Here is a 121718-nt window from a genome sequence, read left to right as displayed (position 1 = left end):
GGTTGGGTGGGATGCTAGGGATAATGGAGGTATTTGAGTTTGACACAGGTGTTCCAGTCTCTCCTAGAGTTGAGGTCATTCTGAAAGTGGATAGAACTAGAATGGCTTGTTCTGTTTGTTTTTTGTAGTTCTAGCACCTAGTGTCCTGTACATTGTGGCTCTTAACAAATGATTATTGAATGATGAATAAAGAGCTTCTACATTCTCTTTCCTCTCCCTTCCCCCAACACAATATTTGACCCTTACTTTTCATTGTTACTGATGTGTTCAGGGTTCAACACCAAATAATGAGATTGCTATAGGCACTAAATCTTTGATCATGCTGTTCTCTATATCTGACACTCTGCTCTCATCTCTGTTCCTCTGCATATAGTGAACCCCTTGCTTGGAATGTTCTTGTCATTTCTACCTCCCATCAGAGCCTCTTTTGAATTTATTAGTACTCTTCTCCTCTGAAATTCTTTTGTACACATTGTTTCCTCCATTAAAATGTAAACTCATAGAGATTAGGGATTCCCCAGAACCCAGCAAAGTATCTGGCACATAATAATATAAAGGAGCATGCACAAAATTTCCTTTCTTGTTTTATGATCCCATGTGTAACTCAGCATGAGTATGTATCAGATATGAACACTCTAGTTGCTTCTGATTATATGGTGGCTCTGTGTTGAAAAAACGTGGAACTTTGGTATTATATTCTAGGAAACTAAAGTAGCCACCTACAGAAACCTCAATCTTTCATATAAATGTACACTTGCTCACTTTTTAGATTGGCTTAGTGCTCCAATCTAGTTATACATTGGTATGTATAGGTTTCCAGAAAAAGATTACTACTATGTGGTTATTTTCTAATTCTCTCATAATAGGAGGTTAACCCTCTTGTGGGGAAATAAACTCCATCTACCAATCATTTTAGTTCCTAGGCTCCACTGATGCATTCCCATTTACACAAACCAGTAACTCATAATGATGATACTTTTAAATCATAAATATAACCTTTTACTTTTTTTTTGGACTTAAATATAAAAATTTACATTTATTTCTTTTTGTTGTTGTTCTTGAGAGCCTCTTACTCCTTTTTATTTTTTTAATTTTATAATTATAAATTTTTTTGACAGTATATATGCATGAGTAACTTTTTTTTTAAAATAACATTATCCCTTGTATTCATTTTTCCAAAATTTCCCCTCCCTCCCTGTACTCCCTCCCCCCGATGGCAGGTAATCCCATACATTTTACATGTGTTACAGTATAACCTAGATACAATATATGTGTGTAAATCCAATTTTCTTGTTTGCACATTAGGTATTAGATTCCGAAGGTATAAGTAACCTGGGTAGATAGACAGTAGTGCTAACAATTTACATTCACTTCCCAGTGTTCCTTCTCTGGGTGTAGCTGTTTCTGTCCATCATTGATCAATTGGAAGTGAGTTGGATCTTCTTTATGTTGAAGATTTCCACTTCCATCAGAATACATCTCCATACAACATTGAAGTGTATAATGATCTTCTGGTTCTATTCATTTCACTCAGCATCAGTTGATGTAAGTCTCTCCAAGCCTCTCTGTATTCCTCCTGCTGGTCATTTCTTACAGAGCAATAATATTCCATAACCTTCATATAATTTACCCAACCATTCTCCAATTGATGGACATCCATTCATCTTCCAGTTTCTAGCTACAACAAAAAGAGCTGCCACAAACATTTTGGCACATACAGGTCCCTTTCCGCTCTTTAGTATTTCCTTGGGATATAAGCCCAATAGCAGCAATGCTGGATCAAAGGGTATGCACATTTTGATAACTTTTTGGGAATAATTCCAGATTGCTCTCCAGAATGGCTGGATTCTTTCACAACTCCACCAACAATGTATCAGTGTCCCAGTTTTCCCACAGCCTCTCCAACATTCATCATTATTTGTTCCTGTCATCTTAGCCAATCTGACAGGTGTGTAGTGGTATCTCAGAGTTGTGTTAATTTGCATTTCTCTACTCAATAGTGATTTGGACACTTTCATATGAGTGGATATAATTTCAATTTCATCATCTGAGAATTCTGTTCATATCCTTTGACCATTTATCAGTTGGAGAATGGTTTGATTTCTTATAAATTAGGGTCAGTTCTCTATATATTTTGGAAATGAGGCCTTTATCAGAACCTTTAACTGTAAAAATATTTTCCCAATTTATTTCCCTTCTAATCTTGTTTGCATTAGTATTGTTTGTACAGAAACTTTTTAGTTTGATGTAATCAAAATCTTCTATTTTGTGATCAATAATGATCTCTAGTTCTCCTCTGGTCATAAATTCCTTCCTCCTCCACAGGTCTGAGAGGTAGACTATCCTCTGTTCCTCTAATCTATTTATGATCTCATTCTTTATGCCTAAACCATGGACCCATTTTGATCTTATCTTGGTGTTAAGTGTGGGTCCATATCTAATTTCTGCCATTATAACCTTTTACTTAGCCATAAGGCAAAAGACAAATACATGAACAATAAAATGTTTTTCAGTGCCACATGTGACTAACACTCAGGAGCTCTCCATAAAAGTTCATTGATGAAAATGGCTTCTGTATTGAGCAAATGCTTCTATTACAAAAGATTTTATGTTTATTTGATACCTTATGAGGTACAAGATTTCAGTGCATCTGTCAATCTGCTTTGTGTTTTATTTCTTTTCTTTCAAACTATTCTTCTATTCACTAAAATTATTGCTTAACAGCAACAGTAATACTTATCACTTCCAGCTTCAGACTTGATAATGAAATTCTTAGATTTGTCCTTCACCTTTCTTTCTTGCCCTTCTTTGTTCAGATGTTAGTCCCTTTTTTGCAAAAAAAAAAAAAAAAAAAAAAAAAAAAAATTAAAATTCCACCTTTTGGAGCTATGAACTAGTTTGATCAAATTCCAAAAGCTATTAAAATGAACATAATCTTTGATCCAGTGACTGTTAGTAGGTTTATACCCCAAAGAGATTAATAAAAGAGGGGAAATGCAAATTAGGACAACTCTGATATACTACCTCACACCTCTCAGATTGGCTCAAATTGACATGCAAAGATAATGATAAATTTTGGAGGGGTGGTGGGAAAACTGGGACACTAATGCAGTGTTGGTGGAGAAAATTGATCCAACCATTTTGGACAGCAATCTGCAACTATGTCCAAAGGCTATAAAACTGTGCATACCCTTTGAATCAAAAGTGCCATTACTGGGTGGGTATCCCATAAAGGAGGGGAAAGGACCCACATGTGCAAAAATGTTTGTAACAGCTCTTTTTGTGGTAGCAAAGAATTGGAAAATGAGTAGAAGCCCATCAATTGGAGAATGGCTGAACAAATTATGGTATATGAAGGTAATAGAATATTATTGTTCTAAAAAATTTGATGAACAAGCTGATTTTAGAAAGCATGGAAGGATTTCCATGAACTGATGCTGAATGAAACAAGCAGACCCAGGGACACATTGTATACAATAACAGCAAGAATGTGCGATGATCAACTATGAAGGATTTGGTTCTTAGTGGTTCAGTGATTCAAAGCAATTCCAGTAGACTTTGGATAGAAAATGCCTTCTGCATCCAGAAAAAATACTAAGGAGACTAAATGTAAATCAACACTTGCTATGTTCACTTCTTTTTTTTCTAATTTTAAAAAATCTCTCTCATGATTTTTTCATTTGCTCATATTTTTCTCTTCCAACAGGATTCATAAAGCAATGTGTATTAAAAATTAATTAAAAAAAAAGAAAGAGAAGATCCCACATATGAAGTATTTATAGTAGCTCTTTTTGTAGGAGCAAGGAATCAAAAACTGAGAGTGCTCATCAATTGGAGAATGATTGAACAAATTATGATATATGAATGTGATGGAGTACTATTGTGCTTATAAGAAATGATGAAGAGGATGCTTTAAGTAGAACATGGAAGTCTTGTATAAACTAATGTAAAGTGAGCATAATCAGAAGAAAGATTTACAAGGAAAAAACAATGTTTTAAGGATAAATAATGTTGGCTTAGTAACTCTGATGAACACATTTTTTTTCCCCCTGAGGCTGGGGTTAAGTGACTTGCCCAGGGTCACACAGCTAGGAAGTGTTAAGTGTCTGAGACCACATTTGAACTGGAGTCCTCCTGACTTCAGGGCTGGTGCTCTATCCACTCTGCCACCTAGCTTTCCAGCAAACTCCAAGGCTCACAGAGGAGCAGCCTCCATGATGAATACTTCCCGACTCTCCTAGGCCGGAGCCTGCCCTCAGATTAGCCCGTATTCAGTAAGCAGGCCGCGGCCTGTGCGGGAGGGCTGAAGGACGAAGCCTGCCTTTCCACCTTCTAGCCTCGTGCCCCGCGCGGCACATAACACCCATCTACTTGACGTGGAAACTGAGACATCGCGGTTTCCTTCGAACCGCAGTAACCTCTCGCTTTTCCCTGAGACTCTTCCTCCTGCTGAGGAGCTTTCTCTGCACCTCGCCCGTTTTAGGACCGTTTGGTCTGTCTGGGTGCTCGGCGCCTGGCACAGGGCAGGGCGCCCATCGCAGTGACCGGAGGAGGCGGCAGCCCGGGCTCAGAGGCGGAAGAGAGACGTTTAGGGTCGGGGGCAGACAGACGTAAGGAGCACACAGCCACTGAACTAATGGATGAGATGGGACTGGCGATGTGGGGGAGGGGACACCACTCCTCCTAGGCCACCGCCAGCTCGTGGACACCTCGGGCAGTACCCGGACCACGTAGTGTCGCGCCTTTTCTGGAGGACTGAAAAAGAGACCGTGGGGTCATGCAGAGCTGCGGCTAGAACAGGCGAGACCTCCTCCCCGCCCCTTTCGCGCTAGTCCTGGCTACTGGTCAGTTGAGGCAGTCACCCAGCGGGGTCTAAGGGCGGGAGAGAAGGGGAGATTCTCGCCTCGTGACGTCATGCCACTATGGCGTCAACCTCGGGGCAAGGGAAAAGCGTAGGCGATGACGAAGGGAGCGAAGGTCGTATTAGAGAGGTTCCAGTTCCCGGGCTCAAGATGGTGGTGCCAACGTCACGGGTCCAGGAACACGTGCCTCCGGTCTCGCCTCCGCCCCTTCTCGGACCCCGCCCTCACGTCTCCACGGGCTTCTGCAAGTCACGGTGATCTTCCCTGAGGGGCACTCTGCGCCCCGGCGGCGGCACCCCTCCCCATCCCACGCGCAGGGACTTAATTTCTAATTCTCCCGAGGCCTCAGAAAGGCCTCAGTACGAGGTGTCTAAGCCCGGCCCGGTTCCGAGGCCCCCTTGAGTTGCAGGGAGAGAGTTCGTGCCCTGGGCAATTGGGTGTCTTCCCTCAGTCATTGGTGAGGCCACACCACGAGGAGGAGCCGCACAACGATTGGTCCGTGCGATACGTCAATTAGGGCGGGGCGAGAAATCGCCCATCCATTGGCCCACTGCTCCAGACCATCGCGCTGATATTCGACGAAGGGGTGTCAAGTGGCTGTGAGCTGGAAGTCGATTGGTGAGATCGTTTCTAGAGCTGCCGCGGGGGCGGGTCTTCCAGCGAGGTGGAGGTGGGACGGAGAGGGGAAGCGGCGGCGGCGGCAGAGCGCGCAGGGCCGGCCGGCGGCGGCGAGGCCCAGGAGCTGGCCTTCGGAGCTCTGGGGGCGGCAGCTACCGGACTCTAGCAGTGGGTATTGGCCTTTTCCTTGCCCAGGCAGGCAGGGCTGGGTCCGGGGCTCGGAGCCCCGAGGAGAGGGGGCGGCGCGGGAAGGCTTAGGCGGCTCGGGTGGGGTCGAGGCGGTGGGGTCAGGAAGGCCGCACTTGTTTCTTCCCTTGCCGACCCAGTCACCGAACCCTAGCCTCGAGAAGGCGACCAGGCCTCTCGGGGCTCAGTATACCCAGGGCCGGGCCTGGGAAGACCGACTGGGCGGGGGTGGGGGACAGCTGCGGAGGCCGGACTGGGGCCCCTGCAGGTTCTTAAAGGGGGAATGGGTGGGTGTACTGGAGTGCGAGCATCTGTGTGTGGGCGTTTGTATTCGTCCGTATACGTGCACTTGTTTGCATATGCGCGGTGTCTGTATCCAGACTGCTAAATGGCGAGGGTCTCCGCCCAGGCTGATGTATTAATCCTCTTTTGTGGGAGCTGTGACGGTGGGGTTGCTCCAAAATCCAGGTGATAGTGGTTTGAAGGAAGTGTGGAACGCCCGTTCTTCCCTTCCCCGAAGGATGGTTTGGTGGAGAGGAGTCAAACCCCGTAATCCGGGCAACTCTACCAGGGTGCCCTGGGTGAAACTGACGAAGCCTGGCTCAGAACGGGGCCGGAATGGAGAATTTGCAACTTTTTGGACAACTTGGAAACTTGACTCCCCTGGACACTAATATTATTTTTATTCTAAAAGCCATATCGTGATGAATATAGAGTTACACCTGCTTAGGCAAATTCTGTCCAGAGAATAATTATGCGCCCGCCCCTCAAGTTCTTGTCTCCATAATGATAGCAAGGGGAAACTACCCCAAGGCACAGTTTCTGCCGGAGGCAGTACGTATGTAGCCTATATGTCTACAACTCTTATCTAGGTTTATAAGTTCTTCCCCTTTTTTTCATTGTAAATCACTTTGGCCGTCTGAACCTCTTTCAGAATAACCTTTTTAAATTAAAAAATAAAATGCATGGGACTACAAAGGAAATGAGTTATCTTGAAGAAATTATCAAAAACCTAAGTTAATCTTTTCTGTCCAACTTGGACAGAAAGAGATAGGAACTGTATATTTAGAGCTGGGAAGGCTAGTGGAGACCACTCCCCTCAGTTTACAGAAAAAGGAAACCAGCACGGAGAGATTGAGTAATTAGCCCAGAGTCCCACAGCTATGGACTGAGTAAAATTTCAGTCCAGATCTTTTTGACTCCCAAGCCCTATGCCCCCTACCAAGCCATGCTGACAGTTAGGTAGTTCTGAGGTCTTTCTTTCCTGCGACATGGGAAACTGACTCCTCAAACCAAAAATAGAATCTGGGTAGTGTGTGGGGGAATTCAGACAATATTTATGCAAAGTGTTTTGGTTGCTTTGTGTGTTGTCTGTTTTCTGTATCCAAAGCAATCTCTTTAGGAAGTTTAATTCAGTGAATATTATAACTTAAAAGAAAAATTCTGTTCGGTTTTTTTTTTTTACAGCAGTATTTTCTATGGATGTATCCTCAAATAATTTTCTCCTGTAAAAGAAACTCTTTTTAATCCAACATTTGTTGACATGAGTTTTTTTTTTTTATCTAGGCCATTGGTGGGTAAAGCATGGTGTCTTATCATATTTGCCTTTCTAATTCCTATTTTTAGGTTTTTCTGGAAACCCCCCCCCCCTGGGTAAGTGTCAAGGAAGAGAGCGACATTCCAATTCAAGATTTTTTTTACATCTTCAGCCAAAGAAATAAAACTCAAGGGGAGAAGGGAAAGGGAGGGGAAAAAAAAAAGCCAAACTATCAGCTGTCCTTGAGAGCAGCCGAGTGGATCATCTAAAGCCAGTGAGGAGAGGACTGTGAAACTGACTGTATGTGGATTGTGGGGTCAGTAAGTCACATGAGATTCTTGATGTTGGGACTGGGTTAGGAATAGTTGTACTTGTAGAGGAGAGGTAATGAGAAATGAAAGTGAATGTGGTCTGGAACCTGGATTTGGCTTTACTCAGAAGGCTTTCTGTCCTGGCCGTTGGTGAGCTCTGACCCTGTGTCCCCGGCAGGGTTAGCTACAGGGGTTGGCATAAGGAGTGGGACTTACTGCCTGAAGCAGTGAAGCAGCAGCCTTGATTTGTATTCTGGAAGATTTAAAAACTGAAAAGAATAAACATTCTGGTCCTTCAGCAATGCTTTCTCTGAAGAAATATTTAACAGAAGGACTCCTCCAGTTCACCATTCTACTAAGCTTGATTGGGGTGCGGTTGGACGTGGATACTTACCTGAACTCGCAACTCTCTCCACTCCGGGAAATCATCCTGGGGCCCAGTTCTGCCTACACACAGACCCAGTTCCACAATCTGAGGAATACCTTAGACGGCTATGGGATCCACCCCAAGAGTGTAGATCTGGACTATTACTTCACAACCCGGCGGCTTCTTAACCAAGTGAGGGCCCTGGACAGGTTTCAGGTGCCTACCACAGAGGTGAATGCCTGGCTGGTCCATCGAGATCCTGAGGGCTCAGTGTCTGGCAGCCAGCCCAGCTCAGGCCTTGCTCTGGATAGTGCTAGTGGCCTGCAGGATGTGACAGGTTCAGAGAGTGGAGTACGGGAAAGTGAAGCTGAACAGGCATTTGGGGAAGAGTTGGAAGATCTTGGAGCTGTGGCTCCTCCAGTCAGTGGAGAGTTAACCAAAGAGGTAAGCAACTCCATTTGTGGGTGGTTTGGGCCTGAGGGGGAGGGAGGAACTGTTTGCTTGTATTTGTGTTCCCAACTCTTAGTAAGGTGGCACATAGTATGTCTAAATAAATGCTTGTTGACTTTCTGTTGCTTGGGTTATGGGCATATTTCCACCCCTTCTAATGACCACTTCAAAAAAAGACTTCACTTTTAGGAATTCACCTTGGGCAGGAAATAGGGGTAAATTTTGTGATTTAGGTTATGAAGATCAACAAGCTGCTTAGGTACCCCATGTTGGGCAGTTGTCCCATCTCCAGCAGTATTGGGAGGTGCTGCTTTGTGCTGTGATTTTTTTTTTTTTTTTTTTGGTCAGGAGTCTTGTTCCGTTGTGCTGTCCTATCTTGAATACCTTTTGCTAAGAAACAAATCTGGTTTCTGATCCTTTCTTCCCCACTATTATACATATACCCTATGGGCAGTTTGTTCTTCTGCCCTTTTATTTACCGAGTCTAGAGCAGTTGGCTTTCTTTGGCTTATTCAGTGAGCAGATTTGGTGGTTAGGTAGCCAGGTGAAGGCTGCTCTCTCACTTCTCTAAAGACTTGAAAGAGGGAATAGGGTGGGAGCAAAAGATCAAACTGCATTTTGCCGCAGAAGTCTAGCACTAGTTCAGAAGATTACTATTTCTTATGTGGTGAATAACATTATTTGGAACAGAAAATGGTTCAGTTGTTCTCCTTTCTCCTATCTCCCAGCCACATTTTTATTAAAAAATAAATAAATAAATAAATAAATAAAAACCAAAAAAAAAAAAAAAAAAACCCTAAAAATAGAACTTCATATTTTTTTACTTTTATGAGCTGACTTCTCAGACCAGGGAACTGAAAAAGGCATAACTGTGACCCTCTAAGGGAGGGCGAAGGGCATTCTTTTGGGCTTGTTGAGAAAATGGGGTGATTCTTAGGGAAGCCGAATAGATTGACTCCCTTGAGTTTACCCACGTTAGACCTTTGCCTCTGTGCTAGATCCTATTCGTGATGTTCAAAGATACTGAGAGAATATGGCCGACCTGGAAGTCCAGCTAGATGGGTCTGCTTATAGAGAGAGGTTGGGCCAACATGGGCACAGGCCCAAGAAGCCGAGTCGCCTTCATCCTCTATTTTTAAACCTTTTTTTCCCTCTTGAAATCTTTCCTTACCCATTTTTCTTCCTGTAATTTCCTTGCTCCCTGTCTCTTTTGTTCCTAGTGGTGCTGTTTTTCCTGTGCCCTGTCTTTATCCCATTCTGCTTTGCCCAGGCCTGCCTTATGCTCTTGGGCAAACCCCTAGTACCCCCAACTCCATCATTGGCAAATTACTCCTCCTAGTGTTCTCCTTCCCCCTTTTCTTTCTCCCTCCTCTCCCCCCGCCCAAGCTAATTTCCCGAAAGAGTGGGCATGACTGTGCTTGCTGCTTGGAAACTGAAGTGGGGAAAGCCGAGCAGCTAAATATTGCTGTTCCTTTGCCCAGGCCTCTCCTGAGAATGGTGGGGGGAAGAGAGGGATCAGCTTTGGGAGGGGCCTGCTCCATGTGTTGACTCCTGCCTTTCACCTCTAGGCTTGGTATTCTCATCTTTTGAAATCAGAGATGGAAAAGGAGATTTTTGGGGGTTGAATGGCAAGTTGCTCCCCAGAATAGGCAAGCTGAAATATGGCTGACTTTGACCCTGCCTCTGAATTTCTTTCTGGGTCCTTAGCTCTTTTTTTTTTTTTTTTTCCCCTCTCAGAAAGGCTGTGCTTGACATTTTTTGGAAGAGTTTACTACTACTTTTGAGAGTAAGGCACTAGCATAAAGGTATACTGGGGGATGGGGTGGGGTGTGAGTGTGGATTTTAACATTTTTATAACATTTTGGAGATGAAAGGAGGAAAGATAAAAATACTCAGCCCTAGAACATGTGATTACATTACTGGAGATGGTATTTTTGTTAGAGTTACAGGGCCCCCCACTCCCTTTAATGGTTAGGCCTGTGCAATAGCCAGCTATAGCCAAAGCCCTAGACAGGAATAGGATTCCCTTCACGGTTGGCATTCTGCCCAGAGCAAGGGGGTGAGGCTGGGACTGAGTTTGGGGGGGTGGGGTGGGCTGTTTACAGTTCTTGCCTGGCCATGAGTAGCCTGGGACATGCTGTTTCTGCTGACCTTAGACACAAAGGGAGCTAAAGGGGGAAGGGAGATAGATTTTCCTCCTTCAGAAAGCAATCCAAGGAGTTTAACTTGCTATTATTTTGGTGAGTGCCAGGGACTTTCCTTACTGGGTTATATTAGGAGAAATAGTGCAAAGAATCCAATTGAAAGAAGGGTTAAGATTGAGGTCATAGGGTTGTGGTTAGGATCCCTATGGGCACCTGTCTCTCTAAGTGTTGGTAATAGGGGCAGCTGATACTCTGCTGGCATGTGACTAGGCCCCCATCCCTGTGACATCACTGCACATGTGCAGACAGTTTCCACTCCCTTCCACTGGATCTGACCTATTTAGGGTAGCCAGCTGCCTATTTCCCAGTGGGTCTAGGCCTATAGGGTTCTAGCTTAGGATTGGTACTTGGGCCCAAAGTTCCCTTGGGTTTGGATACATAGTGAATCCAGATCTCCAGGAAGAATAGAAAAACTGTTCCCACTTGAGAGAAGAACTTAAATTCTTTGGAAAGGATCACTTATGGCAGCTGGGAATAGCCCTCAGAGAATCTGCCTGCATGTCCCTGCCTGGACTTGGTAAGCAGGATGCGACAGCAGGGGGAGCAGCATCTCCCTCCCCCAGGACTTTACTGCGCCACCCCAGCTGACTAGCTGGGTTGGGTGGGGCCGCCAGCCCCTGGGTGCATCTCCTCAAGGAGACCCTGGGATGGGATGGGTCCTTGCTGCAGCTTCTTCAGCTATCCTGGCCCAGAGATTGGCTCCAGCTCGAATCCTAGGTAACCAGCTCTGGGAGGGGATTGGATCTCTGCATCTCCAGCAGAGATTTAGGGGAGGGGATTGGCTCCTATTGCAGCCTAGGTAACTAGAGTGGGAGGGGATTGGCTCTTTGCGCAGCCCAGCGGCTGGCCTGGGGGAGGGGATTGGCTCTTTCCGCAGCCTCAGCAGTGACCTGCAGGGTGGGGGGGGGAGGGGATTGGCTCCTTGCTGCATCCTAGGTAACAAGTTTGGGGGATGTAAAGGGGGGAAAGAGGGATGAGCAGGGTGTGGGGTTTTGGGGGAATGATAGGTCTAGGAGAGAGTTGTCCTTCTCCTCTGCAGCCCAAGCACGCAGCATGGGGTGGGAATCCCATCTCACTGCAGCCTCCGTGGTGAGCTCAGGGTGGGGGCTACCAGGTACCTGAGTATAGAACTGGGGTCTTGAGGAGGGAGGGGGCTGTTCTAGGATGAAGGAAGGGAATTGGGCTAGGTTGCTTTAGCACTGGTGGGCTATCCACTTCGGGCCTCTCGGCAAACAAGGCTACCCTGCCACTCTGATGTGTCTGCTGAATGCAGAGAGCTCAGCGCAGTTCCTTGTCCAGTTCCCTGATCCAGCTGTCCTGGGGTGCACTTCACAGACCATGACCCGCCTGGACCGCGGCATGCACAATGGTGGGGGCCATTCCAGAGAGTCAGCCTCTTAACTCTTTGTTGGCTGAGGGCAGGGCAACCCAGCCCCTCTCTGATCTTTGGTCCAGGGCCTCCATTCAGGTTGGTGTGTGTGGACAAACTGAAACAGGGAGAGATGCTACAGGAAAGTTTTGAGGGGCAGAGTGGAGAATGGAGGGGAAAGGATCCCCTGGGACCCTCGGAGAAGGTGGGTCTGAGAGTTCTGGTTTACAGGGTATCTGGGAGTTAACCAGTAAGTGGGAAGGCAAGTATTTTTAAACCTGATGGAAAGGAAAGGGGCGTTTGGGGGGTGGTGAGAGAAGAGAAGCTTCATGTCATGGGATAAAGATATTTCTGCTATACTAAAGATTTGCAGTGATTGATTGAGTCACCTGGGTAGAGAAGGAAAGGAGAGAGGTTTGATAGACACAAAAGTGTTCTGTAAAGATGTTAAAAAGGACTTAGATGTGACTACCCTTGAGTGGAAAGGATAGGTGGGGGTTAAATTCTGGGGTGTGGTAACTATAGGAAGTGTGGTCTTTCCAGAACTGGGAATGGACCTGTTTTCTTTTGTGAAAGGGTGTGTGGGTGGCAGGGGGTATAGCTCCTGACTCCACCCCAAGACTCTCCTGGGATGGAAGCTGTTTTCTTGGTACTGCTTTGATGAGGATTTGGGGGGAGCTGCCAAGAGACCATAAGCAGTTTTCAGAACCTCATCTACCTGCTGCCAGCCAGAAGAAGTATGCAAGAAGGAAAGTTGGGAGGGGGGCTTCAGAAGGGGGGGGCAGTCTGTTCTGTTGTATCAGGTGGTTGGAAATGCAGGGATTTTCCTTTCCAGCCCAACCCACCCATTTATGCAAATGACAATGGCACCACTGGCTGATGCAAGCTCCTCCACTAAGAAGCAATTCTGCATGACAATTCCGCCCTTGTCTACTCTGGTCAAGAGCTGGCCCTCCTGAGCCCTTAAAGCCATAGATAGTCTATCCCTAAATTGAGATTTCCCAGTAGTGAGGACTGTACACCTGGCCAGGGAGTTTTTTAGTCCTGTAGCCCACCAGGACAGGATGATTATAAGCAACTGAGTCTGCTGGTTACCTGGGTGGGTCTGATTGCAGAGTCAGGAATAAATAAAACTGTCCTGATGGGAAGGAATATGCCTAGTGCTGGAGGTTGATGTTGGGGTATTGTGGGGATGGATGATGGAGCTTGCTATTTGCCGGGATTTATGGAGACACCTGGCTTCTAAGGTGTAGGACAGGGATCCTAGGGGACCTGAGAACTGAGATCTGGTCTATCTTACAGGACATTGATCTGATTGACATCCTTTGGCGACAGGACATTGATCTGGGTGCGGGGAGAGAAATATTTGACTATAGCCATCGCCAGAAAGAAAGTGAAGTGGACAAAGAGCTGAGAGATGGGGGGGAATGTGGGGACAGCTGGCCAGATGAGGGAACTGAGGCGCTGGCTCGAAACCTGCTAGTGGATGGAGAGACGGGGGAAAGCTTCCCTGTACAGGTAAGAGCTTACACACTTCATTGTCATCCTCTTCCCATTTGTTTCCCACCCTCAGAATGAACTTATTAATAGATTGGCTGCTTTGTTGGTGGTAAAGGAAGGTGGAAGTCCTGTGGGATTGGGAATAGTAAAGAGAGAATCAAAGTAGGGGAAGGCTTTCAAGTAGCTCACCCTAATCAGGCTTAGCAGACTTCTTGCCCTGGGTTCCTCCGCTAGAGAAATCACTTAGAAAATGACTGACTATGGTCCTGTTGTAATCCAGATCTAGTTATGGTACACCATGAATCACTTCTCTCCCTCCCCCTTCAGATCTGTTGGGGGAAGGCTTTTAGCCTTGGCCCACTTCAGTCAGACTTTCTGCCTTAGGTGCCTGGTGGGGAGGACCAGACAGCCCTGTCTTTGGAGGAGTGCCTTAGGCTGCTGGAAGCTACCTTCCCCAAAGGGGAGGAGTCTGAGGTGAGCAGAATTCAGGGGGATGCCTTCTGCACTGGCTAACCTTCTATAGGACATAATATCTCTGGGTCACAGTACCCACCCATATGCCCTAGAGTTGCTGGGGATTGATTCAGAGGCAGGAAGTAAGAATTAGGCAGTACTTTGTGGGGAGAAAGCTGAGGCTGGGCTTCAGAATAGGGCAGTTTTCCTCCTTTTTCTCCAATGAAAGCTTGTATTTTTGTCCCCAGTTTCCAGCTTCAGATGTTTCCAGTATAACAGAAGCTGTGCCTACTGAGAGTGAGTCTTCAGTTATTCAGAATAGTCTTCTATCTCCACTTCTGACAGAGACAGAATCTCCATTTGATCTGGAACAGCAGTGGCAAGACCTCATGTCAATCATGGAAATGCAGGTGGGAATAGATGAACATACTGAGCAATAATAGCCCTAGAGGGGTGGGAGGGTAGGAGTGGGGGTGAAGCATGTTCTGCTAATTGTACACTGAGAAGGGAAATGGGTACTTTCCTCTTTTTCTGTTGTCTCCAATGTCGAGATATGGGCATTGAGATTAAACCCCAAGTTTTCAATATTAAAGCCAGTGCCTTCATTACTCAGCACAAGATTCTCTTTTTTCTAGAGTGTACCCTGTTCTTCCATGGCTTAGATAGACTTTCAACTAGAAGACTGGGCCCACTGTGGTAGAGATGGAGATCAAAACTTGTGGTCTTTTGCATGCTCTAAATAGAGGGAAGCCTGACCAAAATATGATTCAGTTTTGACTAAAGGCAGGGACCTTAGGACCTTAGGAAACATTTTGTCTATTAATGGAATAGAACGGTACAGTTCACAGCTAGAACTTGGACTCCTGAGGACCTGGAGTTTCGTTCTTGCCTCAAAACAATTTGAACTCTTATCCTTAAAATGAATAATAGCTAGCATGTTTAAAGTGCTTTTAAAAATCTTGTTTTATCCTCATTACAGTCCTGGAGGTATTATCATCATTATTCCCATTTTTACGGATAACGAAATATAGACAGACAGATTATATAACATCTCTCTTCACAATGGGGTTGTGAGACTCAAATGAAATGACATGTAAAGTGTTTTGCAAACCTGAGAATGTTGTATAAATGTTAGCCATCATTGTTCTTAAATCTGGTTTTCATTGTGATCTACAGATCTTGTTCTGCTTGTGCTTTAGACTTTTCTGCCTTTCCTCCTCCCCATGCCAGGGGATGATGCTCACTCACCAAACTGACCAGCGTTTTTCTCAACTTTTAGGCTATGGAAGTGAACACAGCAACAAATGAAATACTCTACAGTGCCACATCTGGAGACTCCCTGAGCACCAATTACAGCCTCGCTCCCAGCACTCCCATCAACCAGAATGTCAGCCTGCATCAGGCGTCCCTGGGGAGTTGTGCTCAGGATTTCTCACTCTTTAGCCCAGAGATTGAGAGCCTTCCTGTGGCTGGTGGATCCACCCTGCTCCAGTTGGCCCCCAATAACTCCACCAGCCTCAACTCCACCTTCGGTTCCACTAACCTGACAGGGATCTTTTTTCCTCCTCAGCTCAACAGCACAGCCAATGAGACCGCCAGTCCTGAGCTGCCTGACCCTTTGGGCGGCCTATTGGATGAAGCCATGTTGGATGAGATCAGCTTGATGGATTTGGCCATTGAAGAAGGTTTTAACCCGGTGCAGGCCTCACAGCTCGAGGAGGAGTTTGACTCTGACTCGGGACTTTCTCTGGACTCGAGCCATAGTCCTGCCTCTCTGAGCAGCTCAGAAGGCAGCTCTTCTGCCTCCTCCTCTGCCTCCTCCTCTGCCTCTTCCTCCTTTTCAGAGGAAGGTGCTGTGGGCTACAGCTCTGACTCTGAGAATCTGGATTTAGAAGAGACTGAGGGGGCCGTGGGTTATCAACCTGAATATACCAAGTTCTGTCGCATGAGCTATCAGGACCCCTCCCAGCTCTCCTACTTACCCTTCCTGGAGCATGTGGGGCACAATCATACCTACAACATGGCCCCTGGTGCCCTGGATGCTTCGGACCCCCAACTCCCCGGGTCCCTTAAGAAGGGCAATAGGGAGAAGCAGGCTGACTTCTTAGACAAGCAGATGAGCCGGGATGAACACCGGGCCCGAGCCATGAAGATCCCCTTCACAAATGACAAGATTATTAACCTGCCAGTGGAGGAGTTCAATGAGCTGCTATCCAAGTACCAGCTGAGTGAGGCCCAATTGAGTCTCATCCGAGACATCAGGCGCCGAGGCAAAAACAAGATGGCAGCTCAGAATTGTCGTAAACGGAAACTAGATACCATCCTTAACCTTGAACGGGATGTGGAGGACCTGCAGCGGGACAAGTCCAAGCTGCTTAGGGAAAAGGTGGAGTTCCTCAAGTCCCTGCGCCAGATGAAGCAGAAAGTGCAGAGTCTGTACCAGGAGGTGTTTGGGCGGCTGCGGGATGAGAATGGGCAGCCCTACTCCCCCACGCAGTATGCCCTGCAGTATGCTGGGGATGGCAGTGTCATCTTAATACCCCGCACACTGGCTGACCAGCAGGCCAGGCGCCAGGAAAGGAAGCAGAAAGATAGGAGGAAGTGAGCCTGCCTGGAGAGGAGGGGGACAAAGCTCACTCTGACAGAAACTGGAGAAAGGCTGTGCCTGGAAGTGCTGGAGGAACTTTGAAGCCTCTTATCCAATATATCTTCTCAGACATGACAACTGCCGGTCAGTGTACAGGAAGATGGGCGGGCCCTGCACTGTTTGGCTCTGCTCGCCCTGGCCCTTTCCCCTCCTTCACCTCCATAGTGGGGGCTGAGGGCACTTTGGGGCTCCTGGGGGGGAAGAGAAGCCCACCCTCACCCATTGTTTTTTGGAGGGCAGGGATGGAGCTAGCATTGCTGGGGGTGGGAAGAAGCTGAAAGGTGAGTGCCATTGTGGGTGATAAAGGAAGAACCTTGTGAAAGAAGGAGTGAAGGGAAGAGTCTGATTTTTGGATAAAGGTAAAACACCCCAAAAAATCAAAGCGGGAAGAAAACCATGGGGAAAACCAAGCTGGGATTCCAGACTATGGGTTTTTGTGACTGAGTCTTGGTCTTCTATGTGAGTAAACCCTATCTATTTCACCCTGGGGAAGGGGGGTGACTGTCACTTTACAAAGTGGGTTGGGGGAGCGGTCCCCTATTAAGTCTTTAAAATTCCATGTACATCAGCATTCTTGGAGGGAGCCTCCTGGAGGCTTCCTTCACCCCGGTTTTTTTTTCCCCCTTTTTTTAGTCACTTAGGAGCTATTGAGACCCTATGCCAAATACCTTAGGAGGGTTTTGGGGTCAAAGGGAAGAGTTAGCAGGGCAAAGGGTGGAAAGAGCCATTAGGCTACATATTTCCCCCACCCACCAAGCATGTGGCACTCACTGCCCCCACCCTCAGCTCCTCCCCAGCCAGCTCCAAAACTGCACCATTCCCACTGCAGCCTGCATGTGAATGCTGTACATCCCCATTCCCCACTGGTTGAAGCACTTTGATGTTTTAAGAATTTCCTGGGGGGGGGGGGGAGCTCCCGGGTCTGGGAGTTGTTTCCTCCTACTTTTAGAAAGAGTTAAGGCCCCCAGCCGCCACCTTAGGGAGAGGTAGGAGGAGAAGCTTCTGTGGCAATCTCCAACCAGTATTCAGCACAATGTTGGGGAGTAACCCATTCTTCCATCCCTCCCTCTCTCCTCCCAACAACTGGGCTTGTCACTGAAAAACTAGGCCTCTGTTAGGATTTCTCAGAATTTCTTTCTTGCGCTTTGATTTTTTAGGGCTTGAGCCCTGTTTTTACTTCTAGGGTTTAGAGTGTTTGTGTTGAGTAAAAGAGAGATGCCCCAATATTCAAAGCTGCTAGATGTTCTCTTTGCCATAAAGACTCTGTGTGACTGTGTGAACACTTGGGATTTTTCTCCTCTGGCCTGAGGTCAGTCTGTCTTTTTTGGATTTCTTTCTGGAGAAATGTATAGTGAGTTTGGTGGAGACCTAGAGTACCATCCCACTTTAGGGCACAGATGGTTTTTTCCTAGATGCCTCAGCTCAATAAGGGCAACATGGGACCTGGTAAAGGCAGGAAGGAAAAACATCCACATGTGGCTGAGGCTGAGGGTCCCAGTAGCACCCGAGGCACCATTTTTTGTTTTTTTCTTGAATTTAGTTTGCAGCTAAGATCACCTTACGGCTGGGTTCCTATAAGAAGTTTCAGTTTCTGAACCAGTAGAAGAGATCTGGGGGATGGAGGTGGGAGCACTGATTTTCCCCCCCTCCATCAGGAGGTCTCGTTAAGTAGCAGGAACAGAAAGGAATAAGCTTGGAAAATGCTTAAATTATTTTCTTCTTAGATTTTATTTTTAATTTATCTGTGACCTGCCAGGGAGAGAGAGAGAGAGAGATGCTGTGAGCACATGACAAAATAAAATAAACTATAATAAAATGGCTGATTCACTCAAGTGCAATTTTTTTCCCCTTTTGAGTTTAATTTTTGGGGAGCAAGGGTCCCAGCTACAGTGAAACTGCAGTAAAGGGCCCTTAGCTAGTCAGCCATTTGTATGGCTGCAGCCAAACCTGAACTGATAACTAGAGAAAGCAGACTGGGGAGGAAAGTGTTTTTGTTTGTTGTTTGTTTGTTGATTTTTTTTTTTTTTTTTAAAGAAAAATCTTTATATTTTTTTAACCTTTCACGTATTGTGCAGGTGAGCTATGTTTGGGGAGGAGGGTCTCTTTTCCCAGCTGGGTCAGCTGGTCCCTGTTATGATGAAGGGGAAAAGATTAGAAATTCACTTTTGGCCACCTCTACACACAGTGCTGGCCTGATTGAAGTGTTATTCTTAGGGAGCCCAGGCTAGGCCCTGATACCTGGCCCTTGCTTCCTGTCTCTTCACCTGCTATGACTTGTATTTTTATGCCCGACCTTGTGCTGTGTGTAATTTGCTCCAGTGGCCCCTGCCTGCAGATAATTACAGTGCATTCTCGCCCTATGGTAATAAAAACCCAAGAGCCACCTTGTGCTGTAAAGCCCAACATTGCAGCATGGCTGAAACGAGGGCTTATGATGCTGGGGGAGGGGACTGTCTGAAATAAATGCCACCAAGCTGGAAATAAGGTTTGTTGACTTTTTAAAGAGGTGCCTAACGCTGAGGTCTAAAATATAAAGAAGGTGATTTCACACTATCTTGTGGCTATTTGGGATAGTGTGAATTAGAAGGAAATGGACAAGTCTGAGCCTGTAGAATGGAAGACAACTTTTTAAGTAAACTTGCTAGTATTTGAGATAAGTGATTTCCAGGGTATTCGAATACTTTAATTAATTACAATTATCCTAGTCTTTAGACTTGGGAGGTAGAAGGCAGGCTGATGTGCTTAGACAATCTGGATGCTGGATTTGAACCCAAGACTTCAGACTCCAACTTTAGTGATCTTTTCATGCACAACTGCCTCCTTTGTGTTATTGCATTGTTATTTCCAAATACCTCAAAGCATATCACAGAAATGAGTATTTTTATGGACCTTAAACTTAGATTAGATAATTTGGTACCTTCAAATCACAAAAATAATAGTTTCTTAAGTCCCTTCCTTCTAATACACACATATACATTTCATTTTTTCTCACTGCTTTTATATAACAGGTATTTAAGATTCTGTCTGCCAATCGGCTATCAGTAGCACACCCTTTGATAGCTGGGTAATGGCCATTCCTCACCCCCAGCTCTTCCTGCTGAAAAATGTACATTTTCAATATCATTCCAATTATCTGAGATGGAAGATGGTTAACCCTACCAAAAAGTCTGACTTTTTTGCTGATGGCACAGACTTCAAGTGTTACAAGCTCGGAATTAGTATTTATAAACCATTGCTGTCATATATTTTGGCAGACTAGGGCCTGGCACATCTGGAAAGTAAAGAATTCTCAGATAATAATTGGTCATGGCTAGCTTCTCAATCACCAAAGTATAAAACTAGACCTCTCTTTCCACATGTAACTTTAAAAAATTAGTGACCTGGAATTTTACCTAATTAAGTGTGAAGATGATATCCCAGTGAAGCAGCTTTGGTGATCATTATGAATGAAGTATCAGGTAAGAAAAGAGCAATTTGAAAAGGGATTGGACCTATTTTGGTTCGCTGTCTTCCTTCTTTAGATTAAAGCTGAACTATAATTACTGGGGTGTTTACAACAACTTAGTCAATGGAAGGCTGCTTCAGCCAGAGCTCAGCTCTACCCTGGTTGGGCCCCAGATATTTTGACCCAACAACCAACTACTACGGACATTTTTTCGTTTTGGCTTTATTTGGCAACCAATGAGAGCAAGTGCCCTCCACAAACGAACACAATCTTCTCTCACCTCATCCAGGGAACACAGAGATGGGACTATCTTGGTTCTTTGCATTACATATACATGGTCAGTAGCAATGAATGCTACTTCTCAAGCTAGACTTTAAACCTAAAGTATATAAAAAGCCTTCTCTTGCCAAGAGAAAAACCCTGTTTTTAACCAATGATAGAAGAAGTCCTCTAGCAATTTTAAACTAGGCCAGCGTTGTCTCCTTGACAGATAATTTTTTTCCCTCTATTCCCAGATATCTATCATTTGGAATATTCCATTGTTTGATAATCTTGCCTTTAGCTCTTCAATCACATCACATATACTTCATCACTTCTCTAGCCCCTTAGGTCAAAACTGAACAAGGAGTATGGAAATAAAGAATAATGTGCAAAGCACAGTTGGGAAATAAATGTTACTTTATGTGCTATTGGGGAGGAGTAAAGTTCCAACCAGATAGTTCTGTGCTCTTGCTAAATGGAGTTAACAGAATCAGGGTAGGTGAATTTACAGTCACAACCACTACTAAAATGGAATTAGTTCCAGCCCATCTTAATTGAAAAAGGCTACAAGCTACAAATTCACTTTCTTTCCAGATACTATTTTGACCACTTTAGGAAAGCAAAAGCTTACAGTGGTTAAAGATAAATATTTGAAGAGCTGAATTGTGCTTTTGAATTTCAAACAATTAAATGAATTTGAACTTTTCAGTCCCCAATTCAAGACTAAGTAGAGACACTACAACAGTCAGCCATCCTCTCAGAATTGTCCAGACTAAATAGGCTATGCAAAGTACAAACAAGTTGGGTCAAAGTCAATTAGTATTTTAGAGTAAATAATAGCTTTGGTCCAGGCTCTCAAACACATACCATTAACCAGGTCACAACATAAACCTTGTTCTGCTGTTGGGAGTCTTAACACAAGCTGTTTAACATAAATTTTAAAATATATTTCTTTAAGATAAAAAGCAAGGTCTTTATAAAAGCTTAATTGTCCTTCACATGTTCTAAACTTGGAAGCTCAAGCACTACTACCTTCTGACCTTGCCTTGGAATTGAGTCATCCTGCTTTGCTTAAGGAGCTTGGGCCTTGCTTCCCGTGTGTCCCAGCAAGGGGGACTGTTTCAGGATTTCATTTCCTTTCAGCACATCTGTAGTTCATTCAGCATGAAGCCAGCAAAGCAGCATCTCTAAGATGAAGACATTATCTGTAGGTTGAAATCTTAAAAAATCAGATTTCCCACGAAGAAAATTTAAATGTTAGATACCACATGTCTGAACTGGCTCAGATCTTGTCTAACCTATCAGCTAACTAATGATGGATATTGACAGGCCAAGTAAGATTCCTTTTCACACTATATACACACCTTCTTTGGATCACAAAGGGGAACTGACAATGGACTCTTGCTGTTAAATGCATTGATTCATTTACTAAGGATCTGAATCCAGTAATGTTCTTATTTTAGTCCAGATGGGGATGGGCTAGAGCAGAAGAAGAGACCAGGATGACTTCCATTCCTAGCACTAGTTGTAGCAATTAAATGCTAATGATTACAATTACCGGGCTTTAATGCCTTTAAAATTCTTTCTGAAGGCTCTTATCAACTCTTCCCCAAAGGCTTAGAACTTCCAAGAAAGGGATTTCTGGTCTAGAATTCTGAATTCTACTTTATCTTAATAAGCAGCATGTTGCCCTGATTGCAAAGGGAAATGGAACTGCTTAGCAAAATCCTGAAGCTCTTATTTTCCCTACTACTGCTCATAAGTACTTCTGCCAGTACCACATATTTCTCTTAATCAGACACACTAACAAAGACAAAAGCAGACCATTGCACAGGAAGGCTCATCTTTGATGTAGTATAAATCACTACTGGCCCATCTCATTAATATCCCAGGAGCCAATTGGAGCTGAACCAAAAAAAGATCTGTCTCATGATATAATTGAGAAAATAAAAGTAGTGAACTACATTTAGTGTGAAGAAACAATTCTAGTCATATGCTATTCCAAACTTTTAGAATAAAGGCCTCCAAATAATAGATTTCCTTTAAAATAGGCCTGTAAATTAATACTGCCTCAATTTACAAGAATGCTGATTGATTTCAATGGAATCTTATAGTTCATTTTCCCAATGATGATGAACTAAAAGTTAAAGACATTAAAAATGGGGCTGTATCAACAGTTTAAAGATTTGTGAATGTAATTCAGAATATAATATTTGTGAAAATGAGTTGGGGTCTGTCAAGGATTGTCCGAATCAAGACAGACAAACTAGTGGTCATTAAATTCTTGGCATTTTCAATAGCACTCAGATGCAGGGTAGGTAGGTGCTGATAGGCCTTTAGGATTTCTACATTTTAAGATCCCTAATACACCTATAAAAAACATCCTGAAAGGTTTCCTAGGCTATATTCAAAACTTCTTGACAGCATGGCCTATGTGAACTGTGCTGGTACTAATAATATTTATCTAGGCTTAAAAAGTACTTCTAGTCCCAGAGATAGAACTGAAGTAGCTGGTTTAGGAATATCATCTATATCCAACTCATCCCAAATCCTCCAGGGCTCATCAAGCTGTCGGGTGGACCTGTCCTAGATCAGGCTACCAACAAATTGAAAGTTCCCAGACCAAAGTTCTTGGCAACAGGAGGTTCAAAGTCAAGACAGAAAACCAGGGATTATAAATCTAAATTTTTATTAAGACAAAAACTGACAGAGCTTGTTATGAAGTTCAAATCCAACAAGTTTACATCTTAATCAAAATTTTCACAGAAACTTAAAAACATGCTTTAAAAAAAAGACTTTTTCTTTTTACAATGACATTCTAGTATAGCCCACCCTAGGTGACATGAAGAAATGGTGGGTCTCATGATTCAAGACATGAATTATTTCAGGGACTGGGTAATTCCCAGGATTTTTAAAATTCCATTTTAACCATGTTTTTTAAAAAAGAACCAATGCCCAGGATAAAAGTTCATTCTTTTCCTGAGGCTTTCTAAATCATTCAACCCTTGTGTTGATCTGATTAAACTTGTGCTGTCAGTGTTAGAACACCACCACAAATGGTTTTGGAGTTCCAAAAAAAACAGAGGCTCCAAGTGTTATCTACCCCTAAGACTATGGGCCCTGTCATCCTCTACCCCCACATATCATTGGCTGGATAGGCAAGCTGAGATTTAAAACAACTCAGTTGGAGGAGATGGGAAGTTGTAGGATTTTCAGTTCAATTTCAAGAATTAGCACCTTTAACAACAGACTGGCCTATCTGTGCTTCTCTTTTCTCCCTTCAAGTCCCCCTCCCGACCCCAGCCTCTAATGCCTAGAATTCCATCTCCAAATCAGCTTGGAGTAGTTTTTGGGAGATAGCACTAATTTTAGGCAGAGCATACCTTGGCTTATAGGTTTTAGACATTCACAGCTTTGTACAGTCTCTCACAGTCCTCATTTATGTTGCCAATGACCATTTAAAAAAGTTAAGTTTCTGGACATGGAACTGGATTATTGTCAGTTCACTTCCCCCTGCCCCCCTCCCCCATTTTAACAAAAAAATGACCCTACTCAATCCCTTTATCCCTTCCCCCACCCCCTCCAAATGATACACCAGTAATAGCCAAAAACTACACACATGCTACGTGGTAAAAATGCAGAGTTAACACTATTGGGAAGGCGGCTGTGGGTTGTGGAGATGCTCTTTGAAGAACTGCAGTATCTTATCTCTTTGTTCGACCCCATACTTGCTCCACAAGGTCTATTCTTCATGGAAGGGTCTTTGCTTCTCCTTTCAGCAAAGTGAAGAATGGGCTGCCCCAAACATTTTTTCCCTCCACTGGGACAAGTCTGCAAAGTATACAGCACAGAAGTGCCTAAAGCCCTTGGGATGCTGCTGCAGGGCCAGGAATCATACTGGCTCTTCAAAGGACATCTTCTCAAGCCCCTTCTATGGTGTCAAAACAAGCAGAACTTCTACCCTTCCCACTTCAAATCCACAGTCTGAGGGACACAGAGGCTGGCACATGATGGAATTAATTTTTGTCATCTTTCTTGTCATCATCCTCTGAAGGATAAGAATGCCACGTCAGCCTCTCCTCATAGAAAGAGATGACCACTTGGGGGCACTTGATGTTAGCTTCCTTGGCAGGGACTAGGTCAGCTTCATCAGAATTTTTCCTGCAGAAATAAAAAGCAAAGCCTATCAAGACCAAGTTGGACTGGGAGGCAGGGAATATCAAACTTATTTCCACAGGGTGAACAGCATGGTCCAAGCAGAGTTCGCTGATGACTTATGGTCAGGTAATGTTACAGAATGAGATGCTTTTTTGTCTAGCTGATCATTTCTACTGCCATACCCCTATGTTTTTGCCAAGAACTGATTAAGAAGCTGGCACTCCCCATTCCTCATCCTACAAATGGTATGAGAGTGGTTCAAATTTTCTGTAATAAGTTTACTGCTGAATCACAGTTATATCAGATTCCTCCAAGAATTTAGAGATCTGATCTAGGGGGAGTCAGATTACTATTGATAAAAGCTGAAATCCCAGGACCAACTTGATTCCAAGTAAGGATGAAGTCTTATGCCTTTTTTTTGAACCAGAGTTAATGTGACATTTTACTTTTCCTCCTAACTTTCATCAATCTGAATTTTCTTTTTGATAGTTTATCCTTGACAATAACATTCCTAATTGGCAGTCAGTAACATGTCCATACATAATTTCTAAGGCCTTTTGGGATACAATTATGGGAAATAATATCTTTAGGGCATTAGTAATGTCTCATGATAGAAGCAGGGAAAATATCAACTGTCCATCCCAGTAGCACAGGCTCCACAGAGCATAGTTTAATTAAGATCTTACTACATACTGTCAGAGAGTAAGACAACTGAGCTTTGGGGATAGTGTGAATCTAAGAATTATCTAAGAATTTTAGCTAAAAGTGCACCAATCTGCTAATCCCACATAGGAAGAGGGAATATCAACTGTACAGACTTCAAATACCACTCACAAGCTATCTGAGATGTTTAAAAAAAAAAAAAAAAGTTTCTCAAACTATGCTGAAAGAAACACTGAAACATTGGAAGCTTTTTTTTTTTTTTTTTTTAATCCATATATTGTTTGGGTGATAAAAATAATTTTAGAAGATTTTACTAACACGGTTCTGCCAAAGTTTGATTTAAACTAAAGGGTTCTTATCATTGAAGGCAAGTAGGAGAACCACAGTTTGTCTTTATTTTTTTTTGCACTTAATAGTATTTTATTATTTCCCAATTAATGAAAAGATAGTTTTCAACATTCATTTTTGTAGGATTTGACTTTGAAATTTTTCTTTCTCCCTCCTTCCCTTCCCAAGACAGCAAGCAAATCTGATATAGAAGAACCACAGTTCTAAAGTAAAGGAATCAGTAGAAATCTTAGGAAGTTACTAGTTTAATGATGATAAAGTCTCAGAGGATGGAGCTTTTGAAGCTGTTCTGATTCTAAAGGACTGGACTGACTGCAAACCATTTACTTTAGCTACTCAATTTTAAAAATACAAAAGATCAGCTTCATTTTTTTAGACAAACAAGAAATTCTTTAAGAGATTTTTAAATAGGAATATTTTAAATTGAAAGAGTGCGATTCAAGAATTCTGAGCAATCTAACTATTAAAATAACTTTTGCTTTATTTTAGATGTTTTGTGGAAAATTAAAAGGAATTGCAAGATGCCCTTTTGTATCATCTGGAAGGGTATGGGACTACTTCAGTAAAGAAAATCACATAGGCTCAATACAAATACTGAAGAATTAGCTAACAGAAGCTCTGCCTAGGGTCAATTCAATTTCTATTTGGAGGTAGTAGTGTCCAGTCACATTTCAAATCTTTTGGAGTGAAATTCTTTCCCATACTATTTTCAGTCCAATTGTTTTTCACCTCCTGGGAGGTCCAGCTTTTTTTCTCTGGCAGATGGGCAGAACTTTCCCATTCTCCACAACCCATCCAGGGATACTGAGACTCACCATTTCATCAGGAACATCAATTCCCCACTGGAATCTGTAGCACCGATAATCCTTTCAGGTTCCAAACCTCGGGCAAAGCCTCGGGGCTTTTCTGACTGGAAGATCATAAGTACAGAAAAATATGTGAACTTTGTGTTCAGAAGTCTGCTTTGGTTCTAAATTCCGCCGTGTTTTAAATCAACTATGCCTTGCCAATTATAAAAGTGGTCACTTTTCTACAGAAAAAAAAAAATGTATTTCTTACCAGTTGGTACATAGTGTGAAATCTATGATTTTTTTACTCTATAAGGAAATATCTGCCTCTTTTTATCCTTAGAATAACTACTTTGGAGTATTTGAACAGGATAAAAATCGGAACCTTTTAAAAATGGCTTATAACTGAAAACATTGGGAATTTCTGTCCTATGGGATATAAACCAATTAAGAGATTGCACCATCAAGGTGAGAATGGTCTAACCTTGCTTCCTTCTTTCTCACATAATGGTTGAGTAGAAATATGGTTTTCTCAGCAAAAGATCTCAAAACATTAGATTAGCTAGTTTAAAAGTCATAACACTCAACCTTTGTTTGCTATGTAAGAGCTTACTGAGATAAGAAGGGAACGAAGTTCCAGTCTCAATTATTTTTATGTTGTGCTGAAAAAAGTGTGAATCTAGGCTAAGGAAGAATTCCTTTTTCCAGTCTTACCTCCTCTTTCTTCTTTTTTGGCTTGCTTTCTTCCCCCCTATCTTCATTATCTGAATCAGCTTTGCGTTTGCCTCCCTCTGTTTTGTCCGTCTCATGGGCTGTTTTCTGTGATTGTAAAAACTCAGCAATGAGGTCAGGGCAATCCAGGTTCTCCTCTGGTTCCCATGTGTTGTCCTCACTGAAACCAGAGCACCAAAAGTCAATTTTTCCAGCCAAATTTACTGTAATTGAACTAACAGGGCTGCTGTCAGGTTAACTGTTGAATTATCAACTGGCCAGTACACCTTATCCCACAACAAACTGGACCAAGAACAAAAGCTGATCTCTCATAAACAATTTTGCTTCTGATTTGGAGTTATGTGGAAATATTTTCTACCCATAAACTGTTCCCCAGAAGACAACATTCTACCATTTATAGTTATTTAGATACCTCTTATCTCCTCTAATAGATCATAAGTTCCTTGAAGGCAAGACGAACTCATTTTATCCCAACAGCATCGAGCACAATGCCCTGAACATAGTAAGTATTCAATCGACAGCTTACTCGGAGAAGCCTTTCCACTTCAGCAGATACTCCACTTTGCCTTTCACCACTCGCCGGTCAAGGACTTTTTCCACCACATATTCTTCTTCTTCTTCTTCTAGTACTTCTTCCACTTTCTTCTTGTTTTGCTTTTTTCCCATTGTACCCGCCAGTTTTCTGGTATAAAGGCTGACGCTGCTGAAAAAATAAGAAAAGAAGAGGGGAAAAGCTATTAGGATCAGAGAAGGGGATGTTTAGAACTCCCGAATGGGAAAAACCAGAGCCAGTAGTACTGTTTTCATTTTTTGCTATTAACTATGTTCAGTCCTCCCTATACTACTCCCTCTTCCCCCATACTGCAGAAGGACATGTGCAAAATTATTAAAGTTTCTGTGAAAGACCCAATGAAACTCAGCAAGTCTATAGGATTCTTGAACTCAAACTTAAGACTGCAAAATGTACAACTAAATTCAGTTATTATTTAGTCGTGTTTGACACCATTGGATGTTTTCTTGGCAAATTGGAATGATTTAGATACTGTGCCCTAAGGCCTTAAAAGCAAAATGAATTCAGCTTTTAGGGGGAAAAAATGACTCTTTAAATACCATATTAAAACCATATCCTCCACCCATCCCCCCAGACTTCTTAGAAACATGTCAGACAATATAATTTCGTGTACTTTCTGGAGATCATGCATATAAAAAAGATTGTTAAACTGCTCCTTTGTTTCCTTTAGAATATTTTAAAATCCTATCTGTCCTCTCCATACAATCCACTCCAATAGAATTATATGTGTCCTATAGTTAAATAAATATTTGAGGTATTTTACAGTAATGAAAGGCAGGTATTCATTGATTTAGTTATTCTGCTTGCCACTAGATGGTGCTCCTGTGCCTATAAGGAAAAGGACAAGTTTTCTGTACTGGACTGTTAAGGCACCATCTCAGGCTTAAGACTGAGAAGCAAAATAATTTGGAGGCAAGGAGGTACAAAAAGAATGCTGGGTCAGATGACCTAGGTTTTGCTTATTACCAGTGAGACTATCTTATCCTAAATGTAAGTAACAAAACCCGACATAATGACACAAGGATTAGAAGCAAATGAAATTATAAATTGCCTGTAAATTGCCTGTAGTATTAAGAGAATTGATTTCTGAATATTTAATAGAAATGTCTTTCTTATTTACCATTATGGAACAATTTTTTTTTAGACAAATTAGGTTTTCTACATAATTAGAATGTTAAGTCTTTAACTTTTGACATAATGAACATAACATACTTAGGTTTTAATAACTTCTTAAAAAAAAAAAGTTACAGATATGGTGAAAAACAGCATGGGACCCGGGACCCAAGAAAAGTTGGATGCCAAATCCTGCTCCTGAAAGAATCCACTGAATCCTTCTAGAATATGAATTTTCTTAATTTAAAAAAATTAGGAGATTGAAATTAGATGTGATCCACAAAAGTCTTGCTCTAAATCCTATGGATATGTTTAAAATTCATTGCATCTTAAATTGAGTATATAGATTATTTTAAAGATCATGCACCAGGGACACAGGAGATTATGAGTATGAGTTATATATAATTTACCATGCAGTAAGTGCTCAATAAACAAAATAAATACCATAGAGTTCAATTATGGTTTGGTTTATTTTAATTCTATATAACAAAATGCTTTACCTTCAAAACTGCTGAACTGGTTGTGCCTTCAGCATGGATATCCCCTCTGAATATATCAAGGTCATTTGGGGTGACCAAAGTAGGACTTAGCTTATTGATACTTTCACAAAATGTTTCTGCCCCACCTCATTAGTTGTATGGCTATTTTTGGCAAGCATTTACTTCAGAGTTCCCATCTCTACTAATTTCTGCTGCTCCTCTCTGATGCCTTTCACTTTTGAAAATTGGACTTATGACCTCTTGTCAACTTAACTAAAATGACTTTCTTCAAAATTACCAATGATCTCTTGTCAAATCTAATGGCTTTTTCTCAAATCTTATTTTTCTTGCACAGTAATTTCACAGCATTTAATACTACTGACCTCTTTCCGGATTTCCTGACATTGCTCTCCTGATTCTGTTTCTTTTCAGCCTCCTTTGCTACATCCATTCCATGTCTACTGACCTCACTGGGGCCTTTGAGCTTAATAATACTCCCTTTATGCAGATAACTGCTAGATCTTCCTATCCAGTTCAAATCTGTTCTGGACACCATCAGCCACCCAGTGTATATTTCATACTGAACACTCAGGAAGCATCTCAAATGTACCATGTCCAAAATATAATTTGTTATCTGTCCCCCAGATAACTCCAAACCTTCCCTGTTATTGGCAAAGGCACTACTATTTTTCTGGCCATTCAAGTTCTCAACCCAGGTGCTAAATTCTTGACTCTCTTCTCTCCCCTTCAGTCAGCTATAAATTTTAGCATTTATTATCTTTAACAACATCCATTTATTTTTCTCCTCCCACATAGCCTCTTATCCTTGTTCAGGGACTCATCACTTCCTATAAACTATTATAATACCCTTCTAATTCAACTCCTTAACACAAATCTCTCCCCACTCCAAATCATCCTTCACAAAGGATGATTTTCACCAAAGTGAACTTCCTAAAGAACAAGTCTGGCATGTCACCACTCCAAATTTTTAATAAATTCTTTGATTTCCTATTGCCTACTGGATAGAATAAAAACCAATCAATCAATAAGAATTTAGAGAAAATAAAAAAATGTATGCAAAAGAGTGCTTGAGCTGCATCTTGAAGGAAAAAGCACAGAAACTAATTAGGAGGCTACTGAATAATTTAGGTTAGAGGTAGTAAGGGCTTTTAATAAGGTGGGAACTGTGTAAGTAGAATAAGATAGGTTAGATGTTATGGAGATAAAAATGACAAGACTTGACAATTGACAGGATATGTATAGTGTGAAAGCCAAATTCAGTTATAAAATTGATCACTAGATTCTTGTCAATGTTCCCAATTTTGTGAGATGTATTTTTGTAAAAGCTTTGTTCATGATTCTGAGAACATGCTAACCACAGAATGTTCCAAGAAATAAGGGTACAAAATTCAAATCCCCTGTCCCCAAATGTTTCAATCTCAATTTATCAATCAGAATAAAGGAATACCTACTTCGGTTAAGGTTATGTCATTTGATTTGTCCCTCTTTGATGATTGTAAGAATACTATGTAAACTGCCAAATGGTGTAGCTGTATCAACTGAGAGGTCTTGACAATAACTTATTGTCAATTGCTAAGCTAATAAATTGATATGCTTGGAAACTTTAATCTTTGTCCCCCAGATTTTTATAGGCAGGAGGATGGTGGGGAGAGAACGGATCCTGGCAACTCCAGACTCTCTGAGGATTTTCTAAAATGTTCCAATCTGATTTTTCACTGAGAATCTTCATGAAGACTGCCCTTTGACCTCAATCTCAAATTTCCCAGAGCATGTAGATCCCCTGGTCCCTTAAAGACAGTTGGCACCATCCTTGTTATAGGCAGAAGGCAGTAATCTATTCCTTCTGTAAGTAGACCTTTCTGTCCCTGTTATAGGTAAGAAAGGAAATCTGTCTCTTCAGTATAGACATCTAGGGAATCCTTCATATAGCTAAGATAATCAATTCTGGGCATTCTTTTTTTTTTATTTTATAATTATAATTTTTTTTACAGTATATATGCATGAGTAATTTTTTTTTTTATAACATTATCCCTTGTATTCATTTTTCCAAATTATCCCCTCCCTCCCTCTACTCCCTCCCCTAGATGACAGGCAATTCTGGGCATTCTTTTTATAGGAAGAGGAAGCCCTGTTATAAATAGAAGATAGGATAGTTCCAATAACAATACATCAAAAGATAGAGAGCCCCCTAATCCTCAAGTTCACACTAGGATGACAAAAAAGTAAACATTAAATTATGTTAAATTTGGTCTAAAATTGCTAAAGATCCAGCTGATAAGTTATTTTGGACCCAATTTGGCACTTCTGACTATTGCTTAAAGAAACTAAGAATGGCTACTGAACACTCATATCTAAATCAAATGAACTATTGAGCCAAAAACTAAATGTGATTGCTATTACAATTAATCATTTTCATGTATTAAATTTTGTGTTAAATTCAGGAAAAATCAGTTCTATAATTAATCTCTGATGTAAACCAAGAAATAAAGGAAAAATTAAAATGTAGTTCAGAAAAGACAGCAATCTCCTTTATTATAAAATAAATTAGGGGGCAGCTAGGTGGGCAGTGGATAGAGCACCAGCCTTAAATTCGGGAGGACCTGAGTTCAAATTTGGTCTCAGACACTTAACACTTCCTAGCTGTGTGACCCTGGGCAAGTCACTTAACCCCAGCCTCAAAACAAATAAATAAATAAATAAATAAATAAGGATTGAAGTTCCAATATTCAGTCCTTTAGAACAACCTGATCAGAATTAATAGAAATTAATTAGGAAAAGCTAAGAAAGTAATTTCAAATAGCAAAGTGATTTTAAATGTCAAAGAATTTGTATAGTATAGGGCCATTATATATATATATTTTTTATATATATAATATATAATATAAATATATATATTATATATTTAACTGTTTTAATTAGGGCAAATTCGATATTTGAAAGTTATGTGTTTTTATGTGCAAAGTGTTTTTATGTGCAAAGTGTTTTTTAATGGGCTAATTTCATAAAATTAAAAGATGTTCTCCACTAAACACTATTTTTCAGCAACTGGATACCTTTCTAAATTCAAACTGTATACAGGTCCTGTTCCCTTTGACCTCCCCAGAGTTACAACTGAAAGCAAAAATTTAAAAAACAAAGGAACTGATATAAAAGGAAATAAAAAAAGCTGTGTTAACTGAAAACATTACAGCTCTTGGGGAAAATGGGATCTAAATATTACCATTAGTGATTAATTAATTTAATTAATAAATCCAATTAATAAATTTTAAATATAGATTTAATCTTTGGGAATTTTTTTCTGAAATTGAACTATAATTATGACAAAATTATTATTTAAGGCAGTTAATACTAAAAAGTGCATAAATCTAAGTCAAATCCAGCCTCAGAAATTTATTAGTTGCCTGATCACCAGAGAGTTATTTTATCATAAGTTCTTCTAATATGTAAAGGGGGTAATAAAAAATACCATCTACCCTCCAGGTTGTTGGGAGAATCATAGCATAGTTCCTGGCACATGGTGAGCACTATGTAAAGGTTTTATATGTAAGCACTCTCTAATTGGTCTTCAAAACATTAAAATTTGTATTACCTCTTATTTTTATTGTATTGATTTTACAATGTAATTGATTTTTATGCTATACTGAGTTTTATAATTATTATAAATAATGTTTAATATACTAAATAAATTTAATATTGTAAATATCCAATAAAAATATTTATAATTACTTTATAATTGAATTAGTTTCAATCTAAAGCCACTTATTATATCCTTGAGTTGAACCCAGGAATTTTCCTTCACTTAGTTTAAAGGCATCATTAAAAGAAAAAATGTTATATCATTTATATTATTAGCTGCTCAGATGTCTGCTTTTTGTCTTTAAGCACCAACAAGTTAACCTGGTGCCATCCCCCAAAAGATATCCTTTGGTCTTGCAAAAATTTAGGGGAGATTTTTCTCTCTCCTCCAAAGGGGCATTTAGTATATGGTCCCCTAGCAAAGTTTACAAGAGACCGGTAGAATGTGTAACCTCCCCTGAATGCTAGCTTACTTTTCTTAATACATAGTGAATTGTAATGTTCTATGACTACCAAGACATTCTTTCTTATATATCCATAAAGAGAGCCTTTCTCATTGAGGTCACTGGTCTTATTGAAGTGGCCAATGTGACCTCCTTTGTTACTAAGTTAGATATGTCACTATTAAACTGATTTTGCTTAGAGTATATATCTCAGTTTAACATTACTGACTTAAAAAAAAATGGTCTTTATGCTATCATTATAAATTGTCAGTTAATATTTTTCCATATAGAATAATTTGAAAATAATTTAAATTAATGTCACAAGACTAGTTAAGTTTTGTTTCATGTTTAAATTTGTTAAACACTTGTTGGTTTAAGAGAATTATATTTTTTCCTTCCCTTTTTTATTCAATACAATTCCTGCTATAAACAGGTTTAATATTACTATTTTTGTAAAATTGCAAATATTGTTTAATCCTACTTAAATAGTGCCTTGAAATATAACAGGCATTTAGAATGTTTATTTGAAAATGTTTTTAGTAAAGCAATTTCTTCCTTAAACTAACAATGATTCTTTTTAAGATGAATGTTGTTAGATTATAATTTTAACTGTTCAAAAAAAATGTGATAACAATGTTTGAAACTTGTTAAATACTTAAAGGTGTATGCTTTGTGCTAAAATGGGTAACAATAACAACTTACTGTTAGAAGAAAAGTAGTAAAGTTCTCGTTAAGCTGTGGGGTTCCTAAGGGTTTTCTACTTGAGTAAGATTATAAGATTTTGAAAGCATGTTGTAACATTCTAAAGTTTGAGGAACTAAAACCTCTCCAAAATAAGGAGATTTACAAGTCTGCAAGTCAAACTTATCTGGTTGTTACTTATGCAAATTAATTAAATTCAAAAATTTTATCTTGGAGGGGAATAAGCAATACAGATTTGAAGGCTTACTATAAGGCAGAATTTTCTGGGGGGTTTTGAAACAACTATCTATGTGTGAAACCAGAATAAATAAAAATGTCCTTATTTGTTGTGCTCATTGTTGACCATATATAGAAACATTAAAAAAAAAAAAAAAAAAAACTTATTTTATCATTGGAGGTAAAATCATCTGGAAATTTGTTAGACATTTTTCTAGGTTTTGATTTCAGGTATGATTGTCTAGATTATCAAGAAGCCAACTCTTACCACTCAAGAAGAATGCCAGTGAAGCCCAAAGAAAGCAGTATTGTCTATGGCTGGGACAGTTTTAAGGGGACAATCTTGCATAGGCAAAGGTGGGACCCTTTTGGACTCAATTTCCCATAGTGCTATTTACTTTCTGAACGGGAAATTTCTTCATCTGGTTAATTCTGAGTCCGGCTATAATATCCTGTGGAATTCTGACATATGATTCATACCTGAAATCAGAACAGAGCTAAGGGAACTATTTCCCCATTTTATGGCTTATAACCTTGAGGAGTCTCTCATAACCAAGTCTTTCCTTTTCTCTCATAGCAAGTTTCTATAATCAGGGCCTGAATTTGTTTTGATTCATTGCTTGAAATATTTGTCATACAGTCATAAGAATATATAAAAAGATTTTTAAAATAGCTGGTTTTGAATGGGACATAATTAAGAAGTCATTTATTGGTCTTATAATTCATTCAAATCAATGCTCAAAATATGAACTTGAAATATCTCATTCTTTAGAGTGGGTGATCTGTGATAATATTCTCCTACAGAAAACTAAGAATGAGAAAGAATTTAAGAATTAGAAAAATAGTTATTTTCAAAATTGTCCCTACCGGGGGCAGCTAGATGGCAAAGTAGATAGAGCACCAGCCCTGAAGTCAGGAGGGACCTGAGTTCAAATCTAGACTCAAGACAATTAACAAGTATATATGTAGAGAGAAGAAAAGGGGACAAAATAGACTAAGGAATAGTTAGGTAGCAAAATAAGGAAAACAGAGAGAATAAAGCATGGAGGAAAATTAAGCAATAAAGTCAAGAAGGATAAGCACAGAGAAAAGGCCATTAGATTGGACAATTAAAGAGATCTTAAACAACCAGAAAAGGCTATTTCAGTTAAGCAATGAAGTCAGAAGCAAAAGAGAGAGGAAGTGGAGGCAAGGAGTAAAGACAGCTTTTTCCAGGAATATGGCTGAAAAATGATAGGACCAGATCTCAAGGGAAAGATAAGGTCCTAGGGAAGATTTAAGGATAACAGATATGAGCATGTTTGAAGACAGTAGGGAAGAAACCAACGACAGAGACTAAAGATTAATTAGAAAGCTCAATTCTTAGGATTGACTTTTAAAGCTCTTCATAAACTAGCCCCTTTCCAGACTTGTTTCACATTACATTCTTCTCACAATCCATATGACCTGTCTATACTGGCCTTCTTATTGTTGCTCACATGGGACATTCTATGTCCAATTTCTGGGCCTTTGAACTCACCTCTTCCCCATGCCTGGAATAGTTTCACTCTTCACTTTAGCCTCATAGAAGTCCTGACCTTCCTTCAAAATTCAGCTCAAGTATAACTTCTACAAAACATCTTTCCTGATTTCCAACCCCCTAGGTGCCTGGGCCCTCTTTCTCCTAACTGCTCTAGAGTCATTTTTAAAAATCTATTTATATTCACTAGTACCCCTCTATATAAGAATTAGAATAAACTCTTGAGGACCAGTGAGTTTTGTCTCTGCATCTCCAATATTTGTTGACTTCTTAGTAGTATTTCAGTACATCTTCTGGACTGATTACTCTCAGCTTTTAAATTAAATACCTATCTTTTACAGACAATCACAATCAATCTGTACAGTTCCTTCTGATTTTTTTGGTGGGTCTCCAACCCATTCAACATGTACATTTATGAGGTTTTTAACTTACTATTAGGTTCTGAAGATATAGAGTTCTACATTCCAGTCAAACTAGTTTTGCTGTTCCATACATGTGACATTTTATCTCCTATGTCTGTGCACTCTCCATCCCCCATTTATTTCATTCTGATTTTACCTCTTCAAATCCCTAGTTTCCCTAAAAAAATTTAGCTCAAATGTCACCTCTACCTGAAGCCTTTTTAGTGATCTCAAGTTCTTCTCCTTCCAACAACTACCTCATTTATTTCATTTACACTTACTGTGTATGTACTTGTATGTCTACAGGTTATGTATTTCCTCACCTTTTCTAAAAGGCATGCTAAAAGTAAAACTGTTACATTCATTCCCCTTCCCCCATGCTTAACATAGTAGTTAGTGCTTGGTACAAAGTAGACATCTAATAAAATGCTTGTTAATAGTAGAAAGCAATCCTACTATATCAGAAGTAATCAATTTGACTCTTTTAAAGCTATTTTAATTGTTGATTAGGAAAGGCTACCTTTGTCCCCTTCTTCTCACTTATGTCTAAGTGGTGTTGAAAATAATTCAAGATTAAAGAAGTCAATAATTCAAGATTAAAGTGTCAAAGTTAGAAGGTGTTTGGGAGTCTGTCTAGTCAAACATGTCTGTTTAACAAGAAGAAACTGAAACCCTAAGACATTAAATAGTCACACAAGTGGCAGAGTTAGAACTAGGCACTTGAGATTGCTGTAAGTCTGCTAATAAGATAAGAAGATTAAAAGAAATGAAATGCTGACTTCCTTTAGGACAAAAGGATGTCTCATATATACAGTCTTTGGTCCCTATTGGCTTTTTTTTCCACTAGCAGTTGGGTTTTGATTACAGTGAAGATAATGAGAAATTACCTAAATTCATCACTAACATAGCTAGAAAGACCATCAAGGTGATTTCTTTTCATGTCAGATTGGTATTCTAGAAAGTAAATAAAACTAATAGTAGTGAACCCCTGGCATAATAGAAAGTACACTTGTCTGGGAGTCAGGAAATCTGAATTTTAATTCTAATTGTGTTACTCTGTAGCCATGGAGAAATCAAAATTCTCTTTGTCCCTCAGCTTCTTTGTTTAAAAAAAAAAAAAAAGGAGGGGGAAAAGTGGGTTTACTAGGTTAGGGTTTCTGAATTGTTGCTCCCAGTGGTTAGCATAATGCGTGACACATAGAAGGTGCTTAATAAATGCTAGCTGACTGATCTAGAACACATTCTTAGCAGTTCACAAAATTACCAACAAACCTCACTTCTCAAAATTTCTCCCCCACCCAAGCTAGGAAGTTTCTGTAGGAGGCTGTCTGTAGAGAATTTAGTCTTTTACCTGTCCGTTGTACAGTTTGGGTTGGGAAACACTGGACTAGATGATCTCTAAGGCCCCTTCCAGCTCTATGATACTGCATCTGTATCCAATCAGAAGGTTTTAAATTACAAGAGGTGGCTGTTTTTTTGGTTTTTTTTTTTTAAACCAAACAGAAGCACAAAATATATGCCTCTCTTTTTCTAACCCTGTCACAAATTCTCTTTCTTACACATATAGCCAGAGGTGAATGAGTAGGTGATTCAAGTTTTATGTTGTGATGATATTGTATTCTTGAAGTTTTAGTCATTTTACATTTTGCCCATTATTATCCAGATAAACATTATAAAACCTACAAAATATACTGCTTTCTTCTCTTCCTTGGCTCTTAAGATAATTTAAAATAATTTCAGAATAAAAAAAAAGCCTGTCAGTTACATTTACTAGTAAATAGGTTTTTAGATGAAAAGTTCTAAATAACGGTTTATCACTAACTGTACAGAATGACAATTGAATACATGAGGAAATGCTGAGAAGCTTGGCTGAAAAAAGTTTGGCTGAAAAGAATTGTTATTACAAGACTCTGCTTGCCCAAGTAATCAAAGTACTGTTGGTTAGGATCCAGGATGTGTTTACAGGATTTGCTTTGACCACAAGCCAAGAGCAGTCATAAGTCATGAAAAACGATTATGCCATGTTATACAACATTTTTATCTGCCTAGTAATATAAAGGCAGTCTTTGCAGCAATTTTCTAAACATACTGATAGGTCCCTCCATTTCATTAAGGATGGGCACTGATTTATGTTGAATTCTATATTTGAAAGTGTAACACATCTCTGAAAATCATAATTCAGGTCCACTGACAATCTGTTCTAATCTCTTTTCCTTTTGAGTTTTCATTGTGTATTTTAAAGACATTACAAAGTCAATTATGTGACAATCAAGTAACAGAACCTACAGAGAAATAATAGTTTCAGAACATAGTGTAAGGATATGAACTCCCTCTACTACCTGGCCTTGGGAATCAGAAGGTACCTGTTTTATTTGCTATGGAGGGTACAGAGGATAGATTACCAGTAATTCAAAAATAGTGATAACCCTCTTACAACTACTCATTCCTATCATCTAATTTAAGGCCAAAGATGTCCTAAGAAGGGGATAAAAGGGCATTCCATTTTGGCCCCATGGCTCCTAAGTACAGAAATATCTAAGCTATGCTTGCCCTAATAAAAAAGCTCTATATCTCTTACCCAGTAAGAAACAAGACTGAATGCTGACTGCCTGATTCCCCTCCTGAAGTCTAGTGCTACTGTGGAAAAAGGTAGTACAGATGGTGGCTTATCTCCAGGAACTGGAGGCCTCTTTCTATGTCATTAACATAATAGCCTCATGGAAGATAATTTTTAGAAGTGGGAGCAGATCAACTAGGAGAACAAGAAAACCTCAAACATAGACTTCTCTTGTTCTCGCTGCCTATTGAACTAATCCCTTTTTTTGGTCTTTCTTTTATTATCAATTAGTGGTGTAAGAGAGGGAGAAAAAATGTTGATTAAAAAATTAATTTTAAAAAGTTGGGAAGAAGGGAGGAAAAGAGAATAAATTCTGTTTTGAACATGCTGAATTTGAGATGTCAAGGGTTCTTTAGTGAACACTCATGCTCGGCAAGCCTGAAGATCCAATAAAGGGTATTAAGAAAGAACAGTCAGGCAGAAAAAAGAACCAAGAAAAAAAAAGTATCATGAAAATCTAAGAGTGATATTGATTAAGAAGAAAGTTATTGGCAATGTCAAAGGCTACAGAGAGGTCAAGAAAGTTAAGGCTCTCTGGTAACTTTGGAAAGAATATGAACTTAGTTCTAAATAAGTATTAAGTTAAAGAGAATGAAAAAAGTTTGATAAAGAAACACTCTATCCTATCTTAGCTCTCTTAATTAATGTGGGCCCAGGGTCTTCAATTCACATCCCTCTATGGATGGTCCAAATAATTTTAGCATAACTTATAGCTCAATTAACTTTCAATCAAGAACATCTCTTCCTGAGGTTCTGAAAAGACCAGGATTAAGGCCAATTCAACTCTAGACTCCAAAAAACCCAGGTATCTGTCCTCAATATCCTCTACATGATATTCCTTTTAAAGAGCACGTCCGGACCGGATCATTATCCCGTGCAAGAAACTTTAGTGGCTTCTAATGGTCTCTTTTAAAATAAAATACAAACATCTCTATTAGGCATTTAAAGCCCTTCAATATTTACTTCCTCTATGCATTCTACATCCCAGCCAGAATGGTCCATTTTCTGCTGTGCTTCATACATTGTTCATTTCTAACCTTGGTATCTTTGCAATTAAATGTCAGCAATATCCTTCCTTCCCCCAAGCTATCTTTAGGGTTAAGTTCAAGGGCCACCCTCCCTCCAAAAGCCTTTCTTTTCTTAGTGGTTAGTCCTGTGTGACTTCTCCCCCATCTTATCAAACATTCCATGTTTAGTTTTTCTATGTTGTATCCCACACCTGTCTTCCCAGTAGAATGTTAGCTTTCTTAAGACAAGGATTCTCTGCCTCTTAGTCTTTGTGTATCCAGTGTCTAACACCATGCCTGGCACAAAGTAGACTATAACTGACTACGCTGAAACTACTCACCTTTATATATAGCACCTTAAAGTTTGCAAAATACTTTCCTCATATCAGTCTTATGGGGTAGTTAATGTTGTGTATTTTCTCATTTACAAATGATTTATTCATAGACACAGAACTATTAAGCAAATTCAGACTCCCAAACCAGCTTAGGTCATCTAGTTTGAGGCACTTTATCAGAGCATTTAAAAATTGCATTTCCCCCCCTCATATACATAGTTATTTGGGGCCAAGAAAGCAGGTTGCAAAAAAATTATAAGCAAGTAGCGTTCTAAGGAAGAAGGAGCATACTCTTAGGAAAATCAAGATCAGAAGTTAAACCAACTTTTCTTAAAAGTGCCCCAAATTGCAGGGCTGGTTCAATATTAGGAAAACTATTAGCATAATTGACTATATCAATAACCAAATTAACAAAAACCATATGATCATCTCAGTAGATGCAGAAAAAGCATTTGACAAAATCCAACATTCATTCCTTACTAAAAATACTTGAGGATATAGGAATAAATGGACTATTCCTTAAAATGGTCAGGAGCATATACTTACAACCGTCAGTAAGCATCATATGTAATGGGGATAAACTGGAACCTTTCCCAGTAAGATCAGGAGTGAAACAAGGTTGCCCACTGTCACCATTACTATTCAATATTGTATTAGAAACGCTAGCTTCGGCAATAAGAGTCAAAAAAGAGATTAAAGGAATTAGAGTAGGTAATGAGGAAACCCAAACTATCACTCTTTGCAGATGATATGATGGTATACTTAGAGAACCCCAGAGATTCTACTAAAAAGCTATTAGAAATAATCCACAACTTTAGCAAAGTTGCAGGATACAAAATAAATCCCCATAAATCCTCAGCATTTTTAAATATCACCAACAAAATCCAACAGCAAGAGATACAAAGAGAAATTCCATTCAAAATAACTGTTGATAGTATAAAATATTTGGGAATCTATCTACCAAAGGAAAGTCAGGAATTATATGAGCAAAATTACAAAACACTTGCCACAAAAACAAAGTCAGATTTAAATAATTGTAAAGACATTAAGTCCTCTTGGATAAGCCCAGCGAATATAATAAAGATGACAATACTCCCTAATCTATTTATTTAGTTCTATAACAATCAGACTCCCAAGAAACTATTTTAATGATCAAGCCATTCTCCAATTGATAAATGGTCAAAGGATATGAAGACAATTTTCAGATGATGAAATTGAAACTATTTCCACTCATATGAAAGTATGTTCCAAATCACTACTGATCTGAGAAATGCAAATTAAGACAACTCTGAGATACCACTACACACCTGTCAGATTGGCTAAGATGACAGGAACAAATAATGATGAATGTTGGAGGGGATGTGGGAAAACTGGGACACTAATACATTGTTGGTGGAGTTGTGAAAGAATCTGGCCATTCTGGAGAACAATCTGGAATTATGCCCAAAAAGTTATCAAAATGTGCATACCCTTTGACCCAGCAGTGCTACTACTGGGCTTATATCCCAAAGAAATTCTAAAGAAGGGAAAAGGACCTGTATGTGCCAAAATGTTTGTGGCAGCCCTTTAGTGGCTAGAAACTGGAAAATGAATGGATGCCCATCAATTGAAGAACAGCTGGGTAAATTATGATATATGAATGTTATGAAATATTATTGTTCTGTAAGATATGACCAGCAGGATGAACACAGAGAGGCTTGGAGAGACTTACATGAACTGATACTGAGTGAAATGAGCAGAACCAGGAGATCAGTGTACACTTCAACAATAATACTGTATGAGGATGTATTCTGATGGAAGTGGATATCTTCAACATAGAGAAGATCTAATTCAGTTCCAATTGATCAATGATGGACAAAATCAGCTATACCCAGAGAAGGAACACTGGGAAATGAGTGTAAACTGTTTGCATTTTTGTTTTTCATCCCAGGTTATCTTTACCTTCTGAATCCAATTCTTTCTATGCAAGAAGAAATTTTGGTTCTGCACACAAATATTGTATCTAGGATATACAATAACAAATTTAACATGTATTGAACTGCCTGCCATCTAGGGGAGGGGATGGAGGGAAGGAAGGGAAAATTTGGAACAGAAGTGAGTGCAAGGGATAATGTTTTTTGTTTTTATTTTTTCCTGAGGCTGGGGTTAAGTGACTTGCCCAGGGTCACACAGCTAGGAAGTGTTAAGTGTCTGAGACCAGATTTGAAGTTGGGTCCTCCTGAATTCAGAGCTGGTGCTCTATCCACTGCGCCACTTAGCTGCCCCAGGGATAATGTTGTAAAAAATTACCCATGCATATGTATTGTCAAAAAAAAAAAAAAAAAAGTTATAATTATAAAATTAATTTAAAAGTGTCCCAAATTATCTCTTTCAAGGAATACTCCCTCAGAAGCTAATTACTTAATGAGGTATGGTTGCTATGTTTATGCCTATTTGAATGTGGAAAAGAAGAATATATTACAGATGAAAAATATTTCTTTTGACATTTCTCCACCAAGCAATCCTACCCTGGTGAACTAAGTTAGACAATTGTAATGGGATATGTGGAGAAATCCACTTAGCTGATAGTTTTACTACTACTTCCCCTGGCACTTCTGGAAGTTCATCTTGGCACCAAAGATACTCCTTTCCTCCAACCTAGTATTACAACCAAAGGACCAAGTTCTAAAGGAATATAAAGGAAGTTTGTTGGAAGTAATTATACCTTTGAAGTAAATTCATTCTAGTTTTTATATAGAAACAAGTTTATTCATAAACTATTTAGGAATTAACATGATTATCATCCTCAAGTGCTAGCAATTTTATAGGGGGGGAACAGAAGATGTTGCTCCATCTATCTCACATTGTGTGCCAAGCACTGCACATTCTTACAGCCATGTAGCCAAAGAGAATCAAAGACTCCATTTTTTTTAACTAAACATTTACCAATTACATTTTGAGGTACCCAGGAGACATGTATCTGCTTATTTAAAAAAACAAACAAGATTATTGTCCTTTAAGAGGAAATCAGGTGGAAAATATTTCTGAATAGAAAAATTAAAGGATCTCCTGAGAAAGAATATTAATAAAGATTAATGGAAACTTATGAAAGGAACTATTAATGAAAAAATACAGGTAATATCAGAGCTTAAATAAGTACCCTGATAGCTCAAACAGGATTTGTGATGGCCTTAAATAGGCACTGGAAAACAAAAAACATTTAAAAAAAAAAAAAAAAAAAGGAAAAAACCCAGCACCAACACCAACACCAATGAGGCAGAATTTTCTAAGCAAAACACATAGCAAGTGAACTGTCCAGGAATTCAATACCTGGCAACAAAATGTCAATTTCAAATCAAATAAATAAATAAAAGTGTAGTGATAAAAGGAGCTTGAACTCAACAGTATATTTTATCAAAAGAGCACCTTCAGATTACCTGCCCTTACCCTTCAAATTGTTGGGAAATTAGAAAAATGAAGTAACAAATGCTCTCAAAGCAGACAGTAATTGTTATCACAATATGTGGATATTAATGAGACTATAGGGATTCATAATTGTTTCTGTGGTCCCCAAACTTTAAACCACTTGGTGGCTAAAGCTGTTAATGAATTAAAAATTTTTTCAATAGCATTTTATTTTTCCAAATACATGCAAAGATAATTTTCAACATTTACTTTTTGTAAAAATGTTCTCCCTCCTTCCCTTCCCTTCCCCCTCCAAGACAGCCTACAATCTAATATTGGTTTAATATATGCAATTCTTTTAAACGTATTTCCATATGTCATGTTGCGCAAGAAAAATAAGATCAAAAGGGGAAAAAAAAACAAAAGAGATGAAAATACTATGCTTTGATTCACATTCAGTCTCCATTGTTCTCTCTCTACATATGTATGGCATTTTCTATCATAAGTTTATCGGAATTGTCTTGAATTAACCACATTGTTGAGAAGAGCCAAGTCCAAGACAGTGTTCACACAATCTTCTTGTTATTGTGTACAATATTCTCTTGGTTCTATGTGATTTACTTAGCATCGGATAATGTTACAAAATGAGGCTGGGCTTTTGCTAAGTCCAAGGCCCATTACTGAAATCTTCACAACAGGTAAAACTTCCAAGTTGGGATTACATGCTAAACTTTACACACACACACACACACACACACACACCCCTATCTTACAGGTTTGTTCTTTTTGAGAGATTTAAAACTCAGCAATCATTGTATCATATTCTGATATATTCAGAAATGATGCCTCTTAGAGAAGATGATCTCTCTTGGATATCAAGGGCCCCATAAAATCTTGGGAAGTGGCAGTTTATATGCAGGAAAATCCCACCTAGGTCTCCCTGAGAAACTCAGTCTTCTCAGAAAGGCAAAGAAGAATTGCAAAAAGTGTTTCATTATGTCTCCAAAGATCCTGGTGATTTGTTAGCATGGAAAATCAAATACCAGCAGTGAGTTCAATAAGAAGCTGTAAGTTACCTGACACATCCAAGAAACCCCCTTAGGCAGTTCTGTAGGTATTATAGTAAATAATCAAATGAATCTGTGGTATCATAGATTAAGTTGTTCCATTCACAGATTTAATCAAAATCCTGTCATGTCCACTTATCCTGTTAGGCTACTGCCCTTGTCTCCATGCAAAGAAGAAAATTAGATCTCTTCTCTTCCTAGATCCTAAAAAAAAAGGCAAAATAAATATTTAATGGTCCTATTCTCTGGAAGAATTTAATAGCCATGTTTCTTTGGCTCAAACTTGTCCCACAAAAATCTGAAGAGATAGTTACTGAAGTATTATTACCCCATTTTAAAGATGAGAAAACTAAAGCTCAAGAGAGTTTATTTGCCCAGATTACATAGCTGACACCAAATCCTCTTCTTTCCATGTACCACATTTTCTCCCATGAATTTGGGAAGAAATTCAAGACTAGATCTCAGTAACTATAACCTACAGATTCATTCATAAACTCAACAATTCAAAGCTATGCAAGGCAATTAACTAGATGCTGAGATAAAAGGTATCAGAATAGGAGTAATCTCTACCCTTAAGGAATTTAGGACTATATAATGGACCTAAGAAGAAAGATCATCTACAACTTGAAGAACAGATAATATTTCTTAGAAGAGATGACTTCTGAGTTTGGCTTTTTAAGAATGGGTTTCACTCTTTAAATAAGCAGATCTTGGGAAAGGAATGGCTAGCACTGCAAGCATAAAGAATGGATAAGAGCAAGGGAATATAAATTCAGGATCTGCTGAAAAACTGAGTAATCTAGTTTGAGTGAGGTGTCAAGTTCAGGGGATTGTAGTAGGAGGAAGTAATGTGAGATAATAAGAATCCTAGGATTAGAAGTGGAATCCTTATGAAATCCTCATCATGAGTATGAAATCCATTAACAGCAAGAATGATCAAGAAGTGGAGGAATAATATGTGCCAGGCACTGTGCTAAGTGCTTACAAACATTATTTCATGTAAAAGTACTACAATTAAGTAGCAGAATAAAGATTTAGATCCAGATAGTCTTCCTTTAGAAAGGCAAGTTAATGTCTGATTGGTAAAGTCCAGTGCTGTTCTAACCCAAGTGACAAAGTGATGAAAAGATCACATAAAAAAAAAAAAAAAAAAAAAGGATGTCTAGTTGTTGGGGATACTGTAGAGGGGATTATTTTTCCCATGTTAAACTAAATGGACTTGGAGGTCTCCCCTCCAATTCTCAGATTCCGATTGAGCCTCAAGTATAAAATAAAGAGTTCAAAAAAATTAAATAAAAAACAAGTCTAGATGGAATTTGAATTCTGTAGTCAAGGGGAAGTCATGGAAGTTTTGGAATAGTGGAATTGTAATGTTCGGACTCGTTTTATGGAGGTCCTTGGGATCAGCCCAAGTCCTTGGTCTTAGTGGAGAAGTGATGAAAGAAAGACAGCCACCAAAGATGGAATGTCTCATTTCCAGTCCTTCTCTGCCCTTATATACATTAGTACAATTATATCATTACAGCATACTGAATATTCGTGAACTAGAGAAACATTACATCACCATACTAAATACAGTATTTGTGTGACCTAGAGAACCATCATGTCATCAAATCCACTGAGTTAACATACTGTTTCAAGTATACTCCAGAGTTCTGGCTCTCTACAGGAATGATCAAAAGCTGTGTATCTGAAAATTAGTCCACAATGATTTCAAAGAGACCTGGAGAGACTTACATGAACTGATGCTAAGTGAAATGAGGAGAACCAGGAGAATATTATACACAGCTATAAGAAGACCATGTGATGATTCAAACCAGTTCTAATTGTTCAGTGATGAAGAGAGTCACCTACATCCAGAGAGAGGACTGTAGGAACTGAGTATGGAACATAACATAGCATTCTCACTCTCTCTGTTGTTTTTTGCTAGCATTTTGTTTTCTTTCCTAGTTTTTTTTTCCCTTTCTTAATCTGATTTTTCTTGTGCAGCAAGATAACTATATAAATATGAATACGTAGATTAGATTTAACATATATTTTAACATATTTAACATGTATTGGACTATCTGCCATCTGGGGAGAGGGTGAGGGGAAGGAGGGGATAATTTGGAACAGAAGGCTTTTGCAAGAGTCAATGCTGAAAAATTACCCATGCATATGTTTTGTAAATAAAAAGCTTTAATTAACAACAAGAAAAAAAAGTCCACAATACATATTTATGTCAGTAGTGGCACTCCAGAGGAGTGAGGACCTGTTGGAGCAGAAACTGAAGAGTAAATCTCTGTGAATCTTGTTCCAAGGAGTTAATCAGAATTCTGTTAACCAAAAAAATCATATGGGCATGTGGGCTCCATGATCTGTGGACAAGTGATTAGGTATGGCCCACAGGAAAGCCTAGGTCTCTCCTTTCACACAAAAGGCAGAGTTAGATGCAATGTTTGGGAGCTATGGTAAGGCCAAGTTCCATCTTAGAAAAATAAGGAAAGATTCCTAACAATTATGGTTGTCCCAAGATTCAATAGACTGTCTGGTAAGGTAAAGAATTCCCTCTATGCTTAAAATTATCCAAGCACAACTTATACTTTTGTTCAGGTATGGGTTAGACTAGATGACTTCTGAGGGTTTTTCCATTCTGGTAGACTGACAGTTCAGAGCAAGCTATGACAACAAAGGGAAGCACAAGAGAAGTAGTAATAACACAAATATTTCTCTTCAGGCCTCAAAACAAGACTGGGCGTTGGAATGGAAATATCCTTTTTAGTAGAACAAGAAGAAGCATCAGAAGCATTCTCTGGAGAAGCTTCACCTCTAGAACAGTACTATCTTAATTGGTGAGACAAAGAGCCAATTCCAGACCATATTCTTGCTAATCCATTCTGGTGACAGCCAAGAATCCCCTTCCTCAGTCTGTCAATCTAGTCAATCAGTGAGTATTTTAATGAATTTTAAATATTATAAATGCTTCAATTAAATCCTACAATGTTAGGCACTGTTCACAATCTAATAGAGGAAGTAGCAAGCAAACATATGCACAAAAGTTATATAAGATAAATAGGAAATTATTAAAAGAAGGCATTACAATGTAAAGGATAAAAAGACTTCCTGTGAGAAGGGTATTTTGGTTTGTTTTAAAGGAAAGAAGGGAGAGCATTCCAGACAAAGGGGGACAACCAGAAAAAAATGCCAGGAGCTGAAACATGGGAGTCTTTTTTCCATAGAACAAGCAAGGAGCCAGTGTTACTAGATCAAAAAATGTATATGGTGAGATATTAGGATACTTAGACCTGGAAAGACATATGAATGGGTCTATGTGAATGGGTGGCTATGGGAGTTGGGAGGCATGAAGGATTTTGATGACCTAACAGATTTTATTAAATTTATTAAATTCTGGAGGTGACAGGGAGTCACTGGAGTTTTTATTGAGTAGGGAATTGACATAATCAGACCTGTGACTTAGGAAAAAATCACTTTGGTGATGGTATGGAAGATGGACTGGAGTGGAGAAACTTGTGGCAGACAGACCAACCAGCAATCGTACATAATGCAGGCATAAGGTAACTACACAAAAGTAGTGGTAACAGTATTAGAAGAGGAGGCATATTCAAAAGGTGTTGCAAAGATGAAATCAAGAGGTCTTGACAACAAATCAGAGAAAAGGGATGAGACATAGTGAGGAGTCTAGGATGAGACCTAGGTTGTAAATCTAGGATGAGAGAATGCACTTGACAGTAACAGTGGAGTTTGGATGGTGAGAATAAGTTTAAGTCTGGACTTGTTAAGTTTAAGATGTTTACATGTCTACAAGTGAAAGGCAGTTAGAGATGCAAAAACTATAAGTCAGCAGAGAAGTTAGAACTGGAGAGGTAGGTTTGAAAATCATCAGTACAGAGATGATCATTAAAACTAAGAGAGCTGATGAGATCACCAAATGAAATATCATAGAGAAAAAAGAAGAGGGCCCAGGACTGAACTGAAAGGGACAATGATGATTAGCAGTTATGACCAGGATAAGAATCCCACAAAGAAGACTGAGAAAGTCTTATAGGCAGAAGGAAAACCATAGATAATGGTGTCCCAAAAACCTAGAAAAAAGAGGATCAAGGAGAAGAGATTGTGAAGAAATATTAGGACTCAGAAAAGGCAATGGATATAGAAATTTGGCACTGGTAACTTTATAAAGAACTGACTTCAAAAATGCCTAGAAAGACATATAAATTGATGCTGAGTGAATCAAACAGAATCAAGAGAACACTGTACTCAGTAACAAGATTACGTAATAATCAACTGTGATGGACTTGGCTCTTTTTCAACAATGAGGTTATTCGGAGCAATTCCAATGCCTGTGAGGGAGAGAGCCATGTGTACCCAGAGAGAGGACTATAGACTGAATGTGAATCACAACATTGCACTTCACCTTTTTTATTGATGTTGTTTGCTTGTTTTTGTCCTTTCGCATTTCTTTCCCCTTTTGATCTGATTTTTCTTGTGCAGCATGATAAATGTGGAAATATGTTCAGAAGAATTACATATGTTTAACCTATATTGGATTACTTGTTGTCTAGGGAGAGGTAGAAAAATCTGGAACGCAAAGTTTTTCAAGGGTGAATGTTGAAAACTATTTTGCATATATTCTGAAAAATAAAAACCTATTATTAAAAAAATAAATGTCAGTGGCTCATCTCTTGGACAAAATATAAAATTTATTTTTTGGCTTTTAAAGAACTGATCTTTTCTTTCCTGTCACTTTACCCTGCTCACCTTCCTGCATTATATGGTCCAGTCAAACCCACCTTTTCTCAGTTTTTCACACAAGTCACTCCATTTCTTAGTTTATGTCTTATACATCCTTTCTCCTCACCTCTACTTCACAGTATCCTTTTCTTCTTTTATGTGACAGCTTGAGCATCGTCTTCTACACCAAGACCTTTCTAATATCCCAAATGCTCCCCCTACAACTTTTATTCATATAATAATCTCTGGCAGAGAATGTGAATGTCTTAAAAGTAGGTATTGTTTCATCTTTGTATCTGTAGCTCTTGACTGGCCTAACAAAGATAAATGCTCAGCAAATGCTTGAGTATTTCAGAAAAGCAAAATACATAAGTTTACAAGAAATGTACAAAGTGCTATGTGAATTGCAAAGGGACTCACTGGAAAATAAATAAGGCAAAGCTTCAAAAGAGATATGTAATGGGGCATCTAGATGGCACAGTGGATAGAGCACAAGCCCTGAAATCAGGAGGACCCGAGTTCAAATTTGCCCTCAGACACTTAATACTTCTAGCTGTGTGACTCTGGGCAAGCATCAGAGGAAAAAATTTAAAAAGGCATCTGAATTGAATTGAAGATTAAAGAACAATTCAAAATCTATCTGTGTAAAAAGAGAGGTGGTGGAGTTATATATGCCCAAAAGGCCATCAAACTGTACATGCCCTTTGATCCAGCACTGTCTCTACTTGGAATGGAAAGAGTCATCCAGATCTAAAGAGAGAACTAGAGAGGCTGAAAGTGGATCAAAGCACAGTATTTTTGAAGGAATGTAGCTTCTAGGCAAAACCTATCAGTGATTCTAAATCTTTTGGCTTTGTAATCTATGATCCTGAAGTCTCCACCTCTTCCATTCCCCCCCCCCCCCAATCTTGGAGTACTATTGTCTGGTAACCTGTCAATAAGTTTAAGTCTTCTGGCCTAGGAATATAATATTTCTTCCCTTAGACTTTAGGGATGATATAGTAGTGATCCTGTATCTCTCTAACCTTAGAATAATTCTAGATCTGCCGGTCAGAGACAACTAAATTCCTGAGAGCATTCCTCAATTCTACCTTTAGGCTATAAAATTAGCATATTCTATTAGACTTGAAGAACTAGATAAATGTGTCTCAGTGGTTCTGGTTCTTTGCTAAATTCATTTGGAATTCAACCTGCTTCAATAGCCATTACAATTACAATAAATTTTGCTTCTTGACTTGGATATGGGTTCAAGCCTGCAAATTCTTTTGAGACACTCCAATACAATCTGTGACTCCCAACCTTTTGGGGTCCCTTCCCAACCTCAACACTTTCACCTTTTTAAAAATTGTTTGCTTGATTTTTTTTTTCTTTCTCACTTTTTTGTTCTTCTTTGATCTGATTTTTTTTGGGGGGGGGTTAGTATGATAAATGGGGAAATATATTTAGAAGAATTGCACATGTTTAATCTACATAAGATTACTTGCTGTCCAGGGGAAGAGAGTGGGGAGAAAAATTCAGAACACAAAGTTTTGCAAGGGTGAATTTTGAAAATAATCTTGATGGACCCACATTTAACACCACATACTAAGATAAGATCAAAATGGGTCCAAGATTTAGGCATAAAGAACAAAATCATAAATAAATTAGAGGAACATAGGATAGTTTACCTCTCAGACTTGTGGAGGAGGAAGGAATTTGTGGCCAAAAGAGAACTAGAGATCATTATTGATCACAAAATAGAAAAAAATAAAAAGTTTCTCCACAAACAAAACTAATGCAAACAAGATTAGAAGGGAAGTAACAAATCGGGAAAACATTTTTACAGGTAAAAGTTCTGATAAAGGCCTCATCTCCAAAATATATAGAGAACTGACTCTAATTTATAAGAAATCAAGCCATTCTCCAATTGATAAATGGTCAAAGGATATGAACAAACAATTTTCAGATGATGAAATTAAAACTACTTCCATTCATATGAAAGGGTGTTCCAAATCACTATTGATCAGAGAAATGCAAATTAAGACAACTCTGAGATGCCACTACACACCTGTCAGATTGGCTAAGATGACAGGAAAAAATAATGATGAATATTGGAGGGAAAACTGGGACACTGATGCATCGTTGGTGGAGTTGTGAAAGAATCCAACCATTCTGGAGAACAATCTGGAATTATGCCCCAAAAGTCATCAAAATGTGCATACCCTTTGACCCAGCAGTGCTACTACTGGGCTTATATCCCAAGGAAATACTAAAGAAGGGAAAGGGACCTGTATGTGCCAAAATGTTTGTGGCAGCCCTTTTCATAGTGGCTAGAAACTGGAAAATGAATGGATGTCCATCAATTGGAGAATGGTTGGGTAAATTATGGTATATGAATGTTATGGAATATTATTGTTCTGTAAGAAATGACAGACAGGAGGAATATAGAGAGGCTTGGAGAGACTTACATCAACTGATACTGAGTGAAACGAGCAGAATTAGGAGATCATTATACACTTCAACAATGATACTGTATAAGGATGTATTCTGATGGAAGTGGATATCTTCAACATAGGGAAGAGCTAATCCAATTCCAATTGATCAATGATGGACAGAATCAGCTACATCCAGAAAAGGAACACTAGGAAATGAGTGTAAACTGTGAGCATTATTATTATTTTTTGGTTTGTGTTTTTTCTTCCCAGATTATTTTTACCTTCCGAATACAAATCTTCCTTTGCAACAATAACAACAACAAAATTCGGTTCTGCACATATATATTGTACCTAGGATACTATAAGATATGTAATATGTATGGGAATGCCTGCCATCTAGGGGAGGGGGTAGAGGGAAGGAGGGGAAAAATTCAGAACAGAAGGGAGTACAAGGGATAATGTTGTTAAAAAAAAAAAAAATTACCTATGCATATGTACTGTCAAAAAATGTTATAATTATAAAAATTATTTTTAAAAAAATTGAAAAAAAAAAGAACAAGGTATGAATAACAAAGACCCATTATTAAATAAAGTTGGAAATGTCTTTTAAATATTAAAAAAAAAAAGAAAGAAAATAATCTTGGTATATATTTTGAAAAATAAAAAGCTATTGTTTAAAAAAATAAAAAAAAAGCACTGTTATATGGAATGCTCTTTGGGAGATAAAATACTGGGAGAAATTTAGGTGATATAAAAGCAGCAGATATCAATAAAAACTTTTAACTATTCAAACGCAATTCAGAATTATGCCCAAATGGCTATAAAGCTACGCATACCTTGTGATCTAGCAATACCACTACTAGGTCTGAATCCCAAATAAGATAAAAAACAAACAAGAAAAGGATCTATATGTACAAAAATATATATATAGCAACTCCTTTCTGGGGGCAAAGAACTGGAAACTGAAGGGATGCCTAAATAAACTGTGGTATGTGATTACAATAGATTATTGTGCTGTTAGAAATGATGAGCAGGATGCTCTCAGAAAAACCTGCAAAGATTTGCATGAGCTGATGCAAAGGAAAATGTACTGAGTACAAAGTAATAGTAATATTTTAAGATGATCAGTTGTGAATGATGTAACTATTCTCAGCAATACAATGATCCAAGAGAACTCTGGAGGACTTATGAAAAAAAAGAACTGATGGTATCTGAATGCAGATTGAAGCAAACTTTTTTCCCTTTTTTTTGAGGTTTTCTTTTTGGTCTGTTTTCTTTCACAATACTGATCATTATGGAAATGTTTTGCATGACTACACACACACACACACACCCTATATTTACTTGTATTTGTATTTTTGCTTGTATTTTCAATGAAGGGAAGTGGGGAGAGAAAAGGGAAAAGAATCAAACTCAAAAGTTTGAAAAAAGAATGTTAGAAATTATTTTTATATGTAACGGGAAAAATACTAAATAAAAACAAATGTTTATGATGGTGATCTTTCTTTCTCCATCATCTTGTGGTTAGGACTTTGATAGAGGCAAAGCAAAACAAAACAAACTGCATTCTGTGGACAAAGACAACAAACTAACACATTCATAAATTTACTTAAGGATAATGTTTGGGATAAGAAGTGGAGTGGAGTATGAGCCCTGAAAGAATTTAAAGGAGAAAAAGTAAATAAGAAGGAAGGAATCATCTGAGACTTAAGATGAAATTTCAGTTGGGTCTAGAGAGTAGGTAGGTCCCCTTTGCAACTGAGATAAACTGAGGCAATCAAGTCCAAGCATAATCAGTTTATTAACAATTGCCAAACGATGCCTTGTGGGGTTTTATAAGGCTCTTTTATAATCAATAAAGAGGAACAAAAAAGAGGAATAATAAAAAAAAAAATCACATAATTTTCAGAAACATTTTTAATAATTTTTAATAAGCAGCTAATGATTTTGATATTAAGTCAAAAAGTTTTTGTGCAAACAAAACTAATGCAGACAAGAGTAGAAGGGAAGCAATATATTGATTAAACATTTTTACATTCAAGAGTTCTGATGAAAGCCTCATTTTAAAAATAGAGAATTGACTCAAATTTATAAGAATTCAAGCCATTCTCCAATTGATAGTCAAAGGCTATGATGAAGAAATTGAAACCATTTCTAGGCATATGAAAAGGTGCTCTAAATCACTATTGATCAGAGAAATGAAAATTAAGACAATTCTGAGGTACCACTATATCCTCTCAGATTAGCTAAAATGACAGGAAAAGATAATGAATGTGGAGGGGATGTGGGAAAACTGGGACACTAATATATTGCTGGTGGATTTGTGAACTGATCCAACCCATTCTGGAGAACAATTTCGAACTGTGCCCAAAGGGCTATAAAACTGCATATCCTCTGATCCAGCAGTGTTTCTACTGGTCATAAAAGATCATAAAGGAGAGAAAAGGACCTACAAAAATGTGGCAGTCCTTTTTGTAATGGCAAGAAACTGGAAACTAAATGGATGCCCATCAGTTGAAGAATGGCTTAACAAGTTATGGTATATGAAACAAATTATGGTATATGAATGTTACAGAGTATTATTGTTCTATAAGAAATGATTAGGAGGATGATTTCAGAGGCTTGGAGAAACTTACATGAACGAATGCTAAGTGAAATGAGCAGAACCAGATCATTGTACACAGCAACAGCAAGATCATACGATGATCAATTCTGATATATTTGGCTCTTTCAACAATGAGATGATTCAGGTCAGTTCCAATGATCTTATTTGTGATGAAGAGAACCATCTACATCCAGAGAGGCCTGTGGAAACTGAGTTTGGATCACAACATAGCATTTTCACTTCTTTTGTTATTTGCTTGAATTTTATTTTTTTTCTCATTTCTTTTTCCTTTTTAATCTACTTTTTCTTATGCAGCAAGATAATTATATAAATATGTAGGCCTATATTGGATTTACATATATTTTGACCATGTTTAATATATATTAGATTACTTTCTTTTAGGGGAAGGGATGGAGAAAAAGGAAGAGGGGAAATGGAACAGAAGATTTTGCTTGGGTAGATGTTGAAAAATTATCCTTGCATATGTTTTGAAAATAAAATGCTTCAACAACCAACAACACCAACAACAACTCAACAACAACAACAAAAGCAACTACAGAGTGAATTGGGGGAGTGGCAGTATTTAAGCAGTAAACACCTCTTCTTCTCCTATGATTAGAATTCTACAAAGACTAGGATAAGTGGAATGCTAGACATCATGACATACAAGGGGACTGGTCAGGACTAGTTGAAAAGAAGAACTTAGCTCATCAACTTATTTCTGCAAGAGTTCAGCTATGCAGAAATAAGGAAATTACCTACAACCAATGCCTACTGTCCTGCTCACTTCCATTTCCCCATTACTAAAACAACTTATCCTAGTATGATTTACAAGAACAAATCTGCAAAATCAATTGATTACAATTACAAAGGATTACAATTTCACAGAAGGACATAGAAAGGAATTTCTATAGAATATAAGCTCCAAAAGAGCAAGGCCCATTTTTCTTTTCTTTGGTAACCTTATTGGCCTGCACTGTTCCTTGCTTATTTATAGTAGTAGGTGCTTATTAAATACTCCTGGATCAGGTCATGCCACTGAAATTACTCTCCCCAAAATTACCAATGTTCACATTGGTACCAACTTGCCAAATTTAATGACTTTCTTCTAACCTCCCTAAAACCTCTGCAGCTTTGGACACTATTGATCACCTTCTATGGATACTCTCTCCTCTTTGAATTTTCATGACACTGCTTTCTACTCACCCATCTGATACTACTTAGTATCTTTTGCTGGAGCTTTACTCAAGAAAACACCCAGAAACTACAGCCACTCACTGCTCAAGAATATGCTGTCTTCTCTTCTCCCTCTGTACTGAGGGATCCTTAAACCTCTCCCCAAAAGGTCTATAAACAGATTTGAAAAGATGGGTCCATTAACTTGTTTGGGGAAAAAAATTACATTCTTTAAACTTTAGCTGTAATTTAGTATTTCCTTAAATTATGAAAAAAAAACAACATATTATTCTGAGAGAGGATCTTTGGGATCAAAAGAGTCTATGACACAAAAAAGTTTAAGAATCCCTTCTATACTATATAACTCAGTAGTCATATAGTTCCCAAGACCACAGTTATCATCTCTATGCAAATGATTTCCAGATCTATAAATCCAGTCCTAACTTTTCTCCTGAGATCCAGTTTCCTATCATCCACGTCTGCCTCTTAGAAATTTCAAATTTGATGTTGAGCTCATTATCTTTCTCCCCAAAATTCTTCTCCCTTCCAAATTTCTCTATTGCTGTCAAAGGCACAATATTCTGACTCCCACTCTTTACTATAAATCCTCAACTACTCACTTGTACCCATCTCATGCATCCAAGTTCTGTTCCCAAGTTTTATTTCTACCTTCACAATATCTCTTAATTAAGAATCTCATCACTTCACACCAGGATCACTGCAATAGCTTCTCTAACCTTTGCTCAATAAACTCCAGTGGATTCCATTACTTCTAAGATCAAACATGCCATTTTCTGTTAAGCTTTTAAAACCCTTTGCAATCTGGACGTTCCTTACCCTTTATAGGGCCCGTTACTTCCCCCTACATAATCTATGATCCAATTGTCCTGGGTTTCTTGTTATTTCTTGCACACAGCTTTCCATCTTCTGCATCTGAGTTTTTGTACTAGGTGATATAGTCCTGAAACAATCTCTCTCACCTCTGTCTCTGAGTTCACTTCAAGACTTTTCAAATTTTGCTATCTGTTGGAGATATTTTTCTGTGGCAGACTGAGCCCCAATCCTGACCAGACCCTGTCCCCAGACCTCTCCCCTCCCCCAACATTCCCCACCCTTTATTTAGAAAAAAGGTCTATTTAAAATTTCATATATTTTAAGTTATTTTGGTTATTTGCATGTTGAATCACCCATTAGAATTTGAGCTCTTTGAGGATAAGGATTATATTTTGGGCTTTATATTCCCCAGGGTTCCTCACAGATAATAAGAGCTTAATTCATGCTTGTTGGTCACTGATAACAGTTTTAATAACTGAATGGAAGGAAGAAAGGCAATTACACAGTTGAAGCTGAGGGGTTCTATGTAAAGTGTCAAGGTTAGAAATATTACTTGGGTCCAGAAAGAGTTAAGGACTTTAATTTTATTCAGTGGACAATAGGAATACGAGGTGGGTATAAGGAATCTTAAAAACAAAAACAAAAACAAAAACAAAAACCACTCATATTATCTAAATGAACTCTTAGGAAGATCAACAAAATGAACTTTTATTAAAAGGCAAGTGAAACCTAATAATATACAGCAGAGGTGTCAAATATATAAATCAGCAACATTCCCAAATGTGGCCCTAACCAGATTAAATGTAATTGGGAAATGGTCCCATATCTGAGTTTAACATCATTAATATATGGTATCTTCTGATAATTCAAAAGTTCCTTTTTTCTTTTCCTCAGGATAAGGCTTTATTAGTGAAGGGAATGTTTTCAAATGAAAAATCTGATAGTGGAAAAAGCAATGCCATACACTCACATAATGAGCACTATAAATATCCTGTGCTAGGCTCTTCTGTGGGACCCTTCATAAACCATGTCTGAGAAGTATCAATGGTTTTTCATTTTGGCAGCAACCTGTGTTGAAACCATTATACATTTGAGATCACAAGAGTCAATATTACTCCCAAAGTAGATATAGAACCTGTAATGTCCAGACTAGCTGGAGAAGCTAGTGGAGAAGTGATGAAGATAGGAAAACCACCCCAAGGATGGTCAAGGATGGAGTCTGGAGTCTGGGATCAAACTTAAACATAAGCACACACTTATCTCTAATCCTCTCTCAGCCTTTAAATACCTTAGTATGATTACATCACAACAACGCACTGAGCCAAGTTGAAAACTATTATATCACCATATCATACTGAATATATGCCAACTAGAGTGATTACATCATTACATCAAACTAAAGTGATTATATCATTATATCACACTTGATTATATCATAATATCACACTAAGTATATATGAACTAAAGAACCATTATCTCATCAATCACACTGAGTAAACACTCTGCTGTAAGTATCCTTGTTTCAAATATACCTTTCCCAGAATTCCCCACTATCTGTGGTCCTCTACAGAACCCACTGACCTCCTAAGGAGCAAAGCTTACCCAGTTATAGGGTCCTTCTCTTAAAAGAAAAAAAAAAGTCAAACCTAGAATTAAATCAGAGTTCAGAAAATGTCCAAGTTTAAAAACATCCAAAGATAAAAATCTCCCTCCTTGAAAGTCCAAGTAATTAGTTAACAACTCTCAATTCAATACAGGTCTATAAAAAGAAAGAAAAAGGAAAAGTTTCTCACATACTGTATCATAGGACCATAAATTTTGAAGGGTAAGAAACCATGATGTTTCTTATGGAGTATAATCTTTCACTTTATTTTAGGCTGGGGTTAAGTGACTTGCCCAGGGTTACACAGTTAGGAAGTGTTAAGTGTCTGAGACCAGATTTGAAGTCGGCTCCTCCTGAATTCAGGGCTGGTGCTCTATCCACTGAGCCATCTAGCTGCCCCCCTCACTTTATTGATATACTATTAGGGTTAAGTGATTTGTCCAAAGATCACAATACTAAGCAGCAGAGAAGAGATTTAAATATAAGGTCTAGTGAAAATATTGTGGAATTTGGAATTTTAAAATCTGGGTTCAAATCCCTGCTTCTGCTATTTTCTATTATGTCAATTTCTTACTAATACAGATACTTAAAAGATCAAGAACCTGGAGTTTATTTTGGTTCCTAAAAAAGCATATTTAAGATGTAAAAGAAAATGAACCCAAAACTTAAAATCTTTTGTGTTATTGTAAATTCCCTTGATTCCATTATTTTATTTCCATATGGGGTAAAATTTTCCGCAGTACTATCTTTAAAAGTGCAAAATATCAAGCGTTATGTGCAGCTTGGAGGAGTTTCCCTTATCTTTCATAAGTAGTTATTTTACAAAGCCAACACTGGATATCTCCTATAGACTTAACATAAATCTGACTATAGGGGCTTATTTTAATATGAAGGTTGAGTGAAATACATGAGAGACTCATAAATTTATCATGCTGTGAAGGCAGGAAAAAACTCTAGTACCTTTTAAAAATAAAAAAGTAGATCAGTAGAACAGACTAAATAAGGAAAAACAGAAACCTGAAGGCATAAATTACTTGGGGAAGAACTTATGTGACAAGAACTGCTGGGAAAAGTGTGAAACAGTTGGACAAAAACTGGGTTTAGACCAATAATCTTAAACTATACAACAGGATAACCCTAAATAGGAAATGAGATCTGAATAATAAAAGTCCTAAGAAGAAATAAAAAAAATAAAACTAGATTTAGATTAGTCCCAGAGACTGATAGGAGAGTTCTTGATCAAACAAGGGTGTGGAAATACAAAAGATAAATGGTTAATTTTGATTACATCAAATTGAAAAGGTTTTTAATGAATAATGCAATAGAGTTAGGAAGCTGCCAATTGGGGGCAAAAATCTTTGCTTCAAATATTTGTGATAAGGAAGGGCCAGATGCCTCCTAAGATTTACAGGGATTAATATGAATATATAAGATAAAGAAAATATTTTCTCAATGGATGACAAAAAATAGTTTTTCATAAGTATGTCAAATTATTAATAACCATATGAAAGATGGCTCCAAATTACTAAAAATTAGAGAAATGCAAATCAAAAGAACTTAGGTTTCCCCACCAGGCACCAAATTGGCAAAGATGTTGTTAGAAAGACTGCAAAACAGAGGAACACCAATACACTGTTGATGGAACTATAATTTGATTCAACCATTCTGAAAATTAATTTGAAATTATGCCAAGGGACTAAAGTGTCTATATTCAATGACCAGAAATCCCATTTTTAGGAATAGGAAGGAGAGAGGTTAAAGACAAAAGATCCCTCATACTCCGAAACACATTCATGTCAGCATTTTCTAAGGTAGACAAGAACAGGGAGAAAAATTAACAAACCAAATGGGAAAAGACTAAAAATATTGATGTATTAATTCAATCTGATCCCACTATGCCCTGAGAAATGGAACACATTAGTACTTCAGAGAAGTGCAAGAAGATAACATTAACTGATAAAAAACAAACTAAAAAGAACCAGGAAAACAATACTTACATAGATACACAGTATCAATGGAAGAGAATATTTAAATATTGAAAAAGACTCTGTAATTAGTATCAAGCTTGTCTCCAAAAGAATTGGAAAAAAAAGTATCTTACAACTATTAGTTTTGCTGATCTATTTTGTACCTTTTTTCAATCCTTTGTTACAAGTGACAGTTTCCTCATTTGTAAAAAGAATTGGAGAAGGAAATACCAAACCACTCCTCTATCCTTGCCAAGAAAACCTCAAGTAGGGTCACAAAGTATCAGACAAAACTGAAACAAGTTAACAACAAATACCATACCACTACAGAATAAATGATTTATAGGAATATTATCAATTGCCAGAGTAAAGATTGCTCAAAAGCTCCAGCAGCTTCCTCTAGGTTAAAATAAAAATTCAAATTCCATTTGACATATAAAGTCTTTCATAGTCTTTCACATTATTTGTCTTTACTTATTGTACATTACAGTGAAACTTGCCTATCTTAGGCAAGATACTCCATCTTAGATCTGCATCAAAGTCTATTTCTATCTCACCTCTTCCTCTTAGAAACTACTTTCCTTCAGAGCTCATTGTGTGTCTCTACCTGAGGCTTTTCCTGATCCTCCAGCTAGGAGAGCTCCAATTTCCAAAAACTTTTTCTTTGTATACTCAATACTGGCATAATGCCAAGAACATGGTAAGTGATAAAAAAAAAAAATGCTCATAGCTAGGGGAAAAAAACTACACCTACTATTCTTATGATTCTGTATTATGTCCTTTGGAAAATGACATTAAAATGTCAATCCTCCTTTCAAAGTGTACTTAAGTTCTCTCATTTAAAAACTTCCTTTCTAATAGACTACTGATATATTTCTATAGTATCCTTTCTCTAGAAGGGGTTAGAAAAATTAAGATATCTAACCATATATACAAAGAAACAGAAAGCACATATCTTTTCTAATCAAGACACTGGCAGTGGGTTGTAGCACTTTTCGGAGGGGGGAAAAAAAACAAAACGGATCAAGATTTTCCAAAACCTAGAGGCTTCCTTTAACTATATTGTCTTCTATATAAAAGTCTGGGAGGATCATAGCATAAAGGATTTCTTGCCTCTATTCACCTTTGGACCTTTCAGTCACTCACCTACCTAATAACTGAGACAACCCTTTGTTAGGGTAAATGGTGAAAAGAACTGGCAGAAATAGTTGTCCTTGGGGCAGTTAGGTGGTCCAGTGGATAGAGCAGCAGCCCTGAAGTTAGGAAGACCTGAGTTCAAATCTAGTTTCAGACACTTAACATTTCTTGGCTGCGTAACCCTAGGCAAGTCAGTTGCCCAATTGCTTCAGCAAAACAAAAAAAGAAATGGTTGTTCTTTAGGTACTTTCATAAATCCACAAGCCTCCTGCAGAGGAAAAAAGGAGGAAAGCCTCTTGTAATAAGTGAGGTTTAAACTGAGCTTTGAAGGAACCTAGGGAGTCTAGCTTGGGTCAGGTAAGGAGAGATTGAATTCCAGGCATGGGAAACAGCCCAAGTAAAGCTACACAAACAGGAAGTCTTGAGCCTAACATAGTAATGGGTACATAAAAGCTCTTACAAAACAATCTTCTGGGTAGTGTTGAAAGAGGTGAAAGTTGCTGCATTTAAATAACTCAAAGGGTGCTTTCTCACACTTCAGATACCCTGAATTTGGCGCCCAAAAAGCACTTTACAAAAGATCAAAAAGAAAAGGCAACCTCTTACACACTTTTACAAGCAATCCTTTCCAAAGGAAACAGTTACAAAACTTAAAACTCAGTCATCACCAAGCATCGCGAGACAAAATTTGTTAGACAAAGGCTATGAAGAAATACAATTTAAAGCTGATCCACAAACCAATAATAAAAACTCGAAGGCTCCCGGTACCGTTTGGCTAAAACTAAAAACCAGGTAAACAAACACCTAGGCTTTCCCACCAACTACAAAGCACTTAAGTCTTTAGGTTCCCTTTCAGCTCTAAACCTAAGTTAAAAGAACTGAGGAACGCTAGCCCATATCCTAGGGAGGGAGAGAAAGCAAGGGGGTCTTCCCACAAACTTCTCTCGTCTAATAGACTACAAAATTGAGACTGAAAAAAGATTAAGGGACTTGCCTAGGATTAACTAACAAGTAAATGTCTAAGATGGGATTCAAAGTCTTTTTTACTCCCGAGTCTAACCAAAATTTGAGCACAAGTTTGATGCCATAATACTTTGTGGAAAATAATCTATTACGGGGTGGGGGAGGAAACAGTGAAATGAAATTAATTAAAAGTTAATTTCATTTTCCTATTGCAATCGTCTTGGAGACGATTCTTCTAATGCAATATGAATGATATTTTATTTCGAAATACTTGCTAATATTAAACATACCAAGCAAGAGAACTATGACTTCTCAAACTTTTGTCTTAATGTTTCGTCAGTTAATAACCATTTATGAAGCTTCTACTACGAGAAGGCAATGTAATATAAGCGCCGGATATGCAAAGACAGAAGGAAAATCCTTGCCCTCATGGAGTTCACAGTCTAATCGGGGAAACAACATGCACACAACTACTTACGTCAGGTCAACAAACATTTATTAAATGTCTTTCAATGCCAGGCATTGTGCAGAACTGCAAAAGACAGTACCTGCTTTCGAGGAACTCACAAGAGGTAGACTACGTGCAAAACTGTGTACAAACAAGCTATAGACAACTTCAATGGGAGATAATCTACAGGCGGAGGTGGAGAATTGAATTCAAGATTCAACCCAGTTTTCTTCTTAAATGCAATTTTAAACTTGCATTGGCTACAAAAACTCAGAAGCAGAGTACTAAGTTTCTCCCCAATCCAGCAGAAGGGCGTTCCCGCCCCCTTTCTTTTACAGAATAGCAGGTAAAAACAATACAGGCTAAAGTAGCTTAAACTCAGCCCCTCCCCCCAAAACAAAGGGGCCACATTTCTTCTCCCTCGCGGGTCTTCAGCCCCCCAAGCAAATAGTTCTTGCAAAACGCCCCTCGCTCACAGCTGCCCCCACGTGCGGGGGGCCCGACAGCCACACCAGCCGTTTCCAATTCGGGATTCGCCCGCACCGCGCGCGCTCCACGAGCCCCGCCTCCTCCCGGGGTCCGCGCGCGGGAATGGATTGAGGGCCGGGGGAGCGGTGGGGGAGGGGGTCGGGGGGTGTCTCCCGCGCTCCGGGCTCCTAACGGCTCCATCCCCATAGACCCAGCGCCTTCCCCGCCCCCTGCCGTTCTGCAGACCCCCCACCCCAACGTGTCACCAGTCACATACTCTCATATACACACTGATACACACATACACACACCCCTCCTCCTTACCTCAGAGCAGCGTCGACTCAACCCGGGGGGAATCGGTGTCGCGCCGCTAGCGCGTCGCAGAAGGCTGGGGACAGCGAAGAGGAAGGTGAGCTGTCTAAGCCAAGAGGAGCTGCGGTCGCGTCCAGCGCCTGGTGCCCCTCCTCACCTCAGCTAGGCTAAGCGAAGCTCCCCCGGGCCCAGCCAATCGTCCCAGCTCCGCGGAACAAAAGAGCCCCGGACTCGGCTCTGCCCGCCGCGCGCAATGCGCAGGCGCCGCGACCCAACGCGAAGCAGTGTGGAACTTGAAGTCCTGCCCAGACTACAACCCCCAGAGTACAGCGAAGAAAGGAACGTGTGACGTCACCTGACGAAACTACAAACTCAGGGTAGCTGCTCCAGGGACTAGTGGTGTCTGATTGGATTGTGGCACGTGTAATCAACCCATCTAGCAACAAGCATTTATTAAGCGTCTAGAGACTGGCCACGTTGCTAGGGATACCGAGAGACGAATGAAACTGTCCCTTCCCTCTCGACGGCCTAGACTCAGAAGCACATTCTAAATATGCCTTTGGGCCAATCCTGTGAATTAAACGTCTTGGCAATTCTCTGTAATTTCTAAGTTAAGGTTTATATTAATTACAATACTTAGTATAAATTAAAGAGATATCATACTATTATAAACTAAGAGACGTATTTATTAAGATATAAATGTAAGAGAGCGTCTTGAAGTGTTGGAAGGCTATAAATTTAGGGCTTCCTGACTTGAAGACCAGCTTAGTCTCTACTTAGACACTGCACCTCGACACAAAACAGCAACATTAAAAAAAAGTATACAAAGTAACTAAAAGGTAATTGATCACAACATTATTTAGGGTGCAAAGTACTAGCAACTAGGTGGCATCTGGAAAAACCTCAAATTGGAGGTGAGGGTTAAGCTGAGTACTCAGCAACTGTTTCAGAGTTTCCTTTGAAAGAAATTATAAACTCTTTTGAGTCTCCGAGGTGAGCAAGCAGCTCATTCCTAGGAACTGGACGGAAGGATGAGGCAGGAGGGGAAGGTAGGGGGACAGTGAAGATGGAATGCTTGAAGAGCAAGCAATCCAGTGTGGTGGGTATAGAATTTTAGAGGATTGCTAGGTTGTAACGTGTAGTAAGTTTGGGAAAGTAGGTTGGAGCTGGTTGTAAAGTGCTTTAAATGTCAGTCAGGGAGTTTGTAATGGATAGGATACTGGCTGGATTTGAAGACAATTAGCTCTGCAATCCAGTGAGATAGAGAATAGTCTATTAAATGTTGCTGGATAAAATCATGGAACTAAAAACCCATGCAGCATTGAAATTGGTCTCTCTCTTTTTTTCTCTGTCCCTCACAAATATATCTCTCCCACTATCCTTTCTTCCTTTTCTTCCCCTTCCAAGGCCAATCTGTGGTATTGATCCCTCTCTCTTTTTCTCAGTTTAGGATATTGATCCCTCAATTATTCCTCCCAAATAATTGCTCCCAAAATTCATTCTGAAATGAATCCAGATTTGTTTTTTGGCTGTTGCTTACACATGACATTCCTCTTCTGAGGGTACCTTTGAGCTGGGGACAAGTACTGGGGATTTCACTGCTTCCTTTCAGAATCCATGGTTATCTTTAAAATTAAGTTCAAATTTCACGTTCTACATGAATTTCTGCAGCAACTATCATGCTGCCTTCCCAAACTATCTTGCAATAATTTTGCATGTATTATATGTGTGTGTGTGTGTGTGTGTGTGTGTGTGTGTGTGTTAATGTCATCTGCATTACAATGTGAGCTTCTTGAGAGCAAGAATTATTTCATTTTTTGTCTTTGTATCTCCAAACTTCAGTATAGTGCCGGGCATATACAAGTGCTTAGTAAATACTTATTGATTAATCTGTTTTCAAATCTCCATATTTTTTTCCTACTATCAATAAATATGCATAGATCTTCAACTCATCCCTTTTCCTTTGACCCTGCTTTGCCTCTAGAATCTATTATTCTGTTATCCTCTTCTTTTAATCGGATCATAGGCTCTTAGAGTTGGAAGAAAACTTTTAAATGATCTAATCCAATCTCCTACCAGTATAGGAAAAAAAATCCCTTCCATAAGTGTTAGGTTCTTACTAATTTTCTAATTTTTGACAAAGATGCACTGGCTCCAGCAGACAGGTTTTATAACCCACCAGACGGGCAGTGTCCAGTGCGAGCAGCTCCACTATCCTTAGATAATTGCCAGGTGATGTGGAGAGACCCAGAAAGTGGTGAATGGAATGGACCAGATAGGTTAACTGCCTGGGGGAGAGGGTTTGCTTGTATTTCTTCAGATGGAGAAGAAATCATATGGGTGCCAACAAGTCGTATTCGCCTTGTCCATTGGAGAGAGACAGAAAAAGAGAAAGACCTCAAAACAAAGGAGAAAATCTAAGAAACATCTGACAATGAAAGAGCATAAGAAGACTGTTTAAGAACTTTAAAACCCAGCAAAAATCATTGGATTTCCTAACACAAGATGAGACTAATGGACAATGGACTTATGGGCATTTATAAATTCTCAATTTATGATTATTTGATCATGTTATTTGTTACATACTTCTAGCATGTATTATGTTACTATGTTACTATGTGTTTATGTAATTATGTGTAATGCCTCCCATATTGATGGATTTATGTTTCAAGGTTATGACCACCCTATGTTCTAAATCAAAAGAAAGGGGGAGATGTTAGGTTCTTACTAAGTGCTAATGAGATAATGAGATATTAGGTTCTTACTAAGTGCTAAGTCGGTACTTGACAATTCTCTAGTTCCGGCCTTTCCTGAGGAAGAGCTTTCATGCTTAGGAGGAACAAGTTCATTGGTTGAAGTAATTTTCCCCAGAAGTCCTTGCATTATCCCACGCCCATTCTCTGGGAGGATAAAAGAGGGCCGTTCTGGAGGAAGAGTCAGTCTCTGGTCTAGACCAGACTTGAGGCAGCTCTCTGCAGGAAGGGAAATCACCTCTCTGGACCAGAGTTAATGGCAACTGTCTGGAGACAACGGTTCTCTACAAGAAGAAGAATCTGTCCGAGAGATTTGAGCTGACACAGCAGATCTCCCAGAGAGCAATCGACAGCTTCTGGAGACAACAGCACTTTACACATAAGATCCCAGACAGTTTTGTCATCCAAGCCTCTACTTGAACAGAAATTCCAAATCAAAGGCTTCCTTCTTCCTCTCCAGACTCAAATCATCTCTTTCCCACATAATCATTTCCATTTCTTTCACTCATTCATGTGAGAGGCAACATGGTTTGTTTCATGGCAAGAATACTGAACTGCCCATTGTTCAATTCTATCCTTATCATTTCTGAGCTGTGAAGACCTTCCACAGACCCTTTCTTTCCCAAATAGGGGGAATTATCTCACCTTTGGAAGTTTTATTGTTCTGGCTAGCTTTCTGGAGGCCTTCCGGAATGGATCTTGATTTCAGTGAAGGAATGCAGGCGGGAGGAGAGCCACCACAAGGCTGATCAAAGATGGAATCTCTTTCATCTCAGTTGAGAAGTGAAGAAGATAGGACAAACACCACAAGGGTCTTTATCTTCCAGTCTGTCTTTCTCTAGATCTCTTAGGTCTTATATATTCTAAATATATCATCATAGGTGTCAATGATATAGAATAGGGGTCAATTTATAGAATTATACTAAGTACTAAGTACATGTAACTAGAGGATCATTATCTTAATTACACTGAGTTAAGACCTTATTGTAAGATTAAATCAATCATACTGAATTAGAGAACTATTGATCACCATGCTAAACTAGATAACCATTGTTTTATCAATTCCACTGAGTTAACACCTTGTATACTTCAAGTATACTTCTCCAAAGTTCTGGCTCTCTACAGGAAGGATACTGGAGGATACTCCACTATCTACTATAAGTCTATCTGAGACTGAGCCTCGTCCTATCCAACTATCCTTCCTTCAGCCTTGGACCAAAACAGTAGCACTGATGAGAATTAGGGAAAGGGGAACCCCTTTTGGGTCGGCGCAAAGATAGTCACGTGACAGCACAGAGGAATTTACAGGCCAGAAAACCTAGATTGATAAAAAGGTTTATTGTAGGGATTTGGAAGTAAAGTTAAAGGTAGAAAGACGCAAGGGGCAGAGGTAGTTGCTGGGCGGACAGGAACCCTTATATGGCTGGAAGGATACGATGTTTGGAGGGAAGGGCTCCTGCAAAGAGAGAGTTCCAGTTTGGCTCTTTTATACCTAAAGGGGTTTGTGGGTGGTGTCCCAAGGTGGCTCAGATCCGGTGGGGGCTGGGACAGGCCTGATGACCAGGTCAGCCATGGGGAGGGGTTTCTTAAAGGGACCTCAACCCCCATCAGCACCACAACAACATTGGTATCTTGTCTTGTACTCTTACTATATTTCTTGCTCAGGAAATCATAATCAAATCAGCCATACCATTGTCACACATTTTCCAATAATGGTAGATATATAGTACAACTTTATTCAGAATTCAGGCTGTCTAGCTTACATAGTAAGCTCTGCACTTATTATATAAGTGCACATATATATATATATATATATATATATATATATATATATATATATATATATATATATATATGGGAGAGAGGCAACAGTATCAAGAAAAGAGTGGTGGGGTTTTTTTGGTACAATGTCTGAGAGGAATCTACAATCATTTAAAAATTTTTTAAATTTCTTTATTAGTAAGAATTCATCTTCTTTCATTCTCATCTCTGCCTCAATGGAAAAAAAATAAGAAAAAAGTCCTTGTAACAAATATGCCAAAAAATTCTTACACTGAGCTTGTCCCAAAGCATGTATTTTATTCTGTATCTTGATTTTATCCCTTTTTTTGTTAGGAATTGGGTAACATTGTGCTTCAGGAAGATCTTTACATTGCTCAAATTGTTAAGTATTTCAAAGCTGTTTGTCTTTACTGTGCTGTCATTATATACATTCTGCAGGTCTGCTCACTTTACTCTGCATCTATTCATATGTCTTTCAAATTTCTCTGAAGCTGTCCCTTTCATCATTTCTTATGGCATAATTGTATTCTATTATATTACTAAACTATAGCTTATTTGTCTGTTCCCCATTTATCTTATATCCAGTTGAGTTTAAGGATGGGTGTAATGTTCTGGTTAGCTTTCTGGAGGTCTTGGGACCAGCCTTTCATTTCAGCAGAATAATCACCACGAGAATAGTCAAAGATAAAGTCCAAAGTTTTTATTATCTCCTTCTTCATCTGGGGTCCAGCCAGCTTTCTGAAAGCCCTCTGGAATGGGTCTTGGTTTCAGTGCAGGAGGCAGAACCACCACCAGGGTCTCTATCTTGAAGTCTGTCTGAGTTCAAGAGCTTGAGCTCCAGCCTCCAGTTCTCTGTCTTCTCTTCCTCTGGCTGAGTTTGTTCCCCGTTTATATACTTTGTTACAATTACATCATTACAGTATATTGGGTATAAACCAATCATTATATCACTAGGGAACCATTATTTGTTGTAAGATTAAATCAATCATGCTGAACTAGAGAACTCACATGCTAAACTAGACAATGGTCTGATCAATTCCATTGAGTTAACATCTTGTTATAGGATTAAATCAATTATACTGGGCCTTAAGTATATTCTACAGAGTTCTGCCCTTTAGAGACGGGTACTCCTAAATTTTCAGTTTTTGTGTTAAAGGCCCTTTTCCTCTTCCTCTGATCTCTTTTGAGATCTAGGTATAACAGTGATGTTGCCAGAGGAAATATATGCAGTTTCATAAAATTTGAGAGAGTTCCAAATAAGTGTGTACCAAGTACTGTATGGAAAGAACTATTTATATTTCATGATCATCACTCTCCCTACTTCATCTCCAGTTTCTCTCACCCCTGATTCTACAGTTTTCCCCTTTCCATTTTCATTATACCTTCTGGAACTACCTTTCTATTATATAACTATCGTTTCATTTTCTCCCCAGAAGTCACTACATCCCTGGCCATCTTTCCTCATCTCATTATCCCCATACTGAACTAAGAAAAAAAAAAAAAAAAAAAAAGCAGTTCTGATTCGGATTGTGGCCCCTTTAAGATTCCTTTCTGATTCCCAACCCCCATGGCTGACCTTTGATTCACAAGTCCTGGTCAAAAGCACCCTTTTGAATTCCAATGGGAGATATCTGGGCTCTCCCAGCCCCCATGGGATCTGAGCTAACTTGGGCTGTCCCAGCCCCCATTCTAATGATCTGCTCAGGTTTCCCAACCTCCACCTAGCAAATTCTAGCCCTGGATGAAACCCAGCAAGGAACCAACCTGGGAATCCACCCCTAGTCTCCTTTAGCCAAATCTCTCCTTATAAAAGAGCCAAGCTGGAATCATCTCTTTGCCGAGGGTCGAAACATGCTAGCACCATGCTTTGCATCACAGATTCTCTGTCCACCGGAACTTCTGGTGTACTTCTCTCTTTACCTAACATGTTTTACTAACCAGACTTTAACCTTACTTCCAAACCCCACAATAAACCTCTTTTATCGATCTAGGTTTTTGGGCCTGTAAATTCCTTTATAGAAGACTCTGTGCTGCCACTAGAATTCATTTAACTCTGTATCCTTGCAGTGAATCAAAAGGGGTGCTCAGGGGAGCTCCATTTGACTTCCTGTTCCCTGAACCTGCCACTAGACCTCAACCCTAATTTCATTTAGGTACCCTTTATCTAGATCTCATTAGTTTGATCCTTGTCACTTATGAGTTGTGTTGATGGCACTCTCATGGCAGAAGCAGTGACTTTTCAGACAGATTTCTATAGACTCTTCCTCCCTTGGTACTCCAAATCCAGGAGAAGTTTATCACTAACCTTTGGAACTTCTCTGGGATAAGATTTCCCTGAGTATCAGTCAGAATCAACATGCTTCATACTCCTCATTGTCACTTATTGTCATCTCCCTCACCCCACTTTGTTTTCCATTTCATTGGGACATGTTTCACCCTTAGAAGTTCATTTCTTCTATACAGTTCACCTTTATATAGAACATATTATTTACAGGCCTCTAAATCATTCTTCCTCCTTCCTCAAGGAATCTAGCACCTGACTCACAAGTTTTCCTCTCCACCCCAATCTGTCATACTTACATGTCAACATACCCTCAATTACCCTTTACTTCATTAACTTTTTCTTTTTTTTATTATTAATTTTATAATTATAATTTTTTTTGACAGTACATATGCATGGGTAATTTTTTTTTTACAACATTATCCCTTATATTCACTTCTTTTCCAAATTTTCCCCTCCCTCTCCTAGATGACAGGCAGTCCCATACATGTTAAATGTGTTAACCATATATCTTAGATACAATATCTTCATTAACTTATTCAATTTTCATGATCTGCTCCTACATTTTATCTCAGCTACATATACAAGGATAGTTGTATCTTTGGGTTTCTGCTTCCACAATACAGAATTTAGCATGCCTAACATATAACAGGGTTTTGGCAACTGCTTGTTGACTTAATTGTAACAATCTTCTTTTTTTCCACCTCATTATTCCCAAAGCTATTCTCTATCCACATTGAAACCTCCAACTTCTTTATCCCTCCTTATTTTCCCATTCAGTCACTCCTACTCCATATTAATTTCTCTCCCTTCAAAAACTTGACTCTTAACCAATTGAATTTTATACTATATCCTACCTTGAATCCTTTGTTCCATTGTTCAATGAATGTTAATCCATCTCTTCCCACCCCTCGATTACTCCCACCCCCTGCTTTTTCTACTCCTACTTCTTTGTCACAGAATGTAACTAGAGAAAATCACATAACGTATGCTATCCATATGTGTGGATCCAGAACAAATTTATATTATCCAGACTCTATTGGACCATTGTTGCTGCCACTTCTCTTCCTTCTCCTCAGCATTGGGCCTTGCCTTAAATCACTGATTTACAGAATCTTACTTGTACCCTTGATTCCACGTCCTTTTTCTCTTTTGGAAGATGCCCCTTTAATTCTCTTCACAACCTGGCTTTTTGTGATCATCTTACCCCTCCTTGCCCTTTACTGTCTCCCCATATCTGGTTTCTTTCAAGACCCAGCTCTAACTATACCAGGCTTTTCCTAGTCCCTAACTCCCTGTTCCTCACCAAAGTCTTCACTTCTAAAGTTAACTTAAATCTACTCTCTCTGAATCTCAGAGACCACTATTTAAGGATACTAATAGGGATTCATATTAGAATGTAAACTCAAGAGTATATTAGATGTTTATTGATTATGTTGGTTGCAATTGCTGAACTGCTTTTATTCTTCTTAAATTTTTGTTAGATGGGATTGGGGAGGGGAGGAGAGAGTAATATATTCAGAAATGAAGATGATTATAGAAGCAAAAGAAAATAATATAAATACAATTTTAAAGTCAGTCAACATCTTTCTTTTAGATTAGGAATTCATCACCTGGTTTGTTTGTATTTTAATTTTGATGTCTTCATTAATACTAACTAGTTTCCTATTTAATTCTATGTACTTTATTTTATGCATTTACAAACGTTATTTTGAGAAGAATCCTTATTTTTACCAGATGGCCAAAGGGGAGCATGATTTAAAAAAAGTCAGAAGTCCTGTTCTTGATCTCTCATCTTTGGGCTTTTGGGTTTTTTTTTTTTTTTTTTAGGATACCTTTTTTTTTTTCTTTCTTTTAAAAATTTTTTATTGTAGCAAATTTATTTATTTTATTTTTTATTAAAACTTTTTATTTTTGAAGCATATGCATGGATAATTTTTCTTCCCCCCCCCCCCCAGTCTGGGGTTAAGTGACTTGCCCAGGGTGACACAGCTAGGAAGTGTTAAGTGTCTGAGTTCAGATTTGAACTCAGGTCCTCCTGAATTCAGGGCTGGTGCTCTATCCACTACACCACCTAGCTGCCCCTTGCATGGATAATTTTTCAACATTGACCCTTGCAAACCCTGTATTTCAAATTCCCCCTGCTTCCTCACTCCCCCCTTCCCTAAATGGCAAGTAATTCAATATATGTTAAACATGTGCAATTCTTCTATACATTTTTCTAGTTTTTAATGAACATTGATTTATGAATCATGTTGGGAGAGAAAATTCAGAGTAAAAGGGGAAAAAATATGGGAGAGATTAAATAAAGCACAAAAAAAGAAGTGAACATAGCATATGTTGATTTACATTCAGTCTCCTTAGTTTTTTTTCTGGATGCAGATGACATTTTCTGCCCAAAGTTTATTGGGATTGCTTTGGATCACTGAACTACTGAGAAGAGCAATGTCTTTCATAGTTGATCATCAAACATTCTTGTTATTATTGTGTACAATGTATTCTTGATTCTGCTTGTTTCACTCAGCACCAGTTCATGGAAATCTTTCCAGGCCTTTTTAAAATCAGCTTGTTCATCATTTTTTATAATTTTTAAAAATATTCTATTACCTTCATGTAACACAACTTGTTTAGCCATTCCCCAATTGATTGGCATCCACTTATTTTCCAATTCTTTGCTACCATAAACCTTTGGTCATAGTTGCAGATTGCTCTCCAGAATGGTTGGATCATTTCACAACTCACCAACAATGCATTAGTGTCTCAGTTTTCCCACATCCCCTCCAACATCTGTCATTATCTTTTCTGTAATCTGAGAGATGTGAAATGATACTTCATAGTTGTTTTAATTTGCATTTCTCTAATCAATAGTTATTTAGAGCATTTTTTTCATATAATTATAAATCATTTTAATTTTATCTGAAAATTATCTGTTCATATCCTTCGACCAATTATCAATTGGGGAATTATTTGTATTCTTAAAAATTTCTCACAGTTCTTTATATGTTTTAGAAATGAGACCTTTATCAGAAATATTAGCTGTAAAGATTTTTTCCCCAGCTTTATACTCCCTTTTTAATCTTGTTTCTGTTGGTTTTGTTTGTGCAAAACTTTTTTGGTTTAATGCAATCAAAGTTGTTCATTTTGCCTTTCATAATGTTCTCTAGCACTTCTTGGTCATAAATTCCTCCCTTCTCCAAAGTTTTGATAGATAAATTATCCCTTGTTCTCCTAATTTGTTTATGGTATCATCCTTTCTTCCCAAAGCATGTATCCATTTTGACTTTATTTTGGTATGGGGTATGAGATATAGGTCTATGCTTGTTAGGTTCTTACTAAATGCTAATGAGATAATGAGATATTAGGTTCTTACTAAGTGCTATGGGGTATGAGATATAGGTCTATGCTTGTTAGGTTCTTACTAAGTGCTAATGAGATAATGAGATATTAGGTTCTTACTAAGTGCTAAGTCAGTACTTAACAATTTTCTAGTTCTGGCCTTTAAAGGGAGAAATTTTTAAGAATACAAATCATTCCCCAATTGATAATTGGTCAAAGGATATGAACAGATATATTCTTACTAAGGGCTAAGTTGGTACTTAACAATTCTCTCATTATCTCATTAGCACTTAGTAAGAACCTAACATATGCTGAGTTTCTGACATATTATTTCCCATTTTTCCCAGAAAATTTTGTCAAATACTGAGTTCTTAGCCAGTACCAAATGGTTTTGATTTATAATATTTTTTTTTTAGGTTTTGGGTTTTAGTTTTAGGTTTGGTACTGTTAAGCCACCATTGTTTGTATTTTTTTTTCCATTAATTCCCTTGATATCCTTGACTTTTTGTTCTTCCAGATGAATTTTTGAATGACTGATGATTTGGTTTTTTCCTTTCCTTTTTCTGATCAAATTAACCAAAGGTTTATCTAGTTTTTAGTTTCCCCCCCCCCCATAAAATAAACTCTCAGTTTTGTTTATTCAATAGTTTTCTTAATTTCTATTTTATTACTCTCTCTTTTGAGTTTCAGAATTTCTTTCTTTCTTTATTAATTAATTTTATAATTACAACATTTTTTTGACAGTACATATGCATAGGTAATTTTTTTTTTTTTTACAACATTATCCCTTGTACTTCCTTCTGTTCCGAATTTTTCCCCTCCTTCCCTCCACCCCCTCCCCTAGATGGCAGGATTCCCATACATATTAAATATCTTATAGTATATCCTAGGTACAATATGTGCAGAACCTAATTTTGTTGTTGTTGTTGTTGTTGTTGCAAAGGAAGAATTGTATTCGGAAGGTAAAAATAATCTGGGAAGAAAAACAAAACAAAACAAAATGCTCACAGTTTACACTCATTTCCCAGTGTTCCTTTTCTGGGTGTAGCTGATTCTTGACAATGAATCTTGACTCTTCCTCCCAGAGAGTGGGCTTGTGGGTGGGCTTGTGAATCTCCTAAAAGTCAATCCTAGTTGTGAATCTCCTAGAAGTCCCTTGAAGTTCTCTCTGGAAGTTCTGAGAGCTTCTCGATTATATGTCCCACACTGAATATATACAAATCATTTCATCACTAGGAAACCATTATTTGTTGTAGGATTAAATCAATGCTAAATTAGATTTAACCATTGTCTCCTCAATTCCACTTGTTTCAAGTTCTGGCCCATAACATCTCCTTGTAGGGTCAGATCAATCATACTGAACAATGCTAAATTAGATAATTATTATCTCTATTCATTCCAGTGACTTATACCTTGTAAGAATCCTAACACCCTGGCCCTTTATTGAATATAATTTTTATTGCATTGTGGTCTGAAAAGGAAGCATTAATTATTTCTGCTTTTTTGCATTTGATTGTGAGGTTTTTATGCCCTAATACATGGTGAATTTTTGTGTAAGTTCCATGTACTGCAGAGAAAAAGGTATAATCCTTTCTCTTCCTATTCAATTTTCTCCAGAGGTCTAGGTTTTCTAGGTCCCTTTTAACCTCCCTAGTTTCTTTCTTGTTTATTTTATGATTAGATCTGTCTAATTCTGAGAGGGGAAGTTTGAAGTTTGAAGACCCTCACTAGAATAGTTTTGCTATCTATTTCTTCCTATAACTGGCTTGTCTAGGAATTTGCCTGATCTATCACTTGATGCACGTCTTTATACCTTTTTTTTTTTTTTTAAACCTCTGTACTGACCTCTTTTTTCCTGTACAGACCTTTTCCCACCCCTAAATGTTTTGTTCTTTGATATCATCACATCAGGGGCCATTCATAACCATAACTTCAGGTCATGTGATACTCCCTCCCCCCTGTCTGCCTCACTGACCAATACAGTTCTCAAAGGTTACAACGTTTTCCTATGTAGGGATGCAAACAATTTAATCTTTAAATATATATTTTTATCCTGTTTATCTTTTTGTGTTTCTCTTGTGTCTTGTGTTTGTAGATTAAATTTTTGGTTTAGTTTTGGTTTTTTCAATTAAAAGTTTCTCACTTCATTGAAGCTCCATCTCCTCCTCTGAAAGATGATGCTGAGTCTCACTGGCTAGTTAACTCTTGGTTGTAACCCCAGCTCCTTTGCCTTCAGAAATATGGTATTCCAGGCCCTCCAGTCCTTTATTGTAGAAGCTGCCAGATCCTGGGTATTCTTGACTGTTGCTTTTTGATATTTGAATTGTTTTTGTCTTGCAGCTTGCAATATTTTTTTCCTTGAGATTATAGTCTTAGAGTTTTGCAACAATGTTCCTTGGGATTTTCCTTGTGGGATCTCTTTCTAGAGGTGATCGATGGATTCTTTCAATGAGTATTTCCCCCTTTGTTGCTAGAATATTGGGGCAGTTTTCCTTAATGACTTCTCACAAAGTTATTAGCTTCCATTTGCCCTGTTCTAGTTTTTAATGTGTGATTTTCTTCAGTTATCATTTGCATTCTTTTCCCATTTGGTGTATTCTACTGTTTAAGAAATTGTTTTCTTCAGACAAATTTTTCCCTTCCTTTTCCAAACTGTTGGCTCTCTCACACATACCTCTCATTTCTTTTCTATTCTTCTTCTCTACCATCTTGACTCCACCATCTCTTTAGAATACTTTTCTGTTGTGACTTTTCCCACTATTTTCTCTCTAGAATTATGATACATATTCAATCCTTAGGAGCAGGATAAGATTCTGTTCTGAACCATCTCCTTTTTCAGGGTGGGCTCCTCAGTTCACATGGATGATTCTCATATCTAGCATTTCCACATTATCAATTGCATGCTGGAGAACTCCTTTCCTATATTCTGTAGGTACCTCAACTATAACCTGAACTCATATTTTGGCTCTAAATTCAACTCTTTCTCCTCAATTCCCTAATTCTGTCAAGAGTTTAAATTCTTCTAATCACACTAGATTTTTTAAATTCTTCTAATCACACTAGATTATAACCTAGAAGTTATCCCCAACTTTTCATTATCATTCATTGCCTGCCATACTTAAGTACTGTTGATTTTTTATCTCCTCAGCATCTCTCAAATCTATCCAATTTTTCCACTCATATTTCATCCATCCTAGCATTTCTTACCTGAACTATTACCATGAGCTCCTAATTGGTCTTCAAGTTTTTATTCTTCTACATTCTATTTTCTATACGGCTGCCAAACTGATTGATACTCCTAAAAGCCCAGGTGTGACTATATCAGTCCTTCTATTCAAGAAGTTCTAGGGATTTCCTAAATCCACTAGGATAAAATATAAACTTTTATTGGCACTTAAAGGTCTTCACAAACTGGTTACACCTTCCCCTCTTTCTCCCAACCACTCTTTTAACAAGCTTTTTAAAAGCATATGTAAGCAATTTGCCAGATGTCAGGGAAGCAAAGACAAAAATCAAATTGTTCCTGCTCTTTAGAAGCTTACATTTTATTCAAGAAGAAAGAAACACACAGAAATTTCATATAAAATATGTTTGAGACAATTTCTGAAGGGAAGGCATTGGCTACTAGGGACAGGATTGATTTCAACTTGGGAGGAACTTAGGAATTCTATGAGATTGAGGAGAAGATGGAGTACATTCCAAGAAGGGAGAAGAGTCTGTGTAAACTTGGAGATCAGAGAGGGAATGCCATATGTGTAGAACAGCAAATAGGCCAGTTTGGATAAAATGTATGAACTGGAGTTATGTATGATTAGCCTGGAAAGATAAATTGAAACCAACTTGTAAAGAGCTTTAAAAGTTGTACAATTGTGTATTTATCTTAAAAGTAATAAAATGGAAAAATGTAAACAAAGGTGGCCTAGCTGTACCAGATCTAAAACTATACTATAAAGCAATGGTTATCAAAACCATCTGGTACTGGCTAAGAAATAGAGTAGTGGAACAGTATTTTAGATCAAGTTCACAAGATACAGTAGTCAATGACTATGGTAATCTAGTGTTTGATAAACCCAAAGACTCCAGCATTTGGAATAAGAATTCACTATTTGACAAAAATTTCTGAAAAAAACTGGATTATAGTATGGCAGAAGCTAGGCATTGACAACACCAAACATCCTTTACCAAGGTAAGGTCGAAATGGATTCATGATTTAGACAAAGGATGATAGTATAAGCACATTAGGAAAACCTCTCAGATCTGTGAAGAAAGGAAGAATTTATAACTAAGGAAGAACTAGAGAGCATTATGAAATGCAAAATAGATCATTTTAATTATATTAAATTAAAAAGTCTTTGTACAACAAAACCAGTGCAGCCAAGATTAGAAGGGAAACAGAACGCTAAGAATAAATATTTACACCTAATGTTAATGATAAAAGCCTTATTTCTAAAATATATAGATAATTGACTCAAATTTATAAGAATACAAACTGTACTCCAATTGACAAATGGTCAAAGGATAGGAACAGACAATTTTCAGGTGAAGAAATTAAAGCCATTTCCAGTCATATGAAAAAAATGTTCTAAATCACTATTGATCAGAGAAATGAACATTAAAACAACTCTGAGGTACTACTTTACACACTTAGATTGGCTAAAATGACAGGAACAAATAATGATAAATGTTGGAGGAGATACTAATATATTTTTGGTGGAATTGTGAAACAAAAAATACAAGTTACCTATCAGATTTACAGATAAGAGAACAATTTATGAATAAACAGGAGAATTGTGAAGTGTAAAATGGATAATTTTGGTTACATTAAATGAAAAAGGTTTTGTACAAATGTTGTACAAATAAAACCAATGTATCCAAGATTAGAAGGAAAGCAGAAAATTGGGGGGCATAAAGAGGGGGAAATTTTAGATAGTTTCTCAGATAAAAATCTTATATCTTAAATATATAAAAAACCTTTGTCAAATTTGTAAGAATATGTCATTCCCCAACTGATAAGTGGACAAGGGATATGAATAGGCAGTTTTTGATGAAGAAATTGAAACTATACATAGTCATATGGGAAAGTAATTTAAATCATTATTGATTAGAGAAATGCAAATTAATGAAATATTTTATACTTTTAAAATGGCTAAATTGGCTAAAATGATAGAAGAGGAAAGCAGCAAATGTTAGAGGGTAATATGAAAAAACTGGCACACAGTATACTATTGGTGGAATCGTAAACCATTTTGGCAAAAAATCTGAAATTATTCAAATTGTGTATATACTTTGACCAAGAACTACCACTATTAAGTCCTGCTTCCTGAGGGAAAAAGGAAAAGAACTTATTTGTTCTCAAGTATTTGTAGTAGTTCTCTTTGTGGTAGCTAAGAAATAGAAATGGAGTAGATGCTTATAAATTGGGAAATGGTTAAAAAAGTAGTATATGACTGTGATGAAATACTACTGTGCTATAAGAAATTATAGCAGATTTAGAAAGCATGGAAAGACTTGAAACAATGAAGAATGAAATGAGCAGAACCAAAAGAATGTTATACACAGTAACAGCAGTATTATTTTAAGAATAACTTTAAATGACTAAAGCATTTTGAGTATTTTAAATACTCAAATAACATCAAAGGAGCTATAAATGAAGATGCTATCCATCTCCAGAGAAAGAACTGATAAATAGAATTATGTATAGTATAGTTGTATGTATATACACAAGCACACATATACACACATATACACATATATGTGTAAGTACATGTATGTTTAATTGCAATCTTCTTTAGGGCTGGGGGGGAAGGGAGAGAGAGAAAAAAATTAAAAGTGTATAGCAGAGAACAAAAAAAAACTTTGGGCCAGCTAAATGGCGCAGTGGATAGAGCACTAGCCCTCTGCAAATCAGCCTCCCATCCCAAGGCAAATCTTACAAATCAATCTATTTCCCTATTTCTATAAATTCATGAATATGTATTAATATTTAATATATATCATTCATGAATATATATTTTGATTAGTTCTTTCTTTTTAGACTATAAGAATGTTCTTTATTTTTCCATAAGGGGACTCTAGTTATTGAGAAATCTTTTTTCGTTTGTTTATTTGTTTCATTAAAGTTTAATTGTTCAGTTGTGTCTGACTCTTGGTGACCATAGAAACAGTACTGTCCTTGGTGTTTTCTTGGCAAAGATATTAGATTGGTTTGTTACTTCCTTCTCCAGCCAAACAGAGGTTAAATGACTTGTTCAGGATCACATAGCTAGTATCTGAGACTGGATTTAAACTCAGGCCTTCCTGATGCCAGGTTCAACTCTCACCTACCTGCTTCTACATAGAGGCCATAGACCTCCATTAATAAATGATTGTTAGCAATTGCTAGCTTTGCTAATAAACTAATTGCGTTTGAAACTCCATTTTTCTCAGTCATCACTGATTTACAAATCTGACATGGGAGTATTTATAAGAGATATTATAAAGTTAAAAGCAACAAGATGTGACAACTGATAGGATATATAGAAGATACTAAGTGAAATGTCAAGGATGCAAAAATGAAATGTTGAGGATGACTTCTGGTTTGCAAGCCAAGGAGGATGATGGTACCCTTGACAGTATTAGAGAAGTTTGGAAATGGAGGGGCAGGGGTGGATTTTGGGGAAAAGATAATGACCTCAGTTTTGGATATGTTGCTTTTAAGTTGAGTATAGGACATTTAACCTGAGACATTCAATAGGCAGTTGGAGGAGTGAGAGTGGAGGCCAGCAGATAAATTAGTGCTGAACAAATAGACCATTTGCATAGAGGTGATATTTTAATCTATGGGAGTTAAAAAGATCACTAAGTGAATTATTATAGAAGGAAAAGAGAAGATAGTCCAGAACTAAGCTTTAGAAATTTGGTGTCAGAAAGATCAGAGTTCAAATCCAGTCTTAGACACTTAATAATTGTGTTACTATGGAAAAAACACTTAAGCCTTGTCAGCTTCAGTTTCCCTGTCTGTAAAATAGGGATAAGGTAATCTTGTTGTGAGGGTTAAATGAGATAACTATGTAAAGCATTTTGTAAATTTTTAAGCGTTATATAAAAGCTTGCTTTTATTTTTAACCTTCCTCCCCCCCCAAAAAAAACCCATCCCAAAGCAATGAGGAAAAGAGATATGAGAGTTAAGGATTGGGTGTAGGTTTTTTTGAGAATAAGGGAGACCAGCAAATTTTTAGGCAGTAGGGAAGGAGCTAGTAGACAGAGAAAGATTGAAGATTATTGAGACAGTGGGGATGACAGAATAGGCAATTTGTTGGAGAAGATGGGATGAAATGGGACCACTCTGACATGTAGTACAAAAAGAACCACCTCATTATGTGACATAGGGGTGGCAGAAAAGAAAGTGGTGGAAGGTATCTGAGTGATATGATGGGAGAAGAGGGACCTCTTAGTGAATGGAGTTTTTTGGTTTGTTTTTTTTTTAGTGAATATTAGACAATGTTCTCAGCTAAGAACTGGAGGAAGGGAGAATCGTGAAAAGTTTGAAGAGAGAAGGAAAAGTTTAGAAAACCAACAGTAGTGAATAGTTTAGTGGGTCAATTACAGAGACTGTTTAACATAACATATGAGTGGACCCAATCAGCATTATTTCATGATTTTCTCCATCTCCATTCAGGCAAAAGACAGCCCATGTTGGCAGTAATTCAAGGGTGAAGTTGAGAAAGGACTGTAGCATTTTTTCTACCCACTTTCCTAAAAGGAAAAAAAGTCCAGAAAATGTTTTAAGTTGGAGAAATATTATTTTTAATTTTTCTAGAAAAGTTAAAAATATTTTAAATATATTTTCATAATTTGCAGCTGTCCTCTATGCCTTGTAAGCTTTCCTTCCCCAGCTTTACTTTTTGGAACCCCTAGCCTGTTTCAAAGATCAGCTTAAGGATACCCTCCCTCATCTCGAATTATCTTCCTGTCTTCCTGCCTCCTCTAAACCCTTTTCATTTATTTTATATGTCTCCTGTTTTTAATTACCTATGAATATATTTTATATGTCCCCAGTAGAATGTAGGTTCCTTGAGAACAAAGTCTGTCTCACTTTGGTGTACGTAATAAGTATCCTCTACCTAGCACAATTCCTGACACATAGTAATTACGTAATGCTTGTTGTTTCATCCTGGGCAAGTGATCATTTCTCTAAACCTTTAATGTATAAAATGAAAGTGTCTCACATATAAAATAATTAACAATCATTACCCTGCTCATCTTAGAGAGTTTTTGTGAGAACAAAATGAGACAATTCATATGAAACCCTCTTTACACTATAGTACAACAAATGTAAGATGTCATTATGACAATTTCCAGAACTATCATCTTCTTGGACAGGCTTCATCAATAACAAACATTTAATTTGTCAAGCATTTTAAAGCACTTATTATATTGAAGGTGTTGTTGATTATAGCAAATTATTCTGTCTATAACTCATTTGTATATAACTGCTTGTACATTGTCTCCTCTATTAGATTGTAAACTACTTGAAAGCAGGATGCCTCTCTTTGCATCCTTATATCTTAGCAAAGTGCTGTCACACAGTAAGCATTTAATAAATGTTTATTGATGGACTGTTGTAGAAGGCCAGAACTCTGGAGAAGTATACTTGAAACAAGTTGTTAATAATGGAATTGATGAGATAATGGTTCTCTAGTTCACATATATTTAGTATGATATAATGATATAATCACTTTAATTCGATATAATGATATATAACCACTCTAGTTTGATATAATGTTATAATTACTCTAGTTTGGCTTATATTCGGTGTTCTGTAATAATGATGTTATTATAATAGAATATTTAAGGGCTTAGAGAATTGGAGACAAAGTCAGACTCACTAAGACTGGTTGAGACTGTCAGACTGTCAGACTGCTGGAGGAGACTGGGTCAGACTGAGACTGGGCCAGACTATGACAGACACAGAAGGAGACAATCAATTTTGGACTCTATTCTTGTCCATTTTCGTGGTGTCTGTCCTGCTAAGACCAAGGCCCTTCTGGAGGACCTCCAGAAAGCTAGCCTGAACATTACAGACTATGTTTGTATTGGGAATATAACATAGAATCTGACTTCAAGATACCCATATTCCCCTAGTGTTCTTGCTTGAGCTCCTATTTGCCAGCATTGTTTCAAAATGTGGTACCCAGAATAGAACAGAAGACTATAGATGTTCAACTAGTATAGAGTACAAAGGGGAATGTGCTTATCATTTAGGGAAGGTGGTAGGGATAGCCTCTAATATCTCCCTTTTTTTTTTGTTTGTTTTGTTTTTTTAATATTTTTCAGTAGCTGTGCTAAATTGTTGATTTATAATAAACATAATTTTAAAAATTTTCTAGTTTTTAGCACTGTCTGCACAATTAATTACATTTGCTAAGATGAACTAGTTAATGTTCAGAGCTATCTATCTTTTCTTTGCTTCCTTATAGGTTTTCTTTTGTTCTCTATTTGTTCTCTCTCTTTTACTTTTTTCCTTTCCCCCACCAAGAAGGTTACAATTAATTGCAGATTTTATATATATGATATAAGCATATACATATAACATAATCCACATATATACATGAACATATGTACACATATACACATTACATATATATATATATGGATATCTATAATCATACAATATATCATTATATATACATAAAATGATATATGTGTATGATTATAGATATCCATATATATATATATAGAGAGAGAGAGAGACATACACATACACACACACACACACACATATATACATTCATATGTGTCCAGGTAAGACCATACTATGTTCATCCTGTTTCTGTGAAGGAGAAAAACATCTTTATTCATAAGTCCAAATCTTTCCATATTTTTCTAACTCTACCACTCATCATTTCCTACACCACAGCAACATTTCAATATTATATGGTCTAGTTATTTTATTGATTAGTATGGCTGATATATATTGTGATTTTTCTATTTTTCTCTTTCGATTAAATCTACTTTAGCTTTAACTTTATAAATTCTACTTCTGGTTTTTATTTTATGTATACATGTCTCTCTTATTTTCTACCTCTCCTGATTCCTTTGCTTTTTACTTCTATCCATTACCTTGCTTTCCTATTACTTAACCTAACCCACCAAAGATCCCTTCCTTATCCTTCCCCTCCCCCTCTCTTGTTTCTATTTGAATTTAGAAGATTTTTATAGCCTTCCAAATATATATGTTGTTCCCTCTTTATCCCATTCCCATTAATCTACACACCCCTTATATATAACCCTTATCCTATTCATCCTTCTTATTTCTTTATAAGTTTAGAAGACATTTATTCTCTTTTAAATGTAAATGTTCTTTTAACTTAGATCTGATGTGAATAGGGTTCCCTCTAAAAATCTCTCTCTTAGCCTCTCCCTTCTCCCCATCCTCTTACCATCATTTTTTCTGACATTAAAAGACTTTTATACACACATATGCACATACATAAATACATAACATACATATTCCTATTTAACTCATTCTTGATGAAAGTAGGGTTTCAGAACTACCAGTCCTCCTCCCCATCTAATTCCTTTGTGTCAGTTCTTCCTTTCTCACTTCATTTAGATAAAATTATTACTCTTTTTTTTTTTTTTTTTTTTTTTACTTTTTCCTACATGGTTTTGCTTTTTAGAATTCAGCTCTATTCCCAATCTTTTTTTTTTAATGCTACTCAGTTACTTATTATTGCGATCTTAGACACAGGTTTTACCTTTCTATATATAAAACCATAGCAGTTTGTCCTTATTGGGTACTTTGTAATTAGTCTTTGATGTTAATCTTATATTTCTTTTGTATTTTGTATGTCAAATTTTCTAAAGTTCGTGTCTGTTTGCAACAAAATCCTGAAAGTCCAGAAGTCATTGAATAGTCACTTTTTCCCACTTATCCACTTATGTTTTACTTTTGCAGGGTATGAAATTTTCAGCTGTAACCCCAGTTCTTTTGCCTTTTGATAAATAATGTTGTAAGCCCTGTGATCTTTTAATGTAGCCCCTTGTTTTGTGGCTCCATCATATTTGATTTTGTTGTTGTTGTTGTTCATAATATTTTTTTTCCTTGACAGGTTTTCAGAAATCGGCTATGATGTTCCTGTAAGTTTTCTTTGTAGGATCTTTTTCAGGTGGTGAGAAGTAGATTTTTCTAGTTTTACTTTCCCCTTTTGTCTTAATACTTCAGGACAATTTTCTTTAATTATTCCTTATATTGAATCAAGATCCTTTTTTTGATCATAACTTTCAGGTAGTCCACTTAGTCTTAGGTTTTCTCTTCTTGATCTTTCTCCAGATCAGTTGCTTTCTTATGCAATGTCTCACATTTTCTTCTATTTTTTCCATTATATTTTGTTTTATTATTTTTTAGTTTCTCATAACCTTGCTGTCTTCTTTTTGCCCCATTTTCTTCTGTTGGATTCTAGGTCTCCTTTTCTAGGTGGTTGATTTTCTTTTCATAATTTTCTTGTTTTTCTTGAATTGTTATTTTTTAACAATTTTTCCCCTCAATTTCTCATCTGATTTTTAAAGACATTTTGAATGCTTCTATGAATTCTTTTTGAACATTACTCTGTGGGAGTAGGAAATGCTTTTTTTGCTTCAGTATCTTTCTCTGAAAATGAACCCTGGTCTTCTCTATTCTCATAATAACTTTACATGGTTGGGTCCTTTCTTCTTTGCCTGCTCTTTTGTTTTTGTTTTTTTAATTTATAGCAACTTCCTAGTGTGATCATATTTAGTTCTGGGGCATGGGGGATTGGCACCTCTGACTTAGGTCTTCCTTCAGTTCTCCACTCTGACCTAGAACTGAAACCAAGTACTCTGCTCTCCTATAAGGACCCACAGCCAGCAGCATCCCTGCCCCACTGCTTTTACACTTATCTGGCATGTGCTTATATCTTTACCTAGAGCTGCATTTCAGTAGCACAGCTGGGCCTGGCATCCTTAATCAGCAGAGGTTCTCTCAATCTTCCCCCATTCAAATGCTTGACTCCCCATGAAGTCTGGGAGATGAAAATTCTTCTGGCTAGGGTCTAGACTGCTTTCCAACTCATTTAGCCCCAGAGTTCTCAGCTTTTTATTTCCACAGAATATGCCTGGAGATGCTTACACCACATGGTGGCCAAACCTCCATCCTGGAATCTTTCTTTGGCTTTTCTCCAACTGTCCCAGGAAGACCACAGTTATGTTCCAATTCTTGATTATTTTTACCACTCTAAGTTTGCCCTGAGATGCTATTTTGTCTTGTTTGTAAACAGAGATCTGGAGAACTTGGAATTTTTTGACCTTCTCTGACATTTTCCCAGAATCCTCTCTTTCCTCAATATGATATTAATTTTTAATTGTGTAAAGACTGGGGAACTTTACATCTCATTGCCATACAATAACAGGAACAGAATGATGCAATTAAAAAGATGGCCCTTTGTTTTCATAGGAAGCTAGAGGATCACTAAAATACCTTTGGAATTTTCTCAAAGGCTCTCCTCTCTCTCTTCCTCTCTCCTTCCTTCTTTTCCTCCCTCCCTCCCTCCCTCTCTCTCTCTCTCTCTCTCTCTCTCTCTCTCTCTCTCTCTCTCTCTCTCTCTCTCTCTCTCTCTCTCTCTCTTTCTCTCTCTCATTCCTCTCTTTCTCTCTCTCTCTCTCTCTCATTCCTCTCTTTCTTCTTCCTTTTCCCTTCTCCCTCCCTTCCTCCCCTCTCCTTCCCTCTTCCTCTATCTCTCCCTCATTCCCTCCCTTCTTCCCTCTCCTTCCTTTCTCTCTCTTTTTCTCTCTCTCCCTCCCTCTCTTTTTCCTTCTCTCTCTCCCTCCCTCTCTTTTTCTCTTTCCCTCTCTTCCTCTTCCTGTCCCTCTCCCTCTCTCTCAACTCTGGGTCCAATTTGTTATCCACCAGTGTGGTCCATCCTAAATATACATACTGATGGGCAGGATAGTTTGTCTATCCAAATGCATGTAGTTGTCTAGGAAATGGACATTCTTTATCCACATTGTCCATGGGGATAAAGAACCATTCTGTGTGGATGATCCAAGCAAATTCCTTTAAGTGATTACAACTTTCTTCCAGGAGGTTTTATAGTGTTCCAGGGTTTGATGCAATCAGCAAAGTCATCCATAAGTAGGAACATCTGGAAATTCTCATCATCCTCAGGGAATCCCTGGCTTCAGCTTGGACTCTTTGGAAAATCTCTTCCATCACAGTAGAGAATACTATTGGCAATTCTTTGTTTAATGCTTCATCTGACATTTTTGATCAGAGTATTATTTCTATCTTGCAAGAAATCTTAAATGATTTTAATATGTGGGTTGAAATCATCTTATTAAAAAAGAATCAACAGATATTATTTTGCTCTAACAATATGCTTTTTCATACTCATAAAATAATATTTGTTAATTAGTTGCAAAATATTAAAATATAATGCTAAATATTGCTTTCAAAAGTCTGCTTGTTTTCTATTAATACTCTCAGTTATGCATAAATGATTTACAAAGGTTTTTATGTAAATGGAAAAGCAGTGGGGGGAAGGAGATACTTTTATTCCTTAGTCTCTTAAACTTATCTGTCCATTAAAAGCATTTGCACAGTGGTTAGAAGTGACAGCTCCTTCTCCTATTTATGATGGCTGTTTTATAATATGATAAAAAGGCATAAAGATTTTTTTTGTCATCTTCCATTCCTTTTTCCTAAACCATGCTTTTCCACCCTGTTTATTCCTGCCTTATTTTCCTGCCTTTGCACTGAGGTCACCAAGTTTCATAGTGTATTGATATAATTTAGATGGTGTTACCAAATATTTCTTAGAATTTATCTCACTTCATCCTTAGCAATGAATGTTAGTATTAAATATTTTTGCAAATATTTATCATTAGCACAGTAGTGCATGATGACCAAGCATCCCATAATATAATATTCTTATTTCCTTAAGGCATATGATAAAACCTAGTCTGCCAACTCCTTTCTTTGTTTCTCCAGAGACAACCTTTCCACTTAGCTGTGCCTTCCTTCTTCTAATTTCATTTATAAAAAGAATGCCAATATAAAAAGGTATTCCAAATCACTATTGATCAGAGAAATGCAAATTAAGACAACTCTGAGATAGCACTACACGCCTCTCAGATTGGCTAAGATGACAGGAAAAGATAATGACGAATGTTGGAGAGAATGTCATTGTCTAGTTTCTGCCATACTAGTTTCCAATTTCCCCAGCAGTTTTTGTCAAATAGTGAATTCTTATCCCAAAAGCTGAAGTCTTTGTGTTTGTCAAAGTCTTTGGGTTTGTCAAACACTCGAATACTATAGTCATTGACTATTTTGTCTTGTGAACCTAACCTATTCCACTGATACATTGTTGGTGGAGCTGTGAATGGATTCAACCATTCTGGAGAACAGTTTGGAACTATGCTCAAAAAGTTATCAAACTGTTGACCCAGCAGTGCTTCTACTGGGCTTATATCCCAGAGAGATCTTAAAGGAGAAAAAGAGACCCACATGTGCAAAAATGTTAGTGGCGGCCCTTTTTTGTAGTGGGAAGGAACTGGAAACTGAGTGGATGCCCATCAATTGGAGAATGGCTGAATAAACATGAATGTTATGGAATACTAGTGTTCTGTAAGAAATGACCAGCAGGATGATTTCAGAAAGGCCTGGAGAGACTTACATGAACTGATATTGAGTGAAATGAGCAACATCAGGAGATCATTATACACAGAAACAAGACTATATGATGATCAATTCTGGTGGATGTGGCTCTCTTCAACAATGAGATGATTCAAGCCATTTCCAAGTGTTCAGTGATGAAAAGAGACATCTACATCCAGAGAGAGGACCCAAAATAGCATTCTCACTCTTTCTGTTATTTACTTGCATTTTGCTTTCTTTCCCAGTTTCTGGTTTTTTTTTTTTTTTTTTTTTCTTCCTTCTTGGTCTGTTTTTTTTTTTTTTTTTTTTTTTTTTTGTGCAGCAAGATAATTGTATAAGTATATATACATATATTGGATTTAACATGTAATTGAACTACCTGCCATCTAGGGAAGTAGGTGGGGGGGTGGGAAGGAAGGGATAATTTGGAACAGAAGGCTTTGCAAGAGTCAATGTTGAAAAATTATCCATGCATATGTTTTGTAAATAAAAAGCTTTAATAAAAAATTAAATAAAAATAAAAATAATGCCAACATGATGCAGTTTGATTAAATTCCTTTAGAAATGAATAGACTGAGTTATTGGACAAGGTTCTCACATTTAGAGTATCAATAGTCAAATGAAAATTTACAGTTTCATTACAGTGTCATTCTCTAACTTCTTTCCCCTACTCAGCTGCTATCATTGCAGAAGGGGGTCACACAGAATTGAGTTGCATTTTAACTTGTTTCACTGTTTCTTTGTTTCATAAATGAATGCTGATGTCTCCCCAATCCTGAAAAGAACTCTGACTTGATTTTTCCATTCCTACTGTCTTTCTCTATCTCTTCTGCCCTTTGTAGCTAAACTCCTTATTAACCATTTATAAGTTGACTTCTGGCTTTATCATTCCACTAAAACTGTTCCTTCCAAAGTTACTAATGATCTCTCAGCTGCTAAATCCAATTGCCTTCTTTCAATCTTCTTTCCTCCTGCATAGTCTCTAGGTTTTCTGGAAACCACTCTCTCCTATGTATCTTTTCCAGTGTATCTGGCCACTCTTTCTCTTTTTCCTTTACTGGACCGGCTTTCAGATCACATCTTCTAACTCTAGGTGTCTCTCAGAGCACCCCTGGAAAGTATATTGCCAAAGTAAACATTAAGATTGACACATCCATTGCCAGAGTTAACTGAAAAAATGTGGGAGAGGAGAGTATTAGATGCACTACCAAACTGAAGCTCTACCGAGCCATTGTGCTGATCTCATTGTTGTATGGCTGGACGGTATACCAGGACCATACCAGGAAACTGAATCGCTTCCATTTGAATTGTATTAGGAAGATTCTGAAGATTATCTGGCAGGATAAGATACCAGACACTGAGGAAACTGCCAAGCATTTCAATTCTACTGCAGAAAATACAACTCTGCCAGGCTGGCCACATTATTTGAATGTCAAATGTATGCTTGTCAAAAGGATTATTTTATGGAGAATTTACATAGGACAAACACAAAGTGGTCAGAAAAAAAGTATACAAGAACATTTTCAAGGTCTTAAGAACTTTAGAATTGTTATATGACATAGGAGACATTGGCACAGGACTACCTAGTATGCTGTGCCCTCATCAGAAAAAGTGCTATGGATCCATTTTTTGGATTGAATTATCATCTCTATATTAATGATTCTCACATCTATCTTTCCTGCTTTAATATTTTTTTTGACCTTCAATTTCCCATATCCAAGTGCCTTAGAACTCATTCCCTCCCCCTCCCCCCCATCTCTCTCCTACCTATTACTGTAGAGGTCCCATCTTCCAATCCCTCAGGCTTGGACCTAGGAATCAATCTGGATTCCTCTCTATCTCACACACTCTCATATCCAAGCTATTGCCAAGGCCAGTTGATTTTACCTTTATCCCATATGTTCCCTTCTCTCTCCTAACACTACCATCACTCTAGTGTAGGCCTTCATCACTTCATATCCTCATACTACAATAGTATGCTGATGGATCGACATGCCTCAATTGTCTTTTCGCAATAATTTTTGCAATACTCCATTCTCCATCCAATCATTAAAGTCATTTTCCTAAAGTACAGGTTCAATCATCCCTTAGTTAATAAACAGGAGTGGCTCTCTATTGCTTTCAGAATCAAATACTAAATGCACAGTTAGAGATTCAAAGCTCTTCATAACCCTCCTTCCTTTTCAGACTTACACCTTACTCCCTAACTCATTCTTTGATCCAATAACATTGACCTCCTGGCTGTTCCAAGAACAAGGTACACCATCTCTCACCTCCAACGATTTTCTCTGGCAGTCCCCCATTTCTGAAATACCATTCTCTTCTGCTCAATCTATTGACTTCCCTGGCTTCCTTCAAGTCCAAACTAAAATATTACCTTGTACAGGAAGTCTTTCAGTGCCTTCTCTCTCTTAATTATTTCCAAATTATCCCATATATAGCTTGTCTTGTATATATTTGTTTGTATGTTTTCTCCCCCATTTGATTGTGAGCTCCTTGAAGGCTATCTTTTGCTTCTTTTTGTATCCTCTGCATTTAGCACAGTGTCTGGCACATAGTAAACACATATCAAATGTATCAATGTATCAAAGTATCAATTTTTAGATTTATTGATTGTTGGATATCCATTCAGATCCATCAATAAGCATTGATATCTCACCAGTACCACATGTTCAATATGTCCAAAATTGTGTTCATCAACTTATGCCCTAATAAACCTTAATTTCTATATTACCACATTAACATTTCATTATTTTTCTAGTTACTTGGGCTGAAGGAAGGAAACAGGCATTTGTTAAGACTATTTTAAAAGTATGTGCCAGGAATTGTGCTAAGTACTAGGAATATGAAAAGAGGAGAAAAAATTATCTCTGTCCTCAAGGAGCTCACATTACAAATATCTCATTTGATTCTCACAACAACCTTGGGAGGCAGGTGTTATTAATGCTCCCATTTTACAGATGAGGAAGTTGTGGCAAAGGTTAAATGACTTATCCAGAGACATACAGGTAATACAAATCTGAATTGACATTACAACTTGAGTCTTTTTTAACTTCAGGTCCAGTGCTTTCTCCACTCTGCCATCTAGGGGCTGAAAACTAGAAATCAAATCTTATTTTTACTTTGTATTCGGTCACAAAATCCTATTGTTTTCCTTTCACAATCTTTTTTTTTTGCAATCATTCCTTCCTATCACCCCTTCCCTTCGTAGTTTAAAAACAAAATGCAATATGTGATTGTGTATCGTGCAAATGGTGCACAGCAATTTGGAGAGCAAGATCATTTATGGCTAGAGTGATTGACAAAGACCTCATGGAGGTGAAATGTGAATTGGGCTTTAAATTAGGTAAGTATAAGATAGGTTTTGGTGAGAATGAGTAGATGGGCCAGATGGAGTTAAAGATTTGTGATAGGAGTGTATCTAGTAGAACATAAAATTGCAAAGGCAGTTTGGGGCCAGATTGTTGAGAGCTTTAAATACTGGATTAAGCAATTAAGACTATTTTATAATGATATAATCATCTGGGAAAGACTAGATAATATGGTAATAAGGGCTTGACCTAGGGCAATGGCAGTGGGAATGGAAAGAAACAGACAGATATAAGAGAGATGATCAAGGAGGAATAGACTGTTCTTGGATACAAATAGGGAGAGGGATAAATCAAAGTTGATTTCAAGATTTTTAGATGGGATCATGATTACTACCCCCTGACAAAAATAGGAGAAAAGATATTACAGGTGAATATGGTTAATTTACCTTGAAGATATTGTCATTGTGACTTGTCTCCATGAAGGAGATAAGATTTTGGAAGTATCTACAAAGGGGATAATTGATGATGAGAAAGCAAGAGTTCCAAAGAGGCCAAGGAATGAAGCTTAGGAGTCACCCAAGATAATATCCTTGTATTTACTGGGTGAGAAGAATAAAGGGGACAGAGATTGAGGTCAGAGATAAGAGAATCAAAAATGAACATTGGAAGCCAAGGGAGGAGAATTTTCAAAGGAAGGGGTGATGGATGAGTAGTATCAGAGAGAGTGGTGAGTAATATTGGATGCATTAGAGACATTAAGAAGGTGAGGATTGAGAAAAAGGTTACTAGATTTGACACTGAAGATGGCTTTTAATGATACAGCTATATGTTCCTTTATTGAACAAAGTACAAATGCAATTGAGGCACAGAGCAAAGCACATTGATGTTATACGATAGCGATACACAGTGTTACTATGTACATTCAGAATCCTAATACCTCAGAGCTGCAAAGGACCTTAGAGGTCCTACAAATATTGGAATAGGAATTCTTGTACTGAGTAGCATCAAGGGAGAGGAAGGTATTGTATCTAGCTGGAGCTAGAGATTTCCTCTTGAGGCAGCCTATCTATCCTGGTAGTAGTCTAGTTTTTATGTATTATTATTGTTATTTTGTTCTTCTCAGTCACGTCTAACTCTTCATGACCCTTTTGGGGGAGTTTCTTGTCAAAGATATTGGAGCGGTTTGCTATTTCCTTCTCCAGAACATTTTACAGATGAGAAAACTGAGGCAAATAGGGTTGGGCTTACCCAGGTCACACAGCTAGTAAGAATCTGAGATCAGATTTGAACTCAGGAAGAGGAGGATTTCTGACTCGGCACTCTATCCACTATACTACCTAGGGCCCCTAGTCTAGTAATTGGGACTTACTTTTTTACAGGGAATCAAAATCAGCCACTCAGCAGTTTTGTCCCATTGCCTCTGGCCCTGACCTAACAACAAAAGTAATAGAGCTCCTGCTCTATTAAAAATCTTTCAATATTTGAAGACAATGCTCACATGAGCCCTACAGATTTTCTTTTCTCAAAGAGAGAACTAGGGGAAAAGGTCAATTCAGGCTTGTTTTAAGAAAAAAGGAAGGGTTCTACCTACTACTTTAAAAATCTAATTTTATTAAGACTAAATGACTATAGGCAAGTCACTTCCCTCAGTTTCCTCATTTGTAAAATTTGGGTTAGGACTTAATAGTAAAAGGTTTCAAGCTCTAAATACTGTAATCCCATAAATACTTCAGTCTCTTTTGCATTAGAAGAGACCCAGAAGGGAGACATGATGTCCCAAACTCACACAGTAATGTAATAGCTGAGCATATGTTACAAACACAGTTCTCTACTTTCTGGTCCAGAGTTCTACTATACAAAACCCATTAGCCACAGTCATTAAAAGAGGGAGTTTCTTCCTATGCTTATTGCTTAGCTTATTTGTTTCTCTCCCTTTCCTTCCCCACCTGCTCCCAGTTTACTCCTTTCCTTTAAGGCTTTTGATATCTGGGAGCTTTAATAAGGGGAGCCTAGGGTTTCACACTTAATATTTAAGAATAAAGAATCCAAAAGGTACAAGTGGAAGGAAATAGATCATAATATCTCACAAGAGTTTTCCTTGTAGCCTTTCAAAGTAGGTTTTATTATACAGCAGAGGCAACATGATATACTAGGAAGAGCCCTGGAGTTTAAGGGTGTGATTTCAAACTCCAGCTGTGTCACACTGAGCAAGTTTACCTCTCTTATCATACAACATATTTGTCTTTTCGACACAATGATTTAATTGTAACTTTAATGATGGCACACATTTAATATGTGCCACAAAAGTGGGCTGTATTAGGCATTTAATGAGTGCTTCTTGACTTGACTTTAAATCCTGTGTACTTAATTTTTTTTCCTCAATTAGTTCCTAATGGCAGTTAAGTTTCGAATAACAATGATATCAATGCAATCCTGCTCCATTTTTGTTATTGTTGTAGTTCATTTTCAACTCTTTGTGACTCCATTTGTTTTTGTTTGTTTGGTTTTTTGTTTTGTTTTGTTTTTTTTTGTTTGTTTGTTTGTTTTTTTTTTTGACAAAGACACTGGAGTGATTTCCTTCTCCAATTCATTCTTATAAATGAGGAAACTGAAACAAACAGGATTGAGTAACTTGCCTAGGGTCACCCATATAGTGCCAGAGGCCAGATTTGAACTCTGGAAGATGTGTCTTACTGACTTCAGGTCAGACACTCTACTATGGTGCCACTTAGCTGTCCCCTTTTCTATTGAGGCAGTACATTGAAATAATTTTTCTTACTAAAGAGTAAGATAGAATAACATATTTTTATCTTTTTAAAATTTTTTTTTATTGTGGCTCAAAGCCAAAATTTTGTTTCTGAGCAATACAATTGCATAACATTATTTAAATTGTCAACTGAGTGAAGGACATCCAACCTGTAGGTGGCTGGAGCCAAACAAACTTAGAGACAGGAGAGTTATGACACAAATAGAAGTTTAATTAATTTTAGAGTGAGGAAAATTACATTTATAAATGGAAGTGTCCTCTCTCTCAGCCTCTCCCCTTTCTCCTCACCCTAGAAAGAGTACTTAACATGTTGGACCAAAGGCACAAGTGGAATAAATTCAGTGGCCCTCAAACTTTTAAAATAGGGGACCAATTCACTGTCCCTCAGACTATTCGAGGGCCGGACCATAGTAAAAACAAAAACTCACACTCTGTCTCTGTCCTTCAGCCCATGTGCCATAACCCAGCAGGCCTCATAAATGTCCTCAGCGAGATGCATCTGGCCCGCAGGCCATAGTTTGAGAACCCCTGGACTAGATTTTGACAATCATTTTTAGGTCTTGAGTTAGTATTCCCTTGGGCCCTATGGTTACAGTTTTGCCTCAAGTCTTGGGGATCATGCTCACCTTGTGGTGCACAGAACCAGAATTTTGTGACTAGAACAGGAGTTAAGTACCTGTCAATGATAAGGAACAGGGATTCTGAACATGTGATAAAACACATCCTAGGAAATGGGGGAGTAAATCCCTCAATGAATACCTTGTGCTGGTCTAAATAATACACTTTGCCAGAGGGTGCTATAATTCTGAGTGCAAAGGATTATTGTTATGCCAAACTCAGGTCACAGCCTGTTTTCTGGGCCTTAGCTCTGAAAAACAGGATATCTCCAAAATATTTTGACAAAAGAAACATGGCATATAATAGCATAATTATTCTTTGTTGTTTTTTTTTCTTTAAAAACAAACAAACACAAAAACCTGTGTTTTCTTCCCTCTCAACATTGAGCAAATTTTAAAAAATGTAAATAATTCATTCAATATACAGCCATATAGTAGAGTAAATAACTTCCCTTCTCCAATTCTCTAGGTCTTGATTTCTTAATTTGTAAAAATAAGTTGGTACCTTTCCTCTTGAAATCTATGATCCTATTTATTTCTGTTTATAAATGAAAAACTCATTTCAACTGACTTGAAGAACCAAGTAATCTGCCAAAGAACATAGGGCTAACAGATGTCTAAGGTTTCAAAGGGCCAATTAAACTATCAAAGTCCGCTAAACTCCTCCTTACCTTTGAACGCCTACCTCTTAACAACTAGGAAGTCAGTGTTACTGTTTGGGAGTAAGGTTTAAGAAGACAGAAAAAATAAGAAGGCTTTAGTTATGGAGGGCTTTGAATGCTTATCAGAAAAATTGATGCTGGAGACAATAGGAAGCTAGTAGAGTTTATTGGGGGGAAGGTAGGAGGTTGACATGATCTGACTTGAACTTTGGGAAAATCACTTTAGTGGTTGAGTAAAGGGACTGGAATGGGGAGAAATGTGAAGCAGGCAGACCCATCTGCAGACTACTTTAATAGTTCAGTCATGAAGTGTCAACAACTTCTAATACAGCAATGGCAGCATCAGAGGAGAAAAGGGGACATATTTGAAGATATTACAAATCAGCAGGTCTTGACAACAGATTGGATATGTATAGGGGTAAGAGATAGTGAGGACTCCAGCATAAGTTCTAGGTTGTGAGCTGAAGGACTAATAGATGGTGTCTTCTACAGTAAAAAATAGGAAGGTGGAGAGAATTAAGGGGCAGAGTTCTGTTTTATACATATTAAGATGTCTACTGGACGTTTGATACTAGATATCTGAAAGGCAACTGGAGATTCAAAATTGGAGGGTGGAAGAGAGACTAGGGGCAGAATAGGAAATTAAATCTAAGGGAGCTGATAAAATCACCAAGTGAAAGTAAAGAGAGAAAAGAAGAGAGTCCAAGACAGAAACTTGAAGGACACCTATGGTTAGAGAATCCAGCAAAGGAGAGAGAGGAAGATTGGTAGAATGAGGATTAAGAAAGAGTGCTGTCCCAAGAATTTAGAAAGGGGAGACAAGGGAGGGGAAAGTTGGTGTCAACTGATGAGGTTGGGACTCAAACTGATGAGGTTAGTGGCAGGTTCGGGTTCAGGGAACCAAATGAAGAGATCTGGGATTCCTGGAGGTCAGAGAGTTAAATGGAGAGGTTTGGGATTGTGTCCCTAAATGATGAGGTTTGGTGCAGGGTCCCCTCGATTTTCCTAGAATTCAGCATAGGGCAGGGACTTGTGGGAACCTCTTTCTGGCAGCACAGAGGTCCTTCGTAAAGGAATTTACAAATCAGAAAAACTAGACTGGCAAAAAGAAGTTTATTATTGGCATTAGGAAGTTAGCCTTTGCTATGCATGAATAGAAAGGCTGAATTCCTTGGTAAGCAAGGTCCTGACAGAGAATTAAAGTTTCTAGCAAAAAAATCCCAACAGAGAGGTATAAAGACTTGTTAGGGAAATAGGTGAGAAAGAGATAGAGAGGGGGTAATGTTGAAAGAGAATATCATTTCTTCAGGCAGAGGGTTGCTCCTATGCCAAGGAGAGAAAGAGGTTCCTTGGCATTTCATGGCATGGCATGTTAGGTCCTCTGCAAGGACTGAGCTCCAAGTTGGCTCTTTTATAATAGAAGGCTAGGCTAGCAGCTCTTGATGGGGGCTGGGTGCAGTTTGAACTGGAATCAGAATGGAGAATCTTGGAATTGAATGAGTATCTCTGGGCTAATCTCCAATTCAATGGTCCTGGACTCAACAAGAACCACCTAGATAACAGAATCACTTTACTTTGATTCCTGGGGCAGGTCTCTCAGGGGAGGGCTTCTCTGAGGGAGTTCCCAAGCTTTCTCCCCAAAGTATGAGAAAGAGAGTAAGAGAGTTTCCGAGCTCCCCTTGTCAAAATGATGGGGTTCACTGATGTGATGAATTCACAATGGTTTTCTCTTTGCCATTTATAAGAAGAGGTTACAGACAATATAAAGAGGTAAAATAGACACCAGAAATTTACCAGAAGTAAATATGAAGTAAGGGAGAAGTGGGAGGGTATACTGTTAGCAAGGAAAGGGTTTTTTTTTTAAAACAATTTTCAATGGAAAAGACAAGTTCCCCAGTGGAACTCAGACTTAACCAGGAGAAAGGGAATATAACATGAAGTGGGAGCCATTGACTGGCAGGCTAAACCCATAGAGGAGTTTGGGACTCTTAAAGAGTTAGTGAGCTATAGCAAGGAAAAGAATGCCATGAGGCATGGACATCATGAAACATGGAGGAATGGTGAGGAGAAAGATACCAAGAGGCAGGATTCTGTGGAGGGCTAACCCAAAAGGGATTCAGCAAAGATGGCATGGGCCATGGACATGGATGAGATAGACAGGTGAAACTTTCTCAAGAAGTCTATGAGACTAGACCTAAGTCATGCAATTTAGGTGGAATAAAATAATAAGGTCAAAAGCCAGCTTGCAAGAATTTAAGACGAGGATGAGAGGGGAGAAGATGGAAGTATCTATTGCAGGTATCTTCTTTTCAAAGAATTTAGTAACAAACAACAGAAGAGATACAGAAGTTAGCAAAGATGGATCAAGAAATGTTTTTTTCAAGAAAGCGGAGGCATAGGCAAGCCATTAGAGAGGAAGAGATAGAAAATAAGTGAGAGTGGGGATGACAGAAGGGATAATCTCTGAAGAGTTACTAATGATTTTTTAATTGTCTAATCCCTTTCTTCACTAAAGTGACCTAAAGCACAAGTCCAATCATGTTATCTTCCTGCTCAAAATATTCCAGAGGTTTCCTATTACTTCCAGGAATAAATACAAAATGCTGTTTGGCATTTAAAGCCTCTTCCCCCCCTCCCTGCCATTTTCCCTGTCTTTGTACACCTGTTCCTCAAAGGATTTTTCTTTGATTCAAGATATTCCATCTTTAGCCTCCGGGATTTTTCTCTAGCTTTTTCATGCCTGAACTATGGACCTGTCCCCCTTCCTTTAAACTCCAATAAAATCCCCAACATTTACTGGAAGTTGTTCCCAACCCCTCTTAATTCTGTCTTCCCTGTGTTAATTATGTCCTATTTGCCAATTCAATGCAACAATTCAATAAACATTTACTATCTGGGGATACAAAAAAAAGACAAAAGGCAGCCCCTACCTCTACCTCACAATCGATGGGGGGGGGGGAACATGCAATCATACAAAACAAGCTATATACAGGACAAATAGGAAATAATCAGCAGAGAAGGTATTGGAATTAAGAGAGGTTGGGAAAGGTCTCTTGTGGAAGGGAGGATTGTAGTTGACATTTAAAGGAATACAGGAGGGTTTATAGTTGGAATGTAGGAGAGAGCGTTCTACGTAAGAGGGACAGCCAGAGAAATACTTGCAGCTGAGAAATGCGTGTCAGGTGTGTCGCTTGCTTTGTAACTGCCCTGTTTGCAGGTGGTCTCTCCCATTAGATTATACACTCCTTGAGGGCAGGAACCTTTTTTTTTTTTTTTTTTTTTTTTTGCTTCTTTTTGTATTCTCAATTCTTAGCGCCAGGCCTTCCACAAAGTAGACACTTTTTTTTTTTTTTTAATTTTATAACATTTTTTTGACAGTGCATATGCATGGGTAATTTTTTCCATTATCCCTTGCACTCCCTTCTGTTCCCTCCTTCCCTCCACCCCCTCCCTAGATGGCAGGCGGTCCCATACATGTTAAATATGTTATAGTGTATTCTAGATACAATCCTGTGTACAGGACCGGATTTCTTGTTGCACAGGAAGAACTGGATTCCGAAGGTAAAAATGACCTGTGACGAAAAACAAACACTTTACCAGAGTAGATACTTTGTAAATGTACATCCAACGGAATGCCACGGAGATACAGTTTTGGGGTTTATTTTTTTAAAAGTCTCAACATCTGTTGTGGTTACAGGCATTTCTTTTCTGGAATTTCGACCCACTCTACTCAGTCTCAAAGAAACCCGACTTCCGCCAGATGGATCCTAGGTAACAGAAATCAGAGCCGCAGCAAACTTTCCACAGAAACACCTAGGCGGTTTTTAGATCGTTAAACACTCCACCTCGGTCGTTGATTGGCAGTAGTTAGCAAAAATAGGCGGAAACTGTGCCTGGATTGGTCATTGGCTCTAGATTGAAGTCCTGGCCCCTAAATCCACCTACCCACGTGCGCCAAGCACGTGGGCCACCAGGGTACACGGACTGTAATAGGTGGCCTTGGGAGAGGGCGGAGACCTTTCTCTCCCCTCCTCTCCTCGGGACCCAACCAGAGATCTCAAGTGTGGGGAAGGGAAGGGGCAGGGCGTCTTGGGACTGCTGTAGTTGGCGCGGAGGGAAGCCGTCTACTGATTCCCGTCATGCCCTGGGGCGTTGCGCCCCGGAAGAAGAAGCCGGCGATCCCGGCTTTCGGGCTAGCCGGCGAGGGGCGTAGCCTGTGTCTTCAGGTAAGGGGATTCGGACTCCTCCGGGCCGAGGCAGCTCCTGAGGTTTTTGGGGGCGCAGCCCGAAGTTCCGGGTGCTGCGGTGCAACTGGCGGCTTATAAGGAGTCTCGGGGAGGTGGGGGAAAGGATGCGAGGGGAGGCGTGCAGTCGGGCCGTGGGAGGAGGGAGGTACCGGCCCGGGCATGGGAGGTGGAAGCTGCGGATTAACACGGGGGTTCCGGGGAACGGGCTCAGGGCGGCGGGATAGCTGGGGAAGGGCCGAGCCTGGGTGGTACAGGGAGCTACCCTGAATGCTAAGGGCCGGTTGAAGGAGTGCAGCCTTAGATCAGAGGGTCCGGTGCATCCTCTTCTCTTCCCCTTTACGAGGGCGGAAACGGAGTTTCCGATAGTGACGTGATCTTTCCAGGAGGCCACGTAAAGTTGAGGTTTCCGGGGCGGAACTCGAATCCAGGCCTTTGCGCCAGTCCCGCTCTCCCCTCCACCTCAGCCCGTGCTTGGGGCATAAGGCCCTCCCTCTGGCCGGGCCTGTAACAGCCCGTAGATCTCGAGGCGCAGCACTTGTCCTTTTGGAGAGCTGAAGGAGCAGGGGCTGGGGAAGGGCTCCCCTCGAGATCCCAGGGATTGGGGCAAGGTGTGGGAAAGGCAGGGAAGTTTATCCTCCAACTTAGGTAAAGAACGGAACTAGGGTTTGCAGTTGAGTGCTGAGGGTGGAAGCTGGATTTAAGAGTTAGGAAGGCCCGAGTTCAAATCTCGCTTCAGATACTTAGTAGCTAGGTGACCCTGAGTAAGACTACCCCGGTTTCCCGCTCTGTAAAATGGAGGGGGGGTAAGGAGCACCTACCTCCTGGGATGGATGTGAGGATCAAACGAAATCGTTTTTGTAAAAAGTACTTTACAAATCTCTAATCCTGTTATTAAATATGTTTATTTTTTAAAAAATTGACTTCTATCTCCTATTAGCCTCATTAATGATTGGTGAAGTAGGGAAGAGTATCTCATTCACATTCTAAATATTGATGAGGAAATCGATCCTGATGCTCAGAAAGAAGATCCCCTTATTTTGAGTCATCCACGACTAGGCCTGAGAATCCAGGCTTCCTGACTCAAGGATCCCTCTCCACTAACAATAGAAATCTTTTGAATCCCGCAAATCCCATGCAAGGAACCTATTTTCAAGGCATCTATGAGGGAAAAGGTGGTCTACTGGAGGTTTTGTTGTTCAGTCCTGATGGTCTTCTTAGCAAAGGTATTGAATGGGTCGCCAGTTTCCTTACCAGGTGAATTTTACAAATGAAGAAACTGAGGTAATTAGGACAAAGTGACTGCCCAGGGTCACACAGCTAGTAAGTATCTGAGCCAGATTTGAATTCAGGAAGGTGATTTCCAGTCTAATGCTGTGTCCTCTGTGTCATCTCGCCATCCCTGCTGGAAATGTAATGTTCTCTAAAATACTACAGATTAGTTACAGCTATGGTAGTTTAGAATGGCCCTGCTAGCATCTTTTGTGAAGTATCAACTGATACTATCAGAATCATTATTTATTTATTCTTTTTCTTCCAAAACTCCTGCCATTGGATTGTTGTTTCCTTGGAAATTAGTTATACCATAGAAAATTATATATATGTGTATATATATATTTATATTTTACCATGTTGGTATATATTGGATTACATGCCATCTAGGGGAGGGTGTGGGAGAAGGGAGGAAAAATTGGAACACAAGGTTTTTCTCAGGTCAGTGTTGAAAAATTGTCCTTGAGGGGCAGCTAGGTGGCGCAGTGGATAGAGCACCAGCCTTGAACTCAGGAGGACCCGAGTCCAAATCTGGTCTCAGACACTTAACGCTTCCTAGCTGTGTGACCCTGGGCAAGTCACTTAACCCCAGCCTCAGGAAAAAAACCAAAAAAAAAAAAAAAAAGAAAGAAAGAAAAATTATCCTTGAATATGTTTTGAAAATAAAAAAAAAACTTCAATAAAAATGTCAAGAGAAAATGATTAAAACAATTGTTTATGAGTTTCCGTATTATAAGATTTCATAGCTTGAACTGTTGGTGTTGAAATAAGATAAGATTCTAAGGGAAATAAATGAATGAAAGTTATAAATGTGGCCTAAGTGGTCTAGGAAGAACTTGTGTATATGGCTTTAGCTCATTTCTTTGTGTATAATGTGGAGAACATCAGCAAACCTAGTCCTGTCTGGATAATACAGAAATCTATCTCTACATCTCATGGATCAGTTAAATGTCCTTTTTCCTTTCCTTCTATCAGAAGACCTGCATCTCATTTTTCCTGAGGAGTAATACTGATGGGCTGCTGGAGAAACTGATTGATATAAATAACTAGATTTTGGGTGGTTTGTATCTTATATGAAAAAATAAAATGCAAATATTTCCTTGATTACAGCTTCTAACATGTTATTTACTTTTTTGCTGAGGCAATTGGAGCTAACTGATTTGCCCAGGGTCACACATCTAGGAAGGATTAAATGTTTGAGACTAGATTTGAACTCAGGTCCTTCTGACTTCAGCGCTGGTGCTCCATCCACTGCGCCACCTAGCTACCCCTAACAAGTTATTCTTAACAGACACAAGAGATTTTTTTGTTTGTTTTGTTTTTGAGGAATTAGATCCTATGCCTGTGGCCTGTGTGTGGTGGGAGAAATCGTTGGGAAAAATTGATTGTAGAGGTAGAACTCCCTAAAACATGTGGCGCTGACAAAGGTGGTATTAGAAGATATCCATCCTCCATTAAAATACAGCCATAGGGACATTCTTCAATTCCCAGATAGTTTTTGTTGTTGCTATAGATGGTGCATTAGAAGACTATACTATCTCACTTGTGGGGGTTCTCCTGGGAAAGAAAGATCTGAAGTACATCAATAGTCCTACCAAAAGTCTTTACAAAGAAGAAAGGATTTTCCCAAGATTAATTTGTGCCTATGCATCTGAGGTGAGTCTGCAGGTTCTTTTTTTAGTAAAAATGATTTAATTTCCTGGAGATGTTGAATGATAGATACAGGAGTTTCCTATCTCTTTAGTTTAGACTCCTTTGGAATTTGTTAGCCAAGAGAACACTCTTAAAAACAAATTTTGAAATCAAAAGGGCCTGGGCTTACCTCTTGTAATAGTCCAATCTTGTTATATACCATTCAGACATATCTTTGCTTGTGATGCCTGTCTGTGGAGAAGCTTTCTGGTATATTGGAGAGAGAAGAGCTGTTTGCTCTGCTAATTTCATGGTGCAAATGAGTTTTTTTTCTCTAGAAACGTTAGCCTTGTGTTGGCAAAACATAAAATAGAAGGAAACTCATTACATCCTCTCTTAATGCTAAGGCTGAACTAATAAGAAAATGTGTTTAAAATTAATTGTGAGACTGTAAAAATGAGTGGGTGTGTGGTGGTGGGGAATGGAGGTGGGGTGGGCAGAGAGGAAGAAGATCTTTGAGATAGTCTTGTTTTCCCATGAGCCAGCCTGCATCATTTGTTGGCAGTGCATATTGGCTGTAGTCCGTTTTCATTTCAAGGTAAATTGGAAAGGGAAATTAAACCTTATTGTTTTGGTCTTGAGAGAGAAGGGGGTGGAGGCAGCAGCAAGCGTGGATCCTGTTGGAGAGGTTCTAGGAATAATAAGATTAGTGCTGTATTTTAACAGAAGGTGACATCATGGGCCCCCTTGGACTTCAGCAGCCCTGAGCTGCTGCCTTCATGGTCCCCTTGTCAGAATGGGCAATGCTGCTACAAATGTAAACTTGCTCATCGTAGGAGGCTCAGACTTTAATGAATCTTTACAAAAGGAGTGTAAAGGATCCTGAGCTGACCTGCGAAGCTGTGGGGTGGCTGGGCAGAAAGACAAGCCGGATAGAGCACCAGAGAGGAAATGATAGAACTGCTGGCTCTAGTTCCGAGGAGCAGATGAAGTAGGGAAGAGGGAAACTAGACAGTCATTTTGAGGGCCCATGAGTGCTACTACTGCTGTTCATCTCTACCGAGATGAATCTGTCACTGAGAAAGAATAAACAGGCTGACAGACTTCCCAGAGAGGATCTGACTGGGGCACTGGTGAAAGGACTTTGCTGTTTTAAATAGCCAGGAGGGGGCAGTGTTGGGCTCACTTCTAAAGGCTTGACTTCTGCAGGGCTTCTCAGGAAACCTGTCTAGCCCAGGCACAACTGTCTGAGCTGGCCTCCTGACTGCCTGAATAACAGCTCTGAAAGGCTTCTAGATGAACCTGCTTACTCTGCCTCCTAGGGGCCCACTCCTGGGGACACATGCTCTGGTTTGTGACTGATGTGCGTGGCCTTGGCCTTTGCAATAGAAGAGTTGAGATGAAGTGCCCACCCACAAAACGTGAGATCAGTCTTAGCTCAGAGAGAGTTGGGAAGGGATGTCAACATGTGGGGGCTTAGCTCGGAGATGAATCAACATGGGGAGAGTTCCTACTTTTTATAAGTCGTGAATGCAGAGACTGAGACTTATGTTTGGGCTTTTCTAGACTAATCTCACAGCATTTACAAAGTTTCATTCCAGTCAAAGAGGCAAAGACAGGTAATGATGATTTTTCTTTCTCTTGATCAGATGGTCCCCTCTGATGGGCTCTTCCTATAGGATGCTGGAGAATCAAGAACAGGAGGTAAAAATGTGCTCTCCAGTTTAGTTTCCAGTGGGGAGAGATAGCTGGGAGGTGGAGGTAATGGTTAGGGGGAGGTTCGAAAAATATGGAAATGAAACAGTCATCCACTCCAGTGCAGTACTTTTTTCACTGTAGTCACAATGTAAGGAATTCTGATGAGGCTATAATAAACTCTCCTTTAGCAGACATTGCTATGAAAAGTTTTTTTTTTGCACCCCAGCTTGCAGAGAGGTGTGTTTTTGTATCTCCTGTATGGGAGCTGGCAGTCTCTGCACAGCAGCCTATATGTGATCCAGCAGAAGCTAAGACAAGTATTCTTCTCCTTCAGGAATTGATTACTGTAAGGGTCCAGGATCCCCGAGTACAGAATGAAGGTTCTTGGAATTCCTATGTGGACTACAAAATATTCCTCCATGCAAGTATTGGGGCTGAGAAAATCAGTTATCTGCTAATATGAAATATCATATGGCAGGAATTATTAGCCTTCCTGGCTTTGAAGTCCAGGATTGGGACTTAGTGCTGCCACTAGAAGGTCTAAGGTCTGGGTATACTGGTAGATAAAGTAAGAAAGGAGAGTGATGTTATTGGGACCTTCAACGATTGCATTAAGTGACCTTCATCTCCAACACTTGGAGTCAGAAATATATGAGTTCAAAGCTTGCTTCTGGGCACTTAACATTTCTAAAATGGGAAGGATGGTATAATTGTAATATGAACTGGTGCCCAGGAGGCCCCACTGAGATAATGTTTGTAAAGAACTCTGTGAATTTGAAAGAGTTCTATCAGTGTCAGGTGTCTCTTATAACTGTCTGTCTTCTAGACCAACAGCAAGGCCTTTACTGCCAAGACATCTTGTGTGCGTCGCCGATATCGGGAATTTGTTTGGCTGAGAAGACAACTCCAGAGAAATGCTGGCTTAGTGTGAGTCTCATATGGTTCCTCCTTAGGCCTTGATCCCAAATGCTTATAAGTGTTCTTGGAGAGGACTAGGGGGTCCCAAGGGTCAAAAGTGTTCGAACTTGCCAAGAAGGAGAAGGGAATGACAGGGATATTCTTCCTCAAATAGGGTGTATGTATGTTTGTGTGTGGTTTGGTGGGCAGAACTGAATCCTTGACCTTTAAACCATGAACCTCATAGAGCTGTCATCCAGTTGAAGCAGTGGTACTATGGAATAAGCTTTTGTTCAAACATGCCAAGTAAAATCTGAACAAGTTTAATACTGAAGTTGGAGCCATCAGGCTCCTCCACTTATCTGAAGGGTCGCTGCTTTCCCATCTGTTTGAAATGCAGAAATTGTGAATTTGGAATGCAGATTCCCATTCCTGGGGATTCAGCTAATTAGCTAACTGAGAATCTTGGTTAGAAAGTAGGTGTTGGGTTTTTGGTGTTTTTAAAATGTGAAAGTATTGGAACAATTTTTCCGCATTGGGGTGGCTGGCAGTATTTATCTTAATCTTCTGGTTCTTTGGTAAAAATGAGATAATTTCTTGCAAATTTGATTGACTGCTCATTTATTATAGCCAGAAGTCATGGTTTGTGCCTTCCTTCTATATAAGCTACTCCATTTCACTACCACAGACTATACCCATTAACTGTTGCCTTTTTCCCTAAAACTATAGTCTTAAGGGGAATAGTAGAACTCAAGGTGACAATAAATTGTTTCATTCCTGGAAGAGTAGTCAGATCACATAATCTCTCATTAGTGGGAGCAGTTTAAGAAGATATATCTTCATGTCTAAAGATTTTGGGGTTTACGGTTTTTCTGTGATTGGGAAAAGAAATGGGCAATTTTGAAAACATGCTCCATTAAATGCTAATCATAAAAGAGCTGTTTCTGATTGGTCCAGATGCTGGGATCATATTCTTCTCTCTTGCTCCCCAGGCCTGTACCTGAACTCCCTGGAAAATCTACCTTCTTTAGCAACTCAGATGAATTTATTGAGAAGCGGCGACAAGGTCTTCAGCACTTCCTAGAAAAGTGAGTAGAAATAGCCAGTTGGTCTTTGTATCAGCCAAGATGATGACTAAATATTCCAGGCAAGGGGATAGGGTAGCCTGGTGTAGGAGGAGGAGACAGGTCTTGGCTAGAGTGGGGGAGCCCTGTTCACAGATGTAGAGATGTCTGTGATGTCCAATTTCCTGAGGTCTTGAAGACTCATGTAAGTCAGCAATCCCTATAAGACCCACAGTTCAAAGCAATGCTTTATCTCAGGATGCTTTCTAATCACTGCTGGATCTGGCCATAGAGTCCTGCAGAACGTGGTCCTCCTGTCCGACAGCCAGCTGCACCTCTTCCTACAGAGCCAGCTGTCAATACCAGAGATTGAAGCCTGTGTCCAAGGCCGGAGCCCCATGACCGTAGCTGATGCCATTCTCCACTATGCCATGTCTAACTGTGGCTGGGTCCAGGAAGAGAACATGAGTTCTCCTCAGCTGGCAATGGGAGACCAGCGCAAGAGGTAAGGAAACGTTAGGAGCTAGCAATAAACAGGAGTCAGACCTGAATCAAAGTCTCAGCTCTGATTCGAGCAGTGTGGGCAGAGTACTTTGGTGCTCTTCTCTGCAAGATCAGCTCAAAGAAAGGAGAGAATTCCTTTTACCAGATGAGTCTAAGTTACCTCTCACTGAATCATCATGACTTAGGATGGTGAAGCCTGAGGAGTAAGAAGGCAGAGAGTTTGCTTCCTCCTCACATGCTCACTCCCCAAATCTTTTACAGTTGCTGTTTTATCCGAAAACCTGGTGCTCAAGCCTCTTCATCACCTCTCCAGAATGAGGAGAAGGACCAGTTAACAATGTGGGCTCCTGTAGTTGATCCTGTGGCTTCTCACTTGGAAAGTTCCTCTCTTCCTCTTCCAACTTCATCTTCAAACTGGGACTTTGTGCAGTCTGATGAAAGGACCAGTGCCTCCCAGGCCTGGAAGAGAGTTGAAGAAGATCACCCAGTCCACTCATCTTATGACATGGACTCAGAATCTGGCCAGTTGGAAACGGTCTGAGAAGTGAAAGTTTTGGTCTAAGATGAGATATGAAGGGAGCAGGCCCAGGTGGGAGAGGTCGGATGATCAGCAGTGTGCAGCATCCAGCATGGGCTACCTTCTGGGCAGCCTTAGCCTCACATGGTGGCGACAGCAGTGGCACTGTAGCCTTCCTCTCTTGCTTAGTTGTTCTCCAGCCAGTGCTGACTGTGCTCAGGACAAATTTGAAAGTTTAGGGTCTGTTTTGTCTTAGAATTCCCTACCCTTGATTCCTGAGAACAGAGTTTCTTCTGGTGATTTGTTTATCTGAGTAGAAACACACCCTTGAAATACACTAGCTTTGGGAAATCTGGGTTTTGGTAAGGGGGATCTGAAAATAAGAAGGTACTAGCTTTTGCTTCCTGCTTTGTCTTAATGGCCACCGCAAGTCAGTTGACATCCCCTTGCTTTATAAGTAGATTTGTGTTTAGATTGTTGTCTGTTTGTTTGTTCAAGCCCCTGCAATTGCTTGTTTTGGGAAGTTGTTCTCCTTACCTCCCTGTCTCTTAAATCTGTTGGATAGTTCTCTCCTGTCTCATTCTTCTTGCTCTTGCTTCAGCTCTGTGACTTTTCCTCTTTGTGAAGGGGTAGCAACAGCCCCCTTTGCTGCTGGAGTTTGTTACAGCCCAAATCTTCTGCTACAGTGCTTGGGGTGGGCAAAGGCAGCAGCAGCTTGGTGGTCCTGTACAAAGTGGGGGACTTGATTTTAGCTAGAAGGGCAGAAAACAGCTGCTGTGCCGGGAACTTATGGGTTAATTTGGGGGTGGCAGCCTTGGGCTGAGGCTTGCACTTCAGGCTGGATGTGGAGAAGTGTGACTTTTCCTTGCCAGCTTCATTGCACATCACATTCCCCATATTCCACAATGTCTTTCTTGCTGCATAGTGTTTCTGTATGTTGTAATAAGACAGCCTGTTCAATTCACCAGGGCCAGGGGACTGTGCTTGTTGATGAGAGCTTTGTTTTTTCCCTGTAAGCAAAGGGCTCTAGGGAAAAGGAACAGGATGCCTTTAGACAATGAGGCATTCTGGCCTCCTGCTGCCTCTCCACTGAGAACTGGGGCTGCTTGGGGGTTCTACTGCTGGCTTTCAGCATGGCTCAGCTTTTCCGCTGGCTCTGTGTGGCTGCTTATTCCCTTCTCCTCCCCCTCCTGCGGTCATCATACCTTGTCTAGGTATTCTGTTACTACCAGTGGACACTGTGGGACTGTCATGGCATTTATCTCAGAGTGGAGGTGCTCTGGCCTGAAATAAAATTCAAGTATTTAAGACTGTTGTTGCAATTTGTGTCTAACAAGCTGTGGCGGAGAAGGAGGGAGTCAGGGCTGGCGCTAAGTTACTTTAATAAATCATGAATTTATCAGCGTGGAAATAATGACTGAGAGCTGTGCCCGGCAGCTCTTCCTCATCAGGCAGGGGAGTGCAGTGTGCAGGTTAACCACTGGTGAGAGGGTGTCTTCCTAAAAGCTTGGCCCTCCAGCTCTTCTCCCAGGTCTCTGCATATACCTGCTTAGGTATAATTTACTTGATGCTGCTTCCACCCTCACTGCTTGTCTGGAGGTGCCAGGTGCTGAAAAAGAAATAAACTTGATCAACAGGCAGACGGGCGGCCTTGACTGCTCCCTATCCTTTCCTTCTTCCTTCCCTTCCCTCTCCATGTTGCAGCATTGTGGTACAAGTAGGCAACAGTAGCAAGTAGGCGATTGCCTACAGAGGCAAATCCAAAATGTCAAAAGAAGTTCATTTAAAAGGACAACAACAACAACGAAAATCACATACACAACCCTTACAAAAAAACCTGACAGATGCTAAGCTAATGGCATCCGCTCTACCGATTGGTGGGGATGGTTCATGAATATTAATAAGTCCAATGCTCCAAATGGTGCAGCTGTGAACCCAGCTGTGCCTGAAGCTCTCTGATCTCGAAACTTCCAGACATGAGCCGGAGGTGGTCTGTGTCAATTCCCTACTCAGCCAAAAAACAGCAAGCTGGGTTGGTCGTCTTCTGTTCCCCACTTTTTTCTCCAGGAGCTGGCATTCAGCTCCTAGTCCTGCCAGCAGGGTGGGCTGATGGGACAGCAGGAGCTGGAGGAAGACAAGGAAATTATTTTTCCCCCCCTGACTTCCATAGTCTTTTTTAATGACTAATTAGAGTCAGCATACCAGCCATGAGCATGGCTTCAGTCTAAGGCTGGCCAAACATCCTCCCTTCCTTGGATAGGAGGGAGGCCTGAAGTCTCAGACCACTGACAGGGGAAGGATGTCTTATAGTAGAATTCCTTTAAAGGGGAAGCTTTTAAGTGCTAAGATAAGCCTGAGCTACAAGAAAATAAATTCATTCCCCCCCAAAAAATAACAAAACAAAACAAAAAGCATTATTTGCCCCTTCTTTCAAGGTATCACTGATTATGTTGTATCTACACATCCATAAGTTTGGCCAAAGTGACTGCTGCTCCTTAAGAGGCTGAAGGAATGAAAGCTTGCTCCTTGTAACCAGAACCAGAACATATTCTAGGACTCATTCCTTTCAGTTATGATCTATCTGCTTGGCTTGTTACTTTTTGTCATCTAGAAGACACTGAGTTTATTTAAAATACTGGTTTCCAAGTTCTATATGAAGTGAAGGCGAGTCCAGCAGAATCTCTACATACTGATCATAACTGCAGAGATGGTGGGGAGGGGAGGAGACTGAAGCAGAGTGTTGATCCAAGATCTGTGGTTTCATAGATGAAAGGGTTTCTCCATATGAACATAGAGGAATTGCAGATCAACCATTCGTGTAATAATAATAGCATTTCTATAGCAACTTAACGGTTTGTGAATTGCTTTACATAGGTAAACTCATTTGATCCTCCCAACAATCTTGTGAGGTAAGGCTTATAAAAGGAGGCTGAGATGTTATGAACTTGTCTGGGGTCACCAAGCTGGAACATGTTAAAGTAAGCATTGGACTCCGTGTCTTCCAGACTTGAAGGCTACCCTTTCTGTCTACAAGGTCGTGTCACTCATTCCTCCACATATAAAGGAAGGAAAAGAGATTCAAAGATGGAAGAACTTTTGAAGATGAGAAGGGCACACAGTGCAAAGTCATTTTCTTTGCTAGTTGTATGGTTCTATTTTGTTAAAGGGTTTTGGGGTAAGTTTTTTGCCCCTTATTTGTAGGGTTTTTTCCTTGTTGTTGATAACAATATTTATAACGACAATAAACTCCAGGGTTCCAGATAGTGTGGGCTCCCACAGAATAGATACTTCAAAGTTATGCAATTTTAAATTAAAAAAAAAACAAAAACCTCCCTGTTCAAAACAATCCTCATCCCCTCCTGTACTCCCTTTGAGCATTGCTACCAGGTCATAGGCACCCTCCTTTTTCAGCAGCTAAAGGATCTGCTTCTTAGCTTAATTTTAGGTAACCATGCCTTAATGGGGACAAACACAGGGAAAGCATTTTCATTTTTTAAAGATCTATGTAGACATCAGACTAGTCTGCCTTTGATACATGAATCTGTTTATCTGTAGCAGAAAGTGATTTTGCCATATATTCCCAGCAGCAGGGGTGGGTGGAATGGTGGGGGCAGGAGTGTCCAGGGGCTAGTGGTGGGGATGGAAACGGACCAACTTAGCCTGCCTTCCAGAGGCTGCAGGAGCATTCATGAAGGACTGGAGTGGCATCTGTGGATTTATGTGTAAGCAGCCAGCTGAGACATAGCAAAAGCCAAGCAGATAACTACTGCAGAGTGAGATAACCACTTCCTTCAATCAGGCGCTGGGCACTGATCCTAGCCCCACTCCTCCCCCCCCCACCTCCTGCCAGCCTGAGGTCAGCTCCACGGCAGACACAGAGACTGGCTCAAGGTAACCTTTCTCTCCTCCAGCTGTGGCTCTGCTTGCTCTTCCCTCTCTCCTCCTTAGCCTGCAGCCCTCGGTTGGCCTGGCTCCATTCCCCACTTTGGAAGCTGTCCAGCCCTCCTTCCTTCTCATCCCCCTCTACTCGGAGAAGACCTGGCTCTGGGGCTGCTTCAGTAATCCCCCTAGTCAGAGCTCAGCAGTGGGGACCTAGACGCCAGCCATGGTGTCTGCTTATGAGAATCACATCTAAGGGGGGATGCTTCCAATTGCTCAGGCAGGGAAGCCAGGGACCTCAAGCCTCAATATGTAATAAACATGAAAAGGCTTATGTGCAAAAGAATGACAAGCTCTGCAATTTTTAGAATGGTGAAGTGCTCAGGGTGAATAATTTCTCTTCCTCTTCACCCAGGAGATAGCTTACTTGCCTCTACCATCCAAGGAGGAAAGAAACATGTAGCATTTTCCCTGCCAGTGGAAGGAGGTGTGAGTGATGTGAGCAGCAGCAAAAACGGAATATGAGAGATAAAGATTTTGAGATCTCTGGGCAGTGTTACCAGCTTAAATCCCAAGTTCTCATCGGTTCCCTGCCTTTCCACTTATCTTAGAGCTAGGCTAGTTAATACTTAGCACTGTCCTTATTTTCCCCTTGGTTTTGAGAACTTACAGGCGGATGGCTTTGCTTAAAAATAGTTCTTGGCTCTGGTCAGTGGCAAATAGTTGACAAAGCCCTCCCTTCCCTCCTTGCCCCCCCAATAAAGGCTCTGTCCAAGTGAACTCTTTTCCTTACCCTCCACATCCGCAAAGTGGCCAATTCATTTTGGGCCCATGGATGCATAAGGCACCTGACCCAGGTCTCTCCTGCAGCAGGCACAGAATGGCAAGAGCCAGAAACAGGGCTGTGTTGGATGCAGTGCAACCTGCCTGCTGTAAGCTACGAGACTTAGATATATTCTACCAATTAGGACACATCTGTTCAAAATGCTAAAAGGCGGGTACTGTCTCTTTAAGAGCCATCCCACTCCTCTCCTTGAGTGATGAGGGCTGGGAGCATGAGGGAGTCAGATGCTGATTAAACACTCCTACCGCAGAGCTCTGTTAGAAAATTACTGTAATTATGATCCGGTCCCAGCAGAGGGATGAGTTCCAATCCTGCTAATAACCCTTCCAGGTGCCTCCGATCCTGGGCCTGTGGGAGCCCAAGTTGTCAGAGCTCTGGTGGGGAGCGGGCTCCACAACCCCTCTCCTTTCTGGCCTAACGCCCCAAAGGACAGCACCCTCACTGGCCGTCCCCTCCTCCCCCAGTGCCAGGCTCCAGGCAGGTGTCAGCTCTCTCTTAGTTGTCTTTTTTGACTGTCTACACCACGGGCTCCAAGGAGACATCTTTGAATAAGCCAGTATCAGAGCAGTCAGGAAGAAGGAAATCTGTCTTGAATCCCTTCCACTCTGCCTGGGACCACCACAAGGGCACCGGCCCCCACCCCTGACTTTGCACACTACCCACTTTGCCCCAACCCCACCAGGCCACGCTGCACCAGAGACAAGGGGAGCAATTCTCCCAGTTTGGAGCTACCTCTGCTCATTTCCGTTCTAACCCCAGGCCCAGAATTACCTTCCTGGGCTCATCTTTTAGAGAGGTCTGCTATAATAAGGAAGAGGAGCCATGGTGTGTGCGTGGGGAGAAGGGAAGGGGTCGCTTAATGCAGCTCTGCAGGCATGAGAAACCGGCTAGAATATGTATGCTAAATATCCGCAAAGACTGTGGTCCCTAGGAAACAAAACAGCCCAAGTCAGGGGTGAGGTAAGGTTAAAATGATGTCACCAGGCAGGCTCATCTGGTCTGTACCTCTGGAGCAAGGGGATTGGCTGCTGTTTTGTTGTTTTCTTTTGGAGCCACTGGGCATTTGGAGCTAGATTGCTCCCCACGGCTAGGAATGGGAAGACACTGACGCTTTATGGTTTATGGAGCATTTCATTGGAGCCTCACCACCCTGGGAGGAGGAAGGAGAGGAATTTTGTGGATGAGGAAGCTGAATCTCTGTCTTGCCCTTGGTGACTCAGCTTAAACGTCAAGGGCAAGATTCAAACTCAGGCCTTCCTGACTACCTTGTCCACTCCAGCACTTTACCATAAAGGAAGGAAAGGATGCCAAGGGAAGCACAGCTTGATGCTCTCGGTTCTGCCTAAAGTAGGGCTTGGGCCACTGATTGGGTTTTACTGTAGTCTAAGAGCCCTCTGTTAAAGGAGGCAAAGATCTTTGGAGGTTGTGCCTTCCTGCCATACTCCTCTATAACTATCTCCATCTCACTCTGAGAACAGTAACCTAATCAATATTACCATTGCTTCTGTCCTTGGATAGAGCACCGGCCTTGGAATCAGGAGGCCCTGAGTTCAAATCTAGATTCAGACACTTCATAGCTGTGTGACCCTGGACAGGTCATTTTAACCCATTTACCCTCAATTTATCTCAGAAGGAAATGGCAAATCACTTCAGTATCTTTGCCAAGAAACCCCCAAAAGGGACCACAAAGAATTGGACAGGACTAAAAATGGCTAAACATTAGAATTCTTTTTTTTTTTTTTAACCCCCGAGGCTGGGGTTAAGTGACTTGCCCAGGGTCACACAGCTAGGAAGTGTTAAGTGTCTGAGACCAGATTTGAACTTGGGTCCTCCTGAATTCAACGCTTGTGCTCTATCCACTGCGCCCCCTAGCTGCCCCTAAACATTAGAATTCTTGAACACAGGAACTATCTTGCTTTTCTATTTGTATCCTTAGCACTTAATAGTGCTTATCACAGAGTAAGTGCATAATAAATATTATTATTATTTTTTATGAGACTAAGTTTCTCAAGGGCATCTGCCCCTCCCAGGCCCGGACCTGCTCTATTTCTGACCTGGAATGGTTTCTCCCTTCTTAGGTGAACCGCCCTTCCCAAGGGTTCACCCTATTGGTTCCAGACTTAGTGTGGATGCCCAATTGGCACCCTGAGTTCAATTATTTTATCAGCTTTAGCCTTCCTGGGAGCAGGGCTTGCTCCAGGCTCATTTATCCCTTCTCCTGTTCAGATTTCCCCTTTCCTCAGAGACTGGCATTCCAAACGGACAATCTTTTCAGCACCCACTTAAGGCAGCCCAATCCAGAAGTGGGAGAAGCCCAGGCTCTTTCAAATGCTCCCCTGTTGATGATTTTGATAATGAAGTCAGAACTTAAGTTAAACTATTTTTTAGCCATTGCTACCCACCTGTCTTTTCAATAACCTTATTTTCTACTGGTTAAGTGTCTGGGAAATCAACATACTTGGGACAGTCCTGTGGCAGGGAGAGTTTACTGTGGAGTCTTGCCTGCAGCCTGGGCCTCGGAGGCACTAAATTAATATTTGTCGACTAAATAAATAGTGTATAGCTGAACAAATGAGCGGATAGGCCAGCTTAGTTCAGGGCTAGCCATTGTCAAGTGCCTGATTTGGGACCTAAGTTTTGGCTGGGAAATGTTTATGGATGACTCGATGTTCCCATGTGGGGGACAAAAAGGTGGCCAGATGCTTGCAATCAGGTTGAGAGTCTCTCCAGTGGAACCAGATGTCTTCTTTGAGGACCGGTACTAGAATCCTCTTGGAAATCACTCCTGCCACAGGAGGCAAGGAAGCAATGTACAGTTGCCCAGCTCTACAAAATGATTCTGTGGCACTCTGCCAGGCACAAAGGGGAGGCTGGCTGGGATGGGGTCCCCATTAGGGAGCTTAACATATACACACACAGCTGCTGTAAACCAGCCAGTCCCAGAAGCGGCCTCCTGCCAGGGACACCAGATCTTCCTCAGAATGGTCCGGCAGCAAAGAAAAGAAACCCAAGTTGGCAGGGTCTATATTAAGAGTCAAACCCCATGGAGGGGGGAGTTCACCAGAGGTGATAAGCTAAGCCCAGTGGTAGTTCTAGGTAATATCTTCAGCTCTACTGCTCAATGACTCAATCCCTGGGCAAATCCCTTTCATGATACTTCAGTTTCCCCAAGACAGCTATATTTCTGAAAATTTTCTTAAAGTGTTTTTTTGTACAGTTTTGAAAATGTTATTGTCTCAGAGAGACTTCCTAGCTGTATGACAATGCCTCAGTTCCCTCATTTATAAAATCATCTCCTCGGTATTATTGGGAGGATCAGATGAGATATTTGTAAAGCATTTAGCACAGTGTCTGGCACATAGTAAATAATTGGTATTATTACTATTACTATTATTTATCCTTTACTAATGTTGGGAGAGTAAGAGGCAAAGTCATCTGACCCTAATGCCCCCGGGAACTTTGTCCTATTGCAAGAGAATATATAATCACGCTTCTGTGTAGACTTTATATTTGTTTACTAACTAGTGCACCTAAGATCACTGACTGATGTGGGATCTGAAGGGACTTTAAAGCCCATTCAGGTCAACCCTCTCATTTCACAGATGAAGAAACTGAATCAAAGAGAGGTCAAATGTTTTATTTAGTGTTCCACAACTAGTAAATGGCTACAATAGGATTGAATTTAGGTTTTTCTAACTGGAAGCTAGGCATTCAGTAGATAATAAAATGCTGGGCCTGGAGTCAGGAAAATTCATCTTTCTGAGTTCAAATCTTGGATTCAGACTAGCTGTGTGACCCTGGGCAAGTTACTTATTTGCCTCAGTTTCTTCATGTGTCAAATAAACTGGAGAAGGCAAAGGCAAACCACTCCCAATATCTGCCAAGAAAATCCCAAATGGAGCCACAGAGTTAGACACGACTGAAAATAAGACCAGATCTTTATGCATTGTGCCATCTAGGTGTCATTTTTCCCCTCTGGCAGAATGCTCTTAGGGGGCAAAGAATATTTTCTTTTTGTCCTTATATGCCCAGCATACAGCACAGTCTCTTGAACATAATAAATCTTAAAATTTGCTGAATTGAGCCAAACCCTCTACTTCTTCTCTCTAATAGCTCATACATGTAAGACCTAGAATCTGAAGAAATCAGAAATTCAGTGTTCCTGCTTTCTTTTTCTTATTTCCTCTCTCTGAAGAATCCCATTATAATGAGCTCTCTTTTAAAGTCTGGGAAACACTGGGATGAAGCCACAGAGAAACCAAATTGAAGCATCTCATTACAAACCTTTCATTTTGCAGATAAAGAAACTGAGATTCAGGGAGAGAGGAAGTGATTTGCTCAAGATAGTTGTTCTGTTGTGTCCAACTCTTTTTGACCTTGTAAACCATACTATCCATAGGGTTTACTGTCAGAAGATACTAGAGTGATTTGCCATTTCCTTCTCCAGCTCATTTTACAGATGAGAAAACTGAAGTAAATGGGGTTAAGTGACTTGCCCAGAATCCCTGTGTGAACTCAGGGCTTTCTAACTCTAGGCTCAGTGCTCTATCCAGTGAGCTGCCTAGCTGCCTCCTTGATCAAGATTAGATAGGTACTAATTCAAGTCTACAAATGTATATTAAATGCTTGCTGTATACAAGGCTCCATGTTAAGTACTGCAGATAAAAAAATTTAAAAAATATTTTTAGATGCAATAAGACTTTGAAATCCAGAAAGAGGGGGTTAAATTGGCAAGTATGCTAGATTTACAATCAGAGAAACTGGATTTAAATTTTGGCTCTACTATTTATTACCTGTGTGACTTTGGACAAATCACTTAACATCTCTTTAGGTCCCAGTTCTTCACCTGGAACATGAAGGAATCGGACTGATCATTTGGTCTTTAAGGCTTCTGCTTTTAAATTTATGATCTATGATTCCATGAAATAATGCAAGGTGAAAAAGCAGAAGAAATGAATACCCAGTGAACTGTATTGTACCATGCCTTACTCCCACCAGTTTTCAAACTATGATCCAATCAATTCTACTGCTGCTTCTGGATGGAGGTGTAGCACTCTAGTCCCTCTTGACCTCACTCACAATCCCTGTAACTTTCTGGACCAGAGTGCCTGTCTCTGACTTCCACTACCCTATGTATATTGTTTGATCTTCCTGGAATGAAGCTTCTTGAGGGAAGACACTGTCTTTACTTTTGTTTTTGTAACTCCATCCTTTACTTTAGCTCAATGCTTAAATGCCTTTATGTCTTCAATGAATGTTTTTTTTTAATTCATTCATTCACTAGTAAGGAATAACTGATGGAAAAGATAGTGCAACATTCAAAAGAAAATAAATCTTTTTTTCTAAAAGTGGTGTGACAACTTTTGAGATTTGTGTTCTCTATCATGTATAATGAACAATCTCTATTTAATTTCTTTTGCTTCCTTTCCTTTGGGAAAAAGAATACTTTTTGTTTTTAATGCCACCTTGATTTCTGAACATATTCCATCATCAGAAAGCCATTCCTTGTAACAAAGATTAAACACAACAACAAAGGAAAAAAATTAGTTCAGCAAATTCAACCAGCATTTTGCCTTGTATCTGAAAGTATATGAAACATTCCTCACCTATATCACCCAAATTCTGAATTAAGTGAGGCAAATATATTGTCTCAACTATTTTCTGTGCTTACTCTATTTGGCATTGTGATGTTGAACATAGAATCTAGCTTTATGGGTTTAGGGAATTGGGATTTAGCAAGAAGATAGTTTTCTTTTTCCTGTTAAGGGGGTCAAGTCAAGATTTAAAAATTTCTGAGAGATAAAAAGATACATGAGGATAAGAAAAATGTGGCAATTTAGGAGATTTCACAGTAAATTACTCATGTCTAATTTTCTCAGCCTTGAATGTAGCAGAGGTCATTTAGTCCCCCCCAAAAGTGGGGGGAATAGTCATCTATTCTAACGAGAAGGTCATAATATAGAAAATGGAGGTTCCAGAGATTACATGAGTTGTCCAACACAGCTAATTAGGGACAAAGTCAGACTTTGAACTCTGGTCAGTCCCCTGACTCCAAAAACAGCATTATCCCCATCCTGCCATGGATGACCTCAGACAGCTGCCTGAAATTAAATGATTTGTCCATGGTCACACAAGTGATAAGTGTTAAAAGCTAGATTTGACCCCAGGTTTTCCTGATTTCAGGTCTAGCATTGTTGCTATCATGGCATGCTGCTTTTAACAAATCTCGAATATTACTGAGCTACAAGTTTGAGGCAAGTTTTTCCTGTTGAGTGGCTACACACAGAACAAGCAAATCAAAGGGAGGCTCCAGAAGTCTGAGTTTCTGTTACTCTCACACTGTAAATCTCCAACAGCAGGTCAAAACCCACCTCCTAGGACTAAATGTGTATATTAGTTTGTCGAAGGCAAGTGTATATTTTTGTTGATTTAAAAAAGGGGAGCTTAGCCCCCCTCCCCCCCAGAAAATTGTGAAAGGAAGTAGGAAGAAGAGAGAGAAAAAAATCCCAACCATCTACCCCACCCTTCTCTTATTTCACATGCTGGAGCAATTAGTCTAGATTATGAAGCCATCTTGCATGTAATGCAGTTAGTTAAATGGTGTAATGCACCAGTTATCCAGTTAGTTGCAGGCAGTGAGGTGGTGATTTAGTTAGTGGAGTCAAATAGAGTCATGATAATCTGATTATTGGGTTGCAATCTGGTAGCAATTGGCTAAACTGATGGCTATCAGTCTGAGTGGGCTGCAATGGGTGGGCTGGGATTCTGGGTAGAAAGACTGTGTGGGAGCTGTCTATTCCCTCCTGATGGTCCCTCCTCACCACTCCACCCTGACTCCCCCAGCATCCATAACAAGACTGGAGCCTTCTCTCAATAGATATTTTCTTTCAGAGGAGGTCCATCCAGTAGATAGTGTCCACTCTCAACTTTTGCCAGCCTTTCCTATATACAATTCCACCTCTATTTCTCTTCAAGATTCTCCCTCTCCCCTCTTTTCTTGAATGTTCTTTCTTCCCTCTGAGGTCTTCTGGGATTCTTAGCTTTTATTCAATCTTTTCTTTCAATTTTTTTTAACCACCTTCTCTATAAAACCTTTTCCTGATTTCATCCCCTTTCCCATTACTTTGCATATATATATATGTATATATATATACATATACATATGTATATATATACACAAATATATATGTATATATATATATATATATATATATATGTGTGTGTGTGTAATTAAATTAAAATTCACAATTATTTAACTGTTTGCCATGACCTCAGCATGCTCTAAGCAAGGCTCTGCTTTGTTGTTGCTGAAGTTATAGCTGACAACCTCACTGAGGATTTTCTTAGCAAAGATATTGATGGTTTTTCATTTCTTTCTTGAGCTCATTTGATAGATGAGGAAACTGAGGCAAGAGGAGCCAGTAGGTATCTGAGGGCAGATTTGAACTCGGGTCTTTCAGGTCTTCCCCATACTCTGTCCATTGCACTACCTAGCTATCTGCAAGATTCTGGGGACAGAAACAAAAATGAAACAGTCCCTGCCTTCAAAGAGTTTACATTCTACTTGTTTATTTCCCCTGTAGTATGCTCCTGTGGGATAAGGCTTCTTCAATTCTTGTTGGTTTGAAAAAATGTCAGGGATTAAGCTAGTGGCCAGGATCAGGATTGTGGTAATATTCTCACTATCTATTGATCTGACTTGATCTAACGAGTCTTCCTATTAGGTCTAGCCTAATTTCTTTTATAGGAATAGTGACTAGCCCTGGGATTTCATTAGTCTAGGGAAGTTCCTGGTGAGGAAACTTTCTATATCAGTATAAGTCAGCACCTAAACTAGAGTAACAGTGTCATTCTGAGATCTTATGTAAGGATTCCTGCTGCATGTTGACTTAGAAAACCACACACTAACATCATCTATGTCTTATTGTATTTTAATTTATTTTGTCAAACTATTTCCTTTTGATCAGATTCAGGTGGCTTTAGGAATATTACAGGCTTCAGCTTCCTGTTGACACTTTTTGACTTAAAGCATTGAAAGATTAATAGACTTGTACAGAATTATACTACCACCACCAGTGGGTATCAGAGGAGGGACCTATACCCCAGATTTCCTGGATCTAAGTCAGTTTTCTACATTTTTCATCTTTCTTTTTCAGGCATTTTTTCTTTTTTTTGTGATGTGGTAGGGTAAGGAATAGGGCCAACAACTTCATTTCAAAGCAAGGATGTCTTTATATGTTTAAAAATTATTGACGATCTCTCACCCCCAAGATGCTTTTGTTTATGTGAGTTATCTATCAATATTTACCATGTTAAAAATGAAAAACATTTTTAGTATTATTATGAAAATAGTTTTGGGGTCTTCTCTGGAAACCAAAAGCATCTTGGGGAGTCTCAAGGGATTGCAATTTGAGAACTCCTAAAGTTAAGCAGAATATAGGAAAATTCAATTCATTTAGCCCTTTCTTTTTTCCTTTTTTCACTCAGTTCTATTTCCACCTTTCCTAAGGGCACCTCTGAAAAGCAGAGGTTAGAAGAGCAGGCTGGATTTGGAGATGCCATTATATATGGATCAGGGCAAGTAGTAAGTAAAATAGATACAGAAGCCTGAATTTATCTTCCTGAATTCAAATATGGCCCACTGTATGACCCTGGGCAAGTCACTTTACCTTGTTTGCCTCAGTTTCCCCATCTGTAAAGTGAGCTGGAGAGAGAAATGGCAAACCACTCCAGTACTTTACCAAGAAAACCCAGAATGAAGTCATGAACAGTTGGACACAATTGAAAACAAAATTATATGAAGATTAGAAGTTCAATCTTATTTTACAGATGAGTTGAGGGTTGAAGAAACAAATAACTTGCAAGAAATCACATGGATGGGAGGCAGGATTTGAACTCAGGTCCTCTGACTCCACTATGTGAAATTAGAAGACTTTGTTATACTTGCTCCTAAAGTGGAAGAAAGTTGCCCTCTTTGATAGAGAGTGGATTTGAAAGATGAGTGGAGGGAGGGAGAGGATGTTAGACTCTGGAAGGTTCATCTGACTAATAGCAGTATGACATACTGCAATCTTTTTAGTCACTGCAGTTTGAGTTGCTCCTATTTGCAGGGAGGGTCAATGGTCCCTCTTCTCACCCCACCCCCACCCCCACCATTTTTATGTCACATTCTGGGGTGAATTGTTAATAGCTACTGCCACCTAGTGGCCTCTCCTCCTGCAGCATTCTTGGCACAGAGACCCCAGGAAACATTGCCCCTCTGGACCCTTTACATTTTGCTAGGTATAGAATGGCTGAGTGATAGCAATGGAAGAAGCCTTGAAGATCATGGGTGAGTCTTGGTCTCTCTGTCTATCTCCCTCATCCCTTTCCCCCCATCTCTCTCCTCCTTTTCTTCCTCTCTTTCCATGTTTGTGTCCTTCACACATAAAACTGAGCTTAAACACACACACACACACACACACACACACACACACACACACACACACACACACACACACTGGAACTACTACCAGCCTAAAACCAATATCCTGAAGTCCTTCTCCAAAGTAGGGGAGCTGGAGGCTCACTTGCTGTGTTCCATGACAATGCTCTTCAACTACCATTCCCAGGGCTGAACCCAAGCAAGACACTTCAGGGAAAAGTTTTCAGACTATCCAACTTCCCCATGTTTCAAAATGTAATGTGTAAAGAGGATGATGTAACTGGGAAGGTATCTGCTAGAGGTTTAGGTGTACCAGGCGATGGGAAAAGAGAACACGGAAGATTGATTACTGATAGTTTGCTGTTGACCAAAGTGCTTCTTTCCTCCATTATCTCCAGGCCCTCATTGCCACTGAAGCCTCTGCTGCCAGGGCTGCACACAGCTGGACGGTGGAATAAAGGAGCCTGTGGAAGATGCTTCAGTCTGCCAGGAGGCCAGTCCCCGTAGGGAGCTGTCCACAGCAACTGCCATTTCAGTGAGAGCCAGAAGCCAAAGAAGGAGAAACCAACAAGA

At 39.2% G+C, this 121718-nt stretch overlaps 4 protein-coding genes across 12 annotated transcripts in view; 2 read left to right on the top strand and 2 right to left on the bottom strand.

The window, feature by feature from the left end:
* The first annotated feature begins 5516 nt into the window (after positions 1–5516).
* NFE2L1 (NFE2 like bZIP transcription factor 1) lies at positions 5517–18985 on the top strand. 3 transcript variants are annotated; one of them, XM_074261268.1, is made up of 6 exons: positions 5517–5648; positions 7293–8325; positions 13207–13422; positions 13789–13878; positions 14106–14267; positions 15137–18985. In XM_074261268.1, the coding sequence occupies exons 2-6, from the start codon at positions 7816–7818 to the stop codon at positions 16460–16462; spliced, it is 2304 nt and encodes a 767-aa protein (XP_074117369.1). In that variant the 5' UTR covers positions 5517–5648; positions 7293–7815; the 3' UTR covers positions 16463–18985. The 3 variants fall into 3 exon arrangements, with proteins under 3 accessions (XP_074117369.1, XP_074117371.1, XP_074117370.1); XM_074261270.1 differs by lacking the exon at positions 13207–13422; XM_074261269.1 differs by lacking the exon at positions 13789–13878.
* Positions 18986–22882: 3897 nt separating this feature from the next.
* CBX1 (chromobox 1) lies at positions 22883–63255 on the bottom strand. Of its 3 annotated transcripts, XM_074261278.1 has the most exons (6): positions 63021–63255; positions 37292–37370; positions 27426–27602; positions 26882–27059; positions 26195–26289; positions 22883–24371 (listed from the first exon to the last, which is right to left on the bottom strand). In XM_074261278.1, exons 3-6 carry the CDS (start codon positions 27563–27565, stop codon positions 24227–24229), a joined length of 558 nt encoding a protein of 185 aa, XP_074117379.1. In that variant the 5' UTR covers positions 27566–27602; positions 37292–37370; positions 63021–63255; the 3' UTR covers positions 22883–24226. The 3 variants fall into 3 exon arrangements, with proteins under 3 accessions (XP_074117379.1, XP_074117376.1, XP_074117378.1); XM_074261275.1 differs by lacking the exon at positions 37292–37370; XM_074261277.1 differs by lacking the exon at positions 37292–37370 and having other exon boundaries at positions 27426–27599.
* Positions 63256–98929: 35674 nt separating this feature from the next.
* Positions 98930–108306, top strand: SNX11 (sorting nexin 11). Of its 5 annotated transcripts, none has more exons than XM_074261262.1 (8): positions 98930–99396; positions 102200–102342; positions 103968–104022; positions 104351–104437; positions 104843–104943; positions 105906–106001; positions 106270–106482; positions 106743–108306. In XM_074261262.1, the coding sequence occupies exons 2-8, from the start codon at positions 102332–102334 to the stop codon at positions 107020–107022; spliced, it is 843 nt and encodes a 280-aa protein (XP_074117363.1). In that variant the 5' UTR covers positions 98930–99396; positions 102200–102331; the 3' UTR covers positions 107023–108306. The 5 variants fall into 5 exon arrangements, with proteins under 5 accessions (XP_074117363.1, XP_074117364.1, XP_074117366.1 ...); XM_074261266.1 differs by having other exon boundaries at positions 99271–99396; positions 104351–104396; XM_074261263.1 differs by lacking the exon at positions 102200–102342 and having other exon boundaries at positions 99253–99396.
* A 57-nt stretch (positions 108307–108363) lies between these two features.
* Positions 108364–121718, bottom strand: part of SKAP1 (src kinase associated phosphoprotein 1) — a 380445-nt gene continuing 367090 nt past the window's right edge. Inside the window, exon 13 of the mRNA XM_074261261.1 lies at positions 108364–108607. The gene's annotated coding sequence lies outside the window, so the exon portion shown is untranslated. The remainder of the gene's footprint in view (positions 108608–121718) is intronic.

The sequence above is a fragment of the Sminthopsis crassicaudata genome, chromosome 4 (genome assembly GCF_048593235.1).
Source record: "Sminthopsis crassicaudata isolate SCR6 chromosome 4, ASM4859323v1, whole genome shotgun sequence".
Lineage (NCBI taxonomy): Eukaryota > Metazoa > Chordata > Mammalia > Dasyuromorphia > Dasyuridae > Sminthopsis > Sminthopsis crassicaudata.
The sequence above is the reverse complement of the archived record's forward strand: the minus strand, read 5'-3'. Positions and strand labels throughout refer to the sequence as shown.

What these genes read in the sequence shown, in the direction of transcription:
- SNX11 (XM_074261262.1), top strand. An exon ending in ACTACAAAATATTCCTCCAT is followed by an intron (nt 104,438 to 104,842) that starts GCAAGTATTGGG and finishes TCTGTCTTCTAG; the next exon opens with ACCAACAGCAAGGCCTTTAC. An exon ending in ATGGGAGACCAGCGCAAGAG is followed by an intron (nt 106,483 to 106,742) that starts GTAAGGAAACGT and finishes AATCTTTTACAG; the next exon opens with TTGCTGTTTTATCCGAAAAC.
- CBX1 (XM_074261278.1), bottom strand. Translation starts at nt 27,565, where the DNA reads ATGGGAAAAAAGCAAAACAAGAAGAAAGTGGAAGAAGTACTAGAAGAA. An exon ending in AAGTGGAAAGGCTTCTCCGA is followed by an intron (nt 27,060 to 27,425) that starts GTAAGCTGTCGA and finishes CTCTGGTTTCAG; the next exon opens with TGAGGACAACACATGGGAAC. An exon ending in TTGATGTTCCTGATGAAATG is followed by an intron (nt 24,372 to 26,194) that starts GTGAGTCTCAGT and finishes TTATTTCTGCAG; the next exon opens with GAAAAATTCTGATGAAGCTG.
- NFE2L1 (XM_074261268.1), top strand. Translation starts at nt 7,816, where the DNA reads ATGCTTTCTCTGAAGAAATATTTAACAGAAGGACTCCTCCAGTTCACC. An exon ending in GTGGAGAGTTAACCAAAGAG is followed by an intron (nt 8,326 to 13,206) that starts GTAAGCAACTCC and finishes TCTATCTTACAG; the next exon opens with GACATTGATCTGATTGACAT. An exon ending in GGGAAAGCTTCCCTGTACAG is followed by an intron (nt 13,423 to 13,788) that starts GTAAGAGCTTAC and finishes TTTCTGCCTTAG; the next exon opens with GTGCCTGGTGGGGAGGACCA.